At 37.2% G+C, this 144179-nt stretch overlaps 1 protein-coding gene and 1 pseudogene across 1 annotated transcript; one reads left to right on the top strand and one right to left on the bottom strand.

The window, feature by feature from the left end:
• Positions 1–9584: 9584 nt before the first annotated feature.
• LOC122220901 lies at positions 9585–9695 on the top strand (annotated as a pseudogene).
• A 63536-nt stretch (positions 9696–73231) lies between these two features.
• Positions 73232–128421, bottom strand: RFX6 (regulatory factor X6). Its single transcript, XM_042937391.1, has 19 exons — positions 128190–128421; positions 127725–127881; positions 124837–124960; positions 122487–122548; positions 112107–112184; positions 110851–110878; positions 96133–96240; positions 91677–91754; positions 91447–91560; positions 88218–88267; positions 85162–85321; positions 84109–84253; positions 82791–82900; positions 81195–81312; positions 79641–79763; positions 78772–78978; positions 77081–77593; positions 76018–76230; positions 73232–73407 (listed from the first exon to the last, which is right to left on the bottom strand). The coding sequence occupies exons 1-19, from the start codon at positions 128419–128421 to the stop codon at positions 73232–73234; spliced, it is 2796 nt and encodes a 931-aa protein (XP_042793325.1).
• Positions 128422–144179: the final 15758 nt, after the last annotated feature.

The following is a 144179-nucleotide window of genomic DNA, read 5'->3' as shown; positions in this document are numbered from 1 at the left end:
TTGCAATGCCTACACTTTGTTCAACTCTTGTTACAGCTCAGCCAGATTTCTGGGGCCTAACAAAAAAAAGTGGGTGACTTCAGCTGCAAGAAACAAAGGATGGACTGGAAGAGGCATTATCTTAATTACAGTTTTTTTCTTAGTTTATTTACTTATTTTTGAGAGAGACAGAGACAGCACAAGTGGGCGAGGGGCAGAGAGAGAGGGAGTGAGAGAATCCCAAACAGACCCAATGCAGGGCTTAAACCCATGAACCTGTGAGATCATGCCCTGAGCTGAAACCAGGGGTGAGATGCTTAAGTGACTGAGCCATTTATATACTATAAATTGGGTATAGACTATACCCAATTATAGCTTAAATGTAATTAAAATGTATTAAATTCTAACTCCCCAATCAAAAAAGAACTCCAGAGGTAGGCAGTTGCTGGATTGGTTAGCAGCTCAATGATGTCATTAAGGACCCACAGGCTTTGCTATCTTCTGTTCTGCTATTCTAAGTGTGTCAGTAGTAGCTACCTAGTCACAAAATGGCTGCTACAGTGCTATCACAAATTCTTCCCAGTCCCCTAGTCCCAATTTGACTTGTCCCTCCTGTGTTTCAGGAACTATCTACATTCTTCCTTCTGTTATAATTAATAGTGGATATATCTACTTTTTCGGATAATGAGTTTTTTAATGGAAGCAACTTGAAACTATATGTATCCTCACAGTGTCTTGCTCATAAGAGGTGTCAATAAATGTACACTGGGTTAAATTAATTTACATTGTGGAACTCAGGGTACTTGAAAACAACTCTAACTCCAGACATTCCGCCAACCTTCAAAGTGTCCTAATGAACTTATCTCTCACTAACATGAGCTAATCTCATTCTTCTTGGAGGGATTTTACTCTGTGAATGGCATATTGATGTTTCGCTGGAATGCAATTTACAGATTTGGAATTCCAAGAAGTTCAAAGTAAACAGAATAGACCAATTGGAGTGATTTAAAACAAACAGTATTAGAGATGTGCTTGCATTCTGAACAAAGTCAAGTGCTGAAGGAATACTCATGGAAGGTGTTGATTTATCCATCTCTCATCCTTAGACAGCTTTAAACACTGAAGACAAGGATTGTTCTTTCATGTTACTTTACCTTTGTTAAGTCATTCAACTAATTAACTCATTCATTCAAAGGACACTGAATACATACTATGTAAAAACAATTTATAGTTTTTATACAGGAACATGCAGCCAAGTATATTAATAGTTATAACATGTTTGTCAATAGCTGTAGCTTAAGTTTATTTCTCCAGTTACTTGAGTAGGGTTGGTATAAAGGGAATGAAAGAGAGCCATGGAACATTTCTTAAATACAGGGTCTCTTGTGCCAGGTACAAGATCTCAGGTACTTCCTGAGCTGTCTGTACCCACAATGGACCTTCCTACATGAAAGATTAAACCCCACACATTTAGGTCTGTTGTTTGCTTCTAGATGTTTCCCACCAGTGACTTTTAACTTTCCTGAGCTAAGGAAAAAACTGGTGCCTACTTTCCTGTAGACCTTTTCATTGGGTTTTCATAGGATTCTCCTGGTGTGCCCTTGCTGCTTACACTCATCAGAAGTAATTGCTTATGGGGCGCCTGGGTGGTTCAGTCGGTTAAGCGTCCAACTTCAGCTCAGTTCATGATCTCACGGTTCATGAATTCGAGCCCCACGTCGGGTTCTGTGCAACAGCTCGGAGCCTGGAGCCTGCTTCAGATTCTGTGTCTCTCCCTCTCTCTTTGCCCCTCCCCTGCTCACACTCTGTCTCTCTCTTTCTCAAAAAATAAACATTAAAAAATTTAAAAAAAAGAAGTAATGGCTTACTTCTCAATCTCCATCTAATTATAAACACATCTATTCTATGAGATCATAAGGGTTTTTTTGGTGTTTATTCCTAGCTACTGATCATTTGCAACAATTATCTTCTAATAAATATTATTTAACAGGGAAGATATTTTCATTCAATGTCCTTTTATTATATAAACTTTCCATGCCTCAGTTTCTCCTCTGTAAAATAATAGTCATGCCTAGCACAGGGTTGTTGAGAAATTAATACACGTAAACCATTAGGACACTTCTCTATAGATGGCTCACGCTCACTACGTGCTGGTTAGTACAAGTAGATTTTAAGTCATAATTAACACATTTTTAAAATGTCTACTCACCTACAAAATTAAAGTCAAGTATCACTGAATTATTGGAAGACACTGACTAGATTTTGTATCTTTCTCCAACCTGAAGATTTAAAGTGATGTTATTAAAAACTTGAAAAAAAAATAGGTTTTTCTAAGTCTTACTCCTCTCCAAAGACCCTTCCGGCCTTGCATTGTGGATGATGCAAGTATATGTTATTGCTATATTTTTAAAGCACCAATGTCATTTTCATTTTAAAAATCACTGTTAGTATTTTATGTGTATGAAATCTTAGGTCAGTTTATACATGGACCACCAACAATAGCCAGATTTAGTTAATTTTTTTAATCAGTTAAATTTGTTTTTCAAAAGAACACAACTTAGTTATTAAAAATAAAATGAAATATTCATTTGGTTATTGTTAACAATTTTCATTTGATTCATTATAAGACTGTTATTTAAACTATTAGAATTCTGTACTTTGGATTTTTCATTATAATTACAGTGTTAGGAATTAATAGTAGATTCTTATATTGCAAGTATCACAAATTTTGACATTTCTGTCCTGATTTCACTTCTGAAGTCTCTGCATTTTCAGTTTTTTTTTTAATCATTTTAATAAAAATTCTTGTAACAGAAGAAAGTTATTGAGGTTGTCCACTACGGGGAAGATGTCAGCTTCAAGTAAAATGGAAATTTTGAGAATGAATTTTGTCAACTGAATGTAGCAAAGGGTATTTAGTCGTGAACATTTAAAAGAACAGGATTGTCTTTCTAAGCTAGTCACATTCTTGTAAAATAGCCACGTTTTGAAACAGAAACATTAGGATTGTTTAGTTTTCTCTGAAGCAGCATGTTTGGTAAACAGATGGAGAGAATGGGAACATTTTTCAGCTTCCTGCAAAGCCTTTCGATGCATGACTGCACATCATCTCTACAAAGAGAAAATACAAATGAGAGCAACAACTTCAAAACTGTCCAAACACATACATTTGTCAGAAATACAAAAATGACGGAAAAGACCTCTTGTTATCATCAGTTATTATCCTTCATTAGACTCTGACTTTATTTGAAATGGTAGATTTTTTTCCCTGTGTGTTTTAGAGCTTCTTTGATGTAGCAGTGGAAAAAATAATAAAGGTTAACCTTAATTTTTCTGATTCAGAGTTTTATCGGAGTTTAAAATGCAGCCACCCAAGTTTTTCAACAAAACACACAAATATAGAGAGCAAGATAAAAAGTAATATCAACACTAGAGTTAAGATTAATAAGCTATTTCCACAAGATAGCCAGAAATTTTAGTTCCTTCCACAGGGGGGAAGGGCACAGGATGAGGAAAAATAGTTGGGGAGCTTCCAGGTTGGTGAATGTGTGGACACTGGCACAGTGGTGTGGCTGGAAGGCACGGAGGCTTTGTACCCTTTTCCCCGAGCCTTGACCTACGTATCTCTTCCATCTGGCTGTTCCCGAGTTACAGATTTTTTATAACAAACCAGTAATCTATCTGAGACATTGTGCCCTGACTTCTGATTGCTGTCAGGATGTGGCCCCTACTCTTTTTTTTTTTTTTTAAATTTATGGTAAGTGGCATTAATGTTTTTTTGTTTGTTTTGTTTTTTCCCTTTTTCAATTTTTTATTTAAATTCTAGCTAGTTAAAAATTTCAGGAGTAGAATTCAGTGACTCATTGGTTGTATACAACACCCAGTGCTCATCATGACAAGTGCCCTCCTAATACCCATCATCCACTTAGCCCATCTCCCCCCACCTCCCTCCATCAAACCTCAGTTTGTTCTCTATCTTTAAGAGTCTCTTATGGTTTCTCTCCCCCCAACTTCTCTCTTTCTCTCTCTTTAAGTTTACTTATTTATTTTGAGAGAAAGAGCAAGAGCTGGGGACGGGCAGTGAGAGAGTGGGAGAGAGAGAGTCCCAAGCAGACTCCATGCTGTCAGCATGGAGCCGGTCGCAGGGCTCAATCTCACGGACTGTGAGATCATGACCTGAGCTGAAATCAGCAGTTGGACTGTCAGTGAAGTGAACCACCCAGGTGCCCCTGGCATCTGCCTTCGATAAAAATAAAAACCTGAGAAGTCTGGTTTTAAGAGCTTGAAAGACAATGAGGTTATTCTCCTGTGAGGCGCCTGAGGAACGCTGATTCTGGTCTACAGATTCTGGAGCTAAAAAGGTAACTTTCACCTCTGCTGCCAGTGTATGGCTTTCAAGCTCCTCCAAAGCAAAGTCTGAGATATTTAGACTTGAACAAAAGCGATACTGGGCACAGTGGCACACTGCCCTAGCATGAGACTTTCCTGAAGCAGAATTGGCAAACAAAGATCATTTTGGAGAAGAAACAGAATTATTGAGTGGAAATGATGACTAGCCTGGAGTGCCTAGCAGGGAAAAACAAAATCAGGAAAGCATTACAAGACTGGAGTTCTGAGTGTTTTGATGAGGCAGTATGGGTGAATTGATATGATGACCCATGGATATATTTTTCCTAATAAAAAATCGAGAAAGGGTTGCCTATTCTGTGAGCTGCTCTGAGTCTAGAGTGGCTCAGTTAGTTCTGGAAAGCGGGCATGACCTCCAAACAGCTCCCACGGGGATATTGAGGGTCATGTGTTAGACATAGATCAGTCACTGAATTAGGGACACTATGTATGGTAAGAAGAGTTCCAACCCACTTCTACTCCTGGCTTCTAGATGTCTTTGAATATATCACGTTAATGTAGTTCCTACTGTAGTCCCTAGGAAATGTTTGTCTCACTGACCAGATTTTTTGGAGAATTTAATTTAAAATGTTTATGAATGCAATTTGAAGACTTAAAGCAGTTGGAAGCTCATCCATCCTTTACCAAATAAAAAGATTCACCTGCAGATGAACATGGGCATGGGGACTTTCATAACACTCCCTGGCTATTGAGATCTGCACTGACCAACACTTGCCCCCAGCCAAAGGTGACTATTGAGCATGTTTTCAGTGTAACTAATAGAAAATTTAAAATAACATATGCAGTTTACATTTGTGACAGTGCTAGTCTACATAATGGCTCAGATAACCATGGTCTGTACTCACTGCAAAGCTAGGCAGCTTATTTTGACTTGGTAGAGCTTCTGTTTGAAGTTCCTAGAGTAGTTTTCTTCATTCCCTAGTGACTTGGTCTCAGAAAACAAGGCAGAAACTGGGGACGGAATGAGGGTGGTGATTACTAATGGTTTCTTACATCAAAACGTTTGTGGAAAAGGATAACGAAGAAAGAGTCCTGATAGTAAATATGTTGAAAATGGCAGGTTTTCATTAATGGCATCACTGTGGCATGCTTGAGAACCAGCCAGAGTAATAGGATAAGAGCCATGCTACATAAAACACCATTATTCATTGGGAAGTAAAGTGAGAGCTATGCTTTCCAACCTGCTTTTTAATTATAAATCTGAAACATAGGTTTATCAGTTCCCACAGAAAGAGTAAGAAGTAAGGGTAATCCCGGGGCTTTATCTGTTGGTAAATTCCAAGTCCAGATAGATTTTTCTTTATTCAAACAGAATTAAGGACTGGAGAAAAACGAAAGATAAGAACGAAACTGCTTGGGCCAATAGAAAAAAAAAAAAAAATCCTGTAGAACAAGGGAGTAGAACCACTACAGTGAAGGCTTGGTAGAGGAGCATAATTTTGAAAGAAAAAAAATTTCGAAAAGTTTAAAATTCACTTAAAATACCTAAAATTTCACTGGAGTACTTCAGGAACAAAGGTTTGCGTGGGGACTTTAAATTCTGAGCCAAAGACAAGGCAAAAAAAAAAAAAAAATACTGGGAAGTTTCTACATTGGCCCTAAAAGAGACTCTTCCTTTCTCTAGTCACCCAGTTGATGTCACTGAGAATTAGATTTGGGTCCTGTAGTTAATAATTACATGGTTGATTGATGTTATAGCCTTGTCAAATTTCATGTAAAAATAAAGGCTTTGGTTGGAAAGAATGAAATACTGAGATTTGAAATGGCTAAGATTTGGAGGATTTAGATAGCTCAGGATTTAGAGTGCCTCAGACCCCAAATCCCTCTGTTTCCTCTACCAGCAAAAGTAGTCTCTGTTGAGAGGCTCATCTTGCCTTGCTTGGAGACTCTATTATGACCTTATGTAAGGTAGCTAGTTTGGAAGAGGGTGCCAATTTTCCCCGTGATCTAACTTTAGTACACTTCAGTGCCTTTAGATCAATAGTGAGAGCTAGATAGCAGCATATTCCTAAGGGTCAATTATGAACCAACCCAGGAGGAAAAGACCCACATTCCAAGAGAACTGTAACATTTTCTAACTTATTTTGGGTAGGACGTGGGAAGTATAGCTTCCATTATGGAGATATGGAAGTAATGGCTGCTGAGAATTCTAGACTAGATAGGATAAAACACAATCTTAGAGTTTATTTATATAGCTGCACTTAACAGATTTTGGTTTTAGTGTTCTATCTTGAGGATCTTATTTGTTTGCTTAGTTGGTAAACCAAAATTGGACTCGATAGTGGTTTGGACTGAATAAATTTGAGATACCAGACATAATGTGCTCTATTGCAGAGGATGAAATAAGATGATTAGTGATACAAAGATGGATATAAGGTGGATTTATCATGTGTAAGTAGTTACCTTCCAATCCTGTCCCCTGAGAAGACACACCCTTCATCAAGACGTGGAAAAATACACTAGATAACTAATGCCAATTCCCTAGAAAAGTGCTGCACTGGAGGCTAAAATGAGGGGAGATACTGCCTTTGAAATATGTCCCCAGATTTTAGTGGAGATAATGGTATCCTAGGGTAGCAGAAGCTGGGAATCAACACTTAACCTCAAGGATCAAAATGGATATGAGTATCATAATAGGCATCAAGCCTGAGATTTTTTTATAGCAGCTAATTGATCACTAAGACTGAATTGCCTGGATAGCCCTCCCAAATCTAAATTAGTGTTTAATAACCAACAGAACTCTAGATCTAATGAACCAAGGCCTGAATTGGGTCATTACCTGAGTCAAATGACAGATTCAGAGACTTCAGTAAGTCTTCCTTCTAGTCTTCCCTAAAAGGATCTGAAACCACTTCCAGAATCATAAAATACTGAGGATTAGGTTAGGATCAGAGGAGGAAATACTCAGAATTTTGCAGAATTACGAACTACTGGTTGGGAGTTATTTCCTGGGAACACAGAATTCTACCTGTGCTGTATCCTTTAGAGTGGAAGCTTATGGAATTCAGGTGAAAAATGGAGAATTTATCTTAGTGTGAGCTAAGAGAGTCCATGAAGCTATTTGGTGTTTGTTTCATCAATGCCTAAATGTATAGTTGGAATATACTTTTTTTTTAATCATCTTTCAGAATCCTCAATTCCTGTCTTTGTCTCTCTAACGTGTGGAGGAACATATTAGTACTGATAGAAAGCATGATGTGGAAGTCCCTGGAGTTCCCATTAATTAACAAAATTGTAAGCCAAAGCAATATTTATCCCTGAGGAAATCAGGTGACAGTACGTTGCCAAATATTTGAATGATGAATCTTAGAGAACAAGAATAATTATTACAAGTTTAATCAAGTGTGACTTCAATTCTAGCTGCTGTTGCATTGGAGACTCTGGCAGGTGGTAATCCTCAATAATCTTGAAAGTGGCTTTTTTCACATGGCAAGGATAGCTGTATACTTTTACCAAGTTACTTCAGGGTTATGTCAACTCTCCGACTCTAGATATTAGTTTAGACTGAGAGACTTGATAATTTTGCCCTCCCATAAGACATCACGATGATAGAACCCAATCAGAGATAAGAAGAAGATATCTTTGACCCTTCTTGCTTAAAATGTGGGGGTGGGGGGAGAAAGGGGCTAGGGAGACACTCTTTCTTGCTGTGTATGAGTTGAGCACTTGTGAGGAATCTAAAAATGTGATTAAAGAAAGTGTGTTTAGATAAATGAGGTGAAGAATGTTTGGCCAATCCACTATCCACATGTTTTCGCCTTTGCACCAAATTCACTTTTTGGACTCTAGATCACATCATGCCTAAAAGTCAGAACTGGGTGAGGGTTTGACCAGGGAAATGGAGCTTATATCTGTAGAAGTCCCTACTGGAGAGAAAGAAACTAAAATTCGGGTTTCACTTCCTGCTCTTCTCTTGGTGCTGGATTCAACTCTACTGTTCCTGGAGTTCAGTTAAGGAATTCCTTGCTGGTTTATCATTTGAGAGTCCAGCCCCAGAGTGGATTAAAGATTTAAACACAAAACATGACACTTCTACCACTCACAAAACTAGAAGAATATATCAGAAAATATTTAACTAATTTCAGAATTGACAAGGAATTTAAAATCATAAAAGCAATGCAAGAAATAATAAGATATATTTGATGGTATACATGTTTCATATTTCTAAACACAAAAAACAAACCTCAAAGAAAACAGAAAACTTAGACAATGTATTTATGGCAAATAAGACAGGCAAAATGTCCTTAGTAATGATATTTAATGAATAAGAAAAACTACAAAACAGGCATTCTTATTTGCAATTGCTGCATGTATAAATTGGTTCAGTTTTTCTGGAAAGAAGTACACCCATGTCAAGAGCCTTACACCTAATTATTTGACTTAGTTATTTTATTTCTAGGAATCCATTCCAAGGACATAATCACAAATATGGACAAGGTTATGTGCTACAGACTTTCTACTGGGAAAATTATAGACAATTCAAATAGTAAACCATAGGGCAGGTAATTGCTTAATAAAATATGGTCTGGTCAAGTGATAAAAAAATACATGAGGCCATTAAAAACTTATATTTTTAAATAACATCAATAGCATAGTTTGAATATGCTCATGATAAGTTGTTAATTTTAAAAATAATCAGTAAATAATCTATACACACAATTTGATTAATAGATATCTATATTAATATAGATAGACACAGAACTACATTTATTTTTTAATGTAATTTATTGTCAAATTGGCTTCCATACAACACCCAGTGCTCATTCCAACAATTGCCCTCCTCAATGCCCATCACCCACTTTCCCCTCTTCCCCACCCCCAATCAGGCCTTACTTTGTTCTCTGTATTTAAAAGTCTCTTATGGTTTGCCTCCCTCCCTCTCTGTTTGTAACTTTTTTTCCCCCTTCGCTTCCCCTATGGTCTACTGTTAAGTTTCTCAAGATCCACACATGAGTGAAAACATATAGTATCTGTCTTTCTCTGACTGACTTATTTCACTTAACATAATACCCTCCAGTTCCATAGCCGCACTTTCAACAATAGCCAAATTATGGAGAGAGCCTAACTGTCCATCAACTGATGAATGGATAAAGAAGATGTGGTTTATATATACAATGGAATACTACTTGGCAATGAGAAAGAATGAAATCCTGCCATTTGCAGCAACGACATGGAACTACATTTAAAGTTAGCATTGTAGCTTTGCGCCGTGGCAGTATCATAGCCGATGAGGTTTATCTGAGGTGCGATTATTGCTAATTAAAAGTTAGCATTGTAGTATCCAAAATCTATAAAGAAGTCACCACACTCCACACCCGAAAAACAAATAATCCAGTAAAGAAATTGGCAGAAGACATGAATAGACACTTTTCCAAAGAAGACATCCAGATGGCCAACAGACACATGAAACAGTGCTCAATGTCACTCATCATCAGGGAAATACAAATCAAAGCCACACTGAGATACCACCTCACACTGGTCAGAGTGGCTAAAATGAACAAATCAGGAGACTATAGATGCTGGCGAGGATGTGGAGAATCGGGAACCCTCTTGCACTGTTGGTGGGAATGCAAACTAGTGCAGCCACTCTGGAAAACAGTGTAGAGGTTCCTCAAAAAATTAAAAATAGAACTACCCTATGACCCAGCAATAACACTGCTAGGAATTAACCCAAGGGATACAGGAGTGCTGATGCATAAGGGCACATGTACCCCAATGTTTATAGCAGCACTTTCAACAATAGCCAAATTATGGAAAGAGCCTAAACATCCATCAACTGATGAAGGGATAAAGAAGATGTGGTTTATATATACAATGGACCACTACCTGGCCATGAGAAAGAATGAAATCTGGCCATTTGTAGCAATGTGAATGGAACTGGAGGGTGTTATGCTAAGTGAAATAAATCAGTCAGAGAAAGACAGTTACCATATGTTTTCACTCATATGTGGATCTTGAGAAACTTAACAGAAGACTATGGGGGAGGGGAAGGGGAAAAAAAGTTACAAACGGAGAGAGAGGGAGGCAAACCGTAAGAGACTTCTCAATACAGAGAACAAACTGAGGGTTGATGAGGGGTGGGGGATGGGCATTGAGGAGGGCAATTGTTGGGATGAGCATTGGGTGTTGTATGGAAGCCAATTTGACAATAAATTATATTAAGAGAGAAATAAAGACAGAGAAAGAAAGAAAGAAAGAAAGAAAGAAAGAAAGAAAGAAAGAAAGAAATCCCCAGGTGATTCTAATGCATAGCGCACACACACACAAAAGTTAGCATTGTTTATATTAGATAGTGATATACTGTGGACAATTTAATTTTTCTTTGTTATATCTCACATATTTTTAATACAATAAATGTATGCTACTATCATTACCAGTAACCAATATGAATTTAAAAATTAGCAGGCCTGTTTTATTCACTATTGTGATGTCCCTTATCTCACCTCTTCTGATATTTTAGAATACTTTGGGGAATAGCTACGAGATGAATGAATTTGAAGAAGTGCTTTGAAATATCTTTCGAGAGGTCATTGGTGATTGGTCTGTTTATGAAATTTTTTTAAATAGTTCTACTATTTTGGCCTGTGCAATCTTTCCATTATTTGATATTTATTTTAAAATATGTAACAGCTTCTCTCCTAAGATATTTTAAGGCAGTTTCCAATACAGACTATATGCAGTAAGTTCTTTTATAAGTAAATGAAAATGTTAAAAGCAAATGGAAGCATAGGGCTAGGGAAAGAAGGATGAAGCAAATAAGGTATTGTTTGGCATTGCCATGATTTATATGACTGAGCATTAGACATGACTCTTGTGTGGCTAGCACAAAGAAAAACCAGTGAAAATATCATAGGCCTTAATATCAGGAGGGAAAATGGCATGCTTGGGGAATGGAGTAGGAGTGGGTGGGGAAAGGGTCATTAGAATGTTTTTCCGGAATGGAGCATGTGTGGTTTGAAGTCTTCCTTCAAAGGTGATAATGGTTAATATTTCTCTGCCAGACATTCTGTCATAATTAATGTCTGGCAGAAATAGGTGTTAGGAAAAGACTCTCCATCAGCTTCTCATGTTTCTGCAAGTCCTCCAACTAGAGGTGCTGATTACCTTTATCTTTACACGGATTTTTGTGTAAGAGAAAGCCTTTAAATAGAGAGATAGTGTCTCCCTCTAGAGCAGAAGGTAGGTTTACTTCCTGTCCAGTATGTTAAAGACAGTTTTTTCCTCTAGAACAAGTCACATGGGTTTGCTTGGTGCCCATGATAAAAGATCAGGGTTCTCTACACATGGGGCTTTTGAGCTGTCATTCAAATTCATTTTGTGTGCCACATCCACCCGCATCCCTGTCTCATTTGCATGGGATTTGGGATAAAGAGAAGTGTAGCAACCAAGGTGCTTCTGCTGCCTGCTGTGCATCCGTGAAGCTAGAAGATGAACTCATTGGCTTGAAGAAAGGGTACAGTTACAGACTCTCCACAGTTTTCGACAATGATTTGAAAGAGGAGGCTTTTCATGAAGCCCCAAGGGCTCACAGGCTTGGGCAAGTCTGAATGGATGCATACTGAAGTGAAAGTCAGAGAAAGGAGGAAATCGTTGATAGCCAGCGAGGGCCCCAAGTTAATTTATTTAAAGGAAACTAATTGCGGTGCACAGTATGTGAGTTAATCATACAGGTTAACAAGACAGGTAACAACTCTAGCAATTCCTGAAGTTAATGGCTGAAGCAATGGCTCAAAAATGTAATTATTTTCAAATATCTTCTAATTCGTGTTGAAGAAATCAAGCTAAAAAGATGTCTCCTTTTTGTGTAACATTTGTACATAATGACACCAATGCAAGGCATGCTTAAGTCTTCACACTTCAAAGAAATGACCTTTAAGCCACACTTAGGGAAAGTAAGCTAAAATCAGTAGGCATTCCAGTTGCCAAGGACACTTGTAATCATTTCCTTAATTGTCTTTGACAATCTTATCATTAAAGATGTGCGACATTAATTAATGATGGAACATCTATTCCTGGAAAAATAGGCCTCGGAGGCACAATAGAGAGCTTATTCTTCGTACATTCTTTGTGAGCGCTGTTTCTACAGCGTGGGTCATCCATGTTGCAAGCGTTGCCTGGATGGCATGTAAACATTTGGAGCACTCGATTGTATGAGAATTGGATTGAATAAAATCAATGCTGATAATGCTGAAAATATGTTCAAAACCGATGTTCCCTAAAGAAGCTTTTATGCCTAGATTAGTATCAGTGTTTAATTGACAGCCTCTTCACTTGGTTAATTACTTGGTCTATTGTGGCAGGGAGAGGGAGGAAAGGACAAAAAGCATTTGTGTTACGAATAGTTGCCAATAAGGGAATTGAATGAGAGCAAGCCGAACACCCTGCTGCAGAATATTATATTACATAAAGTCTTCCTTGTATACAATATGAATTTTTTTGAATGACTGTCCTTAGAAAAATGGAAATTGTTGAAATAGACCCTGTCTTTCAAAACACAAATTAGCGCCTTTGTGTTTTTAAGATACCATGGAGGACAAACTCTGGGGTGAATTTTTGCCTTCGTGTACCATCTGCTGTAAATAAAAGGATACAGAAACTGAGATATGAAAGCACATGTTGAGGATTTATCCTTTGTACCTTTGAACTTCTGTGTAAATTAAACTTTTTTTGCCACCAAAGGAAATATAAATTGAGAAACTATGAAAACATATGCACACATTGATTCTTTATACCTTTAATTTATCATACGGTAGTTTATAATAGCTCTTTCTTTATTTAAGTTTATTTATTTTGAGAGAAAGAGAGTGTGAACAGAGGAGGGACTAAGAGAGAGAGAGGGAGGGAGAGAATCCCAAGCAGGCTCTGCGCTGTCCGTGCGGGGCTCTATCTCACAAACCGTAAGATGGTGACCTGACCCGAAATCAAGGGTTGGATGCTTAATTGACTGAGCCACCCAGGTGCCTATAGCTATTTCTTTCCTAGATTCTTCTGAATAATTTATGGCAACCCCTATTTACTCTGCCATAGCACCATGATGTTCAAAGATATTGCAAATATAAATAGATTCAGAAAAGGAGCTAGTCTTAGTTTGTCTTCTTTTCTGGTACATCCTCATCAGTCTGACTTCCAAACATTGGTGCTCCCAAGACCGTCTAAGGCTCAGCCTGTGGTCCTCTGCTCTCCTCTTTTTCCATGTACTTCTTTAGTGACCTCATTTAGCCTCATGGTTTTAACTGTCATCTATATACTGATGACTCCCTTGATTGTATTTCCAGCCCGTGCCTCTTCCCTGAACTCCGCGTGGATGTCTGTTGAGTATTTTCAGCTTACCAAGTTCAGCTTTAAACCTCTGTGTTCTCCTTCTCCTCTGCTCCTCCCACAGCCCTCCTGTTTATTGCTCCATTTTCTCCCGACCACCCTATCATCCCTACAACTGGAGTAGATCCCAGAAAACATTGAGGGTTTTTAAAAAATCTCTCACCACTTTATCATTTCTTACTTATATATTACAATAGTCCCCTAACTGAGACCCTTCTCCCATTCTCTTCTCCTCTTTCATACTATTTTTAGTTGCCTTTATTTGAAACCTAAGTATTTTACACATGCTACCTATTTTAATTCTCATGAAACATTTTGGCGTGAGCACAATTACACCAATTTTATAGATAACATGAAGATCATAAAGGTTGAGGCATTTATAAGGAGCAGAACCTGACTTTAAGCCCAGCCTTTCTGATTCCTATGTTTATGTTCTTTCTATTAAACCACAGCATGTATTATATTCAGGATATTAAACACCTGTTAACATAATGAAAACATTAGTCAGACCAGTTGTTTTCTGTCATCAGATACTGATGGAATGAATACTTCATTTTCAGGCATTGGTTTTGTTGGAAACAAACCTGTATCTGCACTTTAATAAGCCTCTTCCTTTGTGTGGGCTGGACACTGAGCAAGTCGCTGTCCTTTGTGGGAAAAGCAATGGGAACATTGGACAGGGAGCCAAGGAAAAGCATAGGGAAAGAGCATGACTTGGCTCTACCAGTCAAAACTTGATCTGTGCCACGGATACTCATTCAAATGAATTTATGGGCTTTTTAAAAAGATCATCATTAGTGCCAAAAATCAAAGCCAAAGAGTCAGGCCATGCTGGATGATGTGAGGGACACTAAACAAGTAAATGGTCAGGCAGTTCCTACAGTTTTATCTCAACGTGCATCATACTTGGATTAATATTTATTTATGCAAGATATTTATCTTTTTGTTTCAGTTGGAAAGAGAACTAGACCTCACAAGTCATCTAATTTGTCCTTTTTAATTTAGGCCTAGATTGGTATGTGTCCAAATGAATGAGTATCTTCTGTGTGCTTAAAGATTTCTAGACCGGAATTACCCTCCATTGCCTATTCCAGCAAAATGGCAAGGATCATTACACTGATGGCACGGTGATTTCTGTACATAAATGTGATATCAGCCCTACTAAAGCCAAGATTAGAAAACATTTACTGAGTGCTTTTTACATGCAAAGTAGGTATTATTATTCCCGGTTTGCAGGTGAGAAAATTGAGACTCAGATGGATTAAGTAACTGGCTAACATCATACCACTAGTTAGTTGCAAACATTCTCTCTGGGCTGTACACCTGCAGCCTAGTGTTCCTTTCCTCTATGATTATTAACATGAAAATGTAGGACAACAAAAGCAAAGGCAAACACCTTACACTTTGATAATGATGTTTTATTTACATAGAAATGTAATAATTCTGCCCTTGTGAACACAGGACTTCACACACAGTTAACATCATATCATAATGCCACTTCAGCGGACTCATGGCTGTGACTTTATCCATAGAGAAAACATTATTCAGATGAAATAATAATTGAATATGCTTCATTTGTTTATTGTCTGTGGTTCCCCTCTCAGAATATTCCTCTTAATCCATAAAAATGAGTTTATTATTACTAGAAGTATAGTTTCATATCCATCATGCTTAAAGTCCAGTTCAAGAATTTGAACCACCAGTCACTTTAATAATGAAATATAGCAGAATGTTGTAGCACCAGCCAATTCTCTAAAGAATACATTGATACCATAAGATACCTTCTTAAAACTGGTAGATGCAAACAAAACTGTTATCTGATTTGTTTATAATCCCTGTGTAATATATTTGGTTTGACTCTAGGATACACTCGGATTTAAGATTTACTATGCCAAGATTGCAGTGAGATTTCCTAGATATTTATCACAACGAAAGAAACGCCTGTAATGTTTATCCCAGAAATTCACACACGGAATTACAGTAACCTGCTGCTCGTTACAGGTTAAGAGGCACGTACTTGTGGAATTCAATGCCTTAGTGATAGTCAGGGCCATAATTTGACAGACATGGCTGTGTTCCTACCAGAGGCACAGGTCTCTATTTCAAAGCAGGCAAAATGAGAAGATTAAAGTAGAGAAAGAAAAGATCTAGGAAAGAAGTCAATTGGAAAAAAAAAGATTAATAATGCTTGGTGGGTAGCAAAATAAATCACATACCAGTTCTATAATTATTCCAGATTATAATTTAAATATACTAGTGGGTATCTGACTAATTTGACTATAAAAGTCTATATTACTCATTTTGACTCTTAATTAACCTTAAGTCTAGAAGTTTATTTAATTCCTACACACAGATACACACATGCATGATTCTTTATAACATGAATAAATAAATACAATTATGTATTTTAAGTCTGGAATTCTCACCTTCTAATCACCTTCAAACCTTACAAATGAGCTGATGTTCCCACCTGAGGAACTGAAACTGGTCATGTTAAGGTCACCAATGTTCTCCATGTTGCCAAACCGAATTGAAACCACCCTCCTCATCTTATTTGGTTTATTAACCGTGTTCAATACAACTGGCTATTCCCTCTTTCCCGAAAAACTTCCTTCTCTTAACTCCTATGAGACATATGCCTCTGATTTGGGAGATGTCGTATGACAAGGCAATTTAGATTGTGGTGCCAGACTGCCTGGGTTCAAATCTCAGCTCATACGCTCACTGACTCTGTGATCCCAGCAAATTAATTTTCATTGACCTATAACTAACCATCCTCATATACAAAATGGAATGAAAATAGGATTTGACTGATAGGGTTGTTATAAGGAATAATGAGCTAATATTTATAAAGCATTTAGAAAAGTGCCCTGCGTATAGAATGCAGCGTAGGAATGTTGGCTGTTATTTTATTACTAGCTGTTCCTGACTTCTTTTCCTTAGTCTTCTTTGCTGACTCAACTTAACCTATAAACATTGGCATTCCCTGATGTCGTATCTCTACCTATGCCTTCTTTCAGTCCCAGGGCTTCAAATTTCATTAATTTGTTGATGACTCTCAAATATAGATCATCTATCCTCTAGACTCCTGACTCCCATATACAACTGTCTAACTCAAAATAGCCTAAATTATAGAGAAACAGATAGTTCACGTAACAAGAAGTCCTAAGGTAAAGCTGTTGTAAGTAACAAGTTGATTGATTTAGTACTGAAAGATATCAGTACAACCTCAGAGTCTTTATGTTTTTTTTCACTTTTTCATCTTTAACACATTAGCTAACTTCCTGGTCACAAGATAGCTATAACATTTAGATGCAATAATGTCTAATACAGGGTTTCTCAACCTTGGTAATATTAACATTTAGGTCTGGATAATTCTTTGCTGTGTGTATGGTTCTATGCCTTATAGGATGCTTAGTGGTAATCCTGACCTGTATGCACTAGATACCGGTAGCATCCAGATGTTGCCAAATGTCCCCTGGAGTACAAAATTGCTCCCAGTTGGGAATCCCTGGTTTAGTGAAAGATGAAACTAAATCCTTTTGTATGTCTCCTTTTATAGATAAGGGAACCCTTCCCAGAAAACTACCCTTTAGATCTCTTTGTGTGGGTCTCTGTCACTTGCCTTTTCTTGAACCAATCACTAGCCAGATAGATTGGGTTGCTATAATTGGTTAATAGTAATTAGCATTTACTCTGGAGATAGGACTAGACACTTGAACAGAATTGGCTAGGCCTTCAAGAGAGAAGGGGATGTTGGTAGGAATGAGCAAAGTAGGTCTCACCTACTTTGTGTTTGCACTGAGATTAAAAGTTAGTCTATACCTTTCTTGTCTCATATCCCACCCCTTTCCTCATCACTCTATATTCCAGCCACACTGTTTTTTCTGTTCCTCAAATACACACTTCTCATTCCAGTGTCAAGCCCTTTGTATTTGCTAGTTGCTCTTGGAATTCTCTTTCTTCAGTCCTTTCTATTGGTGGTACTTTCTTGCCATTTAGGTCTCAGATCAAGTATCACCTCCTCAGTAACTCCTAACTTAAATTAGCATCCTTCTGTCCAGTTACTCTCTATTTATTTCCTATATGGTAGCTGCTACTTTCTGAAATATATTTGTTCAATGCTGGCTTCCATGCAACAAAACGTAAACTGCTAAAAGCATGAAAATTGTTCTTTCTTGTCTTTCATCATATCCCAGTAGTGACAATAAGACCTGGAATATTACAAACACTCAATAAATATCTATTATGTGAATAAGGGAATCAATGAATGAATAACCTGAGAAATGTATTCTGGAGCATATGAGAGGAAACACCTGAGAAATTCTCAGAAGTAGCTGAGGGACAATTTAGTGTGATAATTTTCAGTACTCAGTCTGGAACAGGCCCATTACATAGATTTTGGAATATAAAAAAATACATAACTTGACTTCCACTTTATGCCAAGATGGAGTAACAGTGACAGGATTCACTGGCCTACCTTAAACAACCAGAAACAAGCCAAATATAGGAAACAATTTTTTTCAGACAATGGACACCAGGCAGCACAGGGCAGCAAAACTTTATTTTTTAATTTTTATTTAAATTCTAGTTAGTTACTATACAGTGCAATATTGGCTTCAGGAGTAGAATTCAGTGATTCATCACTTGCAAAACACAGTGTTTATCATAATAAGTGCCCTCCTTAATACCCATTTCTCATTTAGCCCATCTCTCACCCCCTCCCTCCATCAACCCTCAGTTTGTTCTCTATCTTTAAATGTCTTTCATGGTTTGTTTTTTTCTCTATCCGCCATCCCATATGTTTATCTGTTTTATTTCTTAAATTCCGCATATGAGTTAAATCACATTGTATTTGTTTTTCTTGGATGGACTTATTTCACTTAACATAATACGCTCTAGTTCCATCCACGTTATTGCAAATGGCAAGATTTCATTCTTTTTGATTGCTGAGTAATATTCCATTGTACATACATACCACATCTTCTTTATCCATTCATCAGTCAATGGACATTTGGGCTCTCTCTATAGATTGGGTATTGTTGATAATGCTGTTATAAACATTGGGATTCATGTACCCCTTTAAATCTGTATTTTTGTATTCTTAGGATAAATACTTTGTAGTGCAATTGCTGAATAATAGAGTAGTTCTATTTTTAGCTTTTTGAGGAAACTCCATACTGTTATCTGGAGTTGCTGAATCAGTTTGCAATCCCACCAACAGTGTGGTGTCCTTGCCAACACCTGTTGTTTCTTGTGTTGTTGTTAGCCATTCTGACAGGTGTGAAGTGGTATCTCATCATGGGTTTGATTGTATTTCCCTGATGGTGAGTGATGTTGAACATCTTTCCATGTGTCTGTTAGCCATCTGGAAGTCTTACCCTCAGCAATGAGACAACAAAAAGAAATAAAAGGCATCCACATCATCAAGGAAGAAATCAAACTTTCACTATTTGCAGATGACATGATACTCTATGTAGAAAACCCAAAAGACTCCACAAAAAATTGCTAGAACTAATATATGAATTCGGCAAAATCACAAGATACAAAATCAACGTGCAGAAATCTGTTGCATTTCTAATCACCAATAACGAAGCAGCAGAAAAAGAAATCAAGGAATCGATCCCATTTGCAATTGCACCAAAAACAATAAGACACCTAGGAATAAACCTAACTAAAGAGGTAAAACATTTGTACTCTGAAAACTATAGAAGACTTCATTGAAAGAAACTGAAGAAGACAAGAGAAATAGAAAAGCATTCCACGATCAGGGATTAGAAGAACAAACATTGTTAAAATGTCTATACTACACAAAGAAATCTACACATTTAATGCAATCCCCGTCAAAATACCACCAGCATTTTTCACAGAGCTAGAACAAACAATCCTAAAATTTGTATGGAGCCACAGAAGACCCCGAATAGCCACAGCAATTCCTGAAAAAGAAAACCAAAGCTGGAGGCATCATGATTCTGGACTTCAAGCTACATTACAAAGCTCTAGTCATCAAGACAGTAAGGTACTGGCACAAAAACAGACACATAGATCAATGGAACAGAATAGAAAACCCAAAAATGGACCCACAGCTATATGGTCAGCTAACCTTTGACAAAGGAAAAAATATCCAATGGAAAAAAGACAGTTTCTTCAATAAATGATGTTGGGACAACTAGACAGCAACATGCGGAAAAATGAAACTGGGCCACTTTCTTACATCATATACAAAAATAAACTCAAAATGGATGAAAGACCTAAATGTGAGACAGGAAACCATCCAAATCCTAGAGGAAACACAGGCAGCAACTTCTTTGTCCTCAATCAGAGCAACTTCTTACTAGACATGTCACCAGAGGCAAGGGAAAGAAAAGCAAAAATGAATGATGGGGACTTCAAAATAAAAATCTTCTGCACAGAGAAGGAAACTATCAACAGAACTAAAAGGCAGCCTACAGAATGGGATAAGATATTTACAAGCGACATATCTGGTAAGGGGTTAGTATCCAAAAATATTTGCAAATGGCATATCTAATAAAGGGTTAGTATCTACAAAGAACTTAGCAAACTCAACACCCCAAAAACAAATAATCCAGTTAAGAAATGGACAGAAGACATGAAAAGACACTTTTCCAAAGAAGACATACAGGTAGAAATTCTTAATAAATGGGAAACAAACTAGAGGAGCCCTACCATGCCCTGCTTAATGCCTGGGGAGTCTTCAGGCCACCTTGCAGGGAAGGGGAGCCCAGGCAGACCCCAGTAGTTTCTCATAGTTTAAGAGATGGAGTTGGAGTTCAGGGATACCAAGGTTATTAGAGTTTGCAAGACAAAATACTGGAGAGGAGAATGCTGCACTGAGACAGAATTTGGGAAATTTACAGAGTCCCTCCACCCACTATCTACACCTGAGGACTGATCAGCATATGCATGTAAGGAAACTATCTTTAGCTTGGGGGGAAATGTCCTAAAAGAAGCAGATGGAGCAGTCCTAGGAGCTGTCATTGGGAATGGTATATGTTCAACAACCAAAATGTAAAAACCTTATAATATACATGGAATTAGGCATACTATTCTGAAGGGTATTGCCTCAGTAGTGCAGAAAACTTGCTTGAGTCTACAGGCTGCTCCAACTCTGCCTGACAAAGCTTAGTGACAAACCTTGAAAGGACGAAATGATTTCCAAGTAACTTAACTGCATGTGCATATCAGAATGGAGACAGAATGCTTAATGAAATACAAGAATGTCTAACATTCAATAAAGTGAAATTCACATCTAGCATCTAATAAAAAATGCTAGGCATGAAAAGAAGTAGAAAATGTGACTCATAAGAAAAGCCAATGAATACAAATAGGTCTAGAAATGTCACAGATGGTAAAATGGATCAGTAAGGGCACTAGAGTTGCTATTACTACAGTCCTTATGTCCAAAAAGAAGAGGAAAGCATAAGGATGTTAAGAGAGATGTGGGAATATTTTTTAAAGCAAACTGAATTTTTAAAATGAATACTATAAATGTCTAAGATGAAAATACAATGAATGAGACTAGTAACAGGTTAGAAACTGCATGAGATTAGTAAATTTGAAGAGATAATTTAAAAAATAATTGAGGAGGAACAAAAGCCTGAAAAAACTCTACAGCTCCAGTGATCTTTGGAAAGACTTTCAACAGGGTCACATAGATGTAATTAGAATGCCCAGAATGGGAGGGGGTAACAGGAGAAAAAAATTGTGAATAACTAATGCATGAAAATTAAAAAAAATTGATGATAAAAGCAATAAACCCACAGATCCCAGAATTGCAATGAAACCTAAACATAAGAAACGTGAAAAACTATCCAAAATACATTACAATTAGATTGCTAAATACCAATGGAAAAAAAGACAGAGTAAAAAAAAAAAGATATACTGCATTCAGAAAACAAAAGTAAGAAGACAGTGCACTTGTTGTGATGAACACTGGGTGATGTACAGAAGTATTGAATCACTATATTGTATACCTGAATATAATATAAAATGTATGTTAACTATATTGGAATTAAAGTTAAAAAAAAGAGTTGGGCTGTCTGGGTGGCTCAGTTGGTTTAATGTCTGACTTCAGCTCAGGTCATGATCTCATAGTTCATGGGTTCGAGCCCCAAATCGGGCTCTGTGCTGACAGCACAGAGCCTGGCACCTGCTTTGGATTCTGCATCTCCATCTCTCTCTGCCCTTCCCCTGCTCACACTGTCACTCTCTTTCAAAAATAAATAAACATTAAAAAAATTTTCAGTTAAAAAAAAGAATACAGTGGAACAACATTTTTTAAAGGAATTTAAAAAAATTATGATGTAATTCATATACCATAAAATTCATCCTTTTAAATTGTACAAGTCAATGATTTTTAGTATAGTCATAATTCCTTGCAACCATCACCACTATATTTTATTCCAGAACAATTTTATCACTCCCAGAACAAACTGTTCCCATTAGCAGTCAGTCCCCATTCCCCACCCCCAGCCCTAGCAACTACTAATTGATGTTTGCCTGTGGATTTTCCTGTTCTGGACATTTTATATGAATGGGTCATACAACATGTTATTTTTGGTATCTGACTTTTTTCACTTGGCATAATGTTTTCACAGTTCACCAATCTTATGACAGTTATTCTTCATTCTTTTTTATGGCTGAATAGTATTATTGTATTGATATACCATATTCTGTTGTTCATCCATTCATTAGTTGATAGACATTTGGATTATTTTCACTTCTCGGCTACTATGAATAATTATTCACATCTGATACTACTTTTTGTATGGATATATATTTTAATTTCTCTTAAGCAAATACCTAAGAGTGGAATTGCTAGATCATTTTGTTTAACTTTTTAAGGAAGTTCCAAATTGTTTTCCACAATGTATGAGGGTTCCTATTTCTCCACATCCTTACAAACCTTTGTTATTGTTTACCTTACTAATATAGCCATCCTAATGCTTGTGCAATGGTACTTGTGGCTTTGAATTGCATTTCCCTAATGACTAATGACTAATGATGATCCTTTCATATGCATATTTGCCACTTGTATATACTCTTGGGAGAATTATCTAGTCAAATTCTTTGCACAATTTTTAAATTGGGTTATCTTTTTATTGTTAAGTTGTAAGAGTTCTTTATATATTCTGTATACTAGTCCCTTATCAGATATAAGATTTTCTCTGAATAATTTTCTCCCATTCTGTGGTTTGTATACAATTTTTCTTTGGTGTTGTCTTTGAAACAAAAGTTTTTTTAAGTTTATTTATTTTGAGAGAGAGAGAGAGAGAGAGAAATAGAGAACCAGTGGGGGAGGAGCACAGAGAAAGGGGACAGAGGATCCCAATCGGGCTCTGTGCTGACAGCAGAGAGCCCAATGTGGTGCTTGAACTCACAAGGTGTGAGATGATGATCTGAGCTGAAGTTGGACCCTTAACTGATTGAGCCATCCAAATGCCCCCAAGGTTTGATTTAATGTTTATTTATTTATTTTGAGAGAGAGAGAGAGAGAGAGAGAGAGCACGTGGGCAGAGAGAGAGAGAGTGAAAGACAGGGAGAAAGAGAATCCCAAGCAGGCTCTGCACTGTCAGCGTTGAGCCTGATGCAAGTCTCAAACTCATGAACTGTGAGATCATGACCTGAGCCAAAATCGAGTCAGATGCTTAACCAACTGAGCCACCCAGGCATCCTGAAGCACTAAAGTTTTTAATTTAAGTTTAATTTGTCTATTTTTTTCTTTTGCCACTTCTGCTTTTGGTCATATTAAAAAAAACATTATCTAATCCAAGGTAATGATCATTTACACCTATGTTTTCTTCTAAGAGTTTTTAACATTTTAGCTATTATGTCTAAGTCTGATTCATTTTTGAATTGTGGCAAAATACATGTAATGTAAAATTTACTACTTCAACCACTTCAAGTTTATAGTTTAGTGGCATTAAGTATAGCAACATTGTTGTGTAGCCCTCACCATCATCCATCTCCAGAATCTTCTCATTTTGTGCCATCAATACTCAGTACCCATTAAACCAGAACACTTCGTTTCCTCTCTTCCAGCAGTTGGCAATCATGATTCTACTTTCTGTCTCTATGAATTTGGTTACTCTAGGTACCTCATCTAAATGGAATCATATAACATTTGTCCTTTTTATGACTGGTTTATCTCACTTAGAGTAATGTCCTCAAGGTTCCTCTGTGTTGTAGTATGTGTCAGAATTTCCTTCCTTTTTTTAGGCAGAATAATTTGTGTGTGTGTGTGTGTGTGTGTGTGTGTGTGTGTTTGCGTGCACGCGCACATTGCATTTATCCATTCATCTGCTTATGGACACTTGAATTGCTTTCACCTTTTGGCTATTTGTAAATATTGATGCTATGAACACGGGTGTACAAATATATACGTTAGTGTCTGGTTTCAATTCTTTTGCTGGTTCATATAGTAATTCAATTAAATTTTTTGATAAATACCATACTGTTTTCCATAGCAGCTGCACCATTTTATATTGCCAACAACAATGCACCAGAGTTCCAATTTCTCCACATCCCTGTCAACACTTGTTTTGTTTGTTTTTTTTTTTTTCATAGTAGCCATCCTAATGGGTAAAAGGGGGTATCTCATTGTGATTTTTGACTTGCATTTGCCTAATGATTAGTGATGTTGGGCATCTTTTTATGTGTTAGTTGGCCATTTATATGTCTTTGGAGAAATGTTTTTCAAGTCCTTTACTCATTTTTTACTCAGGTTGTTTGGTTTTCTTTGTTGAGTTATAGAAGTTCTTCAAAAATTTTTAAAATGTTTTATTTATTTTTGAACGAGAGAGAGACAGAGAAAGAGATAAAACAGAGAGAGAAAGACAGAGAGAGAGAGGAAGAGGCAGAGAGAGAAGGAGACACAGAATCCAAAGCATGCTCCAGGCTCTGAGCTGTCAGCACAGAGCCCAATGCAGGGCTTGAACTCATGAACCATGAGATCATGACCTGAGCCAGTGTCGGACACTTAACCAAAGGAGCCACCCAGGTGCCCCTTATAGAAGTTCTTTATATATTCTGCATATTAACCCCTTATCAGAGGTATGGTTGCAAATATTTTCCCCCATTGTGCAGGTTACATTCTCACTTGATTGTGTTTTTTGGTGCACAGAAGTTTTTAATTTTGATGTAGTCCAATTTATCTATTTTTTGTTTTGTTGATTGGCTTTGGTGTAAGCCTGGTCCATTTTGAGTTAATATTTTATTATGATATGAGCCAGGGTTTCAAATTCATTCTTTTTCATGTGGCTAATTGTTTCAGCTTCATTTGTTGAAAAGACTGTTCTTTCCCCCATGGAATTGTCTTGGTGTTTTTGTAGAAAATCAATTAATTATAAATGTAAGGGTTTATTTCTGAACTCTCATTTCTAGTCCATTAATTTATATATCTATCTTTATGTCAATACAATGCTGTCTGATTATAGGGGTCTTCTCATAGGTTTTGAAATGCATAAGCCTGAGTTTTTCAACTTAGTTCTCTTTCAAGATTGTTTGGCGATTCTGGGTTCTTTGCATTTCTATTGGAATATTACAAAATCTTGTCAATTTCTGAAAAAAAAGTTAGCTGAGATTTTGAAGAGGATTGCATTGAATCTGTATGGCACCTTGAAGATTATTGCCATCTTAATTTTAGGTCTTCCACCATATGAACATGATATGGTCCCATTTATTTAGATTTGTTCTAATTTCTCTCAATGCTGTTTTATGGTTTTCAGTGAATGAATCTTAAATTTATTCTGGCAAATTTATTCCTAAGCATTTTATTCTTTGAAATTATAAATGGAATCATTTTCTTAATTTTAAGTTTGCTCACTGCTACTGCAGAAAAATACAATTTATTTTTGTATATTGATTTTGTACCTGGCAAACTTGATGAAAAGTTTGATGATAAATTCTAAAATATTTTTTGTAGATTATTATTTTAAATGTACAAGATGATATCATCTGTAAATAGAGATAATATTAATTCTTCTTTTCAAGCTGGATGTCTTCTATTTATTTTTCTTGCCTAATTGCCCTATCTAGAACATTCAGTACAACAATGAATATAAGTGGCAAGTGTGAAAATTCTTGTCTTGTTCCTGATATGGGGGGGCGGGGGACATGCAGATTTTCACATTAAATATGATGTTACCAGGGGTTTTTTTCTATATGGCTTTTATCAGGTTGAGGAAACTCTGTTCTACTTCTAGTTTGTTGGATGTTTTTATTGTGAAAGGGTGTTGGACTTTACCAGATCATTTTTCTACATTTATTTAGATAATCATGTGGTTTTAGTCCTTTATTCTATTAAAATTGTGTATTACATTGATTGTTTTTGTATGTTGAACCAACCTAACAATCATGCAATAAATTCCACTTGATCGTGGTATATAATACTTTTAATATGTTACTGAATTCAGCTTGCTAGAATTTTACCGAGTTTTTGTTATATTATGCACCTGTATTTATAAAAGATATTCATCTGTAGTTTTCTTTGTCTGGTTTGGGTATCAGAATTATACTGGTCTCATAAGATGAGTTAGGAAAATTTCCCTTCTCTTCCGCATTATGAAAGAGTTTGTTAAAGGTTGGTATTAATTTTTATTTAAATGTTTGATAGGAGCACCTGGGTTAAGTGTCCGACTTCGGCTCAGGTCATGATCTCACGGTTCATGGGTTCCAGCCCTGCATCAGAGCCAGGAACCTGCTTCGGATTCTGTGTCTCCCTCGCTCTGCCCCTCCCATGATTGTTCTCTGTCTCTCTCTCTCTCTCTCTCTCAAAAATAAACATTAAAAAATTAAAAAAAATAAGTGTTTGATAGAATTCCTCCATGAAGCCATTTGATCTTGGGCTTCTCTTTATGAGAAGTTTTTGGATTGCTAACTCAATCTTCTTACTTGTTTCAGATCTATTCAGATTTTCTTCCTTAGTCAGTAGCTTTTGTCTTTTTAGTAATTTATCAATTTCATCTAGGTTATATAATTTGTTGATAAACAGTTACTCGTAATATTCCTTTATAATCCTTTTTATTTCTCTAAGGGCGATAGTAATGTTGCCTCTTTCATTCCTGGTTTTTAGGAACTTGAGCTCCCTCTCTCTCTCTCTCTCTCTCTCATAAATCTTAAGTTTGTATAAACTTCATTAATCTTTTCAAAGAAACAACTTATGCAGTGCCTGGCTGGCGAAGTCAGTTGAGCATGCAACTTGATTATCAGGGTTGTGGGTTCAGGCCCCACATTGGGTATAGGAATTACTTTAAAAAAAATCTTTAAAATAAAGAAAAAAAAGTAACAACATTTGGTTTAAGATATAGCCATTTATGGCTAAATTTCCTCCAAGTGCTGCTTCATTTATCTAGAAGGTTTTCCTAAATATCTTTTTGATTTCATTTTGACCCATTGATTATTTAAAAGTATGTGTTTAAGCCCCATATTTGTGAATTTTCCAAATTCCTTTCTGTTACTCATTTCTAATTTTATTCCATTGTGGTCACAGAACATATTTTGACTGATTTCAGTACTTTTAAATTTATTGAGTTGGTTCTATGGAAATAACATATTCTTTCCTGGAGAATGTTCCATGTGCACTTGAGAAGAACGAGTATTCTGCTATTTGGGGTGGGATGTTTTTTAGATGTGTGTTAAGTCTAGTGGTTTATGTGGTAATCAACTCCTCTAATTCCTTGTTAATCTTCTATCTGGTTGTCCTATTATTGAAAATGGAATACTGAAGTATCCAACAACTGTTGAATTGTCTGTATCTCTTTCCAGTTCTGTCTATTTTATTTTGGGGCTCAATTTTTAGGTACTGTGCTAATCATTATTACATCTTCTTGATGAGTGAAAGATCTTTTTTAGTTTTTGATTATTGATAATTGGGATACATAAAATATGTAAATTCACACACAAACATATCACTATCTGTATTTTTGACAAAAGTTTATGCCTTACCAATATAAAAATTCTGATAAATTCTATTTCATGAGATTCCCATAGAAAAGGGAAAAAAATACGTGGTGAATTTGCAGTACTCTGTACTACATAACTGAGCACATTCTCCAGGGGAATAACTTCTTTTTTAATTAGGTATTGGTGAAAATTGAGAACGTGGCTTATAATTTTACAGATAAGAGGGAAAGTTTTCTAAAAGCTAGCTTCTACCTCAAAATAGTTAAAACCTTGTTTCTCCTCTACTGCGCATTCTTTGGGTATTGGGGTTATTATAGGACACTGCCAGAGAATTTTCTCTGCCAGCAGGCTATTTCGTTTGATATTTCCTCTGTTCCTGGCCCTTTGTGTCACAATACTGGATGAGTTGTCCCAGCAGGCAGAAGGAGTCTTCCTAGGACAGCTTAGCTACGCTCAAAAATGACTGCCAAACGCATAACTGTATCTCACTAAACCACAGCTAACCATATCTTCAATTCAACTTCCTGTTGGCCAGATTCTGAAAAGGATCACAGCTACTCTACAATGCCACCCCAGTATAAAGGCAAGAGTGATTGAGGGAAAGTCAGAGTGGAAGAGGATGGTAGACTCACCTGTTGTCGTTATCTTTCTTTTGATGATTTTACAAACAGATGACACATACACACATGGTTAAATCTTGGAAGGCAACCGGCACAAAAGTGAAGGGACCTGAAATTTAAGCTTATGTACTTTGTTGTAAATCCACCTCTGGCTCCAACTCAAGAAGATTTGTTATAGATAATAGCTACCATTCACACATAAAAACCATTCCGTTGCTGAAAATTCGTGCTCTTCTTCGAACCATCACCCAAAACTCTTTTCTCTTACACCTTCATTTGGTTAACCATATTTACTGAGCACCTACTATGTACTATTGTTCTGTGCTCAGCCCTGGAAATGCAATGATGTATAAGATACACAGGCTGTTTCCACTCAAAGAGCTCAGAGCCAAAGGCAATACCTACCTCTCTCTAGCTGGAACACTTCAGGTTTGCAATCAGCTGTCTGCCTGCTTAGGCCTTGTCCCACCGTGACTGATTCTTCAGGCTACATTCAGGCTCACCCTGGCCTAGATCACCATGCCATAGCCCAGTTCATAGCACGAACGTGGGTTCCCATCTCTGGACTTTAGGGTCAGATTCCTTACGCTCAGTAATAAGGCTCCTATTGCACTCCGTTGAACGATTCGGTGAACTCATTTCACCGTGTTTCTATCCCATTACCCTCATTCAGCTCATGAGAACTTCCTTCTGCTGTTTGCCCTTTCCATCCTGATATTCCTCTTTTTGATCCTCGTTACCTCACTTGCAGAATGACCTCATTCTGTGCAGAATGCTCCCCACACCGAGTAACTATTTCACTCAATGCTGCCTATAACCTGCCCCAAATCCTCCCTGGAATAAGTGAGATAGTTTATCTTCATCACCATACACTTTGGGGAAAAAATCATAAATTCACTTTCTACATAAAACCAAATTACTAATAATCATTTAGTCCTTAGCAGGAGCATGATACTATAAATATGGTAACCTTTTTTTTATATATATAGGTGATTTTAGGTAATTCTTTCGATGTTAGCTTTCAGTTAAGAAATTATTCTTTTTTAACTGGAATTTTGGAGGAAAAGGATGTTGAAATGATGAGATCTGATCATATCCATACACAACAGCAGTATTTCTTTAATGTTTTATTATTTACTTTTGAGCGTGAGAGAGAACACGAGTGTGGGAGGGGCAGAGAGAGAGGGAGGCACAGAATCTGAAGCAGGATCCAGGCTCTGAGCCTTCAGCACAGAGCCCAATGTGGGACTTGAACTCATGGACCACGAGATCATGACCTGAGCCAAAGTCAGACGGCTAACCGACTGAGCCACCCAGACACCCCCATAACAGCAATATTTATTGTATGATCCAGAGCTAGAGTTCATTGGGGTGGTGTTTGGCTGGCCTCTTTAGGCTGTCTCCCCAAATTAGCGTTGCTTTCCAATTCAGATGTAGATACGTGAAATGGTTACCAGGCAAACGCGGAAGGACATGCAATCTGGCTGCAAAACATGCTGACCTATCTACTAGAAAGATGAATATAACATAGACCCGGAATGGGCTCACATTCCACTCCGGATGCTTAAGAATCTGGTAAGAAGCATATTTAAACCTCAAGGGGAAATGGTGAACTTGAAAATGTACTAGCTGAAATGTGCAAAAGGATCAGCCCAACCTTCTCTTGTCCTTAAGGATTTCAGAGAGTAAATCCACTATCACTACCACGGACTTGCTAATGACAATCGGGGCCCACATAGACGGAGCCAAAATCAATTATATGCAAATCAAATATTCCAAGTACATAAACAACCTTTGTAATCGATGAGACATGTGTGGCCCTAAGGATGAGGGGAAAACAGGTGTATGGTCGTTGTTTTCTCAGGGCTGGTCACATGAAAGGAGAAAGCAATGATGCGTGCAGCTGTATTTATATCCTGCATTCAATCATGGAAAATGCAGCATTCAATTTCATTGTCCACCCATTGAAAGTAAGTCTAGAATAATTCTTTTAGGAATCTCGCAAGTTATCTGGACACAGAATTTAGTCCTTAATTATTCAGCTCTGCTGACTTTTAAAATGTAATTCCAGTCAGTAAACAAAGTCCTTTGAAATTTGTGAAGTCAAGGTAGTTAAGACATATATTTTGTGAGAGTCTCTTAGAAAAAGTGGCACCATCCCATCAGAGCAGGCACAATGCCTCTCTTAACAGATGGCTGGGAGAGAAGGCAGCCAAAAGACCATGTATGAACAACAAATGTGCTTGCTAAGGGCGGGAGTCCAAGTGGCGAATGTCGAAATTGTTTTCCATCCTAAGCTTGCAGGGCTGTGGCAAAGGCAGTGGGGAGTCAGTTGACTCTTGTACGCTAAAGTGACCAAACAGCTCCCATGACTGTAGGAAAGGAGACCAGCAGACTTGGGAGTGGCAGAGTGTTCTGAATGTGCCATTATAATTGCTTATCGCCCTTGTGTGCTTGTGTAGAAGTTCTTCTTGCTGTCTGTTAGCATTGTATTTTATCTCGTTTTCATTTTATAAGCTAAAATATGAGTGTCACAAGTACACAGACAGGCAATTTGGCATCTCTAGAGATGAGAAGTATTTCTGCTAGAGGGATCAGGTACAAAGTTACATTGCTCAAAAAGAGAGAGATTATTTACAGGACAGGAGCTGTCTTTGATGGTTTTCACCTTTCTTATTGGGCTCTAAGCAACTTTCTGCCACATAAATGTGGGTAGAACTAGTTTATTGCCTTCTGTCTTCTTCAAGTGCTATAAGGATGTAGTGAAACATCTTATGTTTTGCTTACATGTGACAAGACCTCTGGGGTAAAAAACTGCAATTTATGTGGATTTCGAGGCTGTGTTGTTGAATGACAATGTTTACATGAATGCGAGTTTTTCAGTATAGTCTATGAATTGAACCAAATTTTACTAGAGACACCATTTTATTGAAGTCTAGTGTCAACAGGTGAAGGCTGTGGAGGGTGTGCGTGTGTCTGTAGGAAAATGGGTCCTCTGTGCAAATGACTATATCTGTATGTCTATGAACATGACAAAGTGTTAATTTCGTGGAATTTATCTAGATTAATTCTTCAAAAAAGTAGATTTATTTATTCATTTTAAGTATTCTCCTGAAATGATACCAAAATGTGACAATGGCCAGAACCGTGAGATAGAAAACAGGTCCCATTGTAAAATGACACCCTTTATTTTTAGACTTCTGTTATGATACTTGTTAGTTTTTAGAAGTGATCCCGCTTTTTAAATTATTATATATTCACAATGAGTGAAGGTAAGAGGCAAGGAAGATCCCTTTGGTGCTATCTGTGTAAGCCTGTGTAAGAAAGCCTACTACTGCTTCTCCAAGAGTAACCCGCCAAGCCACACATCCCCCTCCTCCCCAAGAAAATTTAGGGAATAATCAATTTCAACCTACTCTTTATCAGATTGAGTACACTCTCTATTATATTATTATTAGGCCCCACTCATGTTAAATATAGTGTGGAGATAAAGGCATTTTTAAAGTCATGTATTTTCATGTGTTTGAAATAAATGAGAATCTCTAAATGAAAAAGACTGAGTTATTGGCTCAAGAATTCTCCCACCTGCTGAATCTCAATAATGCACCATACATTTATTGATTATTCTAAGAAACTGATGCAGTTTTGTGAAATACTTTCACAGGAATTCTTTCCACATCTCTTTGCTGCATTTTGTACTTTGAATTTCTAGGATTGAAAATCAATCATATACTGACAACTCATGTTATTAAAAAATGTTGTGTATAATTTACCAAATCAGAAATATTTTCTCTAGCTTTTATCAAAACATAAATTTGGGCTACCTGGGTGGCTCAGTCAGTTAAGGGTCCGACTCTTGATTTTAGCTCATGTCATGATCTCGCACTTCATGAGTTCGAGCCCCACATTGGACTCTGCACTGGCAGCATGGAGCCTGTTTGGGACTCTCTATCTCCCTCTCTCTCTGCCCCTCCCTTACTTGCATTCTCTCTCTCATTCCCCCTCTTTTAAATAAACTTAAAAAACAAACAAAAAACATACATGTTATTTATTATGGTAACTTTTTTGAGTTTTTCATCTCTGGTTTAAAATAATGTTGCTTTAAAAGAATGCAGTTTAGAATGGCCTTTGGGTCATTGTTGAAATTACTAAATTCTGTTCAGAATCTAGATTGGAGGTTTAAACTGTTAATTAATGTAAATTTTATAGAATTACAAAATAGAGTTAAAGCTTATATTGTTGTAGAATAAGAAAAAATAGTTTTATAATAGTGGAATATTTAATTTAAAATGCTGAAAAAAAATCTATCAGTTTAATACGAGACGTTTGAATTCTTTAATTATTGAGGCAGTGCTGCCCTCTACTGATAGTATTAGAAAATTAACTTCATTTATTTGATTATTACTCTCATTACCTAGCACAAAGCTGGTTAATTTAGGCTCCTGTTCTCAATCCTGGTTGCACATTAGAATCACTTGGGAAGCTTTTTAAATAATGCCCATTCCCAACCCCTAAAAATGCTATTTATTCATGTATGGCCCAGCATCGGTCATTTTTATAAGCTCTCCTGAGATTCGAAGCATCATATTAAGAAATGCTAGTTATGGCACGGAACTCAAGTATTCACAGTTAGAAAAAGTTGTATCCCTGCCACCAGAGCGTTTAGCACACGCATGAATATGATCTCTTTCGTATGTTCCACACTGGCATTTTCAGAGACATAGTTTCTGGTCCCCAAATTTCCCTGATTAACCACCGGCCGGGTCAGCACACAGGCACAGCAGGATATACAAACATGCATGTGGAAACACGTATACAGTCACAGTCTCAGAAGCCAGCCTGTCCGTCCTACTGCGTCTTCTGCACCTCCTCTTACTGCCAACTTCCAACCAAAACACAGCCTTAGTACTGGAACTCAGAAGGCTCTAAAACTGATGCCAGTCTCCTTGGCAAGAAAAGGTAACAAAAATAAGAGGATGACATTGAAATTGAAAACAGGAGGAAGTGTTTCTGTATGTTGAAGTGTATGTGTGCATGTGTGTGTGTTGTCTGTGTGTGCATGTTGGTGTGTGTGTTTCTGTGTCTGTGCACGTCTCTCTGTGCAGATGTATCTGTGTATGTGTCTGTGTTTGCTGTCTTCTTCATCAGGATACAATTCCAAGAAGAAAGGGATTTTTATGTTTTAGAACAATATTTGGTATACAGTTGTCACTCAACAGGCATTGTTTCATACACAGACATATAAATAAACAAATGCATGGATGAGTAGACTTATGTGTGAAACAGGGTGAGAGAGTCTGATTATAAATAAATGTTCAAGGTTGTGCAAAAAAGAAGAGGTAAACCCAAGCTGAATGAAAGAAAACACCTATCCAACTGAAAGACTGAAAATACATATTATTGTTCAAAAAGTGATAGAATGAAAATAAATACCCAAATTGATAATTAATTTGTGGAAATATGTGAATTATGTCAAAACCCAACCATTTCAAGACTAGCTTTAGAGTTTCTTTAAGAACACCTGGCTAGAAACAAAACCAATTGGTTATCTCTGGAGGATTCAAGGGAACCAACTCATTATTTTGCTAACTGGCAAATAGAAATAATAGTCATTTCTCTTGCCTTTCTTATCCAAACTCTATCACTGGGTAACCAAATACTAGTATACTTCTGTAGAACTATTCCAATTAACAAATGAATAAGAAGTCGAATTAGAATATAATAACTTTTCCACCCACAAAGAATGAATGGTTTAGGCACTGAGCATCAACAACTGTGAACAGAACAAAAGGAATGATAATCAGGTGTTAGATGCCTTGAGATGGAAGAACACGCCCACTGCCTATGAAGCCTTCTTGCTAAAAAGAATTAAGCCTAAACCAGGCATGCCTCTAGGTCCAACTACCAATATATTTTTTCCCAAACATGCAGTATTTTATTCTTACCATAGTTACACAATATGCAGAAATAGGGGCCGACAAAGGCACCCCCAAGCCTATTTAACTATATCACTGAGATGCAGCAGACAAAATCCTGATTCTGGAAAATTCTATAGGACAATAATCTGGTTTCATAAAAAATAAATCACAAGAAAAAGGAGAGTCAGTGGAGGAATGTATACACTAAAATATCTTAAAAGACATATCAACCAAGCACAATGTGTGCACCTTATTTGGAACTTAATTCAAAACAAACTGTAAAAAATTAATGACAGTTATAGGCAGTTGGAATTTGAACATTTACTGGATACTTGTTATTAAGGACTTGATAATTTTGAGGTGTAAAATGATTATTTCTGTTTTAAAAAATCATCCTTATATTTTAAAATGAATACTGAAATATTTGTGAGTGAAATAACATGTGTGAAATTTACTTGAAAATAATACAACCGAGCCAAATTAGTAGGGGTGCAGACACTTTGGACTGGCCCTCTGTTAATAACTGTTGAAGTTGGATGGTGAATATATGGAAGAGAGTCCTATTTTTTAACTTTTGCGTAGGTCTGAAATTATCCATAATAAATTTTTAAAAAATTATCCCCTGAAAAGCTTCCTCACTAGCATAGGAGAGTTTGGGGAGGGATGTTCATCACAAACTATTTTAGCAATGGAGAACAAAGAAAGAGGGTAGAAAGAGGGAAATACTTTTAATAGATTATGTTGTGTCCATGGTAAGCTATTTATTCTTACTGGTTTTCTCTGGAAGTCCATTTAAATAATGCAATATCACCATCAAAGCCAGCATGCCAAGAGCATTGCCATTTGCTCTGAGGAAGAAGGAACCCCTCTTTGTGCTGGGGGCGGTTGTGGGAAAGAAAAAGAGGAGAGGAAGTTGCATAACTGTTGTTTCACTAGCACATGGAGAATATTTATTCATTCTTTCTAGGGATATTTTTTATAATATATTTTTGCTATTTAGAAGGTTTTTTTTAAGTTTATTTATTTTGAGAGAGTGAAAGAGCACAAGCAGGGAGGAATGGAAAGAGAGGGAGAGACAGAGAATCCCAAGCATTTCCCTCACTGTTAGCGCAGAGCCTGACCCGGGACTCAAACTCATGAACCATGAGATCATGACCTGAACCAAAATTATGAGTTGGATGCTTAACCCACTGAGCCACCCAGGTATCCCTAGAAGGTATTTCTTCTTGGGGCCCTTATATTTTTCTTTTCTGGGGAATAACTTATACTGTTGTGCTTTATTTTTCCTACCCTGTAACACGAACTGTCAGCAAAATGTAAGGAGCCTTTTTTCTCCCCGTTAAAATGTCATTAAAATGTCATTCTGTACTTCAGAGCAGGTGCTTGATTCATAAAGGACCCATAAAATGAAGGAGTTGGAATTTATAAATCTGGTCCTCTATTCTTGCAGATCCAGCAGAGGGAGCAGTGAGCATGGATTTGCAGACCCCAGAGAGGATGAGGCTACTTCAATGGGAGATTGTAATTAGACACAACTGTTCACTTAGGCGCTGGTTTCCTGCTTCACCTCCATTTTGCCGACGCTGGAGCTTCAGGTTGGCGAGTGAGTATCCATAAGCAGATTCTATTCAGTCCTTACCCTACAGTCATATAAGATTCTTCCCCATATAAGATAATGGGGAGCCAGGGGACATAAATCCAAGATTCTCTTTTTGTGTGTGATTTTAATTCTTCTTCAGAGCTAGAAACTTCCTCTTAATTCTATCCACTTATTTAATGGAGCTCTTGGCATGCTGGCTTCAATGGCCATATTGCATTATTTAAATGGACTTCCAGAGAAAAACAATAAGAATAAATAGCTTACCATGGATACAACATAATGTATTAAAAATATTTCCCTCTTTCTACCTTCTTTCTTTGTTCTCCATTGCTAAAATAGCTAAACTAGTCCTCCCATGCCCTTTTCCTCTTCTCTATTTCCATTTCCTCAAAGCCTGGTCAATAGTGATTCAGGAGCCTATTTTTGTACTGTCCACGTCAGGTTCAGGACAGACACACTTAGATAGGAAACATGTTCTGTTGTGTCTAACCAGGTGTCCCTTTACATGCCCCTATGATAAGCCTTTCCCATAGAGGCCCCAGGACAAGCGGGATAGCTGCTTCTTCATATACATTCAGTCGGCAAATGTGAGGCCATAATGCACTTTCTGTGCAGAGCTGTGGCACAGTGTAGCTCCGTGGACAGGATGAGGCACTTGGCACCTTTTCCGCTCCTTGCCTTTGAAAACGAACCAAGCCACAGAAAGAAAGGCTTAAAGGGGCCGTGATAGCAGCTGATCCACTTTGGCCTTGCTGTAACACTCTAAGAACACACCAGCTCAGCTCTATCAAATCCTCATTCTATAAAAAGCAAGAGAGACCGGCACCAGCTTAACTGCCTCAGTGATAATGAATGTGGTTTAACTCCTCGTGGGCATCGGCCTCCTCCTTCATTGACCGTTTTTCCCACAGGACCCAGAGAGGAGAGAACTCGAGACAATGTGTCCCATTAAAATCACTTTGTTGTTGTTGTTTAGGGCAATGGAAATTAGTCCACGTAGTGTCTCTTGAAGGAGGAACTTTCCCTCTTAAATCAGAAAATCCATATTCTACATTAGTGTTGCTCAGACTTTAGAGTACATAGGAATCGCTTGCAGATCTTGCTGGACTGCCGTTCTGGAGGACAACCAGATATTCTGAAAGGGTCCAACCTGGCTTCTCAATGTGCGTCCATAATCAGCCCCATTGGCATGATCAAGGAACTTGTTAGAAATGCAAAAGTGAAATAGCGTAACCGTATTTTTCCCTCTGTATGTTCAAAGATCTCTGATGCTGAGATGATGATTTAAAAGTACCTCATTAGGTGCATATTACATGTTAACAACTATATACATATTTACTCTAATGCAAATAGCATTGTCTTATTTTAATATAAAAACTAAAGCTCAAGGAAGATAGGTAATTTGTCCAAAGTCACATGGTTGGTAAGTGTCCCCATCCAGGTCTACCAATGCCAAAGCTAGAGCCGTCGTTGCCACTCCATGGTGCAATAATGAGAGCCTTCACCCCACAACTGACCCCCTGTAAGATCCCCTAACTGCTTGCTTCCCCAGCCTCAGCCATTGCTTGATCCTCCTACTGAGTTTTTTTTCCATTGCACTTGCTTTGTCTGCAGCATCTGCACATGACCTTGTGCAACACAGCTGGTTAACAGCAGTCATTCATTCTTGGGGCATTCTCTGTATTTGGCTTAGTTGGGAGAGATCACTGTGTCCCCTTGAGCAATTTACCAACTGTCTAATCTTAATTTTAGAGGGTTTCTTTCTCTAGTGTTTTACTAAAGGATTTCACTTTATTTTCTTCACATTGTGATTAATTCTATTTGTATTCTCCTTTTAATATGCATATTCTCATGTTACACTGTCAGATTCAAGACAATTTTTATGTAATTCATTTCCTAAGGGGCGTTTTGATTTTCTTGCAAAAATTGATAATCACTTCTGAAGACTTACAGATTCTTATGGGCTAGCTGCAACAGTTTTCCCTAGTCTTTCCCCAAATGCCTACATGTATTCATCCAATAAATATGTTCTGAGCACCCACTCTAGGCCAGACATTGTGCTGGGCTTGAGAGTATAGCTTTAGCAAAATATACATGGTCCTTGCTTCCATACAGCTGTATTCAATTATGATTTCCTGGTAAGCTGGCTTCAGTTCTTGTGGGCCTTTCTGTATGATAGCAGAATTAAAACCTCAAGTGGAAAGCCTGAAAAATCCAGGAAATTTTCAGTTTTGTATGGAGTATGGTGTACTAACAAGAATAGATTAGGAGTTTGCACACCTGACCTAGCTCTGTTTTTTTCTCTTCCTTTCCTCCGTCTCTCCTCCCTCCTTTCTTTGTATCCATCTCATTGTTTTGCCCTTCTCCTACCCCTCCTCTCTTTCTCATTAAATATGCACCCAACATTGTGGATACAGCAGGAATCTGGTATAAGGGACCCCTGTCCTCACAAAGCCCTGAGTACGCTGGGGAAGGCAGACGCTGCTCATTTTAATTACCAGAAAATTGTGTGAGAAGTCATTCAGTTTCTCTAAGGCCTTGTTTGTCTGTTTTAAATAGTAAACATAGGGTGTGTGTGTGTGTGTGTGTGTGTGAGAGATGGGGTTGAATTTAACAGTTCTTTTAACTCTTAAAGTGTCAATATTCTAAACAAAAACTTTACCACAAAGTAGATATAATAGATTATAATGTTTTTCATTCATATATAAAAATTCAATTAACATACAGCATAATAAAGAGAAATGTGCATGCTTGCAGTTTAGAACTCTTCAGAATTGAAAGAAGCCACCATGACACAAGATAATCTCCTCTTCAAATTTAGACATGTTTTGCTACCACTCTAAGTAATACCACGTTCCCCTCCTTCTCAGTTACAGGACTGGAATATAACCACCTGTAAAGGTGATTGGCATAGGATATATAGGAAATATAGGTAAAGGGATATAATCACCTGTAAGGTGTCTTAAAGGATAGCAGTCAAATAAAACGGTAGAGTTGCACTTCAGACACCTGAATTACAAATAAAGGTTACACTTAAGGACTCCTTTCCCAGCGTTGGTTTAAATTGATTTTATATATAATAACATTATTTATGCATATAAAGTCACAAAACTGGATATAAATCTTAATAAACAAAATAAAAATTTGAATCGTATATAAACAAAATTACAAAACCAACACTATTCATAGTAACATTTAATTTAACGTGACAGATGGTTTTGTTTTGATGAAACCAAGCATCTACTTGAAACATGAAAGGACGCTGATGGCCGGGGTGTGGGTTCTTGTATCAGGGGTGCTGTCACTGCTGAACGCAATGCAGAGACTCAGTGTCCCGGTGCTTTTTGGATTTTGATCTACTGTGCTCCTGTCATTCCTAGCATGCACATCATTTGGCCTTCACTTGGCATGAATGAATCAGTTAGGTCTGCTTTTATTCTTTTCTCATTAAGATACAAACCATGAAATCAGATATCTAAACAGCTGTAGGCACCAAAAGCCAATGACAATTAAAATTAGACGATCTTGATTAGAAAGTGAACATCCAGATGACTCAATAGTTTTGTATTACCTTTGAAAGATTTTTATAAAGTCATATAATTTTATTACATATAATATATTTACAAATTTCACATATGTAGAGGCACCTGGGTGGCTCAGTCAATTCAGCCTCCAGCCTCGGCTCAGTTCATGATCTCACGGTAGTGGGTTTGAGCCCTGCGTTGGGCTCCGTGTTGTCTGCTCAGAGCCTGGAGTCTGCTTCAGATCCTGTGTCTCCCTCTCTCTCTGTCCCTCCCCCACTCATGCTCTGCCTCTCTCTTCTCTCTCTCTCTCTCAAAAAATAAATAAACATTAAAAAAATAAGAGATTTTTTTAATGTTTATTTATTTTTTGAGAAAGAGAGATGGAGACAGAATGCGAGTGGGTTAGGAGCAGAGAGGGAGACACAGAATCCAAGGCAGGCTCCAGGCTCCAAGCTGTCAGCACAGAGCCCGACGTGGGGCTTGAACTCACAAACTGCAAGATCATAACCTGAGCTGAAGTCAGATGCTCAACCGACTGAGCCACCCAGGCGCCCTTAAAAAGATCTTTTAAAATGTCACATATGTATAATTACACATAGGTATACATATACATATAATCACATGTATCTATATGTATACATTGTATGTATTTATAATTATATTATTGATTCAATATACATAAATATGAATATATTTATAAATTTTATATTTATACATTTATAGAAAATAGAGAGCTTATCGATACTTGAAACGATGTCTGAAATTGTCAGTTTGAAAATAAGCAGCAATAGAAAGCACTGGAAGATGTTAGTCAGTGAGTGATTCATAAAAGCCAATCTGAAGGGTGAGATCAAATTTACAAATTTTATTTGTCTTTGGAGAAATTAGAAAAAAGAGGACTAGACAGATTTCTGTTGAAATGATTTACTATACTTTCTTGTCAGGGAAAACCCTCTTATTCTGAAATCATTTGCTTCCTGACTTTTCTGGCAATGACACATCCTTTCAGTTGTAAGATGGGAATAGTGTAGTTTCTTTAAAGCATCATCACTGCTTTAAAGACTTTTTAAAAATATTTATTTATTTTTTAGAAAGAGAGAGAAAGAGAGAGCACGAGTGTGAGTGGGGGAGGGGCAGAGAGAGGGAGAGAGAGAGAGAGAGAGAGAGAGAGAGAGAGAGAATCCCAAGCAGGTTTCACACTGTCAGTAAAGAGCTCCACATGGGGCTTGAACTGAAGAACATGAGATCATGACTCGAGCAGAAGTCAGGGCTTAGCCGACTGAGCCACCCAGGTGCCCCAGCTTTAAAGAGTTTTAAGCCTCCTTTCAATTGTTCCAGATCAGTCTGACAATTCTGTCTCACCTTGTTGAAGTTGAATAACCTGGACCACCACAGGATTTGGGCCAAATCTTTCATTGATTTCTAATGATGCTGCCACCAAGCCTAAATCACTTCCTCTCCCTGGCCTTGGATTCCTTCCAGGTAAAGTGGAAGCCCTCTTAGCAACCCCATCGGATTATAGTCAGATTCAATGAGAGGGAACATGGTATTAACCTCTCTACACAGAACAGCAACTCAAAGAGTTTGGGCAGCCTTCCTCTCCACCGTTGGTCAGCTTCTGCAGGAGAAATGTCACTGAGACAAAGTTTCAATCCAGAATTGTTTTACTTCATACTTGAGACGAGATCGAGCAACTGGTACCTGTATAAACAAAAGGATATTTTCACATCCTTTCAGTTATTCTCCACAGAATCTCAAAGTGTTTACAGGTCTATTTTCTCAAGATGGGGGCAAGTTTCCTAACGCACTGTAGGTTATAATTGCTCCAGGACCAACGGTGTAGTGAGAAAGCAGTGAGAGTACCTTGGTTGCCATACCTGAGAACTCTGCCCAGGTGCAGAGGTACCACGGTCAGGGTTTCCATTACACATCATTATCTGGTCTTGGATTCAGTGAAGCACAAGCCAGCAGTAAGAACTTGAGCGACAGATTTTGGAGGTGAACACAGCCCTGCTCTTGGCATCCAATGACTTTTTGATCCTCTGTCCGACCTCAGTTTCCTTCAATATGTTCCAGCCAGGCCTGTGACCTTCCATGTGATGAATTTACCCTCTCATGGACCATGACAATTTTTTCTTCCATCCCTTAGCAGTTCAAACTACTGTTCTTATCCGTGTTGTCGTAATTTCCATACCACAGGGGGACATTATTCTTAGCCAGGCTCAACCTCAGCCCAACTTTCTTGAAGTTTGTGTGTGTGTGTGTGTGTGTGTGTGTGTGTGTGTGTTTAATGTTTATTTATTTTTGAGAGAGAGGGAGAGAGAGAGAAAGTGGGGGAAGGGCATAGAGAGAGGGAGACAGAAGATCCGAAGTGGGCTCTGCCCTGATAGCAGAGAGCCAGATGCAGGGCTCGAGCTTTCCAACTGTGAGATGATGACTTGAGCCGAAGTTGGCTGCTTAACTGACTGAGCTCCCCAGACGCCCCTTCCTTGAGGTTTCTAGGAGGAAGTATATGCCCTCTGACTTCTTCTGAAACAAACTTCTACTCTAACTCTGGCTTTTTAGTTACTTTTATCAGCATCATTTCTGGTTTATGCGTCAAGAAAAGTCCTGAGTTCCTGCTCCCAGCTCAACTCAGTTTGTTGAGTTGAGTTCAGTTCTAACTAGGTCGTCTGGACTGGGACCGGGTTTTTCTATTGATACCATGGCTCTGGTTCTGTTGAACAAGTAGTGTAGGTCAGTGGACACAACACCCAATGGGAAACTCTGAGTCCAAGTTTGTAGCCCCAGGTCTGCCACTCACCGACCTGGTGATCCTGACAAGAGGACCTTCTTGGGTCCCGTTTCTCATCTGTCAAATGAGGCGAACTATGGCTGGCCTAGTTCTCAGCACACATAAAAATCATCCCAAGAATGGTAAAAAATTGCAAATTTGCCAGATGCGGATCTCACTGTTTTAAATAAGCACAAAAAAAGTCTGGTAAAAATTGGTTATTGAACTTCACCTTGACAAATCCAGGGCCTATTAGATTATATCTGTGACTGTACTGGAACTCTCCCCTTCTGGCCCAAGTTCAAGTACTCTCAGGTTCCCCATCTGAGCATCTCATTGCTGCTTCCCAACCCCTGCTGTTCTCCTACCTTGGGACAAACTTTCTAGCTGCTTTCTGAAGAAATGTGCTTAACCTTTTCATTCTTGTGATTTTCTTAATTGATCTAAGTCAGGAATTGTATTATGGAGGTCATCTGGTAGTACTAATTTACAGGTGTGAATGGCTACTCTATAGTGCTTACTGCTTGACAGATTTTCAACATATTTTTGTTAAATGAATTATCAGTTTAATGAATTGAACCATGATGAGAAGGAGAGCTGGTTTAAAAAAAGAAGGATGCATTTAATCAACGTTGATCTGTATCTATCTGTATCTAGGGATATTTTGGATATTAAAATTAAATAAAGATCTTCAGACATACATGAGTGAGATCATTGAAAGTTGATTCTTTCACAGTCCCTGCCAAGAAGGAGGGGATCATAGCACCCGAATCTTCCTAGGGTACCTGGAACATTTTTCACAGCCACTTCCTCTTCCTCACTTGTCGAACTGAGAACAATTTCAAGAACCTTACATACCTATGGTATGTGGAATTACAGAAGTAGTTGCACAAAACAATTTAGCATGAGTGAGGATGGTCTAGGGTGATCTCTTTTAAAACTCAAGTGCATCATTGACCATCCATTCCATAAACATTAATAGACGGAGGCTTTGAATCTCAAAAAGCCACGCTGGGAACCAAGGCACCTAATAGAGGAACTAGAAAATGAAAGTCTGGTCTCTTATGTCCCTGGAGGCACCTCTGCAAATGGTAAATCTCCTTAGTGGAGAAGAAAATGGTAATATAGAAGGAGCTGAAATAGCAGTCAATGAGGAAGCCTGGTTCATCCTCAGAGGGCGGAAATAAGAATACTTTTGTAGCTTGTAAACCTTATTTTATAGAAGACTAGAGATGAGTGGTCTTAAATCAGGCAAGTCAACGGTCTTTTCAGTAGAGAACTTTTCATGCCATTATTTGGACTCTAAATCTGATGAGACTTCAGAACAAATAAGAACCTTTTCCAAATAAGAACAATCAGTTTAGGCTTAACATTTGGGGAAGTCGGAGATTTTTTTTTTTTTTTTAGCTCTCTGTCCATGATAAATCTGATGTTGCACTTGAAAATAACACATAGAGTGTTGCATGGAAACCAATTTGACAATAAATTTCATATATTAAAAAAAAAAGAAATAAATAAGTTGGCATATAAAAAAAAAAAAAAGAAAATAACCCATAGAAGTGACAGAGGAAGGAGCTGAAATTCTCCTATCTGAATAACGTGATTATACAACACCATCTCCTTCACCTCCATGTGCTGTTTTAAAGACTTCCTCTTGTACAGACAATAACACAGCCAGCTTGAGATGCTAAGTGATATTTAACCCTTGGCATTTTCTTATTGGCTTTTGAGTTTTGTGATAAGTAGGTCTTCTTCCTCTCAGGGAGAACTGATTGACACTTATGTTCCACCTAATGCAGTAGTAAAAGATTTAATATAAGTGGAACGTGGTTGCTACAGTATATTTTCAGGCACTAAAGTTCGAGCAAAATGGAATAAGGGCCAGGTGGCGGTATCTACAAACTGTGCTAATAGCTCCATCAACAGATGTTTAATGTGCTTAGAGTTATTCTCCACATCCTACTGTTGCTAATACATTTCCTCCCATACCTCCTCTCAACACAAAAATTTTGAGAGGAAAGGAAACATTAATAACCCCAAAGTGTTTAATTTTAAAGGATATTTAAATCTTAATACTGGTCATAAGGTGACCTATTTGACCACTGGATGGCTTATTGCAGGCTCCAATAATTTTGTTGCCATCATTAGTAAAAGTTGTTAACCAAATGAAGGCCTAAAAATGTATAGGTCTTCTCCTTTATTTACCCTTGGCTTGCACACTGCCTTGAAGTTATTTTTCAATGGATCGAAAATATAGAAGTGCTGTACGGTGATGTTTTAGCCTTGGGTGCAGGTGAGGCCAGCCAGCTGCCTCACCATGTATGGAAAGGACACTGGTCTGCTAAGGAGAGCCTCTGCTTTCTGTCTAGAGTTGTCAGTTCTGTGGTCAGTCCATCAAGTCAGACAACCAAGATGGATTAGACAATTTTAGAGACTCAAAAGTCAGTATCAGAGCATGCTTTTTTTTTTCCCCCTCTTTTTTTTTTTTTTTTTTTTTTTACTACAGTTGGAAAAAAAGAATGAAGAGGTGATTCCCTTCAGTGCAGCACCTTCAGGGAGATTTATTTATATGATTATCCTGGCTCCAGGTTGCTAGACACAGAGAATAGGGGCCTGGTGGGGATTAGCTAAAGGACAGAAGAGGCCGTCCTTTGGCTCTTTGAGACAGAAAGGTAAGCAGGCAGGATGATTTGGGAGCATGGGGTTTTGGCCCTCTAAAAGCTTCCTAGAACAATTTGAAGCAACTGTGGGGAGGGAGGGAGGGAACAATGTGGCCCAGCCCATAGAGGAGTCTCTTACCCAGGCAGCTACTTGGACAGATCCTTCTTCTCATGTACCCCATCCTTGTGTCTCCGTGTCATCTCCTTTGTCTCTTTTCCTCACCTCTTCAGATTGTCAAGCTCTTCCATTTTTAATATTTTTGTATGAAGGAAGGGGCCTACAAATAATGCGTCGGGCTCCTAAAAGTCATGATGCAGCGGTGCTCGAGCATTCCTGTTTGGCAAATTTTAACCTGTTCTATAATTTAAAGTATTCTAAACATGGGTTAGATATAATCTGGTTAATTGGCAAATGAACATAAGAAGAGACAAGGCAATTTTGTAAAACAAAATTACAGCAGGTGGATTTTCTGTAACACTTGTTTTAGGTTAGACATCAACAACAATAGAAAGAATAACCTCATCCCTAAAATTAGACTGAAATGGAAGCACCATAGGATGGATGAAAGAGCTTTGGAAAGGAAGCCAAAATGCTATCTCTAGTTTGTTCCTAGTGAGGCCTTACCCAGCTATGAAAGTTTGGGAAGGTCACCCAACCTATGTGGTCATCACTGTAATTCAATGGCCACTACTGTCTGTCCTTTCTAAACTGTAAAATGTTTCCTGATCCTAATCATTAAGTGTCATTTCTGCTTGAGAGAATGTCCACTGACATTTCTGCTTGTAGCCAAGAACACAGAAGAGGTTAAAGTAGAAGAAAAATTGAGTAACATGAATCCTTGTTCTAATGCAGATTAAAATTGTAGAAGGGCTCTGTCTTATGTCGGATCCTATTTCTATTTGGTAACATTAGCAATTATAATTTAAAATACTTTCTGGGACACCTGGGTGGCTCAGTCAGCTGAGCGACCGACTTCGGCTCAGGTCATGATCTCGCGGATTGTGAATTCAAGCCCCACATCGGGCTCTGTGCTGACAGCTCAGAGCCTGGAGCCTGTTTCAGATTCTGTTTCTCCCTCTTTCTCTGACCCTCCCCTGTTCATGCTCTCTCTCTGTCTCAAAAATAAATAAATGTTAAAAAAAATTAAAAAAAAGAAATGAACTTGAGAAGAGAAAAGCATCTTAAAACGAAGCAACAGGATGTGGGTTTTCCATAATTTAATTCTACAATTTGAAAAATATCAACAGCATGCAGGAGAGGCTGCTGCTCCCTTGAGAAGAGAGGGATGTGCTGAGTTTGAGTAGGCCTTTTTTTTTAAGTTTACTTATTTATTTTTTAGACAGAGAGAGAGTGCACTTGCACCAGTGGGGGAGGGGCAAAGAGAGGGAGAGACAGAATCCTAAACAGGCTCCATGCTGTCAACACATCCTGGGGCTTGAACCCATGAAGCAGGCATCCTGAGAACATGACCTGAGCTGAGACAGGGAGTCAGACACTCAATCGACTGAGTCACCCAGTTACCTCTTGAGTAGGTCTTCTTTGTTTCTCTCTTTCTCTCTTTCTTTTTTAATGTTTATTTATTTTTGAGAGAGAGAGGGGGTGGAGGAGGTGCAGAGAGAGAGGGAGACACAGAATCCGAAGCAGGCTCCAGGCTCTGAACTGTCAGCACAGAGCCCCACGCGGGGCTTGAACTCACAAGCTCTGAGATCATGACCTGAGCCGAAATCAGACGCTGAACCGACTGAGCCACCCAGGCACCCGAGTAGGTCTTTCTAATGAAGAAAGGCACAGGGAGGAAGACCAAACAGAGAGGAAGACAAAGATATTAAAATGAAGTAATAATTTAAAGAGATTACATAATGAGTTCACTTAAACTGCAAATAATAATTACAAAAACAATGATGTGAATTATAATGGGAAAACATGATTGAGACATAAAAAACTAAGAGTGTTTTCTAACACCTTTTAACTCATGTCAGTAAGACAGAATTCATGTTATATATTTTATTTTCACTAACCTTTTCCTGGTTATAATATCTTTGAAAAATACAGAAAATATAAAGAAAAAAGCAGCCTAATTCCTATATCATAGTAAACACTATTTATATCTGGTGTATTTCTTTTCAGATATATATATTTAAAAATAAAAGTTGGATCATCCTTTATAAACTGTTTTATATACCTTTTTTTCTAGTATTGATTTTCATGAATATTTCCCACAAAATCAAATAGTATTCACAAGCATGGTTTTAAGGAGGCCAAAATATTTGTTGTCTGGGTGAAACCATTCCTCTGTTGTTATAAAAATATCACTATTCATCATCAGATGCTAATGTGCTGTTAGAAGCAACAGACGCAATGTTCACGTAGCAGCATGCACAGATCTTTTTTTTTTAATTTTTTTAAATCTTTATTTTTGAGAGAGAGACAAAGTGAGAGCAGAGGAGGAACAGAGACAGAGGGAGACACAGAATCCGAAACAGGCTCCAGGCTCCGAGCTGTCAGCACAGAGCCCGACGCGGGGATCGAACCCACGAACCACGAGATCATGACCTGAGCTGAAGTCGTACACTTAACCAACTTAGCCACCCAGGAGCCCCAGCAGCATGCACAGATCTTAATCCTAAGTGGGAAAAAAAGTAGGAAACAGAATGAGATGTATAATGTAAAACCATTCGTATAAAAAACATGTACACGCAAAACAACAGTTAACAGTATACAAGAACAGCGCTCAGCACAAATACTTTCTATAATACGGCTTTAGCCGTGTTACCTAAAGGTGAACATATTCTCTATACTATGACTTACAGTTCCACTTCATGGCAAAAGCCTGACGGAAATATGGACATGTGTTCACCAAAAGATGAACTACAAGGTTCTCAGCAACACTAACAGCAAATGCAAAACCAGAACCTACTCAAATCCCATTGACAATAGAATGGAAATGAATGGCAAATAGTCACAAGCTGGGATGTTATACAGCAGTAAATATGAACAATCTTCAGTCACACACAAAAACATAAATTAATCCTAAAAACACAATGTTGAGCTAAAGAAGCCAGATACATAAGAGCGAAAATGGTATGGTTCTGTTAGATCTATTAATCTCTCCTGTGTCAGGATAGGGGCTCCCCTGAGCTGACAGTGACTAGAAGGTGCCCAAGAAAGGCTTGTGGGGTGTTGGCAACATCTGCTTCTTGATCACGGGGCTGATGGCTGAACGGGTGTGTTCAGTTTGTGAAAATTCACTAAGCTATACACTTAGGAGAAGTATAACTGTCTCTATTCTTATGATATTGCACTATAAAAGTTTTTTTTAAATTTTTTTATTTTTAAGTGATCTCTACACCCAGCATGGGGCTCGAATTTATAACCCCCGAGATCAAGAGATCAAGAGTCACATGCTCTACCAATGAGCCAGCCAAGCACCTCAAAAGTCTTTTTTTAAGTTACACATTAAATACATTAGAGCGGCTGCTTATCGGGGAGGAAATGAAAGAATGAATGAACGAATTTCAAGTGTATGGTTTTCAAGAACTTCTTGCTGAGGAGTACCAAGGAATTTCTTTTTTTTTTTTTTTTTTTTTTTTTTTTTTTTCAACGTTTATTTTATTTTTTGGGACAGAGAGAGACAGAGCATGAACGGGGGAGGGACAGAGAGAGAGGGAGACACAGAATCCGAAACAGGCTCCAGGCTCTGAGCCATCAGCCCAGAGCCTGACGCGGGGCTCGAACTCACGGACCGTGAGATCGTGACCTGGCTGAAGTCGGACGCTTAACCGACTGCGCCACCCAGGCGCCCCAGGAATTTCTTAATTTTACTGAGTTTTAGAAGAGTAAGTTGTTCACCATTGCTTCAGGGCTTTTTAGAAAATGTGTGGTGGAGGATGAAATTACATAAGCAACTAGACATAAGTCTTGTTACTAAGAATTGGGGTAATTAAATCTTTTTTTTCTTTTTTCTTTTTTTGGAATTTGGGTAATTAAATCTTATGCTTTGCCAAAAGTGAAATTAATGTGTGATAATTATGATTCAGAAAGCTACTTCTTTTGCCTTAATGTAATGTTTTCAAAAGTCACCTTTTTAGTCATTTTTATTTTTAGAACAGAGTACTTAATTTCCCTTTATTTTTCTTTTCTTCACATTTTGACCTCAACACCAACCTTTCCAAGTGTTGTTGAATGCAATCCCAGGCACTTCCTGCTGGAATGAGGCATTTTTTCCTTCCAGAACAACCTAAACAGATTAGAAATCACAAAATGCTTCTGATTTTAATTCCCTGCAGAGAGTTGCTAGAAGAGTTGTTTTAGGTTATCCTGGTGACATTTATTAAGACCACAAGGTGCAGAGATAAGACTATCAGAAATGTTTATTCTATTTAACTATTTAGATCCTCCCACACCTGCTTAGCTCAGTGACCCCAACTATCCTATAATTGCCTATATTAAATGTTTAGTGAGTATGAGGCAAGAACATACCAGCTTAAGCAAAATGCATGTGGTTTCCCTTTACATCAGTTTTTGTGGATGGTTCTCATTCCACTGAATGGATAAGATGAAAAGAACTTCACTAATTAAGTCATTTATTATATGAGCGTATTGCTAAGCATATAGGAAAGCTTTCACCAAGCACTTTAATTTTATTTTTCAGTATTATAAACATAATTGGCACCAAATTTAATCTACAAATAATTTTTTTGGATCCTCTAATTCTGTTTTGGAAAAAGGATGTTAATTTTTGTAAAGAAAGTCAACTTAAATTTTCTCTCTTCTGTGATTTTTAAAAAAAACAACTTTGCAAAAACATCTAGCAATTGAATCATTTCTTGGTATGTCATTGCTTTTCCTTTGAGTTTTAAGCCAAAACTGACAATGTAATTTTTGGACACATGACTTATTGACATATAATTTCAGAATGACATCCTTTTGCAATGAACTGCAAATGCATCCCTGTAGCAAACTCCTTCCCTGTATTCTTAATTTTTTCTAATTGCTGATTTTTGCAAAACTTGAACCCTGTGTCATAGTATTGGGTTCCAGTAGACCTCTTCAGGTCTTATTCGTGCATGTGCGTATATTGCTTTATGAAATAGATGCAGATGCATATAACTCTTCGTTCTTGAGGACACTCAATGAATAGGAACACAGAATCATGTGCCCTGTGGTTTACTAAAGCCCCATGGAAAACCCTACTGCAGTAGCTATGCAAAGTTCTGGTTAAACATTGTCCCAGCGTTTGCACTGCTCCGTCTGTTGTTTTTACGCTGAAGACTCAGCCCAGGTTGGAGGCAGTATTGACTTTGTAATTAAACCATTTTACCTTCAGAATTTTGTAATCACTGCATTTAAAGCCATCTGTTGTGGTAAGAGGGTAAACTCTTTTTCCTTTCAAGGTAAAGAAAAAATCTACAGTGGCTTTTTTTTTTTTTTTAACTTTCTGAGTCCTGATTTTAGGGCCTTGATTTGGTCACATGTAAGTGGAAAAATGGAGGAAATTCTGAGTGATGGAAAAGGAAGGCTGTCATAGAACTCAAAGTGAATGCAAATGAAATACCTGCTTCTCCTGTTTCCTCCTGTACATGCAGAGCTATTAGTATCAGAGGATGAATGGGGTGATATTAAAGATAGGTTTTGGTGTATTTCACAGTGTTGGAAATTTTCCTTACTAACTTGTCATGATATTGTCAGGACTCTAAGAGTGTGCCTTTGCTGTGGGTAGCATGGTTATTTTTCCAGTGAGTAAGGAGGGCTCATGACACAAACAGAACGATCCGGGAAGGGGAAAATACTTTTCAAATAAGTGGCTTATGAAATGTATTGGCTTTGCGGTGATGTAGAACATCTAGGCTGTCTTCCCCTTCCCAGAAAGACGACTCAGAAGAGTGGCCTAATTTGCACCTCTGTTAAATCTTTTTTTTAAAGTCTATTTATTTATTTTGAGAGAGAGAGAAAGAAAGAGAGGGAGAGAGAGAGAGACCGCATGCAGGAAGTTGCAGAAAGAAAGGGAAAGAGGGAGAGAGAGAATCCCAAGCAGGCTCTATGTTCAGCAAAGAGCCTATTGACATGGGGCTCAAACTCTCAGACCTGTGAGATTATGACCTGAACCAAGATCAAGAGTTGGATGCTTAACTGACTGAACCACCCAGGCACCCCTCTGTTAAACCTTCTTAAAGGGCAGGAAATTAATCCCATACCTCACCCCTACATGGTGGACGTGAGTAGTGTCTGAACTACTATAAATTGTACCTTTTGCACTCAGGAAATGTAGCAAAAAGGGTTTGAAAATACAAACTTTGGAGTTAGAACAGAGCCCAAGTCATGGCTTTATCACTTTCTAGCTTTTGGTCTTGGACAAGTCACTTAACCTCACTAACCTGATGTCCTGTCATCTATAAAACAGTGAAGACAAAAGTACCTTTGTCACAGGGTTGTCGTGGGGTCTTTATAAGATAATGTGGTAAAATACCTCACGTGGTGCCTGGCATGTAGGAAGCGGAGAGAAAATCTCTTTAGGTCTCAATCAATTGCTCTACTGGAAAACAAATACTTGAGGCATTTCACCTTTAAGTTTCAGTGTAGTTCATCAATAGAGATAACTGGATATGTGGGCTAATAGTGGACTTTTAAAGCAATTTCATAGTTCTCTTTGGCTGACATCTATTATGTATGTTCATTTGGGGAGAGAAGCAAAACAAAGAAATAACTGCCAACCATCATAAAATTCATTATTAATTGAATAATTCCTCCCTCCACCAAATAATTTGGAGACTGAGCAAAAAGCCCAATTCAGAGATTCCTCTTAAACATCCCATAGCTAGCCAACAATAACTGTCTATCACTTGGGACAGGGGTGCGATGGGGGTGAGGAGCAGGGTACAATGGCAGAATTGTATCATCTCAGAATTTAAGCTTTAACCTCACAATGCCTGGCTTCTTTAACTCAGCCCTGTTGCTTACTAGATGTGTGACTTTGGGGAACCCCCTAACGTCTCCAATATGTAGTTTCCTCATCTGTAAAATGAAGATAACAAAAGCACGGACCCCATAGAGCTGATATGAAGATTTACCAAGGTAATACATATAACCTATTTATCACGATGTCTAGCACATAGCAGACACTCAGTAGGTTGATTTTTATTGTAAGAATGCCGTAATAAATTTGTGATGACTGTCTTTTGAACATTGGAATTCAAGATAAGAGAGTTGCCACTGATGTCATGAAGGTTCAGAAATAGTTACGAGTATCCAATTTCCCTTATAAGTTTGCTCATCCTCTGCCAAACTCAAGGCTTATTTTCTTCTTTTATAGAGTTATTGTGACCATATCAATAGGAGCTATTATTAAAACCATGCCTATGTCAGATGACCAATAGGTCAATGATCTTTTTACCCTGAAATGGGAGATGAGTAACTTACATTTAGCGGCCCACCATGGTAGGCACATAAAAATTACTTAAGGAATGTGCATTCAATTGAATTGTATCAATAATGTAGTCAATCCTTGAAACGATGGATGTGAGAAAATGTTCATAGGATGGTTCTGATTAGAAACGAAATAAAAAGACAAACAATAACTTCATAAAAATTTATCCTATTTATGTTTAGGAAAACTATGCATAATTTTATTTGTCATTTGTCATGGTAAGCTTGTAAGTATTTATAATAATCCAAAAAATTCTGAAACTTATAAAAAAGTATTGCATAAACTCATGAGGGCACATTAGGATATGTAACAGTCCTAATTGGTAAAAAGTTATAGAAAATCTATAAAAAAATAAGTAAAAGTATGTAGGCTTGAAAAGAAACTAAAGCTAACATGAGGAAAAGAGTTGTTAAGAAATGGAAATTATTTTGGCAACTGCAGGGATTTCTTACTGCTTGAACATTCTGCGGATTAAAAAAAACCCATTTCACATTCTATAATCAGTTCATAAAGCAATACCTTCTAGAACCCTGAATATCAGAGAAAGTGCTATTTCCTTAAAACTCAATCTGGTTTACAATTCCCATGGAGTAGGAACTTTCTCCTGGTTGAGAAATGGGTGCTTTCGCGAACCAGCATCCGGCCTCCTACAATAGCTTAGCAACAGATCAATGGTGCCGTGTTCAGCTATGGACAAACTCCTTCTCTCTAAGCATGGGAGGTAGGATGGCAAACTCGAAGTCTTTCTGGAGGGAAAACTGTGTGTCCAACACAAATCACAGTCAGAAGATTAATCTTATACCGCTTGGGGGGTTACAAGTGTTCCTTCAGGTTTTTATGTGAATGTATTAATAACATGCTATCATTAGCCTTTGTCCAGTTCAAATACTTTTCTTCTTCTTATCAGGATAGATAAAATGAGGTAAACCAGATGTGAGAGAAAGCACGGGAACCCATCAGCTGTGCATCAGCCACCCGATTGTTCTTCTATGACTGTCCTCATCTTGCTAGTCAACCGGTCACAGAGGCCACAGCTTTGATCTCAATCTGACTCTATTTGACAAAGCCAGTGGCAGATGCTGTTCATGGAGACGGCCGATTACAGACAATACCATGCTGAAGCACAGCTATCTTCCAGCCATGGATACTCTGAAAGCTATCTCTTTAATCTGGGATATGCTTGTGTCAAGGAGTCCCAGAAATGAGGTGACTGTGGAATGGAAGGCATGTATTCATCACAGTTACAAAATCTCTCTGAGAAAGACAAAATTTAGCAGCAACAACGAAGTAAAAATTGCATATGCCATAAACTCATATAGATGCATTTTCAAGAAGTGACTACAAAGACTGATGGTGTACTCAGGCAGCTAAATATTCTCCACTCTCCCCAGAACACGTCCACTCTCAGCTGTTGAAAGTAAGCTACAATAATAGAATCAGATGGTGGGGAGTTAACTTGCAGGCATGTGACAGATATCTTAAAAATCCATTTTGACCTTTGCTATCCCCATGACTTAGGAAGGAGATTTTGATTTCACTTCGGCCAATAACTGTGGGAAGAAAAATGTCATTTTAACAATTTAGTTCAAAGTAATCTTCACTACAAGATAAACGGCCTCAGTTGCCATCATGTGCAAAGACCTTTTCTTTTGTTAATTTGAAATTATACCATCAGAATTGAGCAAATGACTTCGTTAATGTCAAAAGAATGACCTTTGAGTTTGATCTTCATGTTCAGGTGGGCACAATGCCCTGTAGTCAAGTCCCTTCCCGCCTCAGCAGCCCTACAAGTCAGATAAAATGGCACTGAGTTCCAACCACATTTCTTTCATGCTGCACTTCAACGTCTTAGTCTAATCTTTTAAAGTTAATGAATAAAACTGAAGCCCTTTCTCAGTTTCACTTCCCTTTAAAAATTTCAAGAAGATACACTTATCTTTACGACCCGCAATCTCATGCTCACAGTGACATCACTCTGGGCTGGCTTGATGCTTCTCCAGACTCATCATTTTGGCCATTCCTCTTGTCATTCAAATTTGAGAGCTTCTCACCTTCTGAGCTTACTATTTATTTACCTCCACTACACACATTCTCCAAAAGCTTTTACTTGTTCAAACAGCTATTGGTTTAATTCTGGTTTTAGCTGGAAAGGTAAAAATAGTCTGCTGTAGTTTGGTTTTCATCTTGGCCTTGGGAAATTGCAATAATTTCTCTAAAATTTTTTGTGTACATATCTGTCGTCAACCGACCTATCACTTCCCCTTGACTTGGGACCAATATAAAGGGATAATACAAGAGTGCCCGGGTGGCTCGCTCAGTTGGTTAAGCGTCAGATTTTGGCTCAGGTCATCATCTCGCGGTTTGTGGGTTTGAGCCCTGCATTGGGATCTGCACTGACAGTGCGGATCCTGACTGGGATTTTCTCTCCCTTTCTCTCTCTGCCTCTCCCCAGCTCACACTCTGTCTGTCTCTCTTTCAAAAATAAATAAAGATAAAAAAATTTTTTTAAAAAGGGATAATGTAAAGAGTTTCCTTAAAAACAAGGCAGGTATTCAGGGCTTTTCTATCTACAAATCTGGTTCATCAAGTTCAAACAGGGCTTGCTCAGTGGCAAAATTCTCAAGAAAACACATATTAGCTCCAGGTCACTAGCAAAATATTCAACATTTTTTTATGATAGCCACTGTAACTACCCTTTAATTATCAACTCCTAAATATGATATTGTATATATTACAAGATATTTTATACTTATTCTAATTACAATAGTAATCAATAAGACTAAATAACTGTAAGAAATCATGAAACACAAAGTCTCCTATAGTTTTCCCCACCCTAGAAAATCACTATCAACAAAATGAGGCCTAACGCCCTCTCCCAAATTTTCTTAGTTATGTTATTCTCCCCCCTCCACTTCCCCCCCCCCCACAAAATATATGTTTTCAAGAAAAGTGTGATATCATGTATATGAATTTGCCATCTGTTTCCTCGTCTTCTACCCCAGTGAAATGTTTTCATGTGAACATGTGTTTCAGAAAAGCGCTAGGTTTTAAAACTCATTTTGGAGGAGGGAAAAAAAAAAACCATTTTGTGGAGTGTTTGGTTTCAGAAATATCTAGTTACTCCAAATATCTACCAAACGTGTGAAGCTCAAATGGAAAACAAGAAGATATTGTTCAGTGAGTATCTTATCCTCTTAAATGATGGCATTTCCAAAGGCTCAAACAATATGGAGAAAAGCATGACTTCTCATCCTCCAGATGGACAGACGGCAGAGGTGGTTGCAGGGGTCCCTAGGTATCCGTATTCCGCCAGGATTCACTGTGAAGTCATGAGGAGTCACTGCTCTCTGGCTTTTTCCCTATCCTTCCTTTCCCCCTCACCCTTTTTCTTCCTTTTTTCTGTGTGCACATTCTATGATGATTCTAATTTTAAAAGCTTGCATTTGTTGCAGGGCATTATCATTTCCATTACAAGAGTAAATGATTTTTGGGGAACCACTTGCATCCAGTGTTAATGCCCTCTTTTTAAAAATGAAGACGTTGAACGCATGGAACGTGCTTGTACTCAGATGATATACAAATTCATGTAAGAATATCTATCTTGTCTTATGTCTTCTTTCTGTTTCTCTTTTTTTCCTTCCTTTCTCTCACTGTGGTAACCGGGGCATAAGGGCAGCTGGAACATGTGGCCTTTTATTTGATCAAGGGTAATGATCAACCAGGCCCAGAGGAAGGTGGGCCAGCTTTCCTAGTTCACCTGTGAAAGAGAATCTTTTTACGTGCTCTCCAATTGTGAGTCCATCTGTGCCATCATCGAGAAGGAAAAATGTACAGAAATAAAGGGGCTGAACACAACAGGAATGAATATTTGAAGTTCATTTGAATATGCATACGTGGGGGCTGCCATTCTATGAATGGAAATGTGTCCTTTATTCCTTTCTGTGACTCGAAAGAGCCACAGATGGGTTGTTTTTGTTGTTTGCTTGCTTATTTTAATTTTCTTCTCCTGCATCATCATTTTTGAGTCTTTTGCATTTATCTTTTTTATTTTTTAGATTTTAAACAGAGGGCACGATTCTCCAGGTTATACCAAGAAACATCAAAACATGCAGTTATATGTTTGCTAATCATCGTTTCCAGAACAAATGGTCGTCATTTGTGAAGAAAGACGAAGTAGGGGAATTCATTCCCGGGCTTTCTAAATATTTGCTATACTAGTATGTCTCTTACAGCCCTTGAGGAAAATTTATACAGTATCTTGGAGTTCCTATGAATCCTGACTATTTTTCAAATACAAGTCATTCGAAGTGATGTTAACACGTCAGATTTCCCAAGTTTCTAATGTAACAGCTTGTTAAACACCATTGGGTTTCAGGGCCATTCTGCTGCTATAAGCACCTTTCTTGCCCATATTGGATTCTATATGCTGTTTCTTGGGCAAAGGACTCAGATTTTAGTTATTAGTACTACTCTCTGTTCAGACAAGCACCAGAAAATAAAATGAAGCATACCTGCCAATGGCTGTTGGCTCTAGAAACCTCATGTTACCACACCTCAGGATAACAGTGCTTGGTGCTTAACAAGGCTTGTTGATTGACATACTAATTACTTCATAAAAGGCTTCCAGAACTGCTATTGGAAGGTAGTGATAGTTGGCTGTGAGGTGAGGGCAGTGGATAAAGAATTGTCATGTCTGCTATGAGTCTCAGTGGGAAAAATGGGGAAAAAGAAACAGAAAAGGGTCATTGGTAGAAAGTGAGATTATTAGGAATGAGAAGAAGATAGAATAAAGGAATCTAGAAAAGTCACATGTCATCCTTACAAGACTTTTTTGATGTTACTATCTTCACAGTATGACTATTCTAAATTTTATATGCATTCATGAAATTAAAAAGACAAAGCACTAACTTCCCAGGTTGTAAGAATTACCACATTATAAGTATAGCAGGACACCTTCCCCACATTTCTAATCCTCACTCTGTCTTCCAGGTCGCACATGGAAATGGAGGAGTCAGTCTGAGGGGTGGGCTGGGGGTCAGGAATGGAGTAAGGATATCTACTGTGCATTTTACTAGGTTTTACTAGGTAATTAAAAAAGCTGAAAGTTTAATATTCACCTGTGGACTGGCCTAAATGTGTCTATGGCATGTTATTCCTATATCAGAACTTCCTGCTTCACCTGAGGACCAGGAGAATAACATAGCTTTGTGTGTTCTCTTTGTGTGTGCAAGGCATTGGCTTAAAACCTACCCTAATTCAGTTCAGAGAGTCAGGGAATTCTATGAGATCTGACTGACCATTAACTTGGATTTTGCAGAAATCTGTGCTCCATCATAAAGGTTTTGTGGCTATGTTGCTTTGATAACCGAGCTTGTCTTTTGGATCAGCAAAGCCAAATGATGAGGTCATTTCATTACTGTGGAGCAATTAGGAAAGAACACAATGTGGTAGAGAAGTCTTTCTGGTTAGATTCTGCTCTCACTCACCGATCACCAGGTCCATCCCATTTTTCTTCTGCCAGGATTTTGCAGGAGGGCTTGGAAGAACAAGACTCGCTGCAGATTCTGCCAAAGCTTGTGAATAGATCATGAACAGCATGTGAATAGAGAATGTTAGCACAGGGTAGTGAGAAGAAAGACAATAACAATCAGTGCACCCCAGTGATGTAGCCTGGATAAGAACACTCTTCTAGTATGTCACTCCTTCATTACCTCCATCTCTCCTATACCTTCAGTACCTTCCACCCACTCTGCCACCAGTTGTTTTCCTGTAGTCCATAATGCATATCCGTGGATTAAGTCCACATCCGTGCCGAAACTTTTCCCAGTCAAAATGAAGAAAACAAGCAGCCCTCTTTTAACTCTAGAGGAAAGATGTTTAAGGAATGTCCCATACTCATGGTCTTCCTTTCCTCACTTTCCATTTACAGCTCAGTCCAAACCCATACAAGCTGGCTTTTGCTCAGAACCCTTCACTCAAACGGCCCTCACACATCCCACCGGTCTTCACATTACCAAATGCAGTATCTTCCAAATCTCTTCTTATAGAGCATCTACACTGTGTTTGCCTCTACTGACCATCACATATTCTTGAAACTCTCCTTGACATCAGATCATAACTTTCCCCTTTTCCTGTTCTCAGCTCTGACCATCGGTCTCCTTCACGAAGGTTCTCTCTGTCTTCTCTTTAAGTGCAAGATTTTCTCAGGGATCTTCTTTTGGCCCACTGTTCTGCCTACCTATGAATTCTCCCTGGGAAGTAACTTTAATACTTACAGTTTTAACCAACACCTTATCTTAAAGACCAACAAGTGAAAATTTACAGCCTTTGTAGTTCCCCTGAGTTTTAGACCAGAAATAGGTCCATGCAGGCATACCTCCAAGGCACCTTAGAATTAATTTGGATTAAATGATTGTTTCTTGTGACTCTTCACCCATGTATCTCTCACAGAAACGTTATACTTGCTCCTATTTCCTAATAAGTTGTTGACATCAGCACAAACCAAGTCTCCAGGTCAGCTGTTCTTTCCTATCTCCCTGCCCACCATGCCCATCCTCCACAGCCAATTAATCAAGTCTTGTCTCCTCTCCTTTGTAACCTGTTGACTTCTACCTAGAATATTATAGAATCTTCCTCGCTAAGTATATAGATTGTAGAAACCCAAAGAATTTGGGCACAGCTTTTATATGTCACATGGGGCTTTGTCTCATGAGTTACTTGTATTCCAACATAAGCACGAACGCATAGACCTGCCTCAAAAAAACAGTCCAAACACAAACTGGTTTTGTTAAAATAAGTTGGAAAAGTCCTTGATTGTTGAGTGTTGCTGTTTGCACTGACCTTGGGTGGAAAATTGGATTTTATTCCTTCATGGGGATGTGTGGAAGATTTGTCTGAATCATTCCTTTTATCTAAGGGAATTTGTAATACACCAGCCTTGAAAACAGAAGGCAGATGAGTTGCTAGGCTATTGAGAGGTATGTTTGCATGGATGAATACTTTCCAGGGAGGGAGCCATGTGTTTATAACCTCATCAATATTAACTGAACTTGAAAGAATGAATTGTGACATTGACATTGATAGGGGATCAAATCATAATCTCCACAGTGCCCGAATTTCACTTGATTTACCTTGCTTCCTTTCTACTTGCTTGTGCTCTCCATTGGGCATTGTGTTCATCCTCTCTTACCTAGACTACTGTCATATCCTCAGGGATATGTGAACATGGATATTCATGTGTCAGAAGGTCTTTTTTTGGCAGTGAAGGTCGACAAGACTATTTTGTGATGGTCTATTCTAAAGGAATCATAAAGCAGTTGCTTTTTACATCCAGCATAGATGTTAATGTAATTTGTTTAAAAAATGATTAGAGAAGACAATTTAGGTAACACAGACAAGCTTTATTTAACACTTCCTGAAACAACAGTCTCCAGTCAGAGAACTGCAAAATGGGACGGAAGGCAGGCAGCTTTTATAGGATAAAGGATAAGGAACAAGGAAGGAAGCAAAAAAGCCCAGAGTTGGCCTGGAGTTTAGGCACTGACTGGTTATCATATATTTCTGGTGAAGCACAGCACTTACAGGAACACAGAAGTTATCTAAATCTCTATTTGCTGACACGGTGCCCTGGATAGGAGCAGCTCTATCTTGGTCCTAGAAATATACTTCAACAAAAATATTCCTTAGGGTTGTCGTGACGATTAAAAGTTCATATCCACTACTAGTATTATTAATATTTTGCAAATAATTCCCATTTAAGAATATTTAAATAATATTTAGTTTTTTTTTATTTTAAACACTTTTAGGGTGACATCCCCTTGCCCCACTTCCAAAGTAAGCAGGTCAAAATCGTGTCCATCCATAGTCTAGGCATGCCAACTCCCAGACATGCCAATAGCTGACTAAGGTGTCGCAGGAGTTTGGTCTCCTGGACATCAGACATGTCAAAAGTACCTGGGAAATTTAATTCATCATCTGGATGATTTCATATGTTTAAAACAAAAATCAAGTGTGTGTGTTTTCATGTTGGGGTTCAGTGAAAACAACGCTAGATTAGAAAATATTCTAGGCCGTATTATTTTCAGTGAATCAAGAAATTTCCATCTCTTTGGCACCTGGGTGGCTCAGTCGGTTGAGCGTCTGACTCTTGGTCTTGGCTCAGGTCATGATCTCACAGTTCATGAGTTAACCCCACAACAGTCATCAGCGAGGAGCCTGCTTGAGATTCTGTCTCTCCTTCTCTCTGTACCTCACCTGTTTGTGCTCTCTCTCAAAATGAATAAACTTTATTTTTAAAAATAAAGAAATTGCCATCTCTTTCCCCTTTTAAAAAAATTTTTTTTAATGTTTTTATTCACTTTTGAGACAGAGAGAGACAGAGCATGAGCAGGGGAGGGGCAAAGAGAGAGAGAGAGACACACACACACAGAATCTGAAGCAGGCTCCAGGCTCTGAGCTGTCAGCACAGAGCCTGACGCAGGGCTCAAACTCACGGACTGCAAGATCATGACCTGAGCTGAAGTCTGACGCTTAACCGACTGAGCCACCCAGGCGCCCCTTTTTCCCCTTTTTTAAAAGTTTATTTTGAGAGAGAAAAGCAGGGCGCATGTGCGCGACAGGGGAAGAGAGTGAGAGAATCCCAAGCAGGCTCTGCTCTAGCACGGAGCCCAGTGCAGGGCTTGAACTCACAAACTGTGAGATCATGACCTGAGCTAAAATTAAGAGTCAGACACTTAACGGACTGAGCCACTCAAGCACCCTTGCCACCCTTTTTGTTTTAGATCTAGACATCTTTTTTTAGACTAAATCTTCAACTGTAAAAAGTTGGTTAAGTAAATTATAATATATCCATATGAAGAAATTCTAATAGCTATCAAAAATCTTCTGTCAAGGGAAACTAAATAACAGAAAAAATGTACATCATCTAATACTAAGCATAAACTAAGTATACACAAGAGAGATGTTCTTAAGTTGCATATGCACACAGGTATGTACATGTGTGTAAAAGTATAGATTTTATTTGTAAGAGGTAGGATTATATGTGGATTTTCCCCCTTTATTTTGCATTTCTGGGCACCTTTTGCTTTTGAGATTAGGAAAAATATGCAGATTTCTATAAAGGAAAAATATTCTCCCCCATCTTATCTAACAAAACCATTTATTACTGTCTAGTTGTCTCCCCAGAGTTATGAACATTTGCTAATGAGACTTAAACTCCCAATAATATATGGCTTATTCCACTCACTGTTGCACTGCTGAACTAATATCTATGGATAAAGTTTTAATATTTTAAATATTTTTTAAAATTTATTTAAGTGATCTCTACACCCAACGTGGGGCTCTAACTCACGATCCCAAGATCAAAAGCCACATGCTTTTCCAACTGAGCCAGCCAGATGCCCCGAAAGTTTTAATGTTTTAAACTGAATAGACTCTTCCCTCTTATAGCTTATTTTTCTCTATTATAATCTAAGAAATAATTATGAAATATTTAAATTTATTAAAAAGTATACAGAATAACACTATAAACACCAATGAATCCATCACCACACTGGCACACACATCTGGCATTTTGCCAGATGTATTTCATATCTTTTTTTTTTTTTAAGAAATAAAGTGTGTAAGATAAAATTGAACCTTTACTCAGTATTATTACCTTGCCTCCCTCCTCAAGGTAATCATTATAATGAAGATACATACAGCTGACCTTGAACAATACAGGGGTTAGGGGGACCAACATCTACTCCCATGCAATCAAAAATCCACAAATAACTTTGATTTCCCCAAAACTTAACCTGCCTAATGTTAAATAGCCTACTCTTGGTCAGAAGCCTTACTGATAACATAGTCATTTAACATTATTTTGTATGTGATATGTGTTATACACTGTATTCTTAAGTAAGTTAGAGAAAGGAAAATATTATTAAGAAAATCATAAGGAAGAGAAAATACATTAACAATACCGTACTGTATTTATAGAAAAAAATCCACACGTAAGTGACCCGTGCAGTTCAAACTTGTGTTGTTCAAGGGTTAAATATATACACCACCCAACCACATATTTATACTTTTACCACATATTTATATATATAAACAATAAATACTTTGTGATATGATTTTTTTAATTTACATAAATATTAGATTTTACTTATGCTTTTAAACTTCTTTTTCCAGTCAATATGATCATCTTATAATTTATTCTTATTCATATATGTAATTTTAATTCATGAATTTTGTCTATAGTATTACATTGCGTGAATTTTTCCTTATCCAATTATTGATGGTCATTTAAGTTCATTCTAATTTTTTTTTTCTGTTGCAAATAGTGTTGTTAACAGCCAACCATCTGTCTCCTTAAGCAAAAGTACAAGCATGTATTTTGGGTGTGTATCTGGATCTTATGGCTTCAAAGGCATTTTCCAGTCCTCTCCAATCAACCAATCAGTGAGTTAATCAGTATTCACTGAGGGCCTACTCTACTAAGATAAATAACTAGAACTTAGTTTTTAAGAACAGAATTGCGTTTCCACTCAATGATTCAAAATAAAATCAAATCTAAAGACAAAAAAGTGTGACTATTATTGTAAACCATACGAGACTCTTAAAAACTGAGAATAAACTGAGGGTTGATGTGGCGTGGGAGGGAGGGGAAAGTGAGTGATGGGCATTGAGGAGGGCACCTGTTGGGATGAGCACTGGGTGTTGTATGGAAACCAATTTGACAATAAATTTTGTATTTTAAAAAAAAGACAAAAAAGCACAACTTTCTTCTCCAAGGAATGTTTCAGATTGCTGACTATGCCAGGGCAAGCCCATTTTCAGTGAATTTTCATACTTTGTGCAGTTCTAGTCCCTTATTAGATAACAGTGACTGTTGATTCACCCTGGTTCTTGCTTCATTGTGTTATTTGGTATACAGCATCCTGACCAATGAACCCAAGAGTGATTATTCATTCTGTGTTTAAAAGTGTTCCTTACATGCAATTTTCATTAAACATGTGTTTATTGTAGGAACGCACCAATAAGCCTAACGATCACCTCAGCCACCCCAGAATTTACAGTCAAGTTCAAGAGAGAAAAATAACATGTTCAGTGTCATGTTGGAAAAGTATAGGATCTCAAGGGAGCTTATACGAGGGACACTAACCTGGACTTTGGGGTTTCCAGGGGAACTTCTTAGACAATGCAATGTCTGTACTGGGAGATTGAGTAAGAATCATCCAAACACAGGAAAGGCAGAAGACAAAAGAAGAGAGTTTATTGTGTTTATTGAATTCCTGTGTTATTAACTTGTTTTAAATCTCAACCTTAGCCTCAATTAAGCCTCTATCTGCCTGTACGTCATTGAGGTCTAGCAAGGTCTATTTCCTCAGTCTTTCAATATCACTTTGTCACACATTAGAAAGACTCAGAATTGAGCCAAAATTTTCCATTAAATAAGGCTTCCTGCAATGTTGTTTGTGTCAAATCCTGATGTCCTGAAATATTTTAGATCCATTAAAGCTATTGATTTTTATAAGCATTTTATCTCTATTGACCATTTATCATTAATATTCCAACACGTTTTACTCTGACCATAAAACATAAAGGAAATCCCAGTACCTACACAGTGATTACCTTTGACATCAAAAATCTTACGAATCTTCTATCTGCAGACAAAATTCCAAAGAGTATATGCATTATATTGATTAATACTAGGTCCAAGCAGGAAGAGTGAAAATGCCCTAGGCCCATATTAATGAGTCTGGGCCTTGTTCTGAGGTCAAAGAAAAGCCATAGGCTGGTCTTGAGCAGCGGGTTTAAGGAAAATCCCTCTGGAAGTGATAGAGAAATAGATTGAGTTGGGGCTAATACCATCATCCTGGAAAGAGATGAGAGTGTGCATTTGGATGCTGTCTATGAGGATGAGGAGGATGAGATGAGAGCTCAGAAAGATACTTAGAAGGAACAATGTGAAGGAAAAGGGGGCGAGGAGGGAGAGGTTAGGGAAACTTCCTGGTTTCTGGCTTCCAGAGCACTGTAATGACAAGAGGGAAAACACGGTGAGCACACAATCTGAGAATAAATCAAGTGGCTCCTGGTCTGCACATGCTGAGCTTCGGGTACCTGCAAAACATCTTGGAGGAGACACCCAGTAATCAACTGACGTTCAGCTTTCTGGCGGGAAGGAGTGCTTTTGGCTAAGGTAAAGGTTTTCCTTCCAGTAATAATACAGAGAACAGAAAGCACCTTGTCCCCAACCTGGCAGTTATGAAGGCATTAGGAATGTCCAACACTTAATAATTTTTTATTATAAATGTCGCCAATTCTATTTTTAAAAATACTAATTTAATTGATTTTTAAAGGGGAATAAAAATTAATCAATGAAAATATTGTCTTCCTAATATAAATTTCCACGGGAAAATCACATATTTTTATAGCTGCTTATTACAGGCCTCTGAAAACAAAGACAATCAGACTGAAATAAACATTGATAGCTCACTCCCAGAATTATTGATTAATCGAGGAAGGACTTGCATCATTGTATGAAACCAGTGAAATATATATAAGCACAAATTATTTTTAAATATTGCTTGCAATAATGTTTTCATATCTAACAATCAGACCATATTGTATCCTGTGAGTGTCACTTCTTTGTAACCATATTGGCGTGGTTAATGATTTACTACGTTTTGCTTTTTTCCTTTACTTTTACATAATAAATTCTTATTTAATTACACCAGTTTAGGTTATCTTGCTGGACAACTCTACCAATATAGCAGTCTACATGACACATAAAGGCACACAAGAACAGTTTGCACTGCATTCAATAACATTACTGATTCCATTGGGACCTGACGAATAGTGATAATTAAAAACAGTTACCATTTGTTTAGCCTGTGCAATATGACAGAAACGATCCTGCTGAATATTTTATAAACCTTAGCTCCGTTAACACTCACACAACTTTTTGTGGTAGATAGTATTATGAAGCCCATTTTACAGATGAGGAAAATGAGTCTCAGAGAAGTTATTTGTCACACAGATAATGTGGTTTTAAACATAGATTTGCCTGACAGTACTAAACATTTTAAATTGCTACATATTGTGTGTGTCTCTACTTTGAAATCATAGTTTATGTTAATCCTGTCTTCATATTTTATTTTATTATTATTACTTTTTTTAATGTTTGTTTATTTTTGAGGGAGAGACAGAGCATGAGTGGGGGAAGGGCAGAGAGAGAGAGGGAGACAGAATCTGAAACAAGCTCCAGGGTCTGAGCTGTCAGCACAGAGCCCCATGCGGGGCTTGAACTCAGAACGGCAAAATCATGACCTAGGCTGAAGTCAGACAATTAACCAACTGAGTCACCCAGGTGCCCCATCCTGTCTTCATATTTTAGCAGAAACTTGAAAAGTCACTTCAAAGCTGTTATATAAAGGCAAATCTGTGGCTCTTGGGGTGGTGCCTTTCCTAGAACTTAAGACTAGCTCACAACATCCTGATGCTTCTTAGTCCTTACTGCATCCTATCTGAATCTTTTATGGTCTCATCTTTTCAAATGCAGAGCCCAGGAAAAGCTGAAAAGGAATTTCACTGGGGCAAGCCACTTAGAACTGAAGCCTGTGACAGGGGCAGGCCATTCTTTTGGGTTTCCTGAATTCGCTAGTCCATTCTCGGCCACTTTTCCCTTATATTCCCTGGCAGCATTAAGATGTGAGAGAACTCTTGATGTGCCAAGGGGTTATCTTTCATCAAAGGATCCATGCACTCTCAGAGGGGTTTCTTTGCTGGTTTGTTGTCCAAGTACCCTTAACAACTCTCCCCCTCACTCCCCTCTCCCCCCCTCCCCAGGCTCCCGCAACTGAATACTCAGCTTCCTGTCAAAATACATCAGGTACCATCTTCAGGCACACTTTCTAGTGGAGGGTTGAAATGATATTATAAATTGTAGATTTTGTAGTAATATCTACCACAAAAAGAGGTAGAGGTACCCAGACAATGAGTAATAAGTAAAAAACCAGTCTATATGTGGGGAGAAGGGATGGCAAACAGTACATACATATTACCCCCCAAATTGACAGGCAAGAAATCTTGCCATTTTGTAACATAAAATATGGTAACAGTTTTATTTTCCACAGGGATCATGCAGAGAGCATTAATAAGCTAAAGCACACAGAGCTAAATGACAAATCTTGATTAACAAACTACCCACAAAGCTCATATTTGCCTCGGTGTGTTTAAAGATGCTTGAAGGCTGTAAATCCCTGACCCTGTTTCTGACTATTGATTGGTAAGAACAACACCCTTGTTTTTAACTAATAAAAACAATGGTTTCTCTTTACTTTAGGGCAGGTATCATATTAAGTAGTTAATTTTTCACTTTCGTAAATGTGTTCCTCACCCAATTCTCACTTAAAGACCCTATGACATCTATTTTAAGAAGGTCACCACATCACACTGAGAATCTTGGTTTTGACCTTCTCTTCACCTTTAGTTCTCTTCAATTTTAGGGTCACATCAGCAATACAGGAAATTTGAAAACATTAACAAATTTTTTCTTCCTTGATATTTAAATACCTTTTTCAGGGGAGAAAGTCTGGGATTCAATTTGTGAAAAGGAATAGAGAATTGTATTAAACCTTATTTTATTGGCTGAAATCATCATTTTTAAAAAGAGAACAAATTAAGACCTTCATGAAGAAAACCAACACCTAAAACGAATACAATGTTACATGTCAATTATATCTCAATTAAAAAAAACCCAAAAGATTAATTTCCTTAATTTTGTGTTGTCATAGAAGACATAAAAGGGGCTTAAAGCCTATTTTTAGTAGTGGATTCTAGGAAAGCAATGGTGTTTGTTGAAAATATTTTAGCATTTCAAAGTTTATAAAAATCTCAGCTTGACATTCCTACCAGCCTTGTTTAATACTTTGTGTATCTTCATAATCATGTTTCTCATGTTTCATCACTAAATCACTATGATTATCATTAAAGTTTGAAAGCTTCAGGAGTTTCTCTCTAGATTCATTCTGGCTGCTCTTCCTAACTCTTTGTGCTCCTTATCTTTTCATCTCTTCTGCCAACCCTAGGTTCCTTACAGGCTGCATTCCTGTCCTGAACACTCATCCCGCCTGCCAAGCCCTCCCCCACCCCTCCACCATTTCCTTCCCCAACATCACCTGCTTTCCATTTAGTCTTCTAGTCTCAGTACGTCACTTCCTGCAACACATTTCCCTGACCAGCTTTCCCCACCCCATCCCTGCCCTGGAGGCATCTCCATGGGCTCAACTCTTATTATTTCTCTGAGCTACCTTCACTTCTTTTCACAATGTCAACTGTGTAGATGTTACAGTTAATGTCTGCCTTACCTCATAAACTGTAAGATCCATGGGGGGGGGGGGGGGACCTTATCCTTGTTATCAGCGTGAGCAGACATATTTGTTAAAGTGGGATAAAATTGAATATCTCTTGGAAATTTCAACGTTAACTCCTTAACAAAAAGCTAACCAAGGCTAAGAACATGACCAAGACATTTCATTAAAATATTCAAGTAATAAATAGAAGTCTTGAGATTAAATGAAATATTTGTAAATAATGAGATAAGGTTTTTAATAGGAACAGGAATCTAGAAGTATTCTACATTTATATGTATGTCCAAAGCTTCCCATCCTATTGAATGAACAGAGAACTAGAACTTTCTAGTTATGACAGAACTTCTAGATATGACAAGTAAAACAGTCAATCTAATGAGTGGTCAATTTTATCCCCATAAACATCTGCATGTAATACCTATTACATGAGAATTTTAAGAAAGAAAATCAGAGATCTCTCCAACTGGATTAGATGCCAAAACAAAAACAAAAACAAACAAAAAACAAAACAAAACAAAAACAAAACAAAACAAAAAAACCCTAAATTACTTTGGTCATTCTGGAAGTAGACTATTTTTATAAGAAGAAACATTTCTACCATAATATCATATAGCCAAGATAAAGAAAAATTAAGCACTATTTATAAGATTTTGATATTAGAAAACTAATTGAAAACCTTTTTACCAAACAGAACAGAGATAAGCCCTTATTTTCTAATCAAATATCTCAAAATTACTGAATAGATTACTCATTGCAACTACCAATCACTTCCAGCCATTGCTAACACCTATAATCAAAGAGTAACTGAAATGTATTTTCTTTTCATTTAAGCAGTGTGCTTTTGGAACAGACAAGTTGCATTCTCTGCCATTTACAAACTAGAGGATTTAATTTAGAATTCTATAATTGAATGAGATAGTACAATAACCTTTTATATAAACTCATCATTTCTTATCTTTCCCAAAGCACAAAATGTCCTGTATGCCATAATCACCATTGTTTACTTTTCTGGAAGGTTTTTGTTTAAATTTCTCTAACTGACCTGGGATTATGAATCTGCCTTCAAAATACAGTATGAACAGTTTGCTACTCCAGTCCTTATAAGAGTTCAAAGCTGTTATTGTGAAACTTGTAGGACAATTAATTTTGCTTCCTGTTATATAGAAATCTGAGTACCTGTAATCTCTCTTTCCAGGGAGTTCATACATATCACTCTCATTTGTCTCCTGCTTTTTTGAAAAATTGGAACTTTGGGTTTGGGTTTCAGAATTCATTTATCTCAAAGCGTTTTTCTTTCTTTCTCTCTTTTTCTTTTTCTTTTTTGGAAAAGAACTGTGGGGGAGAATGCACTACCTGGCAGTATTCTTTGTCCTGTTTTTGTGGACTGCGTTTTATGCTCATAAATTTATGAGCATAAATTCAGTGGTTGGAAAACATCACCAGGGAAGTTTGCTGTTTATCATGTTTGCTGGTTATCTAATTTGATGTTTATCATGTTTTTCTGAAGAAGAGAAACATGCTGCTGTGGACTGGTGACTGTAGTCAGAGAAGCTGTACTCTGAATGGCTAAATGGAGACCATGTCAGTAAGGGCTCCAAGGGTAAATTTGGGAGAGCAGGAGAGAATGGGGTATCGTGCTTCACTGGTCAGGGTGGCACAGTCTCAGCTCTGGTGTTCTAGAGTCTAGGTCCAGGCACCTGTGGCCTCAGTGTCCTCTTACAGGGGCCCACCCATTGCTGCCTACTGGACCCCTCTCACAAAGCTGGTCTCTAGCTCTCCTTCCCTCTCTTTCTCCCTGCTTCTAGTCCTACTCTTCTGCTTGTTTGCTTCTTTAAGCTATGTGTAGGAGTTTCATAGTCACAGTAGCTGAAGAAATCATCTAATTGGGTTAGTTGGATTCTATTTAATGTAGAGTGCCATTACTGGTCAGAGTTTGGGGACATTCATCTCACAGCCTACTCCATTTCTCCATGGAAGTATTACTTTATTTCTTGCCACAGTTCTTCATTGTGCAAATCTGTCCCACATGCTACAAGATATTCACATCCCTGGTCTTGACACTAAATGCCAGTGCACCCACCGGTTGTCTTTAGGTATCATGTGAGTAAAAAATATTCTCTTTCCCATTTCCAAAATGGGTTCTTGACATGGGCGACCCCGAGAGTCTCACGGACTTTTTTCTCTCAAAGCAGAAACAAAGAGAAAGATTTTACATCACAACTGTAATTAGAATTTAGCTTAAATGATTTTTTAAAAAATCCTTTCTAATCTGAAAGCATACTTGGGAACATATAACTGAGGAGAGCTCTAACTTTTCTCCACCACCTGGAGAGAGGAAAATAAATCAGATCTCCTTTGATCTGTAATTCTATGTTAATGACATAGCTGGGCTTTAGTTTTTCTTCAAGCTGTTATAAAATAAGCTCTTGGTTTCTGAATTGTATTGAGTCCACCGAATTATTTGGAATGCTCATTTTTCCTTATGCCATTTATCTCTAGTAACCACTAAAACACAAGATTTGAAAGATAGTACTCCAAGAACGGAGTATTTAAACCTCTCCCTTTTTTATTTCTACCCTTAATTTTGGGCTTCACATAGGCATTAGCTTGAACAGGTCACTTTTTTTGTCTCTTTTTTTATTTATTATTTTTGAGAGAGAGAGAGCACATGAGTGGGGAAGGGGTAGGGATGGGGAATTGAGGATGCAAAGTAGGCTCTGTGCTGACAGCAGAGAGCCCAATGTGGACTCAAACTCACAAACTGAGATTATGACCTGGGCCAAAGCCGGACACTCAACCGACTGAACCACCCAGGCGCCCCCAGGTCACTTCTTTATAATTGATAGTCCACAACTTCTAAAAATTACTTGATTTACTTTTAAAAACAGAAACACTAGAAAGCTATGCTAAGATCCTTTAACTATATTAAAATTAACCTAAAGAGTACCAGAAAAAGCCTTGAGCATCCAAGCTTTAGATCCATGAAGGAAGCAATTCTAGAATGATGAGTGCAGCTGAAAGGCAGGAAGGTATTAAATGTCTCAAGCTCCTTCTAAGTAAAATTAATGATGCTGTCACTTTTAATTCATGCAGGAATGGCACCACCTCTCCAGAGGCATTTGGAAACATGGAAGATGTTGTTAGTTGTCGCAAGGCTGGGTGAGTGGAGTGCTTTGGTGTTTGAGTGCCGGGGATACTAAATCTTGTGCAATATGCAGAATGATCCTGCAAAACAAAGAATTGTCCTGCCTGAAAGCCAGTAGTGCCCACAATAAGAAACGCTATTATACATCTAATAGACATAAACCCAAGTCCCACAGCTTGGGGAAAAGAGCAAGTTAGTCTTCCTGATGTCAAAATTTAGCACCTTGTCATTGTACATGAAACCCAGAGATAATGTTTACTTTTCTTCTGCACTTCTCCCTGCTCCATATAATTTTCCCTCATCTATGAAGGGGTTATCAATCCAGGGTCAACTATTTACACTGAAATGGTTTGCAAATAGGGTTAAAGAAAACTTTAGCGCCACTACTAACATATTCCTTTTTTAAAAATTTTTTTCATGTTTATTTATTATTGAGAGACAGAGAGAGACAGAGCATGAGCATGGGAGGGGCAGAGAGAGGAGGAGACACAGAGTCCGAAGCAGGCTCCGAGCTGTCAGCACAGAGCTCCACCTGGGACTCGAACTCACAAACTGCGAGATCACAACCTGAGCCGAAGCCGGATGCTCAACCAACTGAGCCACCCAGGCGCCCCTAACATATTCCTTTTTAATTCCTGATATCGCCAGTCACCAATCCTTTAATTGTACTAAATGATGCTTATGCTTCTTTGAAATTTCTTATTCCTGCTCCTTTCACTCTGCTTCCATGTAGTCTCTGCACTTACCTGCTGGACATCTGGATGAGAGAAATAGCCTCTCAAATAGCCCATTCTTGGGCTAGTTCCTCTCCTGTCTGGTCCTCCTCCCTTTCCAGCTGTTGCTGGCTGTTCCTTAAACATCATGTCCCATATTACTTTTTACTCAAAAATCTTCAATGAGCTTCTACTTCCTATCGCATCACCCCTTCTTCATCATATCAGAACTTACCAAAGGCATTGGCAGGGTTTTATTTTTAGTTGTATTTTCATTTTCATCTTTTCAACTTGCATTTTTCAATGTGCCTGACGTAAAATAGATGCTGAGTATATATGTAATTCCTATATGGTGGAAATTTGGCTCTTAATTTTCGAGACTTATGTCCAAACATTTCTTAAAGCTGTTTTGCTTTTCACTTCAGTCCAAGCCCTTCATAATTTCACTCTCCTTTGTATTCTTACAGTATTACTACAAATCATAGAACATTTATTCCTATTTCTCATCATTTGTTACTGTGCAGAATTTTCTGCTCAATTAATTAGCTCATAAACTACATGCTACTAAGCAAATGGTAGCAACACTCTGAGAAGTCCACAATTAATTTGTTTATTGCTTTCTGAAAACAATCTGCAGTTTGTCTTCACCAAATTACATCATGATGTATAATGGGTATTTGGGGCTTACAAATCCTTTAAAAATGTACTCGGAGCTCATAGTATCACCCAATCCTTAATACAAATAATATAAGTCCTGTCATATGACTGTAGGAAAAGCCTGTGAAGTTAATGGAGGTTTCCCATTACAGGCCATGAGTCTTGCAACAGACCTTTCAGCTAAGCTATACAAAAATGAAAAGGAAACAGACCTAGATAGATGGTGTATCAAATTCTATTAACTCGTATGGAATGAATTCCTCACTTCTGAATTTCTCTTTGCATTCAAATGATCCTTGAACACTCATTCATTCTTAGTTTATAAGCCAAGTACTTGATTAAAGACTGCTTCTAAATCTTTAGAAGTTCAAATGGTCTATAAGCCACAATTTCCTTATATTTATATGCATGGATAGGATATGAAAATATTCTTGAATTATGATGTTTTCACCAACCAGCTTTACTCTTTAATTCAGTATCCAAAGGAACTTTGCCTGTGAATCCTAAGCATTCTTCAGAAACAGTAACAGTTCTAAGAGCAATCAAGGATTTAAAAATATTTTCATACTTTATTTCTTTCATTTCTTCTTACCTTTCTTAAATAGAGAGGGAAAGCATTCATAATCTCCGTTCAGTTACATAGAATTGGAATACTGCTATGTAACAGAACTCATCACACTAATGCACAGGATTGAAAGTCAAGCAACTTTGGTCTAGGCTGAATTGAATTAAGTCTTGACCTTGTAAACATTTCCACAGGAGGTAGAACACACACACTTGACTTTTTGTCAAATAAGGGATAGTAAACAATGATTCTGAGACCCTAATAAATTAAAGGTATTTTAAAGGTATTAAATAATTCTTTCTTTTTATAGACCAAAGATGAAGCAGCACACAGATTTTCAATAAATTAGGAAGCAAAATATTAAATCTTCATAGCTGAAATGTTTGCATCTTCAAAGCTCCAGTGGTTCAATTTGATAATGTTTGAAACTATAATTAATAACGAGATCACATTTTAAACAATTTGCGTGCAAGGCAAAGTCTGCAAGTATCTCCATTCATTATGGAGTTGTCCATAGTTTTGTACCAGTGACTTGAAAACAATGTCCTGCCACTGTATATTCCATTTTCTTTACCCTGATGGCAATCCGAATGAACAATATTTGAGCAGTAGAGATTCTTAGTTTCAATCCTCACTCAACATTGTTGGTTTAAGTGCCTCCAGCTGCTGTTCCCATGAACACAGTGTTGATGGGTGGTAAAGAGGACACCATTTCTCTACCATTTGCTCCATGGGAATCCAAGGTCTCTTGAGCTGGATACTGATTGGAAGCTCCATACATACATTGGGATGAGGAGGAAGGAATTGGGGTTTGCAAGCTGGATGCTGTAAGGGAAAATGTAATCAGCAATTGAATATTGACTGACATTTTTTTCCTTTCAAAGTGCCACTCATTTTAAGCCTCCTGTATTTATTTTTGCATTTATCACCCATACTTATGCTATTTTCCTAGAAATTGTTTTTACTTCTACACATTTCACAAAGAAAACTCCATTTCAAACTTAAATTCAGACAACTTTATCACCAAAATATATCCCCAGTCTACTTCCTCTTTCCATCCACACTTCCTCAATTATTCAAACCCCCGTGTTCTCTTACCTGGACCAACACAGCCGCCTCCTAACTAGTCTTAGGACTGTCACCTTTGCCCCACCCTCTCATTCTGCAGGGAACAGCCAGGATAATGCTGCTGATGTATACATCAAATTGTTGCTGTTCTCAAACTCTACAAAGACTTCCCCCCACTCTTAGAACAGAATCCAAGCTCTCTGCCCTGGTTCGCAACGTCTTCTGTGAACTGGTCTCTGCCTTCTGATTGATTTTACTCTACTGTCTTCATTCACCATGCTCAAAGCACATTGGCCTTCTTGCTGCCCACTCAGTTTTCCTTGTTCCCATTTCAGAGACTGTGCACTTGTCATCTCTTCTGCCACCACTCCACCATCAGACCTTCAAGTCATCGCCTCCTAATCGCTCAACTTTCAACTCAAATATCTCTGCCTCAGGATTCCTTTCCCAACCATCTCACCAAAAGCAGTTTCTCCATAACCATGTGTCATTTTACCCTATTTAACTGACTTCAGAGTACCTGACACTATCTTTTTTTTCTGCATTTGTCTATATAATCATCCCTTAATCTCTCCTTCCTAGCAGGTAAACTTCTTATAGGCAAGAACTCTGTCTGATCACCACCATAACCTCAAACTTAGAATGAAGTTTGGCACACAGTAGTTGGTTCTCAAAAATTTGACCAACTGGCTCTCTGACACTACATTTCCTGCATGTATGGTTGCTGGCTTCTCATTGCTGTTTTTCTCATTTTTCTAACTACCATCTTCTCTGTCCCTGGAAACTAGGTTTTCTAACTAAGGAAACATAGAGTGGGTCCTAAGTTCCCTCGCACTACTTACCCACTTACTCTGTTCCCTTTTTTCACTCAGAAGCCCTCTTTGCTATTTACTTGTAAGCCAGCTCTGTCAACTAAAGCTTAGAATCCATCCTACACCCAAGCTATGTTCCATCAAAGCTTCCACTATCTCTACGAGTAAACAGAACTAATAGTAACAATAGCAACACAGTACATTTTAGTCTCACGGTGAGGAAACTTCCTGAAGTGGAATTTTCTGCTTCATTAGAGTAACCTAGAAGCAATGACCATCTGCAGATAGCATGAGATGGGCTGCTAGACTCTGCTCAGGGAGCATCTGTGATGGTCACGGGAAGGGAAGAAGTGCTTCCTATTGAGTTATTGGAAAAGCACACTGAGAGAGGAGAGATGGAATTTATCTTATTTTCCCTTATGCTCCAGCTGGGTGTCAATGGCCTTTACTCCAGCTAGCTTGAAATCTATTCCATTGGAATATTTCAACCATCTCATATAAACATTAACACTCTGCCTTGATACTTACATGCATATATACTTGTCCTGTGATCCCTTATTAGCCATATTGGAAATTAAATCTATACATATATTTTTGCCCCCTTTTTCAACTCACTGATGTATGGAGTTCCTACCATGTGACAGACACTTTGCTGGGTGCTGTTGATGTACAAATTGTACAAGTACAAGTTGCAGGATTTTCCCAGGGACAGCAACCTGGTTGGAAAAAGATGCTAGGGGACTTTATGGCAAACACACTGTTTTGCTCATTTTTACTTAAACTATATGTAACAGAGCAATAAAAATAGCAGCATTTTCTACAGAGCTGTCTAATCACATTTTACATACAATTGAGAAAATGACAGCAAACTCTATCACAAATCACCATTTTTTAAAACTTGGAGTGGTTTTAGGGTACTAGCGGAGATTATGGGGTCCAAAGATACCTCTTGGCACTGTCCCTGGGTCCAACCGTGAACAGGAGAGAGTGAGAAAAAGACATCATTACTGCCCTCGTAAAACTTATAGTCTTTTAGGGGCACCTGGGTGGCTCAGTCGGTTAAGCGTCCGACTTCGGCTCAGGTCACGATCTCACTGTCCGTGAGTTCGAGCCCCGTGTCGGGCTCTGTGCTGACTGCTCAGAGCCTGGAGCCTGTTTCAGATTCTGTGTCTCCCTCTCTCTGACCCTCCCCCGTTCATGCTCTGTGTCTCTCTGTCTCAAAAATAAATAAACGTTAAAAAAAATAAATAAAAAAACTTAAAGTCTTTTAGACTGCATTTGACAGATTATATTCATGTTTTGCATACATAATAGGTGCCAGCTATTTTTTTGAAAGAATAAGAGATTTAGCAGTGGGTTGCAGAGTGACCAACAGACTGAGAAAGGGGAGACTGTTACCAACAGACACAAAAATATGACTTTCGATCCAAAGTGATGAATCACTTGTAGGAATATGACCTCCAGGTTTACCTCAATAGTCACCCTCCAAAGTAAGACTACATACCTGAGGTCAGCAGCCTTTAAAATGTTTTCAAGAACTACTAAAATAATTTACCTACTACTGGAGTTCGACATGCAACTGATGGTGATGTGTCTGCGTAAAATGAGCTGGTCTGCTTTCTACTATTGTCATCTAAAATGTTAAGTGGATCGTGGATGTCACTGTAGGGAGGCAGTGAGCGAACACTGCTGATGACAGAAACATGTTGGTTCACCATCGATCCGAGTCTATGAGACTCTGGGTAGTTTATGTTGCTCCCATAGTATCCTACAACAGAAAAAGTCAGGAATGTATTGTTAACGTACTACAAAGAATATTCCAGGAATGAAAAAAGGGACAAGATAATAGGGAGGGGCCTAAAGATGCCATATTATAAATATTACATTCACATCCATCTTTACTATAGAGTTGGATTTGTGCTTGTATAAGGATACGCTTCACTCTGCTGGGTTTTTTTGTTTTTAAAAAAATACAAAGGAGTTATCCTATTATTAATTTTCAGATGTAAGACTACATCTCTCTCATATTTTCCTCATCTAAATTAACAAGATCTTCCTATAAAAAAAAAAGCACTACTAACTTCTCACAAAGATTATACTACTTGTCAAATACCAATTTTATTTACAGATTTATGTTACTGGGAGAAGGACTGGTCTACATCTAGAAGAGAGGACACAGAACCTGCATTGGTGGCTGAAGAAAGAAGTCCACAGACCTTTCCAACTCCCTAAACTTTAAGTGTTTTATCAGACTAATGGGGGGCACAGTTTCTGTCCTAATCTGTATGATCTGCTGCTAGTTCTCTGTAAGAAACATTATTTACTACAAATAAAATGGACAGAACATTCTTCTTTTGGGCTTATTAAGGGAGATCTCAAACATACAGTTTGACATAGTATTTTTTTCATCATTTGTGGCATTTAAAAGGGCAACTTTAAAAAAAAACCACAAGAATTGTATCTGGAAGAAATTAGCTCCAAGTATCTAAGATTCCATGATCTTTGGAAACTTTACGTGGGATGGCATACTACTCAGAGAGGTGGAGCTCAATTCAATGTCTGATTTTGTCTTACTGCCATCTCAAAAGCCAGGAAAAATTCTTTAAAAATTTCAATACCATTCGGTGAATTAGGAGGCAATGTTGCTCCTTGGCAGCTGGCAGCGCCCGCATTGCTCAGGAAATTGAAGCTTCCTGTATTTAAAAACTGCATACTGTGTGAATCTTGGCTGTGTGAGGATGGTCCGTAGCTGGAAGGTGGTCGAGAATTATATGGAGACCCAGCACAGCTGCCACTGAAGAAGTCTCTAGAAAGCTGCTGTTCACTCCAGGCCATGCATCGACCATGCTCTGGGCGATGAGGATAGACTCCTGATGGGGGGTGAGGCTGTGCCCTAAACACAGTCTGATAGTTAGAGTTGGTCCCATAAAAGTCATGGCTGGTTTGAGGATGAGTAGGATAAATGGGCTCTGGGAATGTTGAGCAGTGGGGTGGAGCTGACAGGACTGGGCCCACACTTTGAGGTCTTCCTGCCATTGGTCCCTGGTTAATGACACTTCCTCGGCTCGCCATGGCTGGAGAAATGGGTGGTGTCATCAGATGACCAGTGTTCTGGGAAAGGTCCATTTGACCTGGAAAAAATTACCAGAGCCTTCACAAGTGGCATATAAAAATAGATGGATGCATATCTTTAAAAATTATTCAAAAGATTTATCAATATGCTTTTTTAAAAAAAATGTTCATTCTTACTCTCTAAAAATTACAGAACTGGGGAACATTAAAAACCTAGGTTTAAAAGATACCATCACAAAAAAATAAACAAACAAATAAATAAAAGACACCATCACAATACATGTATATTTCACAATACTGAAGTGTTTTACACTTGATCTTGGCCAAAAGGCCGAGAAGCAATAATAGTGAAGTGTTTTGAAGTTAGTCACTATGAACAAAAGTCTGCGATGGTTTCATGCTTCCATGGGTATGAAGATGGTTAGAGCTCAAGCTTGGGAAAGTCAAGGGATCTGCTCTTTACAATTCCCCATAATTAAAAAAACAAACTGAATGTTAAATGGTTTGATTTTTAGGATAACAGAAAAAAGGCAATAGTGTCAAAATGCCCATGGCTTCAAAGCAAGCCAATTCAAAACATCACGCAAACACCCCTGATCAACGAGTTATGAATGCCACCCACTCTGAGGGTGTTTGATTTTCCACTGGTGGAATTGGGCCCCTGAGCTATAAGGCCTTCCCAGGTTTAAAATTCTGTGTGTCCAATGAAGTTATATATTTCAGAAAAGACGTAATGCAAGAAGCAGACGTAAAATATTATCTAGTAGTGAGTTCCAGCCACTTAACATTCGGACTGATACAAAGGGGATGCTAGACCAAAGATGAAAAGTATTGTAATGGTTTTCTAAAATGGCCAAATCCACTTTTTAATGGAGGAGAAATAGTCTCCTCAAAAGCCAAAAACAAATAAGAGGCCCAGTTTTTTGACTCTCAAAGCATCTTCAGGATTTTATGTGTACCTAATCTAATTTTTTCTTCCACTTAATGAAGATAACTATTCGTATTTCTGATATAACTGAGAGAGCATGTCACAGTGTGGTACCTATGTTAACAATGGCATTGATAAAAATGTGAATGAAAAATGTTGAAAATCACAGAAACTGTACAAAGCTTTCATGCAAGTTAGGTAAGACAAGTCTTGTTTACTCTTTGAATGCCTGAAGGTCACCAGTTTTGAAGAACACACAGGAATAGACTCCTGTGAGATGCACTGAAGCCCAAATGTTTCCCAATGTACCTGTGAGCGGCATGGTGTCTGTATTCCCAGCAGGAAATGGGTGTAGAGCAGAGGGTAAGCCTCCAGGATGACTGGATGATAGAGGAAGATAGGGTGTTTCCACATGGCTTTCATTCTTCACAGTGTCACTGGAAACAGTGCTCCCTTTATTACGGTTGGCCAGAAAGCAAGAACTCGGAGAAGCAGTGAAGGCAGCTTTACTTGCATCTGGAAAGATTTTTTTTTTTCTTAACAGGAAAGCTAACGTCATTCCCATATTCCTAGTATATAAGCCCAAGAAAAGGAAACTGAAAACGCTCTAGGGTCATGTCATAAATCTGGAAACTCCGGGGAAATATGTGCCATGGGAAACAAGGCTGGCAGATGTCTGGTCTTGGCAGTGGTGCTAGATTTTTGCTGTTGTTGCTACCTGTACCTTTGTGAGTGTGAGGCGTGTTCTGAAGGGTGCCAACCACCACCCCGCCCCCGCCCCGGGAGTGGACAGTCTTCAAAATGCAAGTCATCACATCCCAAATGGACATGTTCTCTTCCTTCTTTAAGCTCCCATAGAACTTCTTTCTACACCATTTATAAGGTGTGTACCACAGGTGTTGTCTTTAATTCTGATTATTTTTTTATTTTAATCACCTATCTACCTTAATTGATTTCATATCCTTTAGAACTTCCAGTAAATTCCTCTGACTACTCTAAGTATAAATGGTGGAGAGAAAAAATAGTGCTCCAATGGTGTTAATATACTGTGTTAGTAGTAACACACCTGGGGAAAAAACTCTGAGACTGTTATAGCCCCACACAACGTGTGCTTACAAATTCTGGAACTTAGGTTTAAATACAGAAATACGTAAAACAAAGTATACATTTTAAATTACCTGAATTCTTCATATACTTGTCCAATAAATTCTGTAACTCCTGCTCTTTGTCATTATTGAACTGGGTCTCCATGGCAAGGAGAATGTATTCATCAAGAAGCATTCGGATCAAATGGAAAGAACCTTGTTTGTGGATGGGAAGAGGGAGAGGACAATGTGAGATGAAAGGAGGGAGAGAAGGAGAAGGAAAGAGAAAGAGAGAAGTCGAGTTATCTTTGTGACCATCTCACAACACTTTACAAGGAGCAACTGAAATAAACAAATACTTGTTGGACTTTAAATGACCTGCTAAGACCAACATGCTTAACTTGGGTCTCTAATCTTTCTGTGTACCGCCTGCCCAGCTCACTGTGTATACTGTCCTGCCAGCTCTTTGGCCGCTAATTACATCAAAGGAAAATACGGATGAAAGTGAGACATGCTTTATGCTTTAAGAGGGCACACATTGGAGTGTGATAAGCTTTAACCTGAGGAGAATGAGCTCTACTCTGCTGTATTTCTGTTTACTTTGTACTAAATAATTAGACAATGGCCACCATGGGTCTGAAAAAAGTATCAAGTAAGATGTCTTTCTAGCCTGAAACAAAGTTCCCTTTGGTTTCAAAAAACCAAAAGAGTTATTTTCATTTGGAAGTTGTCTTGGAAAACCTTAAACTTCTTTGAAGAGATTTCCCAGCAAAAGTCTGTTTTCATAATAAAGTCAGGCTTCAGTGTGGTATGTTTTAAGAAACCTCACACAAAACCAAGATATTTCAAATAATAGGCTCAATACATTTTGTTCATCCTTCAATACAAGTTCACTGATTTTATCTAATTCCACTGAGGATTAAATAAAAACAACTTAGTTAACTGTAACCTATTTTATAATGTAAAGATTTCTTGGAAAGCTAAATGCAGGAGTACTGTCCACAAGACAGCATTATAGCTGCAAACTAAGAATCCCAGAAATTTTAGAAAAAGGAAGATATTCAATTTTTAAAAGAGCTAACTTGACTCAGTTTGTTTCACAAGTCAAATCAATCAGGAAAGAGGTTTCAGAAACATATGAAAGCATGTCTTTCAGCTGCTCTTTGACTGCAGCTATGTAGTTCCTGAAAAAGATGCAAAAATTTGCCATATTGCAGTTGGTGCCTTTGGAAAATCATGTACTAATTACTGTTTACTTGCCTGTCTAACAAAAAAAAAATTATCCAAGCACTGATGGGATGTAATGATAATAGCTGCCATTCTAGAAGTGTTCACCGGGTACTAGACTGTGTTTTTATATATATTGTCTCACTAAAGTGCCAATACAATCCAGCAAGGGGAATATTCATCCTCTTCGAACAACTTGGGGGGGGGGGGTAAAAACCCAAGCCAGAGAGAAGCAGTGTTAGGATTTAACTCTGCATGTGGTCTGACTCCAAAACCCAGGCTCCTACCTACCATTCTCTATGGCTCGACAGTCAGATTTGAGCAGTATCAGTGCCACACGTTTAAAAACTGATAGGAAATGTGACTGGAAAGTGAATTATGTATTCAGATAGGAAGAGCTTTATAAAGCACTTAGGATACCAAAACTGGATGCATTGTTCAAGGTGAGGTTATGCATTACTCGAGCACCAAAAAAACTCCACTTGAGCAGAAAGTCTTGAGCCCTCTTCTTTAACGATCTTCCATTTTGTTTGCTGGTCTACAAGTAAAGGAACAAAATGAAACTATAAAATCTGTCATCTCATTACTACATGCATCCTGCATAAAATCAAGAGGTTGATAAGCTGTCTGACAAATGGACAGATGGCATGACACGCAATTTATTTTATCAGATATAATGATCTGTCCAGGGATTTTAATTTTAGTCTGTCTTTGCTGTGATTTTTAAGGTTGATAGATCTTTATTCTGCATGGTTTTGTTACCTAGCAGAATCAGACAACACAATGAAATAATTTACAAAATACTTCATCTCTTAATTTTCTTTTGACAGAACTTTAAAAAGAACAGAAGGCGAAGTGTGAAAGAAGGGTTATATATTTCTGTGAATGATTAACTCTGACTTCTCTGGTCCTGAATGATAATCTGTTTTCTTTCCAGGAGGAAAAGAAAAGTCCCTACAATATAACCAGTTTCCTTGATACAGAATGGCTAACACCAACTAGTGATGGATCTATTTGCTCTTATTGCCTTGTTTCATGATGGATTGACTTGCAGCTTAACTGAAAGGGTTGAAAAAACACAGAAAATACAAAATACTGCACTCCCAGAATTTAAAAATGCAAATACTTAAAACCACATTTTCTGTCAGCATTTATGAAAATTTGCTTTTTAGAGAAGGGTCAGATCTTTTCAGCTTTAAAAAAAATTTTTTTGGGGCACCTGGGTGGCTCAGTTGGTTGAGCGTCCGACTTCAGCCCGGGTCACGATCTCACGGTTTGTGAGTTCGAGCCCCGCGTCGGGCTCTGGGCTGATGGCTCAGAGCCTGGAGCCTGCTTCTGATTCTGTGTCTCCCTCTCTCTCTGCCCCTCCCCCATTCATGCTCTGTCTCTCTCTGTCTCAAGAATAAATAAACGTTAAAAAAAATTTTTTAAAAAAATTTTTTTAATGTTTACTTATTTTTGAGAGAGACAGAAAGTGTGAGCAGGGGAGGGGCAGAGAGAGAGAGGGAGACAGAGAATCCAAACCAGGCTCCAGGCTCAGAGCGGTCAGCACAGAGCCTGATGCGGGGCTCGATGCGGGGCTCGATGTGGGGCTCGATGCGGGGCTCGATGCGGGGCTCGATGCGGGGCTCGAACTCATGAGCGGTGAGATCATAACCTGAGCCAAAGTTGGACACTTAACCGACTGAGCCACCCAGGTGCCCCAGATCTTTTCAGCTTTTATCTTTCACCACCTATGTTACTCAGGTGTAACTGTACTGACTGACAGGGAATGCATAGTGTCTTGTAGTTCTTTGTCAAGAAATGATGAATAGAATTGAATCTATGCCCAACACTTTCAAATCTGGTCTATTCCGAATTTTGATATTTGGGCCACCTTATTTGCAAGTCTTCAAGAGCTTTTCAAGGCATTTTTACACACAGACTATCACCCCTCCCCCACCATTCAAGGAATTACCAGTTTAACATTTACTACTAAGAAAAATTTTATTTTCTGAATCTGTCATTGAAAAATACCTTAATAACTCTCTGCTCTACCACGGTATCCAACCATTCAATAAAAGCCTCCACGGTGGCATTCTTCTTAAGAAGATCTTTCAGTTCTTGGAACACTGTGATAGAATCATCTAAAATGAAAAAAGAAAGCAGAATATTACTCTACTTTGAACTCAAGAGAAAACCTAAAACTAGGAATCATTTAAGAATTTTGTAGCATAAAAGGGAAAGACAGAATAAATTAAATGTGTTAAAGAAATTATTTCATATCCTGAGAACAAGGAACAAAAAATCCTTAGTTTTTACTCTTCAACATTTTAATAATAAGTGTATGTATTTTGGCACATATTGAAATATAGGCTTATGTATTATATAAGCATGTATATACTGGGGAAGAGTAAGTTGTCAGTATAGTTGATTATTCATTCTGAGTCCAAAGCTTTCATTAAATGCAACTGCTTCATTGAAAGCTGATGAATGAAATAAGCTAAACTTGTTGATTTCCTGCTTTCTGAACTACTTTTATCTTTAGCCAAAATTAAATTCTGCACTGTGGAACTGAACCACTTACATGAATAATCTTTCATCTTATAAAAGTTAAAGGGGCCATTTAGAACTACTGTTTATTAAAGAATTTGAAGTTTACTGAACCCCAAAGGGTAATACAATTTTATACTAGGAAAACAGAAAGCAGGGCTGATGTTGGACCACCCCAGAGAGCAGCCTATCACTTGTGCAACAGCCTATCAGAGGCTACACTTTGTCCTTTTGGAGAAAGAGGATGGGGAAATAGTGGATTGCTGTCCCTTGAAAATAGAACCTGGTAGTCTAGTCACACACATTAGCTTGCTAACTCTGTCAGATTGTCCAAACCTGCGCAGGTAATTTCTGCTTTGGAAAACAGTATTATATTGAGACATCATTTTGATATGCATCATATACCATATGATGCTAAGAGTGTAAAACACACGGAAATGTGTATGCATATAAAGTTGGAAGAGAGCTCACAACACTCAAAAACATGTTCATTATTGCCAAGTTATTTCTTTTTTTCTTTCGTTTATTTTTTACTTTTTTGGTTATTTCTTTTAAAAAATTTTTTTTAATGTTTGTTTATTAGAGACAGAGAGAGAGAGAGAGAGAAAGAGAGAGAGAGAGAGGTATAGAGAGACAGAAAAAGAGGGAGAGAGACAATCCCAAGCAGGCTCCACACTGTCAGCACAGAGCCTGATGTGGAGCTCAAACTCACGAACCAGGCGATCATGACCTGAGCCGAAACCAAGATGTCACTTGTGCCAAGGAGTTGACAGACCCAGCTCTAAACAGGAAGAAGACTTACGTTCAGTGTAGATATCTGATTCAGTGTCTGTGCTGCCAGAAATGGTGAGAAGGGCCTGCGATCCAATACTATTCAAGTCAACCTTTTCAATATCAGATACCATAGAATTCACAACATGCTGGTCGAAGAGAGCTGGTCTGGCAATCTGCATAAAGAAAGTAAAAAAGACACTAAACTATATTATCAAGAGTCTATCTAAAGAAAAGTTTTGGCTTCTAGAGAAATAGTTCCTTGAGACAAAAGTATCACAAATGTTTTATTTTAAAACTAAAAGCAATAGCTGAGACTCATGATCATCTCTGTTAAAGCTTTAAAAACTATTTTTGGAACTAGAAAATGAATTTTTTAATTCACGGTCATACAATAAGGATTTTACAATGTTACGCTTCTTATCTGGAACTAGCCCAATCAAGTCTTTTAAAATTTAGGGGGCTAAAAACTTCCACAAAGCAAACAAACATTTGAGAGGAGGGGAAATATATTTTTTAACAATATACAAACCTGTAATCCTAATTTAAGAATTACTTTTTTTCTTCCTATTTAAGAGATCCAAATTAGTAGTTTAAAATGTGTTCTTTGTGGGTTTCACATCAAATATTACATGGGCTCATTCCCCACAACCTTAATTTTTATTAACTGGATTCATAATGCAAAGAACTACTTTGCATTTTACATTGCACTCAGAAATTTTGTATTTTTTTACTTTTTATTTTGAAATAATATTAAATTTACAGAAAAGGAGGAAAGATAGTGCAGAATATTTCCATATTCTCCCTATCCCCCTTCTCCTATTGTTATCACCTTATCTAACCATTGTTTATTGCCCAAATCAGGAAATTAACATTGGTATAACACTGGTAGATAGACTACAGACATAATTCAAATTTCCATCAGTTTTCCCACTAATGTCCTTTTTCTATTCTAGCATTACTCTGGGGTCTCACATTACATTTAACTGTCTACTTAGTCTTCAATCTCTGAAAATTTCTTGCTCTTTGCTACCAGAGGGTTTTTTTTTTTTTTTTTAATCTGGTGACTCAAATACCAACATACCTGAGCAAGGTGTAAGAAAGATGTTTGCCGTTTCAGAGAAGATACAAATCTTCGCACGATAGGTATCTTCTTGTCAGTTAGAGCTTCTGGCAAGTTTTCCAAAGATGAAACAACCCACTGTTCCCAATTTTTAGCAAAATTTCTTATATCTGCTAATAAGCTACACACACAAAAAGACTTATGTATTAAATGCTAAATTGTTCAAAATGCATTAAATAAATGTAGTTTAATGGAGGTATGCTATTATTCTGTGATTCCAAGAACATGACTTTGAAGTCTGATGGATTCAGCCTAGGTCTGCCATTTATCACCTTGGTCAAAATACTCAGTGTCCTCAAGTTCTGGCTTCATCTATTAAATGGGGACACGATTAGTATCTATGTCACAGGATTATTACTAGGACTACATAAAATAACTCATGGAGATTTCTCTGGTCAAATGTGGCATGCAGAGAGTAATCAATAAATAATACCTTATTGTTAATATTAACTCATGGTTCAGTCATTTTTGATAAAATATTTCTGGGTAAATGTAAGTACCCAGATTTTGCATATCTTGACTTCTTGAGAGATACTGCATAGGGATCATAATGTCATTTCAGGTACTTACTATTAGTGTCTAGTAATATATTTTTACAATCCAAATATGACTGTGGGATAGTGGGATACATGATCAAAAATGTACTATAGAACCCTATATAGAAACTTGCAAATGTTGGTTGTGTGTGTGCACAAACATTTATACAGAAACACAAAAATTTTAAAATCAGTCAATAATCTACACATTCTACCTCAACAAAAAAGATCTAAATTTATATTTGGGATGGTGCTACATATTGGCAAGCAGTGACATAATACAGGAAAAAGAATAGAAAATGGAGTTAAACAGACGCTCAATTAAAATCCTGACTCTGTTTTTTAACTAGTTAACTTACTTTAGGCAAATAAATTAACTTCTTTCTGCTGCCAGGTTCCTCATTTGTGGATTTGGGATTGTAACAGCTACTGGGGAATAGTCTAACAAGTTGTGTTTTTTAAAAAATCCACTGTTCAATGATAAGAAATTGGTTAAATGAAGTATAGTATTTTTCAGATGCTATGCAGCCATTTAAAAAGAAAATGTTGAGAGGTGCCTGGGTGGCTCAGTTGGTTAAGCGTCCAACTCCTGATTTCGGCTGAGGTCATGATCTTGCAGTTAGGAGATCAAGCCGGGCTCTGTGCTGGGCATGAAGCCTGCCTAAGATGCTCTCTCTCCTACTCCTTCTGCCCCTCCCCTGCTCACACTCAATCTCTCTCTCTCTCTCTCTCTCTCATGTTTTTTTTTTTATTTTACTTGAGAAAGAGAGACAGAGTGTGAGTGTGGGAGGGCAGAGAGAGAGGGAGACACAGAATCCAAAGCAGGCTCCAGGCTCCCAGCTGTCAGCACAGAGCCTGACGTGGGGCTTGAACTCAGACCGTGAGATCATGACCTGAACCAAAGCTGATGCTTAACTGACTGAGCCACAGGTGCCCTGGTCTCTCTCTCTCTCTAAGAAAGAAAGAAATAAAAAGAAAGAAAGAAAGAAAGAAAGAAAGAAAGAAAGAAAGAAAGAATTGAAAAAAAGAAAAATTTAAAAAATAATGTTGATCCATATTTGTTGATATGAAAGACTTTCACTATATACTGCAATTACAGTATGTATACTATGGTTCCATTTTTTTAATGTGTATATTTACAGGTATTCTTAGAAAAAAACAGTCTATGGGATAATAACATAAGACATTAATGTGGAGAGATCAGGAGTATTATTTTTTAATGCATTTATGCATGTTCTTCATTTTCTACAATGAACTACTTGCATATTTAAGAGATAAATACATAAAGAGTCTGCTTCAGGCAGTTGTAAAATTAAGTAAAATAATTTATATAGTCTCAAAGCCCATGTTGTAGTTAATAAAGGTCAGCTATTATTACTATTAACTAATAATGCCTGCCCCTAAGTAAGCACAGCCATTCTGTTGTGACACAGAAATGTTAAGTGTACTTAATTCAGAGATCAGATTAGATGTTTAAAGATTACATATTGATAATTAAAAGAAACTATTGGTCTGGACAATACTATTATATAAATAAATAAAACGATCTACAGGAAAAAGTAAATAAAAAATAAACTTTGTTTTGTCAATCATCATGTATTTATTGAGCATCAACTATGTCCATCCTACGTGTATTTGTGCCTCAAATACTAAAATAAATTTCATTTTTTCATTAGACTTTATTTACAAAGAAAAATTTTCGTTTTTATTTTTGAGTTTTTATTGTTCACACATCAGAAAGTTTTTGTGAAAAATCTTCAGGTACCATTTCAATTTCAGATTTTTTTTTTATTGAAGTATAATCGACAAACAACATGATATTAGTTCCATGTGTACAACATAGTGATTTGACATTTGTGTACATTGTGAGCTCATCACCACCATAATCCAGTTACCATCTGTCATCAGTTACCAGAGGGGATGCGGGTCCTGGTGGGGCAATATGGATGAAAGGGATCAAAAGGTATAATGTTCCCAGGATGGGGAATACAGTCTATTTAAGATCTTATTCCTTTGTTAAAAGAAGATGGTAATTCCATTATGCCACTTTATGATTTTTCAGTTAAGGCCAATAATAACAAATAATAATGTTAATAAGTAATCTTTAATAACAAAGATAAAATAATTTTTCTTATAATTTTTATTATTGTGGTTTATTTTCCATCAATTATCCATTTTATTTTCCTGTAGCCAGTTTCTATTGAAGAACTTCTCAGTATTTCAAAGGTCAGTACACTTAAATATTTATTTTTCACTTGGACATCTCTCATATTAAAAGGATTTCAAGATTATTCTATCAATTTTGCTCAGTGAGGTTTGAGTATAAAGGTTGAGGCACATCTTCTAACTAATACAAAGGGACAGGAGCAGGAAAGTAATCTTTATAAACAAACGAATTGTTATTTAATGTTTTCCTTTAATATAATGGATAGGGTTAAATTCTACATTAAGAAACTACCACATTTTATTGACTGAACCTACCTTTCAGGCATTTCTTGCATTGTTGCAGGAATGAGTACATCTGTAAGAACCTTGATCACAGCAAAAGAGAATTAACATAAATCCTTACTTAGTATTTTTGTAGAAAGACACTTATTTGTCAATTACTTTTCATTCCTAGCTTTCTAGAGAATAATATACTAACTCATTTCTGGAAGTTATACTTTTATCTCTAAAATGAATGTATGTGTGAGGTGCATGTGTAAGAAAGGTGAGGGGTGGGGATCTAGAAACATTACAATCCTAGGTTAGCCTAGGAACACTAATATCCTGGGTCCAGAGAGTTAATTATCAGAACACAAAGAATAATGAAAAGATGGTCAACATCACTCATCATCAGAGAAATACAAGTCAAAACCACAATGAGATACCACTTCACACATGTCAGAATGGCTAAAGTTAACAACTTAGGAAACAAAAGATGTTGCTAGGGATGTGGGCAAAGAGGAACACTTCTGCACTGCTGATGGGAATGCAAACTGTGCAGCCACTCTGGAAAACAGTATGGAGGCTCCTCAGAAAGTTAACAATAGAACTACCCTATGACCCAGCAATCACACTACTGGGTATTTATCCAAAGGATACAAAAATGCTGATTTGAAGGGGCACATGCACCCCAATGTTTATAGCAGCACTATCAACAATAGCCAAATTATGGAAAGAGCCCAAATGTCCATTGACTGATGACTGGATAAAGAAGATGTGATATATATCTATATACAGTGGAGTATTACTCTGTGATCAAAAAAAAAAAAAAATGGAATCTTGCCATTTGCAACGACGTGGATGGAACTAGAGTGTATTCTGCTAAGCAAAGTAAGTCAGTCAGAAAAAGACAAATACCATATGATTTCACTCATATGTGGAATTTAAGAACCACAACAGATGAACATAGGAGAAGGGAAGGAAAAATAAGATAAAAACAGACAGGGAGGCAAACCATAAGAGACTCTTAAATATGGAGAACAAACTGAGAGTTGCTGGAGGGGTGGTGGATGGGGGAGATGGGCTAAATGGGTGACAGGCATTAAGAAGGGCACTTGTTGGGATGAGCACTGGGTGTTCTATGTAAGTGACGAATCACACTGGGTTCTACTCCTGAAACCAATACTACAATGTATGTTAACTACCTTGAATTTAAATTAAAAATTAAAAAGAAAATAATACTGAAAGAAAGGGCTAGACTGAGCCCTAAACATGGATGAGGTGGGTAGGACCTGAGAATTAGTAGAAAGAAGAATTTAGATAGTGTTGACTGATCCCAGCTCAAGAAAAACTAGAATAAAGAAAGAGGGGACAAAATAGGATATGAGCAATGCAGATCCATTAAGCTGACTGATAAACTGAGTGGTCCAGCCTGAGGAAAAGGACCAAGAGGAGAAGATATTTCAAAATGTGGGTAAACCCTAATCTTCAAAGGCCTATGTAGCCTACCAGAAAAATGTACAGGTATTCCATGTGTATAAGACAGTATTGTATATGCCCAGTATGTTAGTTACCAAGAATTGGACTTGGTAATCACGTACTGTTTTATGGACTAAAAGCTGACCACTCTCCTGAGAGGAATGAAGATCTTCCAGAAACTCATTCTGCAATGAGAATTGTAAATTGCTCTATTTACAATGCTTACTGTGTCTCCCTGGGTCCACTATGAGGAGAAAAAACTTAATTCATTTAAAGGTACTTAAACTCAGGACTTTTGTGTTGAACTGAAAAAAACAAAACAAAACAAAAAACCAGACCATTTGTAAAGAAAAAAGAAAGAATATGCTTTAAGAATATTTCTTGGGGCACCTGGGTGGCTCAGTCGGTTAAGCGACCAACTTCAGCTCAGGTCATGATCTCAACAGTTTGTGGGTTCAAGCCCCACGTCGGGCTCTGTGCTGACAGCTTGGGGCCTGGAGCCTGCTTCTGATTCTGTGTCTCCCTCTCTCTCTGCCCCCCCCCCCCCCCGCTCACACTCTGTCTCTCTCTGTCTCTCAAAAATAAATAGATGTAAAAGAAAATTTTTATTAAAAGAGTTATTTCTTGGAGGTACTGAATAGTGTTCCAAAGAGCTTTACTTTGATGGTGGTAAATGTGTATGCATGAGACCCGGGGGCTTTTCTTATACCCTCTCTTGGAGCCACCTTATTTCCCTTTTCTGCTTACTTCTTCAAGTCTTAAACATTGCAATCAGTTACTGCAAACTAAACCTTCTCCCTCTAAATAATGATACTCATATGCAACCCAGAAAAATGAGACAATCCTCACTCTCCTTTGTCCCTCTTCAACGTGAATTTGAACTAAAGGCAGAGAATATACTGCACTTGCTCCGTCCTCTTATCCTGTGATAGGAAGAACTTAACAGAGGATGAAAATATGGGCTCTCCCATTCTGGCTCAAGACTACCTACCAGTTCTTGGTGTGCAAAGTTGCTTCCAGTCAGAGTTCATCTAGCTTCTGCTGAGAACCTAATAGTAGCAACCAGTTTAGGAGGATTTTATTTTCTAAATGCTTAACAGGGTTCTAGTTTGGGTTTTCTTGCAAACTCAGATTATGTTTTAAAAGGAAAGGTTTTGTTTTCCTTCTGACAATTGAACAGGTAAGTGCAAACTCACTTTAAAGTACCCAGATTGCAACACAGTTTTCTCCCTCAGCCTCGACCTTGCTGTTGCTCTAACTAAGGAACTGACTGTCAGGGAATTAGATTCTCCCTCTTCCCAGATAAATGTTTGGCTAGAAGGCCAACCAGTTCATCTTTGTTTGTAATGTCTTCATGATCTTTCTGTAGACATCTGAATACTCTTATTTGGTTTTAGAACAGAAATGAACATTAATACATTAAACCTAGAGATTTCCAATATTTTTAAGTTGTTAATCCCATAAGAGTGTTTAACTCTGCTTCCCCCCCAGAAACACTGACGGTAAAAAAGCCATCATATTATTCACTCTGAAAACACCTTAAACAGGTAATAAAAATTAACAAAATTTAATGTATTAGTGAGTATGTCATATTTTGAATCATTAACTGTAAACAGATTGATTTTATTTTAATGTAAATTTAACCATAACATATGTACTATTAAATACTGGTTTCTCATCAGAAAAAAATAATACTGTCTCTCCAGCCAGAAATAACAAATTTATTGAACATACAACGCAAAAATTTAGATAGAATACTTATAAAGAAAACATGCGGTTTGTGTTTAAGACACCCCAAAGAGCTTACCTTATAAAGAATTGAGTCACAAACACAGAAAATGTCAATGATAACAGGGTTTTCAAGCAGGGGAAGAAGATGATCAGGCATTCCTTGCCAAAAGTGTAATAAGAAATGCTGGATCTAGTTATAAAGCAAAAAGTATAAACATTAAGATTCTTCCTTAACATGAACTCATAAAGAACAAGACAAGAAAGTACACACAATATGATCAGCAAAGCATTCTTTGTCGTCCTTACCTCTTCAAAGTTTCCATTAATTGCATTGTCCAGGATGCACTGGCAGTGAGTTTTATACATCATTATGAGGGTATCAACCTATTTCAAGGAAGAAAACGCTTAACCAAAGAATCCTTTCAATACTGCCTTCATTTGTTTATGCATTCATTTGTCCAGCATGCATTTTTTTAAGCTCCTATTATGGACCAGGCATTGTGCTCAATGTCAAGGAATCAAAAACAAACGTACAGTTCTTATTTCCAGGAACTTAATGCCTTGTGAAGGGAGAAAGGCAAGCAAATAGACAATTACCGTATAGTATCATAGGAACAATGAAAAGCTGATTGAGCAAGGAGCTTTGGGCCAAAGCAACATTGTGTTTTTCTACCTAAGAAGAGAATTACCTCTGATTGCAGAAATACACACAAAATGGTAAAATACATCAAGTGTCCACACAGCGTTTTATTAAGTGGGTGGTGGGCAGTGTGGCATAGCGGTTTCCAGTTTGGGGTCTGGAATTGGTTAAACTGAGTGCCCAGTTCAACTGCACTACTTTGCACAGGTTGTTTTGTCTCTGAACCCTAAGCTTTTTCTCTTTAAGTAGGATAGTAATAACATATTACCCACATGGTATTAAAAAGATTAAATAAAATATCAGGCAGATAGAAGAGTGCCTGGTACACAGTAAGATCTCACTAAATATTACTCGAAATTAGTAATATCAAATGCCTCATATTTACCCAAAAAATATTTGAATAGTTAATGCCCATTCTGAAAAGTCTCTGCTTCCATGTTACCACAGATACTTGGATTGCATAGTTAAAACATGTTAAACGTATTCTAAAATCTGTAATGGATTAGAACTAGATAATATTTTAATAGATTAATAATAGTCAAATATCTGTATTTTACAAGCTAGAAATATCACTACCTGTTACTGGTTGTGTAGTCTGTGTGAACAAGAACATGGCTTAGAGGTTACAGGTGTGAGTTTTTACCTGGATTTGAATACTAGCTCTAACCTGCCACTTACTAGCTGTATGATGTCGAGCAAGCTACTTAACATTTGTGTGTTTTAAATTTCTCATTTGGGAAATAGAGATGATAATAACAGTACATTTCTAATAGGGTTGTTATGAGGACTAAACAAATGAACACATGCAAAGTGGTTGGAATAACCCATAATACATGCTGAGAGACTGACCATTAGATTTACTTTTATCCCAACAGTATCTAGGGTGGTGATGGCAATGGGGGTGTCCCATTGTAACCCTCCAGTCTCCAATATTTATCCCTACAGCCTAGTGACAGTGACAGCACACATCTTTGTTACTTAGCTCAAAGCTGTAAAATGATGACATGCAAATTACCAATATCCCTGCAAGGAGGTATGCTGACTACAGGACACCTCTAGCAGAATATGTCACCATTAATGCAATTGAGACATGGTCCATATTTTAGTCAATGATATTACATTTTTAAATAGGTTTCCAGGACATATTTTTAAAAATAAGGATAAGGACAGTATGAAATACAGAGAGGAAATCACAACTGTTGTCAAAAATTAACCCTTTGAAAAACAGTGTGGAGGTTCCTCAAAAAATTAAAAATAGACCTACCCTATGACCCAGCAGTAGCACTGCTAGGAATTTACCCAAGGGATACAGGAGTACTGATGCATAGGGGCACTTGTACCCCAATGTTTATAGCAGCACTCTCAACAATAGCCAAATTATGGAAAGAGCCTAAATGTCCATCAACTGAATGGATAAAGAAATTGTGGTTTATATACACAATGGAGTACTACGTGGCCATGAGAAAGAATGAAATATGGCGCTTTGTAGCAACGTGGATGGAACTGGAGAGTGTGATGCTAAGTGAAATAAGCCATACAGAGAAAGACAGATACCATATGTTTTCACTCTTATGTGGATCCTGAGAAACTTAACAGAAACCCATAGGGGAGGGGAAGGAAAAAAAAAAAGAGGTTAGAGTGGGAGAGAGCCAAAGCATAAGAGACTCTTAAAAACTGAGAACAAACTGAGGGTTCATGGGGGATGGGAGGGAGTGGGGGTGGGTGATGGGTATTGAGGAGGGCACCTTTTGGGATGAGCACTGGGTGTTGTATGGAAACCAATTTGACAATAAATTTCATATATTGAAAAAAAATTAACCCTTTGATCCCTGAAATATAAATAAGCTTTGATCCTAAAATATAAATAAGCTTCTTTCTTCACAAGTATTTCCACTTATGTGTTCAAATGTATTCTTTTGTACACAAATCAGTTAAAGCTTTTAATCTTACTATTGGTACTACATTTGCTTATTTAATATTCACATAGTCTTCGGACTATGTAAATTTTTATTGTAGCATTGCATTATTTACAAACATAATTTTGCTCAGTTTTCTGAGAATAACACACCACCTTATAGAGGGCAGGAGCAGAGGCAAGGCTTATCTCCAGTAAAGTTAGTATGTGGTGAGGGTGGTAACTGCCTTGAGTGACACCATGATGAGGCAGAAAGTGGTCCCTCAGCTTTGGCCAACCCCCACCTCACTGGGATCAACTTTTCACAGGGAAGTCCCATCCTTTCTGTCTCAAGAAAGCAGGTGCTTAAAGTGCTTAGCTTCAGCTCCACCCTTCTTTCTAGAAACTGACAAGTTACTTGGGGAACTGGGATACTGGCTAAGAAGGTGAAAAGCAGCATCCAACTGTTTTCGAGGGACAAAGAGGATGTTAGTCCCTAGTGCTCATGATGAGGACCGCTGGGAATGAACTTAGAAACCAGGGGTTATTTAAGCATCCTGATACCTGAGTGAGAAATGATCTACAGACCAGGGTTTCAAGTTGACAGGTAAGGAATTCCTTGGAAGCTAGCAGAGAAATTGAAATTAACTATTGAAACATGCTCTCATTTCTTTTTTTTTTTTTTTCTTTGTTGCCCTCTCCATTCCCCTCTCTTTCACCAGGTAGATTTACTTACACAGCAAACATCTTCATGATATGCTTACATGTAAGCAATTCTTTCCACAAAGGGACCCAACAATACTCTCCTCCAAAGAACCATGTTCCCTGGAGTCCCACTGATTTCCACAGGTTTCTCCACAGACTGCCACATGAGGCATCCAAGTCTAAAGTTATAATATCACACCTTACAAGATTAAAAAAAAATGATGTGATAATCTCAAGAAATACGATGGGAGAGGAGAATGGTAGAAAGTGGACATACTTCAGGGGACTTGCTTGGAATCAGCATCTGAGAATTATCTTCAATATTTTGCCTATTCTTAACAGGAATAGTAGGTCATCAGAATAAATCCTGGAAGTGACTGTATAATTCTACTTATCTGTCAATAGATCTTTTTATCAATGCATTATTTTTATTTCCAGTTTCTACACAAACCCACTACTAAGTCAGCTGGACATTAGTTAATCACATTCCTCTGTCTTTGTACATCAAGAATACGAACTGACTTAACATACTGTTAAAGATATTTTCCTTGGGGCGCCTAGGTGGCTCAGTCAGTTGAGCATCTGACTTCAGCTCGGGTCATGATCTCACTGCTCGTGATTTCGAATCCCACGTTGGGTTCTGTGCTGACAGCTCAGAGCCTGGAGTCTGCTTCACATTCTGGGTCTCCCTCTCTCTCTGCCCACCTCCTCCCTCAGCTCACACTCTGTGTGTGTGTCTCTCTCTCTCAAAAATAAATAAATGTTAAAAAAATTAAAACAAAAGATATTTTCCTTAAATGTTAATAAGAAATGAACTTTGGTTGAAAAAAAATGCAGAAATCATTATGCCCTGATTTAATAATGGATGCTGCCGTTAGTCAGCCAGTAGGAACTCAGCAAATGACTTTAGAAGTTCAGAAATAGAGGAGGATTTACTCTTAGATTTTACTATATAAGCATTGAAAAGTCACATTAAGGATTATTTATAAACTGAATCCTATGAAACTGTTTCTTCCTTAACTTTCAAAAAAATTGCAACTATAACGGAACACAGAATTTTAGAATGGAAAGGAAGCTTTGTCAACTTCTAGTATAGTCCTTGACATTCATCTAGATATTACCCCCTCAGTGCTAGGAACAAATTGTCCTAGACAAGTGCCTGATGACTGCTGAAATTATATGAAGCTAATCAAAAACATAAAGCTTATAATTAAACTGCATGTGAGAGACACATTCTCATATTTTCTTCCTTGATAATTGAGTTTTAGATAAAAAATAATCTTTAGTATTTTGAGGTTTATTTTGCCAACTTATGACTACATACTATCATGGAGATGGTAAATAATTAATTGGAAAGTGTTTAATCAATGTTAGTAAACATTTGTCCCTCCTATAAATCAGTCAATTATGTTTGATTATGCAGATTTCTGACTGCTTCCTGCAAATGCCATGAGATTCCCAGCAAATGGCGATAGGGAACCAACATATCTGAAAATCAATAAAGAAGTATCTTTAATTGATACCTTGTCTTTAGAAATGCATCCCTGGTACACAAGGTGTTGAGCACTGGGGAATTCTGGAAGAAGTGTTCCAGTTTTTGAACTTAGTGAATATTTACGAGTGAAGCCACCCTATAATTTAGAAAAATGAAAAGAAATAAATCATTATCAACTATTTGGCTCTGAAATACCATTCTAATAAAATAGAAACCCATAAAATATCATTCTTCTTCATCCTGCAAACGATGACAAATTAAGAGATTTTGGTAAACTGTTCAGATCATTCAATTGAACAAAGAAGAGCTGTCAGCAGAATCGTTGTTTCCAAATCATAAATAATTTCATAGTCAGGATATTTTCCCTATTATTTTGGATTTTAGTTTTGAACATTTGTCAGTTTATACAACTTTTAGAAATTTAATTTTAGTTCACATTTGTTAATGGCATAAGTTTTGAAAGACCTACTTTTAGAACTGTTGAATTTGAACTATATGAGGATCAAGAATTGCCAAATCCATTTATGGATTGTGTAAACAAGATGATAAGAAGTTAACTAATTTGTTTAGTCTCAGAAATAATTAGTGATAGCTTGGGAGTGGAGCTTAAGTCTTCTCATTCCCAAATTGGTACTCTGGACTTTCTCATCTCAACCTTACCCCACCCTGAATTTACATATGTGTTCTTCTTTTGATCCCTTGGAGAATAGCATACTTCTAGTAGTCTTCAAAAATTAGAAAAAGTGACAAAAAACAAATAATATATAATGCCACAGGGTTGATGTACCTACAAAAAATCCACACAGAAAGAGAGAATGCATATTTGTGATGGAACCAGAGCCTCAGCAAATCCGTCTCCCAGGTCATAACTAATTGTTCCTGCCCCTCAAACACAGTTTTAGCAAACTGGATCATAATAAAAAGTTTAGGCAAAGAATGAAATTGTGACTATAGAATAGGAAGGAAAGTATTCCTGGCAAGGACAAAATTTCATTCTTTCCCATAGTTTTCCTGTATTTTCTTCTACACCTTTTGTATTTCTTTGTTTGTCTCTGTCATATTGAAGATTTATTGCTTATACAAGTTAGGTTCCTACCCTGTATTATCATTCCCAACATTTGTAGACTATTACAGACTTACATGTTAAATCACTAAGAAGTTGGGAGGACTTTCAGTCCTCAAAGCAGGTATTTTAAGAACACTGATTTCTCATTTGAACGGATTTGATATAAGCTTTCTCATTTGAACGGATTTGATATAAGCTTTCAAAAATTTTTTATTGAAAGTGCAGTAGAAATCTATTTCTTTCAGATTAGGTTTTAGTTATCACCCTTGTTATGCTTTATTTTCAAGTATGGATAGAAAAGAATTATTCTGATTAAATAATTCTTAAGGATTTAAAAAAATTTTTTTAAGTTTATTTATTTATTTTGAGAGAGAGCACAAGGGAACAGGGGAAGGGTAGAGAGAGAGGGGGAGAGAGAGAATGCCGAGCAGGCTCCGTGCTGTCAGTACAGAGCCCTATGCAGGGCTTGAACTCATGAACCATGAGATCATGACCTGAGCCAAAACCAAGAGTTGGACACTTAACTGACTGAGCCACCCAGGCGCCCCTAATTCTTAAGAAATTAATAAAGAACTACTATATAAATGATTAACTATCATGAACTGATATATTAGCACAGTTAATCCCAATCCACTCTACTTAATCAGTCTTAAGAATTCAAGATATATTTCAAATATTTTTGATGCTTGGATTTGTCATTTATGAGCATCAATCATCATTGTACAGTCAAAGAGTGGCATTGTCAATAAATTGGGAAAATAATAGGATGTGAGAAGTAAAGACTTTAATCTTAAAAGGAGGAAAAAGTAATTGGCAAAGAATATGAAACTAACATTTGATAGATAAACATAACAAAAATGCACTTAAATTCTAATTTTAGGAAAGTTTACATTGTTTTCTTATGCCTTTTCTCATGGGTGAAAAATCATGTTTATTCATCCCAAAATGTAATTCGGTGAGATTGGAAAAGAGAGATAGAGAAACAGAGACCAAACAATGGCAATACATGTGTTGTATTAAATCTAAGTTAGGAATATGAGATAGTCTCATTTCCATTGATAAATATAATTAATAATCAAAAATCTTTCCACAAAGGGAAAAAAACAGGCTCAGAAGATTTAATAGGTGAATTTTATCAAGCATTCAGAAAGCAGATATTTCAAACTTAAAAGATTTTTTTTTCAGACAGTGGAAAAGAAGAACCTCTTTCCAATTCATTTGAAAACTTTTATGCCAAAACTGGACAAGGACAGAAAAAGAAAGAAAAATCATAGGCCAATACTGGTTATTATCATACTTGAAACAGTACCAAATAAAATACTTGCAAACCAAATCCAACAGTCAATAAGAATGATAATAACCAAGTCAGGCTTAAACACACTACATTGACAGAAGAAAAGGCGGGGTGGGGGGTAGAATACCATATGTAATCATCTCAATTGATCCAAAAAAAGTATTTGTTAAAAATCCAGCCACCATTGGGGCACCTGGGTGGCTCAGTCGGTTAAGCGTCCGACTTCAGCTCAGGTCATGATCTCACAGTCCGTGAGTTTGAGCCCCGCGTCTGGCTCTGTGCTGACAGCTCAGAGCCTGGAGCCTGCTTCGGATTCTGTGTCTCCTCTCTGCCCCTCCCCTGCTCATGCTCTGTCTCTCTCTGTCTCAGAAATAAATAACAACATTTAAAAAAATCCAGCCACCATTCACTTCTCTTTCTCCCTCTCTGTCTATGCTAGAAACAGAAAAAAATTTCCTTAATCATTCAATAATCTATCAAAATATCAAAAAATAAAAAATATGAAAATAATCTAACAAAAACCCACAGCAAATATCATACTTAATAGTAAATAGCAAGTTCATTACTATTTGACCTGTTTTGCAAGAAATATTAAAGACAGTCTTGTGGGTTAAAATGAAAGGACACTAGACAATAACCTGGAGTCATATGAAGAAATTATGATCCCAATAAAGGTAAACACATGGGCAATTATAAAACCTGGTATTATTATAGCAATAGCTGTAACTCCACTCTCTGTTTTCTACATGATTTAAGAGACCACTATTTCTCTTTTAAAAAAAACAATTAGTCTAAAAGCTAGTATTATTGTAACTTTGGTTTGTAACTCCACATTTTCTTTTCTACATGATTTAAAGACTAATGCATTATTTAAAAACAACTATTAGTATATGTATTTTGGACACACAATTTATAAAGATGTAATTCTGTAACATCAATAACTGAAAGAGGTAAGGACCAAACTTGAAAGGAGCAATGTTATGTATATTATTGAAGTTAAGCTGGTATAAATTCAAGTTAGAATGCTATAACTTTAGGATAATAAATGCAATCCCCATGGTAGCCAAAAAGAAATTAGTTGCATAATATACACCAAAGCAAATGAGAAGGGAATTAAAATATTCACTACCTAACAACAGAATACACATTTTTCACAAGTGCACATAGAACATTTTCAAGGTTGCACCATATGTGAGGCCACAAATTGAGTCTCAATGGATTTAAAAAGATAGATATAAAACAAAATATTTTATCTGGCCAAAATGGCATGAGGTTAGAAATCAAAGCAGAAGGAAAACTAGGAAAATTCACAAATTTGTGGAAATTAAACATACTCTTTTTTGAAAGTTTATTTATTTTGAGAGAGTGAGAATCCCAAGCAGTCTCTACTGTCAGCACAGAGCCTGACACGAGGCTCAATCTCACAAACCATAAGATCATGACCGGAACTGAGATCAAGGGTCAGACACTTCACCGACTGAGCCACCCAGGCACTCCAGTAGATCAAAGGAGAAATTATAAGGGAAATTAGAAAATTCTTAGAAATGAATGAAAATGGAAACATACTACATCAAAATTACAGGATGCAGTGAAAGTGGTGCCAAGGAAATTTATAGCTATAAATGCTTACATTAAAAAATCTCAAATCAACAATCTAAGTAAACAACTTCAGGAACTAGGAAAAGAACAAACTAAACCCAAGTTGGGCAGAAGAAAGGAAATAACAAAGATGAGAACAGAGATAAAATGAAATAGAGAATAGAAAAACAATAAAGAAAATCAATGAAACCAAAGGTTAGTTCTTTAAAAAGGTCAAAATTGACAAATTCATAGGTAGACTGACTGAGAAGAAAGAATAGAGAAGACTCAAATGATTAAAATAAAAAAAAGGAAAAACTCCTGAGTCTACCGAGAAAGGATTTTAAGAGAATACATGAACAAATGTACATCAACAAGTTGTTTAACCTAGATGAAATGGATAAATTCCTAGAAACACAAATTCTACCAAGATTGAATCACAAAGAAAGAGAATACAGTATCTGAATCAGTCTATAATCAAGGAAATTGAATTAGTAATCACAAATCTGACAAAGAAAGGCTCTGATCCTATGGTTTCACTAGTGAATTGTACCAAACATATAAAGAAGAATTAACACCATACTTTCTTGAAGTTTTCCCAAAAATTGAGGAGGAAGGAACACTTTTTAACTCATTTTATGAGGCCAACATTATTTTGATACCAAAGTCAGACAAAAACACAAGGGAAAAAAACAAAACAAAACAGGCCAATATACCTTATGAACATTCATGCATAAATCCTCAGCAAAATACTAATAAAGTGAACTCAGCAACATGTTAGAAAGATTATACACCATGACCAAGTGAGATTTATTCCTTGGATGCAAAAATCAATCAGTGTAATAGACCACCTTAACAGAATAAAGAGAGGAAAACACATGATTTCAATTGATGCATTTGACAAAATTTGACACACTTTCCCAATAATAATACTTAACAAACTAGGAATTTACCTCAACATGATAAAAGTCACATCAAAAACCCACAGCAAACATCATATTCAATAGTGAAAGACCAAAAGCATTTCCTTAAGAGCAGGAACAAGGCAAGAATGCCCATTTTCACTGCTTCTTTTCAACATAGTACTGGAAGTCCTAGCCAGAACAGTTAGGTAAGAAAAAGAGACAAAATGCATCCAAATTGGAAAGAAAGAAGTAAAATTATCTGCTTGCAGATGATACGATCTTATATGTAGGAACCCATAGAGATTGCACAAACACAAAAAAAACCCTGTTAGAAATAAGTGAATTTAGCACAGTAACAGGATACAGTCAACATGAAAAACTCAGTTGTATTTTCATAACAATGAACAATATGAAAAGAATTAAGAAAACAATTTTACTTACAATAGTATTAAAAAGAATAAAATACATGGGAATTAACTTAACCAAGGAGGTAGAAGACTCATATAATGAAAATTATGAAATAATGCTCAAAGAAATTAAAGCATAAAGGAAAGACATCCTATGTTCATGACTTGGAAAACTTACTGTTATGATGTCAATAGTACCCAAAACAATCCACAGATTCAATGCAAAATCTTAATGATGGTTTTTGCAGAAATAGAAAAATCCATCCTAAAATTCATATGGACTCTCAGGAACCCCAAACAGTAAAAACAATCTTGAAATAAAAACTAAGTTGGAGAAGTCACAATTCCTGATTTTAAAACTTACTAAAAAGCTACAATAATCAAAAGAGAGTAGTGTTGACACAAAGACAAACATACAGTGGAACAGAACAGAACACTCAGAAGTAAACCCTCACAAAAACTGCCACATGATTTTTGACAAAGGTACCAATAGCGTTCGATGGGGAAAGGGCAGTCTTTTCAACAAATGGTGCTGGAAAAATTGGATATCCACAGGTGAAAGAATGAAGATAAGCCTTTACCAAATACCATGTAACAAATTAATTCAAAATGAATCAGACATTCAAAATATAAGACCTAAACTATGCAATTCTCAGAAGAAATGATAGGGAAAAATCATCATAACTTTAGATTTGGCAATGATTTCTTAGATATGAGAACAAAAACAAAAACAGACAAATTGGACTTGCTAAAAATTAAAAACTTCTGTGCATCAAAGAACACTGCCAACAGAGTAAAAAGATAATCAATGGAATGGGAGAAGATATTCCCATATCATATATCTGATAAGGGATTAATATCCAGGACATATGGAGAACTTGTAAACTTAACAGCCTGCTTCAAAAATGGACAAAGGATGTGGACAGACATTTCTCTGAAGAAGATATACATTAGTCAACAAGGACATGAAATAATACTCAATATTGCTAATCATTAGGGAAATATTTCAAAGAAGAGAACTGGCCAATAAAAACCCTAAAAAATGCAACCTTATATTTTTGATGCAGTTATTAAAAGCAATTTTCAAATGAAAATCACAGGTGCCGTTTTGCATCCATTGGATTGGCAAGAACTAAAATGTCATTCAATGCCACGTATCAGTGAGAATGTGGAACAAAAGGAATGCTCACACATGGTTGGGCAGATATAAATTGATATAACCATTTTGGAAAACAACTTCATCTTAACTAGTAAAGTTAGGCATGAGCGTATCCTAGAACCTGGAATTCCATTTCTGCACATGTGTGCCTGGAGGATGTTCATGCACTAGTTTTTCAGAAAAAAAAGAGTCCACCCCTGTTGAGATGAGCACTGGGTGTTGTATATAAGCGATAAACCATGGGAATCTATCCCCAAATCCAAGAGCACCCTTTACACGCTGTATGTTAGCCAGTTTGACAATAAATTATATTTAAAAAGAAAAGAAAAGAAAAAAGTCCACCAACAATGGAATAAATAAATGCACTGTGATATTTTCACAGTGGAATATTACACAGCAGTACAAATAAGGGTATTAAAGCTACCTATACATCAACATTGATCAATCACAAAATCTAATGCTGGATGAAACCAGAAGGTCTACAAAAAAATGAATCCATTCTATGTAGGGCACATAATGAACAATACACTGGCAATAATAAATGGGGTAATAAAACAATACATAGAATTATTCATCATTTTGAAGTATATGGTTCAGTGGTATTAAGTATATTCATATTGTTGTGTAGCCATAACCACATTGTTTAGGTATATATTCATAAGTGATCAACTTTAAGGAAAAACACAGTAGTGATTAACACCAAATTTTGGACAGCAGTATCTTTTGGTAGGTGATTGGGATGGGGGCACAGAGAGGACTTCTCTCCATTAAGCTGTGGGGTAGATCTTGAATTTTTATCTTAGGTTATTTTTTAAATGCATGGGTGCACCTGGGTGTCTCAGTTCATTGAGCATCCAACTTTGGCTCTGATCATGATCTCGCAGTTCATGATTTCGAGACTCGCGTTGGGCTTGTGCTGACAGCTCAGAGCCTGGAGTCTGCTTCAGATTCTGTGTCTCCCTCTCTCTCTACCCCTCCCCAACTTGCACTCTGTCTCTCTCAATGATAAATAAACATTAAAAAAAATTTTAATAAAAAAATAAAATAAAATGTGTATGTGTGTGTTATGAACAATACATTTCCAAATAAAAAGAATGTTAGAAGGGCGCCTGGGTGGCTCAGTCGGCTGGGCGTCTGACTTCAACTCAGGTCATGATCTCACGGTCCATGAGTTCGAGCCCCGCGTCGGGCTCTGTGCTGACAGCTCAAAGCCTGGAGCCTGCTTTGGATTCTGTGTCTCCCTCTCTCTCTGACCCTCCCCCGTTCATGCTCTGTCTCTCTCTGTCTCAAAAATAAATAACCATCAAAAAAAATTGTTTTAAATGTTAGAGTGCTAAGGAAACACATATTAAGGAACAAAGTATATCTATTATATTTAAATACTTATTTAAAACTCTCATCTTGATAAATAGTAGTTTTGTGTAATAGACGCCAGCAACATTTGGAATCAACAGGAGGCAAAAGTGCCGAAGGAAAAAGTTTAAAAATTAAATTTGTTGGATATGTTAACAATTGTGTACAAAGTTGGTATAAATCAAATAATAATGTGCAGTCCAAAACATGCAGCACAAAAAGAAAGAAACAATTGATAATCTGGGAAAAAAAGTAAAACACGATCATTTTAATTACATTAATATGTTTGCTATTTTAATTGCACCAAAACTGGTGCCCGTCATAGGCCAGTTACAGAGGTCTGGGAGGTGTGTGTGTGTGGGGGGGGGGTGTTTCCCTCAACCAATGACTTCAGTACTCTTGGGTAAACTATGAAGTCTTATTTCCAAAAGAAAACAAGAAGAAACCTGCAGAAAAGAAACCATATGATTAGAAGGCAAGAGGGTCTGATTTATGAGGAAAGATTAAAGGATTTAAGTAAGCAGCACAGTTTGGCTAAGTGATGACCAAAAGAGAGCATGATAACAGTCTGTAAATATTTGCAAAGCATATACCAAGGAGGGAGGATTTGTTATTTATCTTGGTACAAAGTTGTTAAATGGCCATGAATGGTCGATGTTAAGGAGAAGGAAATTCAGGCTCAGAGAGACTTCCTGGTTGAAATGTATAAAATCAAAGGGGCTGGCTCCCTAAGAAATAATGGCAACTTCATTACTAGAGCTAGTTAAAACAAAATTTGGTGCGCACTAGAAGATTCACAGGAAAAGAAAGGCTTTCTTTGATCAGGACAAAGCATTGAGAGTAGGTTTTGTTAGTTTTATTCCAGAGGATGAAAGGATTCTGAAACATTCTCTAAGACATTTCTGAAATTTGAGTCACTACATTTATGAATCAAAATGTAAAATAATCCAAATTCATACCACAAGCTGATAATTACTCTTACCATCCTCTTCCTGTCCTTTTGTTTTACTTTTCTTATTTTCATTTTGTTTCCTTGTCTAGTATGAACTATTTAAAGCTCAAAAAGGGGGTGGATAAAGAATAATAAGTAGCCATGTACTAACCAACCAGATTGAGACATTACAAATTTGAAATATTAAAACAGTCTCTGTAGCCTTTCCTAATCTTATTACCTTCCTCCCCACAAGAAATAATGCTCTTCATTTAGTTTATATCATTCCTATTTAAACCTCTAAAAATTTATCTCATATGTAATACTCTTAAGCAACATATACTATTGCTTTAAAACTCGTATAATACGGTATATATCCTTCTACATTCAATACGTTTTCTTCACTCAACTTTAGGTTTTTGAGATGAATCTAATTTAATTCTTGTAGCTATAGTTCATTAATTTCCAAAGCGGTATAGTATTACCTTGTATAAATATATTAACATTTATTCTCTCACTGTATCATAATGGCCATTTGCTTTCCAGTATTCTGAGATTGCAAACAATACCGCAGTGTGCCTGCTTGCGCACCGTGTGAAGGTTTCTCTAGGAATACAGTCATACGGCATGTGCACTTTCAGCTTTACTAGTGATTGTCCCTTCTCTTGTTCACGAGCGTTCCTTTGCTCCACATGTCTGACGACGCTTATTTTCAGACTTTTGACTATTGTTATTCAAAAAATAGTGACATGACCATTTGTTATGGTTTTAATTTGCATTTCCCCGATGAAAACTTCTCTGATTAAGTTGAGCTCTTTTCACATGTTTCTTGGCAGGAATGGTATCCAAAATATTTGTTGACCCCATGTTATGGTCAGTCAGGAGGGGTGCCATGAATACCAATACTATTTGCAGTTATTATTTTTCATCTTGTATGAATTGCATATTCATATGCCATGTTATATTTCTACTGGGTTGTCTTTTTATCGTGGAGTTGAGTATTTTACATGTTCTAAAATAGTGCTGCCCAACAGAACTTTCTGTGATGCTGAAAATGTTCTGTCTACACTGCAATACTGTATATGATTATTATGGACCTGAAATGTAGCTAGTGTGACAGACAAACAAAATTGTAGGTAATTAATAGCCATATGTGGCTAATAGCTACTATATTGTACAGCATAGCTATATATATTAATCCTGTCACTCATATATGACATGTAAATATCCAGTTTCATTTACATTTGAAGTCACATATACATATATTTGCTTTTGTGTCCTCTTTTCTTCCTAATTAACATTTTTCCATGTCATTAAAAGAGATTTTTAATAAATGGCATAATATTTAGTCCCAAAAAAGTCCTATAAATGATGTCACCATGGGGCACCTGGGTGGCTCAGTCAGTTGAGCATCCGACTTCAGCTCAGGTCATGATCTCACAGTCTGTGAGTTCGAGCCCTGCGTGAAGCTCTCAGAGCCTGGGGCCTGCTTTGGATTCTGTGCCTCCCTCTCTCTCTGCCCCTCCCCTGCTTGTGGTCTGTCTATCTCTGTCTCAAAAATAAATAAAAATATTTTTTAAAAAAATGATGTCACCATTTCTTTATTGGTAGTAATGTAGGTTACACAGTTTTTCATAGTTGTCGATTACAATTTTTGCATAATATTTTGTAAGCATTTTCTGTTATTTCTGTATATGAGATTCATGCAAAAGTGAAACTGAGGGAAAAAAAGCATGAACACTTTGAAGACTTGATACAGATCTTACAATTTTTTTTCCAGGGAGTTTGGTCAGTATTCACCAGAGGGATACGAAACAGCTTATCTCACCAGAACTTCACCAACATCATCATATTAATTTCTAAATATTTGATAATTACAGAATTCAAAATTTTATTTTTTATTTATTTGGCAGTCCATTTTTCATGCATTTATTGCCTTTTTCTTCCTTATGTGTATTTTCTATTCATGTCTTTTACTGTTTATTTTCATCTTCATAGTTTTCTATAAATTGATAGGATTTCTTCACTTAATAGAAATATTATCCCATTGTCATATTTGCTGAAAATATTTTCTCCAGTCTTTCTTTTGACTTCAAATTTTGTATATCATGCTTTTGATACAAAAATAGTTTTCAATTTCTCCACTTTATATTTTTCCTTTGACTTCTTAAATTGTTTTCGTCTTAGAAAATCATTCCCAGCAGCTCTTTCTGCCCACAGGTCCTGTCCCCGTGCTTTAATAAAATCACCTTTTTTTGCACCAAAAAAAGGGAAAATCATTCTTTATCCAGAAATGAAGTAGATAAAAATGTTCCCTTCTAAGTACTGTTTTTATACTTAATAATTTATATGAAATTCATGAGGCATAATTTTTTTCCAAAATGGTCAATTTTTCTAACATCATGCTATGAAGAATTTTATTTATTTATTTGACACTACATCCTCCTCCAAAAAACAATTAAGACAATTCACTGAAAAAAATTTTTTTCCTTTATTGGTTGTAATGTCTCTTTGATCATACATTAAATCCTTATTTATACTAGGGTCTTTTTTTCAGGTATCTAATCTCTGTTATGGATTTATTCTACCTACAGTTGAGCTTATATCATAGTGTCATAATATTTTGATATCTGCCAAACAAGTCCCTTTTCACTATTCTTATTTACATTTCTCTTAACTATTACTTTCTGTATATCCTTCTACATCAAGTGTATAGTCATTTTAATCATTTCCAAAAATCAATTACCCACTCAAATTTTTATTAGAGTATTAAATGTCTAAATGAATTTAGGAAGAATTGGCCCATTTATAATATCTAACATACCTAGCCACTCATGTGGTATGTCTTTTCATTTAAAATTTTCATTTAAATAAAAAGCTTCTGCACAGCAAAGGAAACAACAAAACTAAAAAGCAGGGCGCCTGGGTGGCTCAGTCGGTTGAGCATCCGCCTTCGGCTCAGGTCATGATCTCACTGTTTGTGAGTTCGAGCCCCGTGTCGGGCTCTGTGCTGACAGCTCCGAGCCTGGAGCCTGCTTCGGATTCTGTGTCTCCCTCTCTCTCTCTGCCCCTCCCCCACTCGTGTTCTCTCTCTCTCTCTCTCTCTCTCTCTCTCTCTCTCTCTCTCAAAAATAAACATTAAAAAAAAAACTAAAAAGGAGCTTACTGAATGGGAGAAGATATTTGCAAATAACATATCTGATAAAGGATTAGAATCCAAACTTTATAAACAACTGATACGACTCAATACCCAAAAAACAAACAATCCAATGAAAAAATGGACAGAAGACATGAACAGACACCAACAGACACATGAAAAGATTCTGAACATTTCTCAGCTTCAGGGAACTGCAAATCAAAACTACAGTGAGATATCACCTCACACCCGTCAGAATGGCAAAAATCAAAAGCACAAGAAACAACCAGAATTGGTGAGGATGTAGAGAAAAAAAAAAACCCTCTTGCACTGTTGGTAGGAATGCAAACTGGTGCAGCCACTGTGGAAAACAATATGGAGGTTCCTCAAAAAATTAAAAATAGAACTATCTTACAATCCACTACCAATGTTTCCCAGCTAAAATCAGGCGCTTCTCTCCATCTCTGGAGCTATCATCCTCGTCCAGATATTCTTTCATCCAGACTTATCCCCAAATCTATAACATGATGCTCCTTGTTTGCCTTCCCATATGTCAGTGGTTGACATTTGGTAACATCAGAGACATTTCTGCTTGTCACAAGAGGAGGGTGTGGAATCTGGTGAGTAGAAGCCAGAGATACCATGATGTTGCTAAACATCTTGCAGTGCACAGGACATCCCTCACAACATAGAATTATATAGCCCAAAACATGAGTAATACCAAGTTTGAGAAACCCTAACCTATAATGTTACATCGATTCCATCACTGTTACACTTTTTCCTGACTCCACTCCAAATTCCCACTTATTCTCAGTTCTTTCCTTGAATGTCACTTCCCATGGAAAATGTCCCTAACCACTTAAACTAGGTTGATACCCATGACACCCCTTATAATTGCATATAATTACTTTAAAAGATATGTTTTCCTGCTACACTGTAATAGAGAAATTCTATCCATTCATTATTTTGTCCCTTAGTATCTGTAACTCCATCGATCGATTAATGTCTTGAGCATGAGTTTTAAAAAGTAGAACTTAATTCAGAATTTGAAAAAAGCAAACACCTCTCTCAGCCTCAGTTTTCTTAGCTGTAAGTTAGTCATGCTAACACCAGTTTTCCCTGCCTCACAGTTAGTAGTGTTCAAATGAACTGTAATATATGCAAGTTGACACTGAAAGTCTCACGTCCTGAGCAAACTACGATGGTTGATCACTCAGGTACCAAATAATTTTTTTTTTAATTTCAGCTTTGAGCGGTGCCTGGGTGGCTCAGTCGGTTAAGTGTCCGACTCTTGATCTCAGCTCAGGTCATGATCTCAAGGTTCGTGAGTTCAAGCCCCGCATCAGGCTCTGTGCTAACAGCATGGAGCCTGCTTGGGATTCTGTCTCTCCTTCTCTCTGCCCCTCCCCTGCTGTGCTCTCTCTCTCTCTCAAAATAAGTAAATAAATTAAAAAAAGATGTTTTTAAATAAAAAAAAAATAAATAAAATTTCAGCTTTGTTAAACAAAATTCCATTATTTTTTAAGTGTTTAGAGTAGTTCCGAGCCTTTAGAAAGCCCTTGTGCTAATTTCTATAATCATCATAATAATGATGCTTTATTGTTGTTGCAGTCTTTGGAAATATCAGCTATATGACAGCCTAACAAAAATATTTTAGTTTAAATTTGTTAACAAGATCTACACCCGAATTTGTAGTGCACTCTTCTAAGGAGGAAACAGTACACTGGAGAAACATTTTTTCTTTTATTATGTAAAATGAGCCTTGCCATACACATGCCGTAATAGCTGATGGCTCACTAAGTACCACCAACCTCATCAAAGTGGTAGAAAGAACACCTGAGAGAAATTACTTAAATTCCCTATTGACATAAACTTCAGTCAACTGAAGTGTATTTCTAAGTCAATATTTTTGCACTTTCACAACTGTTTATCTAATAAAGAGCTATTATTTCATTGATAAAAAGAGCAATCTAGAGGATTTTATTATGTAATTAGCCATTAACTGTATTAAAAGCACTGGTGGGAAGAAATTGGTCATTTCAAAGGGTTGGGGGCTTTCTATTATTTCTTAAGATAATATGCTTGCATCATTTCACCAAACTAATGGAGTTACAACCTCAGGTCCAGATTTACCACACAACACATTGTCATGTGCCCTTAGTTCTGTGGCACCTCTTTTTAATGATTAGATAACTTGAGGATAATGAAGGCCTTATCGTGTGCCTAATTAGCCATGCAGTCCCTAATGGTAGTCTAACTCATTTAGATAAAGTCAGTTTGCTGATCTGTTCTTTGGTTGGGGGTGGGGAGTGGAAGGGGTGTCTAGGGAGAAAGTGTGTGAGTGTGTGTATGTTAGAGAGATGTACCCTTTCTCCCTAGCTCCCACCTCCACCATCCACCCTGTCTCCACACTGCAGAAGAGGTCAGCAAACTGACTATACATACACATACACTCACACAAAGTGGTTAAAACAAACCACAGCATAACATTTGGGTTTCTTGATAACTCTTAAAGGTTTTGTCTAAATGGCTATATTCCGAATACCAATTCCTTCCATATCCTCAGCTTTAGACTTTTTGTTTATATTCAACTGGAAATGTCTTAGATCTGTAATGGTCTTTTTTTTTTTTTTTTTTTTTTTTTTTTTTTTTTGCAATCTCTTAAGTATCTGATATTAGGTGAGAATAACTGAAAAATTACCCTTCCTACGTTAATTGGAAATTGTTCAGTAGGTCCATGTAAAGAATAATCAGTAGCCCCAAATCTAACAGCTCTCTCTGAAGTTGTCAATCATTTAATGGGCTCCTAATAAATTAACATTTATTTCTATATTTGCCAATGAGGACAGTTAGCATGTATTATTTAGTTTGTAGTACATATTATAGCAGATAAAATAGAAATGAAAGTAATTCTTACCTCATTCTTCAGCTTGCTTCCAGAAAACCTTAAAAATCATTATATTCTCCATTAGTTAACATATAAATATACAGTTATAGCAATCAAGGAAATGCAGAGGACCCACAATAGTGGTAACTTTGGATCACGATTAGCAAAAGAAACCTGGAGAAATCTGCTTGATTTTCAAAGAGACCCAAGCATTCTTATCAACTTACTTAAAAAATAAATCTATTAAGGAAAAGTAAATGAAACATATTTAAGGAAATCTGATAGGATCTGCAAAGAACATTTGATATTAAATATTCATTTGTATTCTAGCCTGTATTTTCATGTTGCAGTTAGTTGTAGCCAATAAGCTGCCATTATGTTCTTCACCATGTCTGAGTTCATCTTAGTATGACTCAGGTGAATAAAATTATTTTTTTACACATGTCACTTTACTTTTCAAAAAAATTTATTCTTTTGAGAGCTAAGAGGAGTTCTTGGTAAATCATACTATAAGGCAATCTCAGATGTAGATTTAATTACTAAGAGCTCCAGTATATGAAAAATAGTAATTGTATATTATCACTGGTTTTATTGGATATCACCCCAATAATGACCTCCTCCTGATGGTTAATGGCAGGTTAGAGAAATGTGTTATGATCATTTGTGTATTCCCTTTCACAGAGACTCAAACAGGGCAGTAACTTTATCTCACTTAAGAAAGCATGTATTATTAGTGATGAGTTATCATAAACTTTTCATCTTTGTAAGGTACTGATGAAGCACAGAGATTTTTATGTTATTTTATATTATTTTTAGAGGCTTTATAACCAACGTGGGTCTCAAACTCATGACCCCGAGACTAAGAGTCTCATGCTCTACCAACTGAGTCAGCCAGGTGCCCCAAAGACAGAGATTTTTAAAACAGGTTATTTCTTGGGAGGAAAACATACATTTTCTGCCCTTATTTTACTGATTCCAGCCTGAAAACAGACTCAGCCTTGTGAGTAAATACTAATTTAAAAACAATTCTGCTTCCTTGATTTTTCCTTTTCATCTCTCTGGTATACCTTGTTCACTATTAATTTCTCATTAATGATTGAAAATTACATAAATTACCCAATAATCTAGACCATATCATTGCAAATGTCCATACAAAGTTGAAATTAAGGTCTGATGCTTAAAAGAAAACATTTCAATAAGCAAAATGAGAAAGTCTTTTATTCAATTGCTATTATGCATATTTCAGGAAATGCAAAGAATTTGTCTTGAAGAAAGTAGAACTCTACCTTGTCAGGCCCTTTCCAGAATAAACGGAGTGGTAATATGCACTGCTCTCTTTGATGCCAATCCCATAATAATGATACCTAGAGCAAGGACAGGAACCAGCTCTGTGTTAATGAAGGAGTTTTTGGAAGGGGAGAAGGAGATAAAAGTACAGCTGAGTTTGGAAAGAACAGCTAAGAACTGCAACCCTCTGATCACCTTCCTTGCCTAATTTTTTTTCAAGTAGCATCTTAATGTGCTAAATCGCTTTGATGGTCATTAGTCCTACTTATGGTCATATTTCTGGCTCTAGGATTAAAAAAGGAGAACAGCCAATCCCCTTCTAACCTCTAAAATATAGGCTTCAAAAACCAAAAAATTTATAAATGTAGACATTTAAATGTAACCACTTAAATTTGTAAATGTCAGCACTGGCTCCAAGTATATCAAGTGTCATTCTGCTAATTACCGGTTCAATTTGATTTAGTCAATTGAAAAAGAAAATGATAGGTTTCCTTTATAGTATATCTATTGGATGGAGTAAAAAGTATGACATTGTATGGAGGAAGATATTAATGTCGTGCATAGGAATACATATGAAGCATGTGATCTTTCAAACGTTATTTTCCTCATGAGGAATGAGAAGCCCAATTCACTGTCATTTTCACTTCAAACTTTTGTGCAACAATGAGGGAAAAAAACTGTACCATGAATCAATGGAAATATGAAACATGGAATGTAACAGCGTCACAAATACTTTATTATAAATGTGTCTATGCATCCTGAGCCACTCACAAGTATAGCATTTCATCAGTTCTCAAGTTGTAGCTCATTCTCTTAAGCTGCAGACTCCTGACTTATTACACACCCAGGCACAAACACTATAATATTACACAAAAGCTAATCAAATAGTGGGAATTCAGTAAGGCTGGCTGAAGCCTAACTTCTGCCTTCCCATTCCTTCCCAGCCCAGCACATGCAGCAGCACCATTTACTTGGTTACCTATTGTTTCAATTTGCATTCTTCTAAAATCAAGCAAGGAATGAAATAAAAGTGAATAAAGGGGTTGCCAGGGGACTCCGCTGTAACCGTATTTAGAATTTCATAACTTAGCATCATCATCTGAGTTTAAAGTGGACAAGACAGTGCAGATCTAAGTTTCAAGGCCCCTTTTCTGACCTTAGCAATAAAAAAAAAAAATTAAAAAAAAAAAGACTTGGCAGAACAAGTCCACCCCTAAACATTCCCAAGGCCCAGAACAAGAGTACAAATGAAAGCCCACATACCATATACTTAAATATTCAAATCTAAATCAAGCCAAAAAACTACTACATAAAATAACCTTGTCCTCCTAGCTTGACAGTTTTCCTCCATACTGATCTGGTAGGTGGGTTTGAATCTACAATTCTTCCATGTGTGAACATGGCGGTAGGAGAAGAGCCACCCTTAGCCCTTGTCTTCACAGCCCCTGCTCTTCTCTTCACTGTGAGGAGCCTCTTGTGAACACACAGCCTCCATGTCCAAGATCAATCCAACCTTCCAACCACCACCGCCAAAGAGCTACCTTCTGGTGGCTCAAGTCTATGTATACTGGTGGAACATAGCACCCTTCTCAGGATGGATGGGGGGAAAGAGCCCCACATAAGAGGGAGAAGGCAAGTCTGGGCTCTTTGGACAAAGAATTCTGGGGTTCTGGGGACCTGAAATGTGGGCTGGAAGGAGGATGTGGTCTCTCGATGGACACATTTATTCAGGCTCCTGGGGAAGAGGAAAGCTGGAGGAGGGCCAGAATAGAGCCCTCTAAACTGTGAGGCCCAGAGATGGGTTCTCTCCCATTAAGTTCTAAGGGCAAAGAAGTCACCTCTGATGACCCTGGGCTATTTGAGATAGAGAGAAAAGAGTTTTTAAATATGAAAACAAAAAATTACACATAGTATACAAATGTTTTCAGAAAGAGCTATTATATTTGAGAAACAGTAATGGGGGGGGTGATCAAGGTGAATGGTGATATTTTATGATTGCTGCACACTGGGAATAAGTTTTCAATACAAGGGCAATAAGTAGCCTGTTAACCTAAAACAGAAGAGGTGGGTTTTTGGGGTTTTTTTTTTTTTTTTGAGGTGGTGGGGGGTAAGGGGAGAGACAGAGAGAGGGAGACAGAGGACCTGAAGCAGGCTCCACACTGTCAGCGCAGAGCCTGATGTGGGTCTCAAACTCATGAACTGTGAGATCATGACCTGAGCCGAAGCTGGAAGCCTAGTGGACTGAGCCTCCCAGGTGCCCCAAACAGAGGAGGTTTATAACTGCTCAAGTTTTACAATACAGAAAAGAATCCTATAGTAGAAGAAGAATAAAAAACCCATAAGGTATAATGAAACAGAGGGGGAAATGGAGGAAATCCAAAAGTGATGGAAACCCCAAAATACGGAAATGACTAAGTCTCCAGTGAGAAACTAAAAGAAGGAAGCTTATTTAAGTCGTAAAGACCTTACCAGAAGCATTTATATTAACAGAAATAGATAAGGAAAAGACCTAAAAACCATGAAAACAATGAGCAGATTTAGAGGATATTTGGCAAGTGTATTATAATTAATAATTATTATAAAAAGTTAATGAACCTAAGAGTCTGAAATAAATATTAATATTTTTAATCAAGATATAGAACTAAGATATCAAAGGGAATTTCTTTCTATTAGAAGAAATATAGCAAAAGATGTTTGAGAACAAGCAGATCTATAACAATGTAAATATACTGTAATTTCATTTTCTCTTGCAAAGTTTTCTGTTTATTCTCTAGAGGCTATAGTTTAAATAACTATATTTTATCCACTTGCTGAAGCAATATATGTTAAACATTGCTTCAAAAGTTGATAATTTTCCTTTATTAGAATATGGATCTTTTGTTTCTCATCTATAATCTTTTTTCAATATGTAGATAATATTATACCATGGTAAAGTGGTTTGTCATGCAGATTTGAGAAGAAATTACATTGCCCGGTGGTAGACAAAAGTCACTGGGCAAGTCAAAGGGATGACCAGGAGTTCAACAAATATTAGAAGACATACTGTGTCCTGACAACTATGCTAGATGTCAATACGATGAAAAAACAGACATGGGAAATCAGGGCAGGAAATTATACCCTTGTTCATGGCTTCCTGAGCCCGACCACTTGCCAGTCATGGAACAGTGACCACACTGACCAATACTGAGGCACATTTTACTTTCATTTTTAAAAATCACCTGATGATCAGGTTCTGTAAAAACTGCACCATCCTTTAGCACTCAAGAATCCTGACTAATATGAATTTGTAATTTTTTCTTACTTATGACTTTTAAGGAAAGGGTATTCTGATTACACAATTCATTTGTTCCTTATTTTCTAAAATGACTGTATTATTTTGCCCTCTTCTTTCCAATAATAGGCAGAAGCATCTTTAAAAATGGAAGTGTATAATATTTCCAACTACATCTAGAGTCAAGAGTTTACATCTTACGGCCCCACCCCACCCCCAGCAAAAGAAAATCCTTTTAAAATAATGTATTTTATTAGTAGGCTAGATGTAAATGCTGCTATCAACCCAGACATGCACTGAGCACTCTTTGTTTCAATGGGTCATGTTGCCTCTGTACTTGAGAAGCAAAATCTTTTTTATAATTTTGTATCTCAAGTTTATTTGTGTTTAGAAATTCTTAAGTGAAAATATTTTGAATATGTTTGCACTCAGTATAAACACTTCCTCTTCTAGCTCAGCACAAATCATATTAAGCAAGCATTGATAACTAAAAAGAATCATTAAGACCTATACCATTGATCTGGATTTTTCTTATTTGATGATCCATATGTAAACAAGGACTTCTAGAATGTAAGCTCCCTATAATAGGAAATCAGTAAACGTTTGTTGAATAAATAAATAACATGGAAAAAGTTAGAAATAATAATATGTCATAAAGAACACTTTAGAAACAGGATTTTTTTCAATTAAGGGCATACGTATAGTATCATATGCTTAAATATATCAGCACAATTTTAAATTTGGTAGAGATGAAAGGATTTCTTGTCTAACATGATATAAGGAAATATACTAACTCCTTTAACCCTACCACAAACACAGTCTGAACTTATCTATCACTGTCACAATTACTTGTTGTCATAAATAACGTGTTTTCTCACCTTGGTACTCTTTGTTGAGTTCTTCATGGGGAATGCCCTTATTCCTTCATGTCCTCATTTCTTACTCATAGCTCAGGCATTGTAATTTTAATGCATGAAGCTTGCCTGGTTTCTCAGGAATCTAAGGCCTCTATGCCCTTTGAACTCCTCTCTTGGTCATTTATCCCATGTAGTTTATATCTCATACCATTGGTGAGTGTATACGTGGCTTACCTCTCCTACTAAACTTTAGATTTAGAGGAAGGGAATTGTATCTTTTCCTTCATTGATTTCCTCCTTAGAAATTACTGTATAGAAAAATCTTCATTTATTGGATGAATCAATGTATCCTGCTAGAAATTTAGACGCTGATAAAACACAAATTCTCTTAAAGCCAATAGTTTCAATAACTTCTTTGTAGCACTGTTTATTCCCAGGTTACCAGAAAAATATTGGGGTTGAATAAAAGTTGTATAGCTAAACAATATATACAAAGGGCATGAAATTAGCATACTTAAGTAGAAAGACGATTGCTAGGAATATAAATCTTAATATTTTCCAAGGATCATTGTAATGCTTTAGCACATCTCCTATCTAGTTTCTTCTGGAACTAATAAAATAAATCTTTACCCCTTAATCTTCCAGATACATGTTATCATTTGAGTGATGATTTCATGCCTTTGAGAACAGAGAAGAGATAATAAATGAGTAGCTCTGTCCTCCTAAAGGTAAACCTCATAAAACTAGGAAGAGTAATTTCATGTAAAATATACATGGATTTTTCATCTCAATCCTTACGTTTTATAGCATTATTTCACTGTTAATATATTCCCATAAAATAAGTTTGCTGCAAAATATTTGCCAGAAATACTCCAGTATTACAAAGACCTATGTTGGTGCATGCTGAATAAAAAGCACTGTCTACATAAGTGTGGGATAACTAGTTTTAATTAGTTATTTTAATTTGTATACCACTACCCAATGCCTATTCTGTAGGTTACTCTGAATAGATTCCCAAACATTGCACAGTTCCTTCTCTCTATATGATTTTTACCCATTTTGCTTAAAAATGATATGTGAAAACTGCTTTAAAATCTTGGGTATGACTAGCTCATTTCTCTAAGAAAACGTTAGCATAATACAAGTAGTTTTGTGATTATCCAGCAAATTGTGTTCATTCACTAGTGTCAACTGTTCCTTAGTCTTATATCAAATAATAGATCGTTTACATTTTAGGAATAAAGAAGATTTATTAATTTTTATGTCCACATTTTAAAGTGAACATGTTATAAAATAGAAAATATTTTTAATAGGACAAATGAAATTATTGCTACTCTTGCTGCTAAAATATTTACATTGCATCTAATACTTTTCTTCACTTGTTGATAAATTTCTACCTGCACCTATAGTTCTTCTTTCCTATTTCAATCATTATATAGAATTCCTGAAACATATGTTCCTACTGAGCTGGTAGCCCTGATGTTAGTTTACACTACACGAATGATGACCGATAAGGAAATGATGGGATTAAGCTGTTCAGGGACTTGCAATAACTTACTGTGATAAGAGCAGCTGCCATATCAGTTTTATTAACCCACTAAATCACTACTAATAAATAAGATAATAGCTTTTGTCCATCATGTCTGAAAAGCAAGATTTGACTGATCAAAGTCTACACGAAATTAAAATGTAACTTCAAATCAAACAGTCTACTGCGTACATGAAATCTACTTGGTGGTCTCAACGATCAGCTATCCTGAGCAGTGGTGGGATACAGGCTTTTTTTCTTAATCACTGTATCCCTAGGGCCTAGTAAGTACCAGCACACTCAATAAAATGCTTATTAAATAAATGAAGCTTAATAGTGAAAGTTTTTTGATAGCATATATCCTATCCTGCTATTTGCATCTTAAAACCTCTTTAGCACCATGCTCTGTACATTGATATAAATATGAATGGATTGATTATTGATATAACACATTTATAACATAAAATAGACAAAAATTGCTTTGCATTACTCTTTCGTGCCTATATGATTTTGTTTCATTTTTACTTTTTCAAAATCCAAATTTAAAAATACTGCCCAGAAAAAAAAAAAAAAAAAAACAGGTGTATATTTTGGCATTGGTAGTAAATCAAAAGAAGAAAAATTAAAAAAAAAAAAAACTCAAAAGACAACACAGTTTTATCTGGGTGTTGAGAATGTACAGAATCTGTCACTGGGGCTTCTTGGCAGGGAGGGGAGGGTGACAGTGAAGGAAGGGACAGAAAGCTGAGCTGCTAATGCCCCTGTAAACTGATTGGCTTTGTCCCCAGGGCACACTCAGGTTAGGTGTTCTAGGGTGAGGCTTTGTGACCCCAAGAGTTAACCTTTAAAGACTTTTTTCCAGAACTCTTGGCACTACTGGCTTCTTATGTAGAACGTCAGACCTGCCCCTGGAAAGAAATGTTTCAATTTTTAATTGTTTCTAAGTTTGACAGTGCATGATATCTGGTGATCTGTGATATCTACCTAGGTAGTCTGTCCATTTGGATTTTTGTTTTGTTTTGCTTTTAACATATCTGTTTTAAATATTTTATCTCTTCCTTTTGGCTGAATAAATTTTGCCTCATTTTATTTAGTTACACGTTTTCATCTTTCATGTTCGTGAGGTCCTTGAAAGTAACACCTGCATAAAGGTGAGTTGTGAGAACTGATCATTTTAATACCAGTTATGACAGAACTTAGGGAGAAAAACCTTGAAAATAGACACAAAATTCACTCTTCTTTTTTAGATCCTACCAATCACCTCTTTGTCACAAAGATCAGTGTTTCCCAAACTTTTGGATTTCCTACATGGAGTAAAATTCGAAAAGTAACATTGTTCCATGAACCCTAAAGGCTGCCAGGAACGGTTTTAGAAATAGTGGTGCTATCTTGTGTCCAGAATACATAAGAACTTTTTGAGTTAATCAGGATCAAAATCAATTCTGTCTGAAAGACTCAAATGAAATGACTGGATATACTCTAGCTATTCTATGAGAATTTGGCAACAATTGAGAGCTTATGTTTTTAGATAACCATCACTAAACAGTTATATAATGTCAATATATTTTAATAAATGATCCACAAAACTTAAAACAAATTAATACTTAGTTTAAAATTTTCAAATAATTCAATAAACATTTAGTGATAGTATGTTTAAGGCACTAGAATAAACACTACTCCAACAAGTTTTGCAAAATTAATAGTAAAATTTGGAGAAATTATAAATTTCTCTTTCTCCAAAATATGCTAACTTTCTTCATTTATCTTTCTGTTTCACAGATTGTTCATATTTCTATAGACATAAAATATTTTTCATAGACATGTACATTTTTAAAATATTAAATAGCCATTAAAAATGATGGATGTGAAGATAATATACCAAGATAAAGAAATGCTTGGGACAAAAATTAAAGGGCTCCTAGGTGGATCAGTTGGTTAAGCCTCCAACTCGATTTCAGCTCAGGCCACAATCTCATGGTTCGTGGGTTCGAGCCCCGCATAGTGTTCTGCGCTGACAGCAAGGAGCCTGATTGGGGTTCTCTCTCCCTCTCTCTCTGCCCCTCACCTGCGCTCACTCTCTCTCTCTCTCTCTCTCCCCCCAAATAAATAAATAAATAGATAGATAGATAGATAGATAACAACAACAACAAAAGAATAATTACATCAAACCATTGCCAACTGCAAGATTCACAAACTCTCCATCTTGCCCTATCTTTCAACATACTTGTTTGTGTATGGAAAATTTTTTCCCCAGGATATCAAAATATCAAAAAATATAACAAGCAAGTTATAAAAAGCAAATGTCATACTGGGAAAGAAGGAAAAAAAATTCAAATTTTAATAATTTGCTCTTGGGCACATCTGCTTTTAGATATCAAACAAATTTCCTGAAATTACCACATGTTGGTCCATAAACCTAAACACTTGAGCCTCACAGAGTCACAATGGACAGGGTTAATGATTCATCCCTAATCCTGAAGGCTCCTTTTAGGATTAATTGACTTTCCCAGCAGCCTGCCTGCCTTCTTGTAGATCCTGTGAAGGGGATTTCTCTGCATTGCTTTGCCTCTTTTTCTACTATTTATCTACTTCCAACATTATCTCATCTTTCTTCTACCCACACAATTCAGTAGGAATCAAATTCAGTAGAAATCAGCCAGTTAAAGTGATTCAAGTCTGATAAACAAGTTAGAAGGGAAGGGCCAATTCACTCTTTTTCAATCTGGCATTTCATTCCTCCTTCTCACACCACATACTGTTAACACCGATAGGAGTCAATTAAAGAAATATTAATTGGTAATCAATTATGTAGCCAACAACAGAAAGGATATAAAAATGAATGAGACAAAGTCTCTATCCTCAAAATATTATCTTTTGAGGGGAAGAGATAAGGTAATTACACACTAAGAATGAACCAATGAACTGCTGTGAGGCTATGAAGAAAGAGCCTATAAGAAATCAAGAAATAAGAAAAATTTCAAAAGAAGAGGAAGTTTATGAAACATTCTTTTCTTTTCAATGGATAAGCTTTCAAAATACCTGTAGGGAAAAGGCATTTTCCAGGGAAGAAGACAGCATAGATGAAAGAATGACATTTGGAGGTGAAACAAAGGGTGCTGGGCACTAATTTGGTGGGAGCATAGGCTCCATGCTGAGAGGTGAGTAGATGATAAGGTAGGAAAATGATTTGGGACTAAATCATAATGGACCCTGAATGTCAAAGTGAGAAAAGTTTGAGCATGACAGAGATACAATTGAATTAAAACTTTTAGAAGGCCAATTTGGAAAAACTGTATTGAAAGGATTGGAAAGATACAGTGAAAGCCAGATTATGAAAGTGAGAATGGAGAGAGACTGATTCAAGAGAATTCATAAAGTAAGATTTATTTTTTGGCAAGTGACTAAAGCTGAGCTAGCCAATAAGGTTGCTCCTAGCCACATGTAGGTAGTGACCACTTGAAATACGACTAATCAGAATTGAGATGTGCTGTAGGAATAAAACACACAAACACTTCGTAGGGAAAAAGAATGAAAAATATCTCAATAATTTGAATTTTGATTACATGGTGAAATGATACATTGGACTAAATAAAACATAGTAAAATTAAATAACACCTGTCCCTTTTTACTTTTTTAATGTGGCTACTAGAAATTTTTGAATTAAATATGTGGCTGGATTATATTTCATTGGGCAATGCTGAACTAGATGTTGGGACGGAAAAAGACATTGGATGAGCTAGAAAATGAATGGGAGAAGAGGGAAGGGGGCCTGGCAGTTCTGTGACAGAGAAACCATAGGAGAAGTTTTACATATTGATTTATTTTAAGAGGGCACTGTCAGCAGGTTCACATCCTAGACAGGTGCCAAGGAGGATGAGTAACAGTAAAATTGAGCCATAGGGTTTTTGTCTACATAAAGAAATGGACTGTTACCATGTGAACAATGGTAAGATAAGTGAGCACAGCTACTCTTTCGAGGAATAGCAATGAGAAGGAAAATAATAGAGCAATTGTGAAGAGTACAGCAGGTCTGAGATGCGTCTGTTTTTATCAACATAAAAGAGATCTGAATCTGTTTGCAGGCAGAAGGAAAGGAAAAACTGAAAACACAGTGGACAGAGGAAATAATGGACGAGTAAGAATGTGTAACATGTAACTCTACAGAGATTGCCACAAGAGAAAAGAAAAGCTAAAATTATCAAGAGAACTAACTTTATGTTTACATTAAGAGATGACCAAAGAAGTCATTTGTAGAGGTCATTTGTCTTGAAGGGAAAAGAAGAGGATATTGAAATTATTATCTGGGAAAGAAAACCATGCTTCAACTCCTGACTTCAAAGTTGAACCATGCTTCAACTCCTGACTTTGGCCATGCTCTTTGGGAGTGCTGTGGTTCCATCTGGCCACTTATTTAGCCATATATACTACCCTTTCAGGACACCAGTGCCTTCAGTAGTGGATGTAAGATTGTAAAAATGACTTTTTTATCAGAAGAAATAAGATATTATGATTTTTCAGTATAAATTTTGCTTTTTAAACATTATTCCAAAATCTACTTTTTTGCTTTTTAGTTCTTACAGTTGGTAAAAAATCTGCTTCATCAAGAAGAGAACACGTGATTCCATTCACTGATAAAAACAATACTCATTTTACACGTGTCAATCCTCCTATACCGGGTATCATATGTACAGATCTGATATCTATGCTCATTAACATATCTTACTTTGAATGGCCTCTTGTTCCAAGTCGCCGAGTCGTTAAGAGGGGGAATTTCTGGCGAATTGTCTAAAAAGAAAATCAATTACTTTAGTTTTTAGGAAACGTGTGGTTCTGTTGCAAGCAACTTGTGGCCAGTTAATTCAAGAAAGTAAATGTTGAACTTTGGGTAAAATTTAGTCTGGAAGAAGTAATATTCTACATATACTGACAAGCAATTGATAAGCAATAATACACCAGCAGAGGCAGGGAGGTAGTTTTTTTTTTTTAATATGAAATTTATTGTCAAATTGGTTTCCATACAACACCCAGTGCTCATCCCAACAGGTGCCCTCCTCAATACCCATCACCCACCCTCCCTTCCCTCCCACCCCCCATCAACCCTCAGTTTGTTCTCAGTTTTTAACAGTCTCTTATGCTTTGGCTCTCTTCCACTCTAACCTCTTTTTTTTTTTTTTTCCTTCCCCTCCCCCATGGGTTTCTGTTAAGTTTCTCAGGATCCACATAAGAGTAAAACCATATGGCATCTGTCTTTCTCTGTATGGCTTATTTCACTTAGCATCACACTCTCCAGTTCCATCCACATTGCTACAAAAGGCCATATTTCATTCTTTCTCATTGCCACATAGTATTTTAATAAGATTGTTTTGCTGCCCGTCTCAATTTCCAAAGCAAATCATACCAGTATCTGCTTTTGCTTCATGTTGCTTACTACCTTATGTACCTAGAGGAAAGACTTGAGTGTCTTTACAATAATTTTATCCAGAGATTTATCAAAATTAAGTATCAATCTCCAACTCTGAAAAAACACAGGAAACTTTCTCCTTCCTTCCAGATCTCCACAGCAGTGTTTTAAATTGTTTCTTTTCTATGTCCCTTTCTCTAAAATTTGCTAAAAATTAGCATCCAGTTAAAGAACAAAATCTGTTCTACATATAACAGGAATTGTATGATCTCCTAAGGGGCTCCATGGCAAACTTTTTGTATATGTCAGTTTCTTGGGGACCAATTCTGTAGTGTTAATCAGATTCTCAAGATATTTCATCACTCCCCAAACAGTTAAGATTACTACCATAAGGTGGAACAAAACAGTGCAAAAAATGGACGTTAGCAGTTGTCTTATGCAACTTGCTCATTTTAGGGAATAAGTGAACTGAGTTTTGAAAAAATTAAGTGCTTTTCAAAAGGCTCCACAACAAATTTGTCACTGTCTAGGCCAGAACCTGAATAATGAGATTACCATGCACCACGTCACACTAACTCCCATAAGCAGAGAGGTTTCAAAATAAATTTATAAATTATTTGATTTTCAAAAACTGAGAAGCTCGACTATAGTATTCATTATTTTCTGGACAATGAGTCCCTCTACAGGTTAGAATTTAGATTTCAGTTTATATGGGATGCAATGTTTGAGCCTTAAGCTTCCTATAGTTTCTCTAGAATATCCTAAGTTCTTAGCAGAGCACGAAAAGAATCTCGAAGGAGAAACCTCTCCCAAGAGATTGATATCCTATCTGGATTTTCAAAATAACATCAACATACATAAATATGATAATGCCAATTCTACAGATTCCCATCCTAACCATACAGTTGGGTAGAAAGGAATGTTTTTAAATACGCGATGCTTCGCCAATTCTGTCACAACATTTTAGAGTTTGGGGTATAAACATACTCAGAGTGAAATGGAGAATCAAGGGAACTATTTCATGAAATAAAGTAAAAATTATTAAAAACTCATATACTTGAACTAGCTAAATAATAAACACAATCACCAGTTGCATTAACAAGATACTTGTCACCACCACTTAATTTTACTTCTCAATACAGGCTATACCATACTCTTTAATGCATCCCTCTTTGAAGGGAAATGTCACTGCTCAAATGGAGCTTCCTTTATTATTCTTTTCTTAATTTTTTTGAAATGTCTACTCATTTTTGAAAGACAGAGAGAGACAGAGCACAAGCAGGGGTGGGGTGTAGAGAAAGGGGGACACAGAATCAGAAGCAGGCTCCAGGCTCTGAGCTGTCAGCACAGAGCCCGACGCAGGGCTCGAACTCACGAACCGCGAGGTCATTACCTGAGCCAAAGTCAGATGCTCAACCGACTGAGCCACCCAGGCGCCCCAAATGGAGCTTCCTTTAATATCACATTAAATCATCTGATAGCTAAGGTTCTAATATTCAAAACATATAGTAGTTCCAGGTAAAACCTACAGTAGGTAAAATCAAGATAAAATGCTTGTGAAACAAATTTCTTAATATTCTGTAAACAAATGTACTTAAATGCATTTGTTTCTATACTGTCTTCCAGACATGACTTTAGCGGCAAAGTAGTATGGCCAATATGTGTCATTTACCTTTCCAAAGGTGGCTGCACAGGCTGGCTCCAATTTCTCTTTCCTGCAGAAATCTAAATAGTGCGCATAAAGGATGCACCGTGGTAAGCAAACTCCCTCACACACAATGTAATTCTCTTCAAGCCTAAACAAAAAAAAAGGCAGAAAATTAGGTCAAACCTTTTCTTTATTTCTCCTTTCCTTTCCCCTTTCACATTGATTTAATGACTGTTTTGAATACAGACGCTATACAAATGAGTTCATGAGCAGACATGAGTAGACCTTCTTTATTCCGGATATTATTAAAAGTCAGATCACAAGAATTAATGTTAGAAGAACAAGAACCCCAGTGAATACCTGCTAGTGGAGTTAAAATACCCTGGTCAATGTAAAACCACTCCTTTCTGGTCTGTATCTCAAAGAATAGGTCTTATTTCTATGGAAATCCTCACTATTCATTATGCTTTGCTCTGTGAGATGCAAATATGTATGAATGGTAAAAGTGAAGGAGATGGTTTTTTAAAAGACTATTCTCAACACTAATGGGCTGCCAGGTTTCAGGCTGGCAAATGCCTACAATATCTTACTTTCATTCCCAAACTAGTCCTGAGCCCTAAATGGTTAGGGAAGCATGATGATGCATTTATTTGCAAAACACCTAAGAGTAAACTCACTTCACTAAAGTCTGAAATGGTACTGATCTACTTCTACCCTATGCCTTTTGCTGTGATCAAGTACCATAATTGCCTGAAACATACCATGCACTTGAAACATAATGTACTTCTCTATAGATGTCTCCAAATATGACATACAAATTCAACTCTGTTACAAATACAATTGTATAAATTTTGAAAATTTAGACACAATTCTATTTGAATGTCTACATTGCAATTAAACATAATTTATATAAATGTAATAATGTATACTCAAGTGTTATAAATATCTAAACAGCAATCGAGAAATCAGAACTTGTAGATTGTATTCCCAATTTTCCTAACAATTCAGTAGGTGATATTGACTAAAATTTATGTACACCCATTTCTGTATAGTAAAATTGTAATTATTACTATATAGGAACAACACAATATTGAGCATGCATTCAGATTAAAATTGACTGAAACTAGTCACATCTCTGATTTAGCATATTCCCTAAATGCATGAGATAAAAGCTAAAGGAGATGTTCATCAGACTTTAAAGCATCAGATGTTCATACTTCTTTGAAGAGGAACAAAACAAAACCCAGTCAGATTTGCATCCACAAAACTAAACCTAGCTGACAGTTGAAAACTGGAGTTACTTAGATTTTTCATTTTAATTTTCAGCTCCAATTTTTAATATCCCCAATAATCTATATAACCATGAGGGAAAATTCTCGAAGTACAAATAAGTCACTTAGTTTCTAGAAAACTCTATGTAACACTCTTTTATAGGAAAGGGGTGGAAAGTTCAAACAAAAGTATAGCATTTTAAATTTCAAAAAATGAAAATCACTAAGAAAACATTCAACTATTTAAAAATTATATTTTAATGGCATGCATAAAATGTCAACTGTTCATGTGGCTGTTTTAGTGTTGTTGCAGGCGTTGTCTTTATCTTCAAAATACTGGATAATCCCAGCCATGAATACGGCTAATTTGGGGTATAACCTGTTTTTCTTTGATTATAATGCAATCACTCATATTTATAAAACAAAAAAACAAGTTTGTTCCCATTCACTCATTTGAGGGAAAAACTGAAAGTGATAATTCAGCAGTTCTCCACAATATATCTTTAAGCAATACTTCTGCCCCAATTATACTAATAAAATAGCTGTATCTAAAATAGTCCAGATAATTAACTCAAATATTTACTGCCCCAGTGTATTTTTAACCAGTCAGTGTGACATCAACTTCAATAGTTAAGCCACAACTTTAGAAGAATATTTGGTTTAGATTTCAAATATTTGAAAAGGTGTAAGTATATAATCACAAAAATTTAGTATATGCAAACTGTAATTCAGGGTTTAAATAGCTGAAAAAAAGTTAGGGTTGTTTTTTTTTTTTTTTTGCTAGATTTTTAGACATTATTTTTTTCTATTGTATTTTTCTAAGGTTTAGTTCATACCTTACATACATACAGATTATACAACTAATCAGTAAATAAACCTTTTAAGTTATTTGCTTGTTACTTGTAACTTGGAAGGAAATATATACTCTTATTCACACTATGTGGGGAAGCTTAGAGTTTTTACTTTAGATCCCTCTTCCTTTTTGATCAATATTACAAAATGCTCTTCCTATGTAGAAAGCCTACTGATAAACTCTTGGTTTTAAAAGAGTTTCCATAAAATCCAATTCATGATATTTCATCACAATAAATCATATATGACAGGTGCTATAAAAATAGTTGAACATTTATTTAATAGATATATTTTAACTGAATTTTCAATATCTTCTAGTTCAAATGCATTTCACCTAATGACCAGTATACAATTGTTAATTTGCCCTCATATGGATAAAGGCAATATTTAAGATCCTTCCTCCTTTTAAGGTGGTTTGAAGAATCATGTTTTATAAACAAAAAGACGATCAAATAACAAGTATATAAGGACCGAATTGATTGCATGTTAAGCAAATAAGTCCTAAAAAGCATTCATTATTGCTGACATTTGATGAAATTATAGTTTATGTCAATAGTGATAAAGTGATGGGTTTTTGTATTGCAGATCATTTTTCATCAACACTAGACTAGACTATGTCTCCAAACCAAACATTCATTTAAAAAAAAAAAAAAAAGATTCATTTTCTTTTGGTATCTTAAACTTGCCCCCAAAGTTTGAGGCAGAGGCAAATTGGGAAGAGCAGATTCTGAAGATAGTGACTTTCAAAACTCAACGGGTGCTGAAAAGTATCCCCCGTGGGAGACTTACCACTGCAGGGTGAGCTGAGTCTGCTTCTTTTTATCCTTCATCATCTGCGTGACGGTTTTCTTCTGAGAGAGGTGTAGATCGGCTGCTTTGGTTTTGCTGTCGTGACTGTCTGCATCCTCTTCTTCCGAGGAAACGTTACCATTGCTTAAACGCATTTCTGATTGCAAGTTGAAAGGGTGGTAAAGACAATCAGAATGCAAAATCAGTGAAGGAGCCTCTAAAAGTACCAAACTGGTGCCAAACTGGGTAGCCCAAGGGGGTGGGCAGGGGGTTGAGAGGGGAACTAAGCCAAATCCCTTAGAGTTCATTTCTAGGTGACCAACGTTTTCCTGGGGAAAATACAAAGATCAGGACGGAACATTCTCCGTATGTTATGTCTGCGGTGTGTTTACTTTTCCTGTGGGGTGCCCTTCTTAGAATTCATCCCCTTCCCAGCCACATCCCCCGAGGGGGCAGAGCACTCACCCGATTTAACTCCCGCCGGCAGCTCCGGGTCTTCCCCTCTCTCCGCGCTGCCCAGCGCGCCCGCGGGTTGCGCCGCCGCCGCCGCCAGGTACACCCTTTCCTCGGGGTAAATGAGCAAGCCCTTGCCCAGGAGCGGCCCACAGCACTCCTCCTGGGCCTCAGGGGAAACTTGGGGCGAAGGCTGCGCCTGCACCTGCAGGAAGGTGTCGTCCAGCTCCGGGACCTTGGCCATCCTCTGGCCGCGGGAGACCTGGGCACCAGCCGCACGGCCGGCGGCCCGCGGAGCCCAGAGCCCAGGGCGGGGCGGGGCGGGGCTGGGGACCTGCGGCCGCGGGGGCGGGGGCGGAGACGGCAGGCTCCCGAGCCCCGCGGCGTCGCGGCGAAGGCAGGCCTTGCGCAGGGACTGCGCGGACCGAGGCGGGACTGCCTTTCTCCACCTGTCCGCCGTTCCGGCAGACGCTCAGCTCGGACTCCCTTCCTCACCTGCGCCTCTCTCCCCCGAGTCCCATTCCCCACATCTCCCCCCTTCTCTCCGCCCTTGCTCACGTCTGGCGCTGGGCCCGAGGGCACTTTTCACATTCACACCCGGAGCTCCCGGAAAGATCTGAGAAAACCCCACTCTCTTCCCGAGGGAAGAGCTACTGCAACTGTCTCCATCCCTAACTCGCTCGTCAGACTTATCTGCGAGGCCAGAGCACCACTCAGTCTTTGCACAACCTGGGCCGGGTTTATTGATTCTCGGATTAATCTCAGGGGTTGGGGAAGGCTCTCTTCCCAGTGACGGGGACGGACGCCATCGCATCACACACGTGTCCAGACTTCCCTGCTGGAGGGTGCACCCTCGAGGGTTCTGATCCCAAGCCTCGCCTCTTTCGAGGATCTAACCTTCAGCATGGAGGAAACGATTCAATTGTTCCCTGCAATATTTTGTGACTTAAAAGCATCCCTGACAATTCCTCACCTATTGTACCTACGGGTAGTGCAGTGGACGTTGCTGTGATGAAAAATGAAGCCGCCACATTTCATTTCCAATCTAAAATGGCAAGAGAGTCATGTGGGGTGGAAGAAAAGGTAACTTGTGCTCTCTTTAAGAAGTCAGTAGAGAGTTGGGGGTGTGTGTTGCCTGACTGCCACAGAATCTTCCATTCTTTCCATTTCTCTTCTTGCCACAAATATGTGCTGTGCTTACTCTATGCCTAGTGCTCCCCAGAAAAAGCAAGGAAGCTGTTTTGGTTCACACTGCCTCGCCACAGCCAACAACCTGTCATCTTCTTGTGGAGCATTAGAAAGAGAAATCACCCCTTAACCCGAATTTAATATTGAACTACATTACATCAAAATTTAACTTAGAAAAACCAAAATGGGACTCAAGGTGCTGGATGGCTGAAGGGTGAATTATAGAGAGGAATAATATGATCTAAGAGCATTAACCTGCTTAAGCACCCAAGATTATGGATGTATTTGAAACTTTCCCTGTTTTTAGCACCACTTGTTGGGAAAGGCATCACTTTTCTGTTGAAGGATTTCTCCCTACCGGGTACCACCAGCAGCTGGGTCCAGGCTGGAGCCACCCACCCATTCATGCACCCAAACCTGGGAGGCTATACCTCCCAACCAAGGGACAACTTTGCATATCAGTTTCCTCTACCTAGGCCTTAAAAAGCCAAAGAACTTTCTCAGTGCCTGGAGCTTAGCTCTACAATACTACAGTTTAGAATGTTCCCCCTTTATAGAGACACCTTCAGACATAGATTAACTATGTGTATGCAAAAAGACTGCTATTTATATCACATAATCAGAAAAGAAAATACTCAGGAAAATTACTGGGAATTCTTTTTGAATTTTTAAAAATACAGACCACTTAATATCCAGGCTAAGTGTGTGTGTGTGTGTGTGTTACAGACACTAAATGAATATCTGGCAATTACAGCTGAATTAATCAAAGGAAACAAACCAAGCTCATTGAATGCCTTCCATGAACTTTTTTGTCTTAGTTTTAAGTAAACCATCTGCCCTACAAAATAACATGTAATTTCTTTGTGTTTCTAGTCAGAAATAGAAACTATAGACCTATAATAAGTGAAGAAATTGAATCAGTAATCAAAAAAAATTCTACATATAAAAGCCTAGGACAAAAGGCTTCACTGATAAATTATACATGTTAAAAAAGAATTAATGCCAATTCTTCTCAAGCTTATGAGAACCAGTGAGAACAGTGCTCAATGGGGGGGGGGGGTGGGGGGAATGTCATTATCCTAAATTTTTACTTGTAGTTATTATAATTAATCTGAGCTCATGAAGCCAATATTTTAAAGATGTAATAATGATAAGTCATAAGATCCTAGGCAGGAAAACAGTTAAATATGGAGAATGATCTCTTAAATAGTGATGCTTAACATTTTTTTTTTTACATTCCCTTTAAGAAATTTATGTAAGCCATAAACTCTCTCCCCAGGGGAGCAGGTGTGGGAACCCATGAATACACTCACATACCTACACACAAAATTTTGTATGCAATTTGTCAGATCCCAGGTTTTAAAAAATCTGAGAAAGTTAATTCAGTTTTAAGAAAAGGGCATAATGACATCTGAAACAGGAGATTCTTGGTAGTTCCCCAATGACAGTATCTTTGTGACTGGAGGCACCACATTAAAGGGGAAAGAAAAGGAATTTGGAGTCACATACATTTTCACTCATTCTCTTTGTGACTCTGGGTCCTTAACCTTAGTTTCCTTCTCCCTAAGTTTTCTGAGCACCATTTCCCCAGCTTCCAACTCCTTTTGTTTCCAGTCCCCAGCTCCACCACCACCATCTGAGAGCAGGGACTGCCTTTGGCTACCAGACCACCAATGCCCACAGGCAAAGAGAGCCCAAGAGTGTCTGTCCACTCCCTGGGTACCCTGGGCATTCCTTAGCCAATGATTGATGACTAGGGAGAATAAAAGCCTAATTCTTTGACTTCATGGTAGATAAATCTGAGTTCCAATTTACAACACAGAGCTTCTTTGTGGAATCAGGCTGAAGCATCCATGCTGGACAATTCCTGAAATCCCATCCTACTTTGCTTTCTTCCTCTTCACTGTCTAGCTACCTCTGTTCCCTTGCCTGTTTCTTCTGGAAACGTTTCCTTAAAAATCATCTTCGGGGTGCCTGGGTGGCTCATCAGTGAAGTGTCTGACTTCGGCTCAGGTCGTGATCTCGCGGTTTGTGAGTTCAAGCCCTGCATAGGGCTTTGTGCTGACAGCTCAGAGCCTGGAGCCTGCTTCGGATTCTGTGTCTCCCTCTCTCTCTGCCCCTCTCCCACTTCTTCTCTGTCTCTCAAAAATAAATAAATGTTAAAGAAAAATTTTTAAATCACTTTTGTAGATGACTACTTAAGTTCTGCTGACAAAGACATCACATTATAGGGCTTATGTAAGCATTAAATGCAAAATTATAAAGACAAACTTAATACAATGCCTAGAACAGCAAGCTCTCAATGAAAGGTATCTAATAGGGGCGCCTGGATGGCTCAGTCGGTTGAGCTTCTGACTTAATGAGCTTCAGGTCATGAACTCAGGGATTCCTGGGCTCTGTGGCTTTGTGAGTTTGAGTCCTGGTGACTCTGCTGCAGGGCCTGCTTGGGATTCTCTCTCTCTCTCTCTCTGCTTCTCCCCATTCATGCTTTCTCTCTCTCAGAAATAAATAAACTTAGAAAAAAGTATCTAATATTTTATTCTACAACCTTATATCTCTTTTAGTGCTCAGAGGCAAGGAAAGAAATTCTTTTCTTTCATGGCAAAATGATTCTGAGAAACATCTTTCTTCTTACCTAGGCTATTCCTTGGGCTTAGTATGATCTGGAGTGATCACAAACTATGAAACTTTCTTCTGTAAAAACACACGTCTCCTCTAATTTTTTTTCTTTTCACCAAGATTACTTTTTAAATATAAAACATACTTCTTATTCTGCCTTCAGGTAATACATTTCATGTCATTGCTGTTTTCAGATAAAAGTAAGGATAGTTACGAACTAACAACACAGCCCAAAAATACACGAAGCAAATACTGAATCTGACAAAGGTGCCAAGACCCTTCAGTGGGGAAAGAATAAACTTTTCAACAAATGTTGTTGAAACAATTGGACATCCACATGCAAGAAAAGCCCTTTTCCACAAGATTTAACCCTCCTTTGTGCTACATACAAAAATTTCCTCAAAACAGATCAAAGACTTAAATATAAGAGCTAAAACTATGCAGCTCTTAGAAGAAAAACTAGGTATAAATCTTCATTCCCTTGGGTCAAGCAAATATTTCTTAAATATGACACTAAAAGCACAGGCAACAAATGAAAAAAATAGACAAGTTAAACTCCATTAAAATGTGAGCGTCAAAGGATACTATCAAGAAAGTCAAAAGACAGCACACAGAATGGCAGAATATTTGACAGTCATTTATGTAATAAAAGTCTAGTACCCAGAATATATAAAGAATTCTTATGATTCAGCAATCAAAAGATAATAGCTCAACTTAAAAATGGGCAAAAAATTTGAATAGACATATCTCCAAAGAAGATCTACAAACAGTAAATAAGCACATGAAAAGATGCTCAATATCATTTGCATTAGAGAAATGCAAATTAAAACCACAGTGAGATAACATGTCACTCCCACTAGGATTAGAATAGCTGTAATTTTTTTAAGAAAGAAAATAAATGTTGGTGAAGATGTAGAGAAATTGAAAGCTTCACACATTGATGGTGGGAAGGTAAAATGGTGCGGCCACTGTGGAAAACAATTTGGTAGTTCCTCAAAAAGTTAAATAGTGTTACCATAAGAGCCAGTAATTCTACTCCTAGGTATATATACTCAAGAGAACTGAAAACATATGTTCACACAAAGTCTGAACACAAATGTTGATAGAAGGATCATGCATCATAGTCAAGGTAGATACAACCCAAATGTCCATCAACTGTTGAACAGATCAATACAATTTGGCATATCCATAAAAGAGAATATTATTCAGCCACAAAAAATAACGGAGCGCTGAGATGTGCTAATATGGATGAACCCTGAAAACATCACGCAAGTGAATGAAGCCAAATATAAAAGGCCACATATTGTATGATTCCATTTATATGAAATGTCCAGAATAAGCAAATCCATAGACACAGAAAGTAGATTAGTGATTTCCAGAGGCTAGAGGTAAAGGCTAATGTGGAGCAACTGCTTAATGAATATGGAGTTTCTTTTTTGGGTAATGAAAATGTTCTGGAATTAGTGGTGATGGCTGCATAACATTGTGAGTAAGCTGAAGATCACTGAAGTGTATGCTTCAAAATGGTCAAAATGGTGAATTTTATCTCAATAAAGAAGAAAAATTTGAATAAGCAAGGTCAGGTTATAAAGAAACAACTTAAGAATCTGTTACATTATTACCAGATAAAAATCACTCGTTTGGACAAATTTCACAGATTTATTCTTAAAATATGAGCCATTACTTTTGTTATTGTCCTATAAACTTCAATGGATTATGTCTCTATTCCTTTTTCAAGTCTCATTTCTTCCTCCTTCAAACTTGGTTGTGCCATGTTAATTAAAAAAATTTTTTTAATGTTTATATATTTTTAAGAGAGAGAAAGAGCACGAGTGGGCAAAGGGCCAGAGAGAGGGAGACACAGAATCCAAAACAGGCTCTAGGCTTTGTGCTGACAGCCCCAGGGCTGTCAATGTGGGGCTCGAACTCAGGAACTGTGAGATCATGACCTGAGCCGAAGTCAGACACAACCAACTGAGCTACCCAGGTGCCCCTGTGCCACGCTAATTCTCTCTCTCTCTCTCTCTCTCTCTCTCTCTCTGAGTTTATTGCATGTAGAGTGAGAAAGAAAGAGTGGGAAATGGAGAATGAAGAGGAGAAAGGAAAGGAAGTGTTAAGAAATGATTGATTAGATTGAAGGAGTCAGCAAAATAAAAAAGGTAAAGATAAAATACATCTGGTTGGTTAGAAGTTAAGACACCAAGCTGATGGCTCCAGTCTCCATATGGGCAGAACCATTTTTTCCATAACTGTAGATCAATGTAAAAGGTAAATTAACTGGAGAAAATCCAGGAAAGGGGTTTTCTAGGAAGCTACAGCCAGATTACATTGGGCAGTGATCAGGGCTAGGAAAGGGACTGTTTGGTTGGAAATAGAGTGGGTGGCAGGCCCTAAGGTTATTTGAAGGAAGAATCAACACTTCCTGGTGACTAATGGGCAGGTCTTGTGTGCAACAGAGAAGTTATTTCCCAGATTGCAGTCTTTAGGAGCTATCAGGGAAAATAAGTAATTTTCATGTAAAATAATTGCTCAGCTAGTGGCTCTGATCCTGCACCAGAACTCATTACAGTCATTGCCAAACACAATGTTACCAGACAGACAATGCATAACAGCTACCTCTTTTACCACTATCATTCCAAAAATAGACATGTGCATTAAGCTCAGAACAGGGACTTTAGCCGGAACTGGGGCCCAGAGCTAATAACTCAGCCCTGAACCAGAAGTGTCTGTATTGAGAGCATGCTGTTGAAATCCATTTCAGTGTCTAGACATTTCATCAGATTTTCCTTGAGCTGTGATGGGATAGTCTTCTTAATTTGTAACTCTCCACACTGTAAATCCTAAAGAGTGACTGGTGCAAATGTGTTTATTTTGTTGTTCTATGTGTTGTTTAGAAAAACAGAAATGCCAGAATGGAAAGTATTTGGGTTCTTGTTACATTACACTCATAACTTTTCTTCAGATTAAAATTGTTTAAAATAAAATTTTAAAAGTGCAGTAAGCATTTTATCTTTAGTAAAAGTTGACCTACACTTGTTTATTAAAAAAAAAGATATTTACATAATTCTAGGGGTGCATATGTATACATCAAATATATTAAAGCAAAGGAAATATTTGTTTTTAATACAATGCTGTTAAAAACAGAGAGTACATTTAAAATATTGTAATATTCACTGCCATAGCTAAAGTCACTCTATCTCTTATTTAAAGTTACTTTATTCAACCTTTACATCCGGTGTCTCCAGTAACCTTTGTCCTTCACATACAAATAACCAGTTAGCTCTTTCTCCATTTCCAATAAAAGACAGTCTAATGGTCTTTTTTAGATTAATATAAAACTAATTATATGTTTCCAACAGTGAAGAAATAGGCTAGGTTAGATTGTGTACAAAAGTAAATAATGTGAGGCTTTATGTGTATTTGAGAACATTATATTGCATTATATACTATATGTATTATAATAAATATAGTAAATAGCAAAAATGACTTGCAAATCAAATTAAATATTAGATGCATGTTAGATAGCAAATGATACATCGTAGATATCTACCAAATATTTGTTACAAAAATGAGTGGAAACTGCTAGGAATTTATCCAAGGGATACAGGAGTACTGATGCATAGGGGCACCTGTACCCCAATGTTTATAGCGGCACTCTCAACAATAGCCAAATTATGGAAAGAGCCTAAATGTCCATCAACTGATGAATGGATAAAGAAACTGTGGTTTATATACACAATGGAATACTACGTGGCAATGAGAAAAAATGAAATATGGCCTTTTGTAGCAACATGGATGGAACTGGAGAGTGTGATGCTAAGTGAAATAAGCCATACAGAGAAAGACAGATACCATATGGTTTCACTCTTATGTGGATCCTGAGAAACATAACAGAAACCCATGGGGGAGGGGAAGGAAAAAAAAAAAAAAAAAAAAGAGGTTAGAGTGGGAGAGAGCCAAAGCATAAGAGACTGTTAAAAACTGAGAACAAACTGAGGGTTGATGGGGGGTGGGAGGGAGGGCAGGGTGGGTGATGGGTATTGAGGAGGGCACCTTTTGGGATGAGCACTGGGTGTTGTATGGAAACCAATTTGACAGTAAATTTCATATATTAAAAAATAAAAAAAAAAAAAAAACAAAACAAACAAAAAAAAAAAAACAAAAATGAGTGGAAAAATGGTGGCGACTCTCCACCCTCTCCATTCAACCAAAAATAATTTATCACGACCAGAGGATTCAAAATCAAGTAAGACATGATTATTCCAAGAAATAGAAAGGGAAGGAAAACTTCCAGACTCATTCTATGAAGCCAGTATTACTTTGATTCCTAAACCAGACAGGGACCCAGTAAAAAAAGAGAACTACAGGCCAATATCCCTGATGAATATGGATGCAAAAATTCTTAATAAGATACTAGCAAATCGAATTCAACAGCATATAAAAAGAATTATTCACCATGATCAAGTGGGATTCATTCCTGGGATGCAGGGCTGGTTCAACATTCGCAAATCGATCAACGTGATACATCACATTAACAAAAAAAAAGAGAAGAACCATATGATCCTGTCAATCGATGCAGAAAAGGCCTTTGACAAAATCCAGCACCCTTTCTTAATAAAAACCCTTGAGAAAGTCGGGATAGAAGGAACATACTTAAAGATCATAAAGGCCATTTATGAAAAGCCCACAGCTAACATCATCCTCAACGGGGAAAAACTGAGAGCTTTTTCCCTGAGATCAGGAACACGACAGGGATGCCCACTGTCACCGCTGCTGTTTAATATAGTGCTGGAAGTTCTAGCATCAGCAATCAGACAACAAAAGGAAATCAAAGGCATCAAAATTGGCAAAGATGAAGTCAAGCTTTCGCTTTTTGCAGATGACATGATATTATACATGGAAAATCCGATAGACTCCACCAAAAGTCTGCTAGAACTGATACATGAATTCAGCAAAGTTGCAGGATACAAAATCAATGTGCAGAAATCAGTTGCATTCTTATACACTAACAATGAAGCAACAGAAAGACAAATGAAGAAACTGATCCCATTCCCAATTGCACCAAGAAGCATAAAATACCTAGGAATAAATCTAACCAAAGATGTAAAAGATCTGTATGCTGAAAACTATAGAAAGCTTATGCAGGTAATTGAAGAAGATATAAAGAAATGGAAAGACATTCCCTGCTCATGGATTGGAAGAATAAATATTGTCAAAATGTCAATACTACCCAAAGCTATCTACACATTCAATGCAATCCCAATCAAAATTGCACCAGCATTCTTCTCGAAACTAGAACAAGCAATCCTAAAATTCATATGGAACCACAAAAGGCCCCGAATAGCCAAAGTAATTTTGAAGAAGAAGACCAAAGCAGGAGGCATCACAATCCCAGACTTTAGCCTCTACTACAAAGCTGTAATCATCAAGACAGCATGGTATTGGCACAAAAACAGACACATAGACCAATGGAATAGAATAGAAACCCCAGAACTAGACCCACAAACGTATGGCCAACTCATCTTTGACAAAGCAGGAAAGAACATCCAATGGAAAAAAGACAGTCTCTTTAACAAATGGTGCTGGGAGAACTGGACAGCAACATGCAGAAGGTTGAAACTAGACCACTTTCTCACACCATTCACAAAAATAAACTCAAAATGGATAAAGGACCTGAATGTGAGACAGGAAACCATCAAAACCTTAGAGGAGAAAGCAGGAAAAGACCTCTCTGACCTCAGCCGTAACAATCTCTTACTCGGCACATCCCCAAAGGCAAGGGAATTAAAAGCAAAAGTGAATTACTGGGACCTTATGAAGATAAAAAGCTTCTGCACAGCAAAGGAAACAACCAACAAAACTAAAAGGCAACCAACGGAATGGGAAAAGATATTTGCAAATGACACATCGGACAAAGGGCTAGTATCCAAAATCTATAAAGAGCTCATCAAACTCCACACCCGAAAAACAAATAACCCAGTGAAGAAATGGGCAGAAAACATGAATAGACACTTCTCTAAAGAAGACATCCGGATGGCCAAAAGGCACATGAAAAGATGTTCAACGTCGCTCCTTATCAGGGAAATACAAATCAAAACCACACTCAGATACCACCTCACGCCAGTCAGAGTGGCCAAAATGAAGAAATCAGGAGACTATAGATGCTGGAGAGGATGTGGAGAAACAGGAACCCTCTTGCACTGTTGGTGGGAATGCAAATTGGTGCAGCCGCTCTGGAAAGCAGTGTGGAGGTTCCTCAGAAAATTAAAAATAGACCTACCCTATGACCCAGCAATAGCACTGCTAGGAATTTATCCAAGGGATACAGGAGTACTGATGCATAGGGGCACCTGTACCCCAATGTTTATAGCGGCACTCTCAACAATAGCCAAATTATGGAAAGAGCCTAAATGTCCATCAACTGATGAATGGATAAAGAAACTGTGGTTTATATACACAATGGAATACTACGTGGCAATGAGAAAAAATGAAATATGGCCTTTTGTAGCAACATGGATGGAACTGGAGAGTGTGATGCTAAGTGAAATAAGCCATACAGAGAAAGACAGATACCATATGGTTTCACTCTTATGTGGATCCTGAGAAACATAACAGAAACCCATGGGGGAGGGGAAGGAAAAAAAAAAAAAAAAGAGGTTAGAGTGGGAGAGAGCCAAAGCATAAGAGACTGTTAAAAACTGAGAACAAACTGAGGGTTGATGGGGGGTGGGAGGGAGGGCAGGGTGGGAGGGAGGGCAGGGTGGGTGATGGGTATTGAGGAGGACACCTTTTGGGATGAGCACTGGGTGTTGTATGGAAACCAATTTGACAGTAAATTTCATATATTAAAAAATAAAAAATAAAAAAAAATAAAAAATAAAAAAATAATAAAATAAATAAAAAAAAACAAAAAAAAAAAACAAAAAAAAAAAAAAACAAAATCAAGTAAGACATGATTTTTCTCCATTCAGTATTCTCAGTCTAGTGGAGGAGGCAGGTACATTAGAATACAACGTGATAGATATCAAAACTGTGGTATGCACAAGGTTGTCTAGGAACACAGAGCAAAGAATGACCAGCTCAGGTGAGACAACCTTGGCCCAAGAAAGAGACGCAGAAGGTTTCCTAGAGAATATAATATGTGAACTAGTCTTGAAGGATTTGTATGCAATCACAGGTGGAGACAGAAGGAGTGGAATGTACACAGGCACAGAGTTAAGAAAGAACCTGGCTGGTTGGAGGAATCAGTTACTGGGTGCATTTGGAGGATAAGCAGCATCATGGAATGTGAATGATCATGAGTTGAGATCAGGTCTTGAGGGCCTGTTCAAGCTAACCAATATATCTTATAACTAATAATAACACATCATTGAGGGGTTTTAGGAGTAAAGTATAAAGAATGAGTGGATTGTGGTGAGGAAAGTTAGGAAGACCATGTGGTAAAACAAAACAAAGGCTTGGACAAGGACAATGGCAGTGAAGATAGAAAAAAAAAGTGATTCAAGAACATATTAAGGATTGTATGGTGATTGTAACAGATTTTTACAGTACTGGCTCCCCCAATGATTCATGCATCCTCTATTTATGCCATTGGGTAATCCCATCCTATGTAGACTCTGAACGTGGCTATTAGCAGACCTCAATCAGAGGCTTGAAAAGCACTTATGCATTGGGGTTTCACTTCCCTCACTGAGGCTGAAAACTCTGAGACCATCACTATGTGGCCAAGCCCGGGATAGCTTTCTAGAAACATGTCAAACCCATTATTCTAGTTGATAGCTAGAACTAACCAATAATTTTAATACTAAAACCAACTACCAGACATGTGAGTGATGTAAATGAAACCATTCTAAAATAATCAGCCTTTGGCTGACTTGCCAGGTGAGTGCAGCACCATGAGTGAGGCTCACAGTTCCACAGAACTGTGCACTTATGAATAATTGTGGTTTCAGGCCACTAATATTGGGGATGGTTTGTTACACAGCAAAAACTGACTGACACAGTAATGGATTAGTTTATAGTTTATAGCCTTGAATGCCACAAAAAGTTGGTTGAACTTTAGAGACATAAGAGTAGCAGAGCTAGTGGGAAAAGCAGTTTGAAAAATGAGTGTGGAGTGATTTGTTCATTTTGGGTGGGTTTTTTGTTCACTTTTGTTTTTTTAGGTAAGGAAGAATAGAACTCAAAGGTGAGAACAATTTTGAATAATAGAACTTACTTCAAAGAGTTCGCATAAATATCAAATGCAATTATGTACCCAAAACGACAAATGAAAAATTATCACCTTATAAATCTGTATATATGTAGATTATACATACTTTATTTTCTGTCTGGCTTTAGGAATTTACACAAGTGGTTATACACATACAGTGCACTTTAAAACAGCTCCCTAAAGTTTCTGACTATAGGCAGGGTATAATTTTCACAGACATACTTCTCCTTCTATTCCCAAACCCAGAGAATTGTGCACTTGCTTCTTCAAAATGAAGTGTCCACATAGAGACACATGTTATGGGTGTAAACAGAATAAGATATTACAAGTGTGAACCCTAAACTGTCTAAATAAATTAAGCATGTTTAAGGCTAAACAAACTCAACTTTATTTTTGAACTTTTTAGTTACAGTATTGTATTTACCACATATTTTCCTAGTGGCTTTGGGGCTGGGGTGCCTATTACTCCAAATAACAAATTATGTAACAAGATATGCGAGCTTATCAAGCACTTCAACACATAATGTGTAGCCCACGAGATGAAGGCAATAAACTGTTTCATGTCATATCAGTGTTCACTTGGGAGAAATGGGCAAGACCAGAATGCTTCTCAGCCTTAATATTCCTAGCATAACAAGGCAAATAGTTGAAATTAGAAGACTTAATATTGGAAGCATAAATTTTTAGGCATGTTTTATCTACTGTCATGGATAATATAGAAGAAACCAGGTCATTTAAAATTTAGGCAAGTATGCATACATTTGATTTTTAATACTTTGTAATCAATAGCTGGTTTCAAATCTCTTTTTTTTTTCTCAGCATACTTCTGTATATCATCCTTTAGTTGTGAAATACACTCTAAATGGTTCTTTTACTTAGAATCCCTGTTCCATAAATATTGAAGATTGTAGCTTTTATTTTTTCTCAGCTTTCCATTTTTTTTGTATTTTATAAAAGGGACATGTAAGTATGCTTATTATAATCATTTTGTTGTATATAATAATTTGACTAATAATTATTAGTAATTTTGACAAATACATTGCTTTTTAAATACAATATTGAAATCAATAATGCTTTTCAGAACTCATGTAATTTCCTCAAGCTATACAAGATTAGTTTTGCTTAAATCATTAATTTTGTAACTTGTCACTGAGTGGAATGGATCACTCTGCCTACTAACTCCAGGCTGTGGTTCTAAGATTATGTGTGCAATGCATTTATTCCTCATCCCTCACCCTGTTTGAAAGCTTTTGAGCTCAATGCATCATCTTTACTGAACAATTTATCAATTGGAGTTTACTAAGTAAATGCTACTCTTTCCATAACTTACTGCTTTGGGGTACCTCTAGGGGATAAATAATCATAGAAGGGCATAATAAGTTAGGTCAAGAGAAAAGATAGTTGGTCATATCTAACACAAGGATTAAGATGATACTTCCTGAAGTCGGACCATCTGCATCAGAGTTATCGAAAGATGTGAACAGATACCCACCTCAGAACCAGGGAATCACTGTATAAAATGGAATTTACCAAATAGTGTCACATGTTATAAATTTGTGACATCAAGACAAGGAAAATTGGCCTGTAGAAGACATGAGGAAGGATAATGTGCCCCAGCCTAAGTCATAGTCTAAAATCTTAGAGAATGCTTTCAGCCAGATTATGGCTCATTCAGAAAGGCAGTGGGGAGGAGAGAGTCAAAGGAAAAAGTAGGGGAGAGTGCAGATGGCAGGTTGAGGAATGAGAAGGTGAGAACAACTTCTCAGTAGCCTCTGTGGTACTTTCCTGGCTTTTCACACCACAGCTCGTGTAGAAAATGACAATGTCTCTATAGCATACTGGGCTGAATAGATGAGCCTGCACATAGAAAGAGGTACACTGACCAGAGGTTCTGAACTACAAGAGACAGGGGACCAGTGCCATCTCCATATGGACACCCTGTTGGGAAAATGTTCCAGGGAACATCCATCACTTTTTGCTGGTATTCATCACTATATGCTCTTACCAACGCCTGGCACTGGCTTCAGCTTCTCTACTTGGAAGAATAGGGAGGAAGTTGCTGGGCCATTTTCCAGCTCCTTGTAAATAAGGACATGGTATAGTTTCTCCATTTCCACAGTCAATTATGGAATACTATTAAGTGGATATGGTGTTACATGTAGAACATTTTCTTGATTACCGTGTGTACTACATTTGAATGAAATAATTTAATTGTATTAGAGGGCACGTACAATTTACATATCTTGTCTTTCCAGTTAGCCATTTATGATGATATTAAGTGAAATTTCAAGAGAATTTTTATTATGTTACATAAAATATGAAACTATAATATAAATATAAAATAAGAAAGTGCAAAATATATAGAAAGGTGATAGAACTCATTTTTATCTTAGATGAAAATTATTTGCTGATCATGTTGGCATCTGAAAAAAACATCCTATATTCCAGGTTAAAAAAATAAAGATGAGGAGGAGTCAATAAGAGACAGAGAAGTCAAAAAGCAGGTGTGCTATTAACTTTTATAAAACCACAAATATCTAAAAACATCAAATGATTAATATTTCAAATAAAAATGTTTGTTGATCATTTTCCTAAATTCTGTAGTACTAACAATGTGAGTTTCCATAATATATGTCAAACTAAGTTGAATTTTAACATTATATCTTTCAACATTAACTGGATGCATCAAAGTAAATCAGAATATGTAACTTTGAAAATAGTGCACCAAATTAAAAAATTAAATGGCACACAGTACTAGAAGTAAACTATAGTAACACTTACACTAACAAGGAGAACAAATAACGATTACACATTTTGGGTAGATCTATTTTTAAGTTCTGTTTGCTCATGTCTCCAGAAACCTAACTCACCGACACGTAGGGCAAGTTCATCAGATGTGAAACCAAGTTGCATATTAAGCCTGTTCACCAATGGACAGTAATGTGCAGTAAGCTTCAGTTTTATGAACTGGACAAATAGCTACTTCATCCTTACAGCATAGCTGTTATAACTGCTAATTTATAACTTAAATCACATCAAAAAGGTGGCTGATAATCTAACTATGAGTTCATTTTGAAGGGAGACATGAGAGACATAAAAGTTAATTGGTCCCTCCAGAGATAGTAGGGCAATTATCAAGGTCATTATGTGACTTGCTGGTGGACCATATAAGGAACATTAGATTAATGGAAAATTCTCCTACGACATTTCCATGAAATAATCTATGGATTGCCAGCCGCCTTCAACATTCACTTAGAGTTAGAAATAAGAAAATTGAAGAAGACTATAAAAAAAGGAAATTGCAACAGTTGAGACAGGAAGTGATTAAGGTAAATAGAATTTTAGTTGAGCCAGGGTCATGGTAAGGATGGTTTCTGTTCTGACCTTGCTCTGGTGCGTTTGTAATTAAAAGCTTATGGAGAGAAAAAGTAATTCCACAGTGCTGACATACGGCATATGTTAGACTTCCAATTATTTCATCATCCACTTTGATGTGAATGAATCCGAATATCAAGTTAGAAAAATTAGTACTCATGAAAATCTGTCGAAATATAAATGCATGTCATAGATAATGAAATTCTGAGTTTAACTTTGAAATTTTTTTTGATGTTTATTTTTGAGAGAGAGAGAGAGACAGAGACAGAGCTCGAGCAAGGGAGAGGCAGAGCGAGGGGGAGACACTGAATCCGAAGCAGCTCTAGGCTCTGAGCTGTCAGCACAGAACCCAACACAGGGCTCAAACCCACAGACCCTGAAATCACGACGTGAGCCAAAGTCAGACGCTCAACTGACTGAGCCACCCAGGCGCCCCTGAGTTTAACTTTAAAGTTAAGATTATAAAGTGATTAAAAAAAAACTCATGACCTTCCAATGTTATTAAGAGTCACTGCACCAGAGAATACAACGATATGAATGATATCTTCACTGCTTCATTTGGTGAGCTGCAGGCATGATGATGATGTGCTTTCTGTAGTGTAAACTTT

Source organism: Panthera leo, chromosome B2, assembly GCF_018350215.1.
Source record: "Panthera leo isolate Ple1 chromosome B2, P.leo_Ple1_pat1.1, whole genome shotgun sequence".
Classification (NCBI taxonomy): Eukaryota; Metazoa; Chordata; class Mammalia; order Carnivora; family Felidae; genus Panthera; species Panthera leo.
Note: the sequence above shows the minus strand (reverse complement) of the source record. Positions and strands in the feature narration are given on the sequence as shown.

Bases quoted from the DNA above. Each gene is read 5' to 3' on its own strand.
- RFX6 (XM_042937391.1), bottom strand. From the start codon at position 128,421: ATGGCCAAGGTCCCGGAGCTGGACGACACCTTCCTGCAGGTGCAGGCG. The intron at 127,882-128,189 runs GTGAGTGCTCTG...ACTTGCAATCAG, and splicing joins GCCGGCGGGAGTTAAATCGG to AAATGCGTTTAAGCAATGGT. The intron at 85,322-88,217 runs GTAGGTTCAGTC...TTGTGTGTGTAG, and splicing joins ATGCAAGAAATGCCTGAAAG to CTTATTAGCAGATATAAGAA.